General features: G+C 39.1%; 4 protein-coding genes and 1 pseudogene across 5 annotated transcripts; 4 read left to right on the plus strand and 1 right to left on the minus strand.

The window, feature by feature from the left end:
* Positions 1 to 5049: 5049 nt before the first annotated feature.
* Positions 5050 to 34310, minus strand: Mmut (methylmalonyl-CoA mutase). Of its 2 annotated transcripts, XR_015045970.1 has the most exons (14): positions 34086 to 34310; positions 31410 to 31828; positions 29970 to 30337; positions 27381 to 27538; positions 24885 to 25056; positions 21488 to 21736; positions 16760 to 16871; positions 15708 to 15823; positions 14238 to 14353; positions 13115 to 13246; positions 10962 to 11109; positions 10570 to 10737; positions 5496 to 8446; positions 5050 to 5250 (listed from the first exon to the last, which is right to left on the minus strand). XR_015045970.1 is itself a non-coding variant. In XM_021149058.3 (13 exons), the coding sequence occupies exons 2-13, from the start codon at positions 31786 to 31788 to the stop codon at positions 8318 to 8320; spliced, it is 2247 nt and encodes a 748-aa protein (XP_021004717.1). In that variant the 5' UTR covers positions 31789 to 31828; positions 34086 to 34310; the 3' UTR covers positions 5050 to 8317. The 2 variants fall into 2 exon arrangements, 1 of the variants encoding a protein (XP_021004717.1); XM_021149058.3 differs by having other exon boundaries at positions 5050 to 8446.
* A 6-nt stretch (positions 34311 to 34316) lies between these two features.
* Positions 34317 to 44393, plus strand: Cenpq (centromere protein Q). Its single transcript, XM_021149059.3, has 9 exons — positions 34317 to 34482; positions 36021 to 36155; positions 36386 to 36440; positions 37434 to 37560; positions 38322 to 38387; positions 41011 to 41140; positions 43133 to 43252; positions 43388 to 43465; positions 44172 to 44393. Exons 2-9 carry the CDS (start codon positions 36057 to 36059, stop codon positions 44298 to 44300), a joined length of 804 nt encoding a protein of 267 aa, XP_021004718.1. The 5' UTR covers positions 34317 to 34482; positions 36021 to 36056; the 3' UTR covers positions 44301 to 44393.
* LOC110283882 (small ribosomal subunit protein eS12 pseudogene) lies at positions 41187 to 42252 on the plus strand (annotated as a pseudogene).
* Positions 44394 to 49334: 4941 nt separating the features above from the next.
* Positions 49335 to 64120, plus strand: Glyatl3 (glycine-N-acyltransferase like 3). Its single transcript, XM_021185697.2, has 6 exons — positions 49335 to 49395; positions 53571 to 53675; positions 54578 to 54685; positions 56176 to 56302; positions 57191 to 57323; positions 63575 to 64120. Exons 2-6 carry the CDS (start codon positions 53598 to 53600, stop codon positions 63999 to 64001), a joined length of 873 nt encoding a protein of 290 aa, XP_021041356.1. The 5' UTR covers positions 49335 to 49395; positions 53571 to 53597; the 3' UTR covers positions 64002 to 64120.
* Positions 64121 to 88659: 24539 nt separating this feature from the next.
* CUNH6orf141 (chromosome unknown C6orf141 homolog) lies at positions 88660 to 93192 on the plus strand. Its single transcript, XM_021185721.2, has 2 exons — positions 88660 to 89407; positions 92577 to 93192. The coding sequence occupies exon 1, from the start codon at positions 88661 to 88663 to the stop codon at positions 89198 to 89200; it is 540 nt and encodes a 179-aa protein (XP_021041380.1). The 5' UTR covers position 88660; the 3' UTR covers positions 89201 to 89407; positions 92577 to 93192.
* The last annotated feature ends 15914 nt before the right edge of the window (positions 93193 to 109106 follow it).

The raw sequence follows: 109106 nt of genomic DNA on the forward strand, positions 1-109106 counted from the left end.
CATTAGATGGAACTAGGAAGTCTTAAGAAGAGTTGGGAGAAATATTGAGGGAGCCAAAAAGGACAGGTATTCAACAGGAAAACAGTCAACTAACCTAAACCCTTGGGGTCTCTCAAAGCCTGAATCACCAGCCAAAGAACAAGCACCGGCTGGACCTAGGCTCCCCTGTACATATGTAGCAGATGAGCAGCTTGTTCTTCATGCAGGTCCTTCAATCAACCAGAGCAGGGGCTGTTCCTGAGCCCTGTGACCTGCCTGCCTTTCTGTGGATCCCACAATGTAAATGGACAGCCTTGTCTGAACTCAGTGGGAGAGAATGTGCCTAGTCCTCTAGCAACTTGATGTGCTGGGTGAAGAGAGAGGTCTGGGGGTTGGGGGTAGGATTGAGGGTGGGGGATTGACATACAGATGGGGATTCCCCTCCTAAGGGGAATGGAGAGAGGACTTGAATGAAGGGGTATGGGGAGGAAAGGAAGTGCTAATATTGGCTTATAAAGTTAATAAATAAATTCAATAAAAATAAAAAATATCTGTGTTTTGATCATAAAATCACAGAGGATTAAAAGAGAAAGAAGGGAAAGGATGTGTTAGGATGCCTGAGAGTTGAGAGGGAAAATTGGGAATGATATACATATGTATGTATGAAAGTGTCAAAGAAAAATAAAAGATATTCAATTTTTTAAAAATCTTGAGCACAACAAATTCCATTGTGGGAGAGAGCAGATTTCACATATCAAATACAATATATGGGAAGATATCTTTCTAAAGATAAAATTCACTTTCTACAAGTCATTCTTTCAAAATATGATCACATCCTCTCCATCACTGCCATCTCCATGCTGTACCTAAGCCGATAAGCTTACAGGCTTAGAATTTCTAACATCCCTATAATAACCTCCGAACTCTTATCTCCACTCGTGTCCATAAAAAGCAGCGTACACACTGCTGCTACACTATGCAGCATGAGTCTTGCTGAAAGGACCCTGATATAGCTGTCTCTTGTGAGGCTATGCCGGGGCCTAGTAAACACAGAAGTGGATGCTCACAGTCAGCTATTGGATGGATCACAGGGCCCCCAATGGAGGAGCTGGAGAAAGTACCCAAGGAGCTAAAGGGATCTGCAGTCCTATAGGTGGAACAACAATATGAACTAACCACTACCCCCGGAGCTCACATCTCTAGCTGCATATGTATCAGAAGATGGCCTACTTGGCCATCATTGGGAAGAGAGGCCCCTTGGTCTTGCAAACTTTATATGCCTCAGTACGGGGGAACGCCAGGGCCAAGAAGTGGGAGTGGGTGGGTAGGGGAGTGGGGGGTGGTAATGGGGGACTTTTGGGATAGCATTGGAAATGTAAATGAAGAAAATACCTAATTTTAAAAATTCCTATGCAGCTCGTTGTAGGCTTTATTATAAAAATTCAGATCCCCTAACTGTATTACCCTTCTAAATGATCTAGCCCTGCCTTTCTTCTATGAGCCACACCTTTCCATTTACTTATTCCAAATATAGCAATGGGAGATATAATAAGATCAACATAATAGAGGCTGGATTGATGGCTCTACAGTTAAAAACACCAGCTGCTCTTCCAGAGGACCTGTGATTGGTTCCTAGCACCTACATGGCAGCATATAATCATTTGTAACCCCATTATCAGAGGACCTGAGAGTCTCTTCTGATCTCTGCAGGCACCAGACACACAAGTGGTGTACCAACATAAATGCAATCAAAACACCCATACGCATAAAAATAAAGTTTAAAAGAGTAATAAAAATAAGCCGGGTGGTGGTGGTGCACGCCTTTAATCCCACCCAGCACTTGGGAGGCAAAGGCAGGTGGATTTCGGAGTTCGAGGCCAGCCTGGTCTACAGAGTGAGTTCCAGGACAGCAAGGGCTACACAGAGAAACCCTGTCTCGAAAAAAAAAAAAAAAAGAGTAATAAAAATATTAGCAATTACCTACACTTAGACTATAGATGGTATCATATGCCATGTATTGTCCTTAATTTATAACTATAGTAAAATGTGAAAAGCACTACATGTATTGTATCAATTATGTTTAGATCTACAGTTATGTGGCCTTTTATGTGTTCATTTGTGCAATCAACATCACCATACACCTCCAGGAATGTTTGCATTCTCTTTGGTGGAAACTGTATACAGGACAGTCTTATTCCCTGCTCCACTCTGCCCAGCCTCTGGTAACCACTATCTCCACAACAATCTCCATGTCTGTGCATGTAAGTCCTCTAAGAATTTCATGCAGGTAGAAGTGTACAGTATTTGTCCTTTGTTACTTATTTCCCTCTGCACAATGCCTTCTAGTCTCATTCTGTAGCGTGCACTAATATTACTTTCCTTTTTTAGGTAAAATATGTCTATATATATGTGTGTGTGTGATATATATATGTATTATATATATTTTATATATATATGCCACATTTTTTCAGTAGGTAGAAACTTGGATTGTTTTTGCCTTTTGACTCTAATGTATAATGCCACTATGAAGACCAGTGTCAATATGTCGGATTGCTAAAAGAAAATAACGTCCTATAGGCCAAATAGAAAATTTCAGTTTTAGAATTAGTGAAGTCAAAGATTAACATGTGAGCCTCCATTGAGGGGTGTGTTGAAGATAGTGCCTGCCTTCTAATATAACAGTGGGGACAGGGACCAGGATCTATTGTCTCTTCTCATCAAGACACACATTCCAGCATGAAGACCAGGCAGTGATTCCCTTGTTTAATTTCTAAATACCATCACAAAGTCAGTATTCAAAATATAGGTTAAGAAGCAACATGAAAATGACAACTTTTTTTTTAAAAAAATGACAATTGTTATATGTTTGAACCCTTGCATTCACCTTTTGTAACATTAAAAAAAAAAAAAAGCCGGGCATGGTGGCACACGCCTTTAGTCCCAGCACTCGGGAGGCAGAGGCAGGTGGATTTCTGAGTTCAAGGCCAACCTGGTCTACAGAGTGAGTTCCAGGACAGCCAGGGCTACACAGAGAAACCCTGTCTCGAAAAAAAAAAAACAAAAAACAAAAAACAAAACAAAAAAACAACTATAAAAGTAGAATTGGAACTGCTAGATAATGTGGTAATTAGGTTAAGTTTTGTGCAGGACCTAGATTGCTCTCCACAACAAATGAACCCAAGGTCCTACAGGAAATGCACACGGTGCCAAATTTCCCATATGCTAACCATGTGTTCATTTCCTTTCTTTTAATCTATGTAAGGGACATTCTAATAGGAGTGAAAGGAAATACTGCTTGGTATCTGCATTTTCTTAATAGCAAGGGAGTGTTGATGGTGATTATCTTCATGTGTGCTTTTGGATACCTACAGAATTTCTATGGAGAAATCTATTTAAGTCCTTAGCAAACTCTAGAAAGTAATCCTGACTAATTCCTTTCGAATTTCACACATGTATGCATACAGTGCATTTTGATGATACCCCTATTGGAATCCCTCCCAGATTCACGTCCTCTCCAATTTTGTCCACTTTTTATTTTTACTGATTTAGATTTATTTTTAATCTATGTATGTATATGTACCATTTGCGTGCTTAGTGCCTGCAGAAGCCAGAAGAGACCATCCAATCCACTGGAACTGCAGTTACCATTGTGAGCTACTATGTGGGTGCTGCAAGAGCAGCAGATAACTTTAACCTCTGAGTCATCTACACATCCCATTTCCCTGCTTTTTAAAAGGGGCAGTCATTCTTCTGCTTTGTTATTGAGCTGGAGATCTACATATATTCTCAAGATTTATAAAATCACACTACAGTAAATATTCTTCCTTTATACAACTACTCATTTTTTGTGTAGTGTACTTTAAGGCACAAATTTTTAACTTTTATGTCAAAATTTTCCAATTTTTTTTATGTTGTCTATGCTTTTGACATCACATCCAAGATTACAGCCAAGTTCAGTCATCCCCTGTTAGCTCTTATTTTCACATTTGAGTTAAGTTTTGTAAATGTTACCAGGTGAGCATCCCACTTCACGTTTGTGTAGTGTTTACTTGTGCCATAGCCGTTATCGCTTTGTTAGGGCTACTCTACTGCATGGAAGGCATCTTCTATTCATGCTGTATAGGAAATTAAACATAAGCAGAGTGGGTTGATCTTATTGAGCCAAGGAGCAGAGGTCAGGGTTCAGATGGTAAAAGTGACTAGGACATACAGGGGAGAGTATCAGAAAAAGCGTCACTTCTCAGAGAAAAATACCAAGGAAGACCTCTCTGCTCTTGGAGGTTATGACATTAATGTCAAAAAAAAAACAGCAAAGAGAATATTTGCACAGGACCAGGAATAGCTTGATCTCCCCACAGCCAGCATTAGTAGATACTTTATAGTCAAATCCTCAGAAATCACTCAAAAATTAAGCTATAAAACCCTACAACTTATTGGTTAGCGCTCTGTTGTTTAAACAGCTTCCTGTTCTCTTTTTAAAGATTTTATTTATTTATTTTATATATATATATAACAAGACACATCAGAAGAGGACATCAGACCCCATTACAGATGGTTGTGAGCCACCATGTGGTTGCTGGGAATTGAACTCAGGACCCCTGGAAGAGCAGTCAGTGCTCTTAACCACTGAGCCATCTCTCCAGCTCCGGCTTCCTAGTCTTAACCTCAACTCTCTTAAACCTCGACACAGCTGCTCTTCTCTAAATTTCTATGAAATTAACCTTTTAAAACTACCTTTTAAAGTGAATTTTTATATCTTTGTCATAAAGAAATGATGTACTTTAAGGTAATGAATATGATAATTACATTGTTAGAATCATGAAACCATTATACATTTAACAAAACATCATACCATAGTCCCATTAATATGTAAAAAGCTATTCTTGCCTCTTCCTAACAAAATTTAAAAATAAAAAAATAAATTGAATCTAGTAACTTATACGTTCTTTATCTGTCTTGAGGAGGAAAGGCAAAATTGTGCATATTCTGTCTCATGAAGGATGTTATCACTATCCAAACTTATTAGGTTTTAGATGGGGCAGAGTTCTCCATTAAGTATCTAGAAGGGTCTTGAGGAATCAAGAGTTTATTAGAAAAACTATTAATGCTACAGACAGAAGGACAGAGGTAAGATCATGGAGAGGGCTTTGAGGAGAGCTCAGGATCCGTCACCAGAGACAGACACTATGGTGGGTAGATGCGGAGGCTGTTCTTCCAGCTCTCTGTTGATAGGAGGTTTCACAAAGAGATTGCAGCTCTCTGGTTCCTGGGCTGAAAGATGATAGGGAGCAAGAGATGTAAACTAACTTCCCTCGTGAGAAATCCAGGCATGATTGCCGGTAATGTCAAAGTAGGGGACCTTGATGTATAGAGTATCTGTGGAAGGAGGGCTGGGGCACAGCTGGATTCTAACATCACATTCTTACAAACATGAGTCGTGAGAGGCTCATTAAAGGACCCCTGGAAATAAAAACATTTTTTAATGACTCATTTTAAGAAAGAACATTTCCAAATACCTTGGAGGTAAGCAGTTTCGATCAGTGTCAATGTCATTCTTCCTCAATTTTTCTCCCACCAAATGCATGTGTCTATTGTTTCTACATGTGGGGCTGCCATGTTGGATAGAAAACATGGACAGGAATAAGTCTCTGGTTCCTATGCCTTTCTCCATACATGAATAGAAAACATCCTCTAACTGCTAATACTGTGTATGTCCAGTTAAGTGGCCTACAGGGTTAGTCACTTGAGATTACAGTAGAAAGATAAAAAACTGTCAGTTCGGTGACATGCACATACACACACACACACACACACACACAGACATACACATACACACACAGAAATACACACAGGTGCACGAGCATGCGTGCACAAACACAAAGTCAATCATTTCTGAATCTTTATATGCTGAGAAGGATTTTATGTTATAACTAAAGTTCTTATTCAGTTGGCTTTAATCAAATGAGAGATTATCCCGAATGAGCCATGTGGACCCCCGAGAGGGGCCAAAAACCTTTTCTGTATAGCCACCATAGTGTGGCTGTACCTGCAGTTGTTCTCTGTAAACCCTGCTCTCTCCCTTCCTGACTGCCTACACTTACAGAGAGCATGTCTCAGCTTGTGGCTGAGAGCAGCTGCCTCCTTGTGGTCTTTTGTAGGTTTCCATTCAGTTGTGTTAATAAGCCAGTTCCTCGTATTAAATCATAAGGCACACATCACTATCCCTAGTGATTCTTCTTTTTAAACCCTACTGACACAGGCTTTCTTCTCTCGCCAATTCCACTGTGTGTGCAAGGGTCTACTGTTTACCCTTCGTCTGTAAATACTCAAAGACTCATGTTCAATGCCACATGGCATATGTCTTCATTACCTTTGCCCATACCACTATGATCACAAACCAACCTATGATCAGAGATGAATGCTGGTGCTGAGGTGTGGCTTTGAACATTTAGCAGCTGGAGAAAGCACCTGAGTCAGGTTTCTACATAAGGTAAATCCTCTTGGAATTGTATTCTGAATGTGCTTTAGAATCTTCAATTTTGATCCCAGATCCTGTCAGGAAGGTGTAAGGATAGCAAATGCCTTCCTAATAATTTCAACTTTGTAATCTGTGGAGACTGAGGAACATTCTCTTCTTTTTCATACCTGGTCATCACTATCTAATTCCAAAAGTGCTTATTACATAACATAGATGTTTTCATCTAAAAAGGAGAAAAAGTAGACAGAATGGTATTTCCTTTGGAATTTGTTGAAACAAACAAATAGTTAAATGTCTAAATGTTGACATTTCCTACATATAGTGATAAACACTTAATCTACACTAAGATCAAATTTATCACCTATGCATCATGTTTCTTGGGACTTTTGGAAATACATTTCCAAATGGTAAGATTATTGACTATTACTTTGTGGTTCAGGTAAAAAATACTTGACAAACATAAAATCTAGTAGCTTTTGATGACATTCTTTTCTAAGTGCTATTCAAAGAAAAATGTCAGAAATTGTAAATATATGAAACACAGTACATGCCATGTTATTAGCACATAATGGAACATACAACAGGAACATCGTATTTATCAAATCTGTATTTCTTTATAAGTAGTCATAAGATAACACAATAAATATATTGCTGTCCTTGAAGTCAAACTGCTCATCTTTAAAATAGAAAACAATAATCATGATGCCCTCCCAAGAGTCATGTTCTAAAAATTAAACTATAGTATGGTTTATTAATTTTACAGCATTATATGATTTTTCCCTCCCCACTATTATCTGATCTATAATGTAGAAAGTTATAAAAGAATCCTTGTTGCTCACCTCTCCTTCGCTGAATACATTAGGTTAACACAGAGTGATTCTCTTCCTTCAATGGGTGAAGTAACATCACACTACAAGGGTTCTTCAGACTATGTTTTTATTTTTATAACTTATATTAATAAGAAAATATATACAGATCAGCGTGTTTCTAGATCTGAAAATTCATTTACTTTATGCAATAGATTTAGACTGTCATTATAGCAAATGCGTCTGTCCATCAACATTCATTTAAGAGAGCGTCACACACATCTTTTCCGGAGTTTTGAACCTGACATTCACAATATCATTTCCATGTGAGGAGCTGACACAATCCTGGAAGGCCTATCTACCATGTCCCCTATTCCATTGTACAGGGGGTGATAAACACTACTTTTATTGAAGCAATACTAGGTCTGGCTGAGGATCATAACCCTAGTCTATTTCCATCCATGAATACCCTCCACTATTTCTTGTAAGATAAATGTCATTATTTTATTAAATTAACACAGGAACTTGAGTTTCTAGTACTCAAATCAACACTAAATTGAAGAAAGAGTCAGTCAAATTTTTTAATTTAATTTAATTTTTAAGTTTAATAATTTGCAGGGCATGGAGGCCCATACCTTTAATCCCTGTACTAGGGAGGCAGAGGCAGGTAGATCTCTGTGAGTTTGAGGCCAGACTGTTCTACAGAGTGAGTTGCAAGACAACCAGAGCTACATAGTAAGACCCCATGTCAAAGGACAAAACAAAAGTTTAATTATTTATAAGAATTGTAAGCTATTTCTAAGTAGTATACCATTTTCATTTTCTAGAATAATATACTTAAAAAATATTTGGTGTAAATGATTTTCAGAGTTTTTTTTTTTTTGTTTTTTTTTTAACTCAGATTCTTTAAATATGTGTATTGGCATGACTGCACATTTATAATTAGAATCTTTTAATGTGAGGTTTCCAAAGCAAGCATTCTAATAGATCTTGGGATTACCTGACGACACAGATTTACCACTACCTTCTTCGGTCATAACTAAAGATCCAGATGTTATACAGACTGCTGCTTCTCTGCCAAACACTTCTCAATATCATCAAGCACTTGAACAGCAGCTCTAGGAATCCGGGTTCCAGGACCAAAGACGTTGGAAACACCAACTTCATACAAAAATTCATAATCCTGTTAAACAAATTTGCTTAATTCAAATAAACATTATTTCAGCTTCGAAAAAATATTTTATACATAGGTGCATGTATGCATGACAGTGTATATGTGTATGTGTCTCTTTGTGTGTGTGTGTGTGTGTGTGTGTGTGTGTGTGTGTGTGTGTTCGCGCATACACTGTTTCCTTTCTTCACCAACACCAAAAGCTTTCTTAGCTGGAACACTGTATGTGGAGCTAAAACAAACATCTTCCTTGACTGAAGCAGCTAAACACCAGCAGCACTGTGCTCAGACTGTAAAAGGAATTATATATTCTAGCTAGTCCATATAAAAGACATACAGACCTGGTATTTTACTTATTTTGCTTAAAAATATTTTATCTGTAAGCCTAGATCAGGCAGGTTTGGGAGCTATTCCAACTTACATCTCAGCCATAGGTCTCTTGTTACTTGATGTTTCTCCTGGTTGTGTGCTCATGGTCCATCTCTTCTCATGGCAGCCTTCTCCTCCCTTGGTGTCCTCTTTCCTTCTCTGTAGTCTCTCCTGAGATCCCTCACTCAATCCTCATGACCTACCTTTCTCTCCCTACTGCCTAATCACAGGCTCTAGCCTTTTATTAACCAATTAACTTTACACCGGGGAGCAGGGTTTATATAGCATCACTTAGTGTATGTGAGGATCTCCTTCTCAGGGACAACCATATCTTGGGGACCAGGATTTAGCATCTGATTACATAACAGCACCAGACCAACAACCAACACACACCCCAGGTCTAAACCAAAAATCTGCCTAGTGTTATTTGTGAAGCTATGTAGCCTTAACAAGGAGGGAACTGCCTTTTACAACCTAATTTTCTCTCTAAATCTTCACTGCTTATTGTTCAATATGTTAAACTTAATATAATGATAGTCCCTGACTTTAAATTTACTTCCTCTTAGACATATATCTGTCACTTGTGAACACTGATAATTTGAATCTGGCTTCATGATAAGTCAGTTCTGCTAATGAAGACCAGTTGTTTTTCTGTTCTGATACCACAGTCATTAGCTTATTTTATTGGCAGCTAGTGTGGTAGTGTAAGGATTCCTGGGGCACGAGTTCTCCCACAGGCTCAGATGGTCTAGTCTGTGTTTAACTGTTGCAACACTGATCTTTTCCCAGTTTTCAAATGATCAAAATTAGACAATAAATTACCAATCACATGAATTGTCCACCAAGAACCCCTTCCTACCTTTGTACAAGTCTTACAATGCTAAGAATTTTGCAATAGCATTTAACATAAACTCCTGAACCTATGTCCTTCTTGTCTGAATTTCTAAGAATAGAGATAATGTCCAAACATCTTTGTATCCCCAGCACTGGACCTATAAGCACTGAAAACACATCACTGACTGAGACAGCAAGTGCTATATGTTTTAAGAGCTTATAAGAATGACTGAAGCATTCAGTAACAATCATCTCTAAGTTGAGAACAGGTTGACAGGCTATCTTTTCTTTTCTTAATAATGTGGTGTTTCATGGCATTATCCTTACATCTGAGTTATGAACTTGGAATTAGAATGTGGTACTCAGCTGGCAGAGTTGTGGAGTACTCTGAAATTCTGATACCCAAAACATCCTTAGAAACATGTTTATGGTATCTGCCTGTTTGCGTCTGTGTGTCTGTCTTAGTTCCAGGTTATCTATAATCTCATAGTCTAATACATATGTATCATGGTGGGTGGGGTATGTGTATTGTTTTACATGGCAATTTCCTCTGAAGTACTGAAAACCTCCTTAAAGGAAGAGGCTGAAGGGTTCCTGAGACTCAGAAAGAAAACAAAATCTGTATGTCTGGGATGCCTGAAACTTACAAGATTCCCAAGGACCCCACTCCAAGGCTACAGAAGCAGTGAGCAACTGCTGGAGGATACTGACCAACAGAGCTCTGAAGCGGAGAATGTTCTGACCTACTGAGCCGCCTAAGAACTCCAGTCTTAACCAATGTGGACTGTGCTTTTTGATGGTGTGCTTTTGAGTCATCCTTGATCCTGTAAGTAACCCTTCACTTGAACTCCTGTAAATCAAAACTCGCTTGTGAGTATGTATGTGTGTGTACATGTATGCATGTGCAGAAGAGTACAGAGAAGGAAAAATACCTGTGGTGGAATCACACCCCCACACATGACAAGGATATCTGGCCGCCCCAGGGCAGTGAGTTCTTTGATAAGCTCAGGAACGAGGGTTTTATGACCAGCAGCAAGTGTGCTGACACCCACAGCATGGACATCTGCATCCACAGCTTGCTGCGCCACTTCACGGGGAGTCTGAGCACACAGAAAGCAGAGAGAGATCTGGTTATTACAAGGTAAGGGTGAAGCAAGACCTGCTGCAAAGCACTATGCTACTTCGGCCGACATCCCAGGATTCTTACTGACTGTCTCTTATTTTGTCATCTTAAGATTTTGAGTAGTATTGAAGCTACTGACACAATAAACATCAATCCTGCACATCATCTTGGCTATTATTTACTTTTCTAAATATGACATACCTGAAAAAGAGGGCCTATGTCCACATCAAAACCAAGATCAGCAAATCCTGTAGCAATGACCTTGGCTCCCCTGTCATGGCCATCTTGTCCCATTTTTGCCACAAGAAGACGTGGTCTGCGACCTTCACGTTCCATGAATTTATTAACTCTGGGAACATTTTAAAAGGCAATAATAACAGTTAAATTATTAACTATCCAAATATAAGATGTAAAAACTGCAATTTATGCACATAAATCTTTCAAGAACACCCACTTACGTGCATCTCACTAGTGACTTTATTTCATAGGAAAAATGTCATTCAAGCCTTGAGTATAGATGGCTTCTGTTTAGAGCCACATTTCAAAAATGGCACAGCCTGTGAGCCCATAGCCTCAAGAACAGATAAATCCCCAAACCCATATGGCCTACCAAAAGAGCAAACACCTGACTGATATACAGCAGGCAATGGAATCAAGGCAAAAATAGTCTTTCTTCCAAAGAGAAAAGGTTTGGACTGGAGAGTTCACTGCCAAGTTCTACAACCATCAAAGGCCAACACCAATGGTTGTCAAACTGTTCTATAAAATGTAAAGGGAAAAAATGCTACCACATTCATTCTGTGAAGCCAGTACTAGCATCTAATATGGCCCATTGTGATGAAACAAACGTGTGATGACACACGTTTATACAGAACGTGTGTCTGTATAAAATGACAAATTATATCAACCACAACAAAACAGTACATCAATTTTTGTTTTTAAAAAAAGTTTCTTTTGATGGCTTTTATCTTGGCTAGCTAACATTTACATAGTGTATAAATGTTAATGCAGTTTTTAGAAGACCTCATGTTACACAAGATGAAAACACCAATCACTCAGAAGCCACTTTTACACTCAAGAAACAAATCAGACTGCAGCTTTACATCAAGCAATAGTCCTCTCTATCAACCAGTGAAAACGGACTTGACTCTTTGCACAGGTAGCAGACGGGTGATTATAGGGGTTTACTTTTCAAATGGGAAAAATAAGTTTTAGCTATTCAAAACAAGTGAACCATGTGAAGACAGTTATGAAAACATGAAAGTCTATAGCCTTTATTATAGTCTAAAAACATGGACTTCTCCACTTGGAGGATCTGAAGCACTATTAGGATTAGTTATACAAACAAGTGTTTGGAATGAAACTGCCTAATGACGACTATGTTGCAAGGTAGAAATTATATTCATTTTACCAAATAAATACTAGTTTTAATATTTAATTTAATTCTAATTGGTCCATATTTACTATATTTCATAATTATATGTAACCCATCATAGTCATAAATTATTAAATGACCAAGACGTCTTCAGAGAAACACATCATGAGGTGGTTTTGTCAATATCTAAACATTATACAATATACACAAGCTTAACGGCAAAGCCTATTACAAATCTAGGCTCTATGGTATGTGAGTGTATGTGTGTGTGTGTGTGTGTGTGTGTGTGTAGACTATAGCTTTTTGTTCCTACAAGTGTTGAAAATTAAATAAAATTCAAGAAAAAATGGTGCAATTGAGATACAGTATGCAGAAAGCATATGGGCTGTTTACTGCCTTTTGTTGTACACATTTTTAACCATTAGAGAGAATACATTTTAAAAAAAAAATTAGAAGTACAGCAAATGCATATCAGCACTGTTTGTTATCACTAATTACTATGTAGTGTACATGCTGGTAAGTGTATAACTGTGTAAGTGTATAACTGGCAAAGCACAGGTGTACAGCAGCATTACCATAAACACATGACTATGACCATGGCTACAGCATCACTAGGTGCAATACCAGCGGGAGGCAGGAATAAACACTATTATAATCCTATGAGATTTTCACTGTGTATTCAATCTATAGTTTGTCAAAATATCAAAGTTTCACATACTGGCACAGGATTGTATATTTACATTAGTTATGAATAAGTTATATAACAGATTTTAAAAATAGATTAATCATCTATTATATATCAGCTATATAATATACATATTTAATTTAATAATTATTAGTTTTATAAGAATAACAGACTAGTAAAAAAAAGTCAGCTAGTGTATTTCACAAGTAACAGGAACACTGAGCTATCAGCAGGCCAAAGGGAACTGTATTAAAATGAAGATGAGACCCAAGCTCACTAATGCTCACACAGTACCTCTTGATGGCAGATGTGATCTCTTTACTTTCTCCAAACTCCTGCCGATATGCTCCACTCACCATACGATCATTAGCTTTATGCTCACCAAATACTTTTTTCAAGGCATCCGTGATTTCTCCAACTGTACATCTACAATATTAAAAAGAGATGGTAATAAGAGCATTAATTTATAATAAATAGCTACATGTTTAGCTACTTCTGTTACAATATATTTACAATAAATAGCTACATCTTTAGCTCAATACTCAACACAAGTAGAGTAAATTGTGAATAAATCAAAATAGGCTGTATAAACCTCAAGAATGTTTATGAGATACTATGAAATCATCTTTCCTGATAATACATATATGAAAGTGATTCTTGGTGCAATTCTGCATTGTAATCCCTTTATAATATCTGTCAACCAACATAAAGACTAAATGACCCAAAAGTTACAAGTAGATAAGTATCTGAAGTCAGCTCAACAATAGCCCATTTATCAATACAAACTGGCAGAGCAGAACCACCACTGACAGTTTCTGATGAGCAATAAATCTTTCAGTGTGCGTCACCCAGGGATAGTGGTGGACTCAAGACTATGTAGATTGCAGAAGAAAGCAACATGAAATAGGCCAAGACACCAAGAGAAAGTAAGCAACTAAACACCACTTTTATAGGCACTCTCTGGCCATCCCTTCTCCTTTACCCTTCTCTCCCTTTTCCTCTTACAACTTCAGACTTATTTAGCAACAACAGAGAAAGGATTAGGACAGGGGTTGTTTATATTCTTCTGGTTGCTTCATGATTAATGCCTCAAAAGCAAGCACATGTTAATAACTCTTTCCCCTCTCCTTCAGAGACTATGGCAAGGTTGTACACACAACCTTCATGATATAACTGAGAATATGTCAGATCTCAGCTTAAAAAAATCTGAGCTACAGTCAAATTACACAATTACCAATCTCTGTCAGAGTGAACACATTGCAAGTTGACAAAAACTAGCATCAAGTTTCTAGTGTTTCCATTACTTTCTTTTGGACTCAAGAGGATGCAAAAGCAATGGTTTCCTTCAGTACACTGTGAAAAGTTAAACGGATCAAACTTTCATTTTCTGGAAACCTCCCAGCTCCCACATGCTCACCTTGCACGAGCTGCATCCACTGCCAGAGCCAGAATATTGCCATCTCCACTGGCAGCACACTGGGTAAGTGCACTGAGACACTGCTCAGCCAAAGCTTGATCCCTGCTGGATTTAATCTTAGAAAGAAAAGAAGAACAGCAACAGTGAAATCAATGAAATATGATAATATTCAACTGAAGAAGTATATTCATTTATCTAACACATTTACTCAGGAGTCTGAAAAATAATTCTGATTTAGTACAAAGTCAATAAATCCGAAGCAAGCATAGCAATAACTTTCCTACCTGTTACCCAGGCTTTTCTGAAGCAAAAACCCAATGAAACCAGGTGGTGCTTTGTGGTACAATGCCAAGGAACCTCACAAATAACAGTGGAAGGCCAGACCATAGCTTACAGATTTTAACTGTACCAAAAGTGTCCTTTAGATAACTGACAATATTCTGGGTATCATACATATTGCTATTTTTTTTTAATTTAAATATAAGTCCAAGAAACTGAGTCACAGACAGAAAGACAGAGAAAGAAAAAGATAATAGAAAGTGTTAGCCTTTCTTCTAAGCTCCACCCAACAATTAGGCCCAGCTTACTATAAAAGGGGCTGTTTGGCTCCTCCTCACTCTCTTACTCTCTCTGTATATTTCTCTCTTTCTTCCCCTTTCTTTCTTTCTCTCTCTCTCTCTCTCTCTCTCTCTCTCTCTCTCTCTCTCTCTCTCTCTCTCTCTCTCTCCCTCCCTCCCTCCCTCCCTTCCTCTCCCTCCCTCTCTTTCTCTCCCTCTCTTTCTCTTCCCCCTCTCTCCACATGTTCCTGGCCAGCCTCTTCTCTTTCTCCCTCTCCATTACCTACTCCCTCTCTCTGTCTCTACTCAACAACCCTTCCCATGTCCATAAATAAACTCTATTCTATACCATACAGTCTTATGACTGGTACCTCAGGAGGAAGGAATATCTCAACATGGGCCCACCAAGGTACCCCTCCCACCTTCACCATACTTGTCTCTATTAAACATATCCTGGCTCTGCTTTCATACAATTATGTCTTATAATTTCAGAATGAAATTAATATAAAACAGAAGCATGGTGCTCACCAAGATGAACATAAAGCACACACTCCATCAAATGCAGATAGCTTCCTAGACACTGTAGCTTAAAAAGGTGATGGCAAACACAAATAATTTGAAAACTCCAGAAGCAAATGAATCTTGGTATGGAATAGAACAATGAGAGTCCAACTCAAACATTGACCCTAAGCCACAGTGTATTCTTATGTTGTGACTTCAGCACTAGTCTTAAGAGACCTAAGTGAGTCATGACTGAACAATTAATTTATTTCAAACAAGTTTCCCAATTCTTACCTTAAAAAATAAAAGAGTGAGAAATAACATTGACCTCATGTGGATGTTATAGACATTATGCAGAACAATGTAAGAACTCAAACCCATAGCATACTTAGGAAACAATCGCCAACAATACCTTCTTGAGTTTTTCAATCTGCTTCTTCCGCACTGAAGTGTTGTCAATGGCCAGGACCTCCACAGAGTCTTCTTTTTCCAACTGATACTTATTTACTCCAACAATTACCTCAGAACCTGTTGATTTCCCAAAGGAAAATAACAAGTAGATTTGCTCATAAATGATCCCTGATTGAGAATGCTCTTATTAGCACATATTTTTAAAGAGTTATCTTAACTCATAATGAATTTCAACATAATTCGGAAACTGCATCCTGTGATACAGAGAACAGTTACACTGTTCCATGAAGGATGCTCTGCAAGGAAGGGCTTTGCTTCTCTCCTGGCTACACACTATCTCAGTTCCTCACACAAGAAACCAAGTCACTTTTCAGCACAGAGTTAGAAAGCAAAGTAAGTAACAATAGCCAATAGCTTTCCAGGATTTTTATGTTTTTCTTACGGACAATTCTTTTTTTTTTTTTTTTTGGTTTTTCAAGACAGGGTTCTTACGGACAATTCTTAAATGAAACCTAAATCAGTATTATGAACATACTTTCTCTCCTTAAGAAGAAACTCACTCCCTGCATCCTCAGTCCCTTCACAGCCTTAGCATAGTCAGTAATGACTCTTTCTTTACTTGTACAATTTCCTCTTTGATTCCAAAGAAATCTCTCTACTCCCAAGAGTTCATGTCTGTCCTAGTCCCAGTTGTATGCCCAGCCACAGAGGACACCGCAAACAGAGCATACCAAAAAGTATGCCTCGAGTGAATGAGTGAAGTCCCCCATGGAGAGCACAATGACTGTCAAGCACACCATCCTTAATACTGCCATTGGCACTATCCACTCATAAGTACATATATGCTTACATGGGTGCTTGCAAGAATGCAAAGACACAAGATATAGACATATGGATATAGTCAGATATGCAGATATGAGGAATATTTTACTGAAGCTATAGTTTTCCATTGTTTCACTTAAAAATGTATTTGTACCAATTGTACACACTAACCATAGACAAAAGCCCTCCTGAATTATTGGATTTCATATATGTTTTTCTATTCTCTCTTACCAGAATCTATTCTAGCTTGTCTTCGGGCAGCACATTCTTCAATGCGAAGTTTAGGGATTCCTTCAGCTACAGCTTTGGCCATTCCACCCATTTCTTCAACTTCATGTATCAACTGAGGAAAAATAATAAACTGTACTAACTGCTTTTGTGCATCACCTTGATACAAGCTGGAGTTATCACAGAGAAAAGAAAAGCCTCCATAAGATCCAGCTGTAAGGCATTTTCTCAATTAGTGATTAAGGGGGTAAGGCCCATTGTGGGTGATGCCACCCCAGCGATGGTAGTCTTGGGTTCCTTAAGAAAGCAAGCTGAGCAAGGCAGAGGAAACAAGACAGTAAGCAGCACCCCTCCATGATCTCTACATCATCTCCTGCTCTCTACCCTGTATGAGTTCTAGTCCTGACTTCCTTTGGTGATGAACAGCAATGTGAATGTGTAAGCTGAATAAACCCCTTTCCTCCCCAACTTGCTTCTTGATCATGATGTTTGCACAGGAACAGAAACCCCAAGACAAATTGGTACCAGAAGTGGGGTATTCCTGTGAAAACCTGACCGTGTTTTGGGAAGGACTATCGAAGGATTTTGGAACTTTGAGCTAAAAGAGCCATTAGGATGTTAAGAGCTCTGTGGGATGTTCTGTAGGAGCTTAGAAGATAATGTTGAGAACAGTGCAGAAGATGAAGGCCTGGCTTGTGAAATTTCAGAGGGAAGATTAAAGACTCTTATCAGGGCTGTTGCTATTTTGTTTGTGAAGATTCTGTGATTTTGGTTAGCTATGGCTGAAGAATCAGCTGTGATGAACAAGAAGCCAGAACTACTAAATCAAAACCTTTGCATTACTGGGACTATTGATGCTGGTTAGCTGGAGCTAAGAAATTAGTGGCGATTAAGAGGAGACCAGCATCATTGAGGTGACATCTTCTGGGAAGTGTTTTCTGAAAGCACAAAGAGGCTCTGTTCCAGAGGTAGTCAAGGTTGTACCTTGTGCTGTGGCTGAACTTCGTAATGTGTAGAAGTCACACAGTGGTACTGTGGCTGAACTTCGTAATGTGTAAGTCACACGGTGGTACTGGTTTTGAAAGCATGAAGGGGTCACGAAGAGCAGCTGAGGCTTGGCACTGTGAGAGGCCATAGAAGGCCATTGGTGAAGGTGCAGCCTCAGTTGCAATTTATGGCCAAGGACTGAAGGGGTCATGCAAAGAAGTTAAGGTTTGGCACCATGAAGAGAGTCTATGAGAAGCTGTTGGTGATGCCTAGTTGCAGTGTTTTGGAGATGCCAGTACCATGAGATGACCATCAAGAACAGCAGCAGCAGTGGAGAACAGGCAGCTGGAGCCAGAAGACAAGGTATGTCCTACAAAGGGCAGGGCTGGAGAAGTGACCCAAGCCCATAGAGGAGCCCAGGAGATTGTGAGTGGATCTCAGACATTGGACAGTTGGAGCTTGATTTTGCTTTTGATTGTGACTGTGCCCTGATATTTTTCCCTCTTGAAGGAAGAAAGTATTTTAGTGGAGCCCACAGCTAAGAGACTTTGAATTGTAAAAAGACTTTGGATTTTAAAAGAGATTAGATATTTTAAAGGGATTGAAATTTTATTATGTAAGAATTTGCAAAGACTGTGGTACTTTTAAAGTTATTTAGATGTTGGGTATGAATCAGAAAGTAAGGATTGAGGCTTAATAGTGATGTGTTTGTGTGTCAAGTTGACAAGGGGTCAATTGTAGTGGCTGGTTTTGTGTGTCAACTTAACACAAGCTGGAGTTATCACAGAGAAAGGAGCTTCAGTTGAGGAAATGCCTCCATGAGATCCAACTGTAAGGCATTTTCTCAATTAGTGATCAAGGTGGGAGGGCCTAACCCATTGTGGGTGGTGCCATCGCTGGGCTGGTAGTCTTGGATTTTGCAAGAAAGCAAGCTGAGCAAGCCAGGGGAAGCAAGCCAGGGGAAGTAAGCAGCACCCCTCCATGGCACCTGCATCAGCTCTCTACCCTGTGTGAGTTCCAGTCCTGACTTCCCTTGGTGATGAACAGCAATGTGAATGTGTAAGCTGAATAAGCCCTTTCCTCTCTAAACTTGCATTTTGGTCATGAAGTTTGTGCAGGAATGGAAACCCTGACTAAGACAGAAACCAAAAGAGGAAAAAGGAAAAAAAGAAAACTAAGAGGTAAAACCATTCAATTTAGCCCTGGATGTAATATATCCCCTAACATTCAAATTACTAGCTAAATGCTAATACTTTATAAGACAATAATACAAAAGAAATATGTAAAATTTATGTAATTAAAGCTATCTAAAAAAGACAAAAAAAAAAAAACCCTCTAAAATATATTCTGGAAAACCTGAAACTTCTCAGTCAAGTCTTGTAGGAAAGGGCTAATAATAGCCCCAATTCTCTAGCCTTTACTTTTGGTTACATGAATAAGAAGTAATATTACATACGGTTGTATATGAGATGGAAGAGAATTGTCAAAACCCTAGTACAACATAGTAAAAATATACATACAAGATGTGTGTCAAGACACAAGTCAGCCGGGCAGTGGTGGCTTATGCCTTTAATTCCAGCACTTGGGAGGCAGAGGCAGGCAGATTTCTGAGTTCAAGGACAGCCTGGTCTACAGAGTGAGTTCCAGGACAGCCAGGGCTACACAGAGAAACCCTGTCTCGATTTAAAAAAAAAAAAAAAAAAGACACAAGTCAGTAGAGATCGTGATGCTTTCAAAACAGTCTAGACTAAAACAGCTTCAAATTTCTGATCACAAATATTAGAGGCAAGAGTAAGAACTTAGGATGAAAAGCACACTAATATTAATAAATTTGCTCATAGAATTATTAATAGAAATAATTCCAAACTAAGTCTCCTGCAGTTCATGTGCATGGGTTTATAAAGTTGACTAGAGTTCTGGAGGGGGAATGACAGAAGGTTAAGGAAGACAGACATGTACAGGCATAAGCAAAGCTGGGACTGGGTGGACCCTAAGCTTCCTGATGCAGAGAGATGTGGCAGCTAAGAGCAATGGCCATGCAGCTCAGTGCTTTTATTATTTTTAGCACAGGAGGAGGGATTAGTCTCCACACTAGGTCTACATCAGGCAGCAGCCTCAGGCTGCAGACATCCCAGGAAGAGGAAGCTGCTGTTGCTGTTCTTGCACACACTGTGTATATTTCCTGGGGACTAAAGGAAGACTGTGTCAATTCCCTGGTCTGAGTCACTGAGGTCCTTGACATGGCTGAGCTCAGGATTTTATCGATGCTAATCAAGGATAAGAACAGAATGGAGAAACTGTCAAACATGTAAAGCTACAAATGACTCATCTCCTAGTAAGCTTCTTCGAGAAGTGCTTTGCGATTACCATAGAGATATACAACTGGTCAGTGCTTACAGACTAAGAGACTGGAGCACTCCACACAAAACAGGACATTTATATCACATCCCTTCCCCCAAGCCTCAAGTGAACATTGCGGAAGGGGAGGTGGAAAGACTCTAAGAGTCAGAGTGTCTGAGAAAAAAAACAGTTGAGCCAACCAAGACAGCAGACTTGTACACATGAACTCGCAGTAGCTGCTGGGACTGCATGCAAAGACCTGCATGAAATTAAGCCAGTCAAGATCTCATTTTGGAGAGGGAAACAGGTTGTAGAGTTCCATCTCTATTTTAGGAGCTCTTGGCAGTTGGTGTCTACTAGGAGTTGGGGAAACCCATTTTCTCTAGGGAAGCCAGTTCTGACAGTAGATGATCTCACATTCATACAGAGAGGCAGCAAAAAATGGACTGGTTTTTTGTTTGTTTGTTTGTTTTTTGGGTTTTTTTGTTGTTTGTTTTTTAAGGTAAAGCACATAAAGTTAGGAGGAAAAGTGAATGCAGGAAGAATTAGCAGAAAAAAATAGGGGTTGGATTTGACCCAAATACATTACAGGCATGTATGAATATTAAATAATTTTTACAAAAGAAGTGCTTGGAAAAACAGGTATGAGATTCATACTTTATATTCCACAAATCTCAGCAGACCTAGAGAGAAGTTCAAATCACACAAGAACATGAGAATAGTAAAGGAGGGAAGAAGCTGATGTAATTATATTGGTAAGAAGGAGAAAGGTAAGACAAGGTATTAATTGGCTGAAATATCAAATATTATTTAACCAGGAAAGCAAGTGTCTAAAGTTTGTGTCTAATGCATAAAGCCAATCAAATTACAAGAGCTACTATATGTGCAACTTAAAATACACAGATGATAGATTAAAAGAAAAAAACTGTCATGTAGTCCAACAAATAGAAAAATAAGAAATGAAAGTTAATAGAGTGCTACCTCTATGTGTGTATGTCTGTGTGTGTGTCCACGTGTGTGTCTCAGCCTGTGTGCCTGTGTTTGTGTCTGTATGTGTCAATATGCATCTGTGTCTGCACCTGCTCATCTATCTCTGTGTGTGTCTGTGTCTATGTATATGGACATGCGTCTGTTTGTGTGTGTGTGCTGCTTATATGTGTCTGTCTGTCTGTGTCTGTGCATCTATTTAAGCATATGCACTTTATAATAGCTATCTTTTAATCCTGCATAAAATACAATCATAGAAACAGAAATATATTTTTAAATTGTTTCAGTAGTGAAAACTATAAAGTCAAAGATAAATTTCCCTTTTTCATATACATTTTATAATCTTATAAATCTAAAAATGGTTGTTTATAGATTAAAAGATTATAAAAAGCAAAGTTATAAGGAAGAGAATCTGACCTTCAGAGCAGCCTCATAAACATCATTTGTGAGAGATTCCATCATATACGATCCTCCCCAAGGATCAGCCACTTTTGGGATCCCAGATTCTTCCTGAATGATGATTTGTGTGTTCCGGGCAATCCGAGCACTTTTCACAGTAGGCAAACCCAGAGCTTCATCAAAAGAGTTCGTATGCAAAGACTGTGTTCCTCCAAACACAGCTGCCATGGCTTCGATTGCAGTGCGGACAATGTTATTGTAAGGATCCTAAAACATTTGACCAAAAATCCAAATCAAAGTAAGAAAAAGGTTCACAGGCAACAGAGTAATAAGACACATTATAATTAAGCAACAACTATATAACCTAGACCTATTTTGAAAGCACTTTTGGGGTGGATTGAACATCAGACATCAGATATCAGAGTAACAAATAAACTCTGCTAAATTAGTCAGCAAGCTATAAAAGAATTAAGAGCCAAGAAGTCTAGTCCAGGTTTGGGCATAAAAACATATATCAAATAGTCCAAAATATCAAACACATTTACACTATTTTTTTAATTGGGTATTTATTTCATTTACATTTCCAATGCTATCCCAAAAGTCCTCCACACGCTCCTCCACCCATTCCCCCACCCACCCACTCCCACTTCTTGGCCCTGGCGACATTTACACTATTTAAATACTGTTCATAATCGTATCATGAAGTATAGGTTTTCTTATATTACCAGAACATTTTTTCCTAATTTACTATCTCCTAATTATTTTATATACCTCAGAGTATGTCCTTAATGGATGTGTACAAAGTAAGCACTTAATAAGTGACCAATTAAACTGATTAAGTATAAACTCTTAAGTAGGAAATTGGATTCAACTTCATTATTATATTCCTGTGATGTCAGCCAGTTACTCAATTTCTATAGACTTCAGCTTTAACTGTAAAAATCAACACATTAAGATATAAGTATAAACATTCCTTCCAACCTTAGAATCTCTATTTCTCTAATCATAAAGAATATGTTCATTGTTATTCAATGTTAAAAGTTGAAAAGACATGTAACTTAAAAATCAAAGTGAACATATAAAATAAATTGACAATTTTAATGGAATCAAATTACACTATCCAAATGATAATAGCCTTTGAATACCTGTTTGTATTCTTGTTTGAAACAAAACTGTTTGTGTATGTGTGTGTGTGTGTGTGCATATATATATATATACACACACAAATATATATATATTTAGATAAAATGAAAACTTAAATATGTAGTTTATACAAAAGTATGTCTTAAAATTATTTAAAAGTATTAATTTAATGTTGCTTTTATTTCTTCTTCAACAGCAAATAATTTTCTACTATATTAGCAGAGCACATAATCTCAAGAATTGAAAACTGAGATTTCATGTAATTAAAAACCTTCTGTCTAACAAAGGAAAAAAAAATCGCTAAAGAGACTTGCTTCAGAATGCATAAATTTAAAAAAAAAATCTACCAATGGGAAATTAATACCTAAGATACATAAAGATCTGAAAAAATTAGTCCCCTAAGTCAAAAACCACTGTCAACAAATGGGCTAATGAACTGGACAGCTCTCAAAAGAAAAACTACAAATAGCAGTTGAACATGAAGTGTTCATAGCTTTAGCTATCTGGAAAGTGTATATTAAAACTGCTTTAAGATTATATTTCATAAGAAACCCGAGCCAGCCCCCCCCCCCAAAAAAAAGCCAACATAGGCAGAGCTGGAAAATCCTGAGGATGAGGGGAGAAAGGACTGTAGAAGCCAGGGGGTCAGAGACACCACAAGAACACAGACCACAAAAATCAACTAGCCAGGGCTCATAGGGACTCAGAGGCTGAACTGACAATCAAGGAGTCTGACCTAGGTCCTCTTCATGTATGTTATGGTGTGTAGCTTGGTGTTCTTGTGGAACTCCTAACAGTGGGCACAGGGACTGTCTCTGACTCTTTTGCTTGTTTGAGGGACCCTTATACTACTCCTACTGGATTGCACTACCCAGCCGTAATATGAGAGGAGGTGCCTAGTCTCACTGAAGTATGTTACCTCATGTTTGGTTGATGTCCCTGGGAGGCCTGCCCTTTTCTGAAGAGGTATGGATCTGGGGAAGAAGGGAGGTGAGAGGGAGAGACTGGAAGGAGAGGAGGGAGGGGAAACTGCAGTCAGGATGTAATACATACGAGAAGATTAAATTTTAAAAAAGGTTCCATTGCATCCCAGTCAGAATGGCTATCATCATGAACACAAATGATACAAGGTATGGAAGTACATGTCTTTAATCCCAGTATTCAGGAGGCAGAGTGAGGCAGGCAGAGCCAATCTAGTCTACATAATGAGTTCCAGACCAGCCAGAGCTATACAGTAAGACCTTGGATCAGAAGGGGGAAAAATTAAAAGATAGAAATAAAAAAGAAAGGCAAAATACCAAAAAAAAAAAAAAATTATCACAAATGCTGGCAAAGATGTGAAGAGGAGCCACGGTCACTGCTGGTGGAAGTGCAAACTGCTGGAAATCAGTCACACATTCCTAAGGGTCCTTCAAGTACACTACCATGTTCCAGCTATAGTGCTCTGAGTATACACCCAAAGATTTCAAACCAACACAGCACAGGGACACCCGTGCACCCAAATTTACTGATTCTCTAGTCACGATAGTTAGAAAATGAAATGGCCCTGGATCTCTATCAACAGATGAAAACCGAATATGGCACATGAATAAAACAGGCTCCTATGCAGCTATAAAGAAAGCGAAATCATGACAGGCAGGGAAATGCATGTAACTGGAAATCATGTTCAGCAAAATAACCCAGAGTCAGGATAAATACCTATGTTTTCCTCCAACCCACAGAACCTAGATTTAAAACTAAGAGTGTGTGTGTGTGTGTGTGTGTGTGTGTGTGTGTGTTTACAAGTATGCTTGTATGTCACAAAACTAAAAGAGGGCCATGTAGAAAAGCAAAGGAAGGTACTTTATAGTTCTTAAGTAACAGAGAGGATACATGTGATAAAAATAGAGTTGAACATGGACTATCTAGAAAAAGAAACCAGTGGGAAAAAGGAGTGGTGAAGTGGAGTGGACTGAAGAAAACAAAGTAGAAAAGCAAACGTGTCTGAAGAGGACTTGAAACAGACCCATTACTTTGTATGCTAACCTAAAATAGTAGGAAAATGAGTCCTGATTTTGCCAGGCCTAAGCCAAGATAGGAAAGATTTTAGTGTTAACTACTAAAGGGAGCTAATTCTATTCAATATGTGTGAACTCAAACTATTATGCTCCAAGATATTTATAACTCTCAGATATACACAAACAGGCTGTTGAAAACATTTCCTTGCTGTGCCTGTTGCCTAGAAGAAAATGTTCATTTCCATTTTTCAAGTTCTCTATTTTTCCATCCATACCTGCTCAGTAAGTGACCACCCTGATGTCTGGCAGTGTGCTCTTAGAAGAAGAGATTTAGAGTTTTTAGGCTGGAACATTTTCTCTATTAAGTGAGCCCACAGTCTTCTCCCAGCTCGCATCTTGGCTATTTCCATGTAGAAGTTCATTCCAATCCCCCAGAAGAAAGACAACCTAAAAGGACAAAGTCCAGAACCTGCTGAAACTTAAAAACCAAGAAAAGAAACTAATTGTATCATGCACTAGAAGCAATTCACATCTATGTAAGTAACCATAGGCTAACATAGGGATGGGTGTGAATGTTTGCTTCTGTTCAGAATTATTCACTTCACCAGTGATTTTCTTTAGGAAGAAATTTTCTCTTGGTGCTGAGTTAAAGACAGGTTCTTAGGCTGGGGATGTGGCATTGGGGTTCTTACCCAACATGTCCCAGACACCAAACTCTACCCCTAGTAGCACTAAAATAAGCTCTTTTATTTCCCTGGTGCTAAGAATGAACCTGTGGCCTCACACTTGCTTAGACATAGGCTCCCACCATTCAGCTACATGTCCAGTTCAAGATCCATTTCTTTAAAAAAACTAAAGTTGAGGTTGGAGAAATGGCTCAGCCGTTAAGAATACTGACTGTTCTCCCAGAGATCCTGAGTTCAATTCCCAGCAACCACATGGTGGCTCATAACCATCTGATACCCTTTTCCAGTGTAGAAAGAGAACAACAGTGTATTCATCTAAAGAAAGTAACAGTGTACTCACATGCATAAAATAAATATTTTTTTTTTAAAAAGTTGCAACACCAAGTTTGCAACACCAGGGTTGTGACAGAAAGAACACAATCACATGCCTGCTTTGTTTGTGTAGCACAGGGTTGCCTTTGTGTGTGTGTTTTGAGAACATGGCTGAGCACTGAGTTTAGTCATTTTCTTCTCTAATTTGTCCTTAGCCTCTCTATTATCTTTTATTTAACACTGACTTACATATTTAGAGTACTGGTTTGCCTTTAATAGCCAGAGGTTGTAAAATTTCAAATAAAACAAGTGAGCTTTAAGACACGGAAGTTTAATGAAATTCAGTGTATTCCATAAGCTCTAAGGTCTTAGGATCTGTGCTCATTGTCAACATCTGTGAAGACTGAAGAATTTTTCTGTATTTCAATAGATTTATCTAAATTTTATCATGAGTTTATATAAAATAATAATCATATTACATGAAAAATAAACAGTATCTTATAAAGAATAATATTTACCATAAAAACTTATAATAAAAGAAATATTTTACTTTCTACTTTAAAATGTTTTCACTAGAAAAAAAATGTAAAATGTTTTTATATTTTGTGTGTGCAGGTATGCATGTAGCGGACAAAGGACAATGTAAGGTGTGTTTCTTGGGTGTCATTAACCTTTATTTGCTTGTTTACTTTTGAGACTGGTCTGTCCCTGATCCAGAACTCATATAGGAGCTGGGACAGCTGGTCGGTGAGCCTCAGGAACCTACCTTGGCTTCCTGAACACTGGGGCTACAAGTCCACCTCTGGCTTTGAAATTCGAGGTGTAGTGACCGGACTCAGAATCTCTGCAATAATTACCAACTGGGATATTTTCCCAGTCCTGTTTCACAATTTTTGAAGTCTCTTACTTGTACAGCTTAAAAGAGGACAGGTAAGACCTTATATACCTTCAATCTATTTCAATACAACATGCCATGTAGCTTTAGTGAAACACTTATATAAATTCTGGAAGAAATAGACATTTAAAAGGAAAGCAAACTTTTAAAACATTCAGGAACAGTGTAGACCTTGAAGATCTATGTAATGTCCAGGAGTCACTAGGGCACATTTTGGAAGCCACTGTGACAAGATACAATATCTTAGAATAAAGGAACCATCACTAGCGTTTTCTACATTTGAATTGCCACCATGTAGGTGGGACTAGCTTCAGGGACAAGCTCACCAAGGGATTGCTGAATGTTCAGAATGAAGCCTAGCCTGGTTATGAAGAATTTAAGTATTCCATAAACATCAATGGCATGTTTCTACATTTCCATACAACTTTACTAACAATTCATTTTCAGACAAAATAGTATTGTACATCCCAAAATATGTAGGTAAATATTATAGAAAAATGGAATAGGTGATTTCCATATTCTCAAATGGAAAAAAATTAAAGTGATTTTATTTTATGTTTATATTTTAATATATCTTGTATGTACATATAGTTGTACTCCATAAATCACTAGAAAGATGGCATTACTCCAATTAACAAAAAAATACAGACAAATTAAATTCTGAATTTGTGTGTGTGTGTATGTGTGTGTGTGTGTGTGTGTGCTATAGATAAAACTGGCTTATTTTCTCTTTCTCATTTGGAAAAATATAACACAATCTAAATCTGTCATGTATTTATGTCAACAAATTTATTTTATCTGTATTTTACTGTACAGGCAGAAAGTGGTCCTATGCATGCTTTTAATGGAGAAAAGACAAGTAAGTTTAATCTACTGACCTTGGTGCAAATTCATCAATTGTGAGTCCAGCCTGAAGTCCAGTTCTGCAGTACTCCAACCCATCTGCGATGGTATAGGCCAGTTCTAAAATGGCATCAGCTCCTGCTTCCTGCATATGGTACCCGCTAATCGAAATGGAATTAAATTTTGGCATGTTCTATTTAAAATAATAAAAACAACAAAGAATAAAATATGAAAAGCTTCTGTTAGACTCATTTTAAATGACGTTCAATTTCATATATACTTGGTAGTTTATAATCTTAACTGAAAAAAAACCTACTGTTTGTTACATTGGATTCACTCTCAAATTTCAATGACTGATCTATGAAGTGTTTTCAAGATGTTATGCTTGTTTTTCTCCAAACAGCTACACCAGTTATCCCTTCACAAAGACCTTATAATTTTGCCTGATATGTTGAAGACACACAAATTTCATATTACTTAGAATATTTTCTTATTTGAATGAAGGTATTGAATATGAACAAGTACACCGTGAACAAAATTGATTTGATATTAGTGTTATATTTTGAAGTAAAATAGGCCAAAATGCAAGCTTAAAAAAAATATCAAAGATTACCCCGTAGAGACTAAGCACTCAAAAAAAATTAGTTGCCATTGTTTATATATGGTGTAACATAAATATACCACATTTATATGTACCTTGCATATATGCAAATATACATTCATATAATATATATAGTTCTGAATTTTATATTCTCAAGGATTCTACTTATAACCCAAATCTCTTTGAAAATGAGCTATAGCAAAATCACAAAGGAGATAGAATCATGTGGAACTGAAAAAAAAAAAAATGACTGTATATTTGGAGGTAACACACAAAATCCAGGACACGGGTGCTTTGCTGTGAAGAGGAATGTACTGATAGTCTTTTAAAATAATAGAAATACTAGCATAATATAATACTATTCAAACTTTAAAAGGAAGGAAATTCTAATATGATATAAAATGAACAGACACTGGGGATGTTGTATCAAATGGAATGGGCCTGCCCAAAAAAGAAATACTGAATGATCCTACTCATATTAGCAATAATCAGTATTCAAATTTGCTAATGTTTAGAGCAATACAATGATGGAATACGAGAGCAGGAAAGTGGGGCAGGATGGTGTTTTCTGTTGAATAGTTTTAGTTCTACAAAATTAAGAGTAAAGGTAAATGGTTGCATAGAAATGGAAATATGCCTCATGCCACTTAACACTTGTGGGTGGGTAACACAGAAATATCATGATATGTATATTTTTCCATAAAATATAGTTATCAGTATATAAGTACTTCAAAAAGCATCATTTGATCAGAATCTGAAATTGGGATGTTGTCACTTACAGGAAAAACTCTGTTAAAGCATTTCTGACCATTAGGATGCTTTACATGGTAAAAGCCCATGAGGATACAGAAGCATAGGGTGATGCTCTCCAGCCCAGTAACCAGTCTTCACCTTCTTCCTCTCAGAGCAAGTCCTAAGGTTAGAGTTCCATGGCACAAGTCCTACACTCCAGCCTTTTCTTACTACTGCGTCCACAGAGATAGGAGGACTTGGCTACGCTCCTCTGTAAGATCCCTCTGACTCTCCCACATCTGGCCAGCCTTCCCTTCTTCCTTCCTTAACCATAAATGATACACCTAACAACAAAAGAGAAAGAAGATAAAAGGAACCCGGAGTTCCAATTACTACGGAGCTCCACAGACACAAACCCCTCACAGCTGCCTTCTAACTTCCTTAAAACAAACAGAAGTGACTCCTATTTAGCTTAAGCTCCTGCTATTTATATGCTTCTTCCATATCACCACACAGAATCTTTACCTATATCTTACAAACTCAAAAGGTGGTATAAATTCAGAGTTATACATAATACAAGTATACATATACAAGTCTATCTAGTACAACTCAACAGGGCAGATGTAAAACATGAACATACTGTGCAATGTACAAAAAGCTCAGTAACAAATGAGGCGTGCAGAGAATGTGTGCAGGATTTCTGATCTAACTACATATAGAGGGTGAATAGGTTAAAAAAAAAGCTTTGATGCAGAAGAGACTGTGTCTTTAGCATTAAGCAGTTTTAAGGGAGTAAAATGAGGAGTAAAACATTCCGTAGCAAGGAGCAAAGTGTGAGCACAGCAGAAACCATGATCTGCTTGAAGGCAAATGTAGAGGGGATGCTGCTTCTGCGGCAGCCTTCCCAGGGAGCCTTCTTCTCCTGCTAATCTGTGCCTAATTGGGTGAATGAGGCATGTCACTGAGGTGGCAAACACATGAGTGGTCTGTTCCAACCCAGTTTGTAAAAGAAATGAACCTGACATTCTGATGCCCATTTCTCTTGATACCAGTGTGTATCTTCACTCCATCTGAACTCTCAAGGGAACTAAGGGAGTTAGAATTCCCTGACTCTAATAATTATCAGACAACTAAATACCAACGAATAAAACAGTAAGTTGAACATAGCCAACATGATGGCAAGACACCTTGGTAATACAACTTACTCAGTTATGAAATTCAAAGAAACTTGTAGAACTTTGTGAAAATCCCTACAAACGGCTACAGCAAGATCTGCAGAAAGCAAGCATACCTGTGCTGTGTATTGGAAAATGTCAGCGATAATTTTCATGGATGGCTCTGGGGGAAAAATATAAGTATTTCTGACCATAAACTCCTTTAGGATGTCATTCTGAATTGTGCCAGTGAGCTTCTCCTTCGGCACACCTTGCTCTTCCCCAGTTACTATAAATGTTGCCAGGACTGGGATGACAGCTCCATTCATAGTCATGGAAACGGACATTTTTTCTAAAGGAATGCCATCAAATAGGATTTTGGTGTCTTCTACAGTGTCAATAGCAACTCCAGCCATTCCAACATCTCCACGAACTCTGGGGTTGTCTGAATCATAACCACGATGTGTTGCCAAGTCAAAGGCAACAGACAACCCCTGCTGACCAGCTACAGGATATAAAGAAAACCATGGGTATGTTAGAGTCCCAGATAGCAGATGTACCGCATCACAGTATACTGTTATTACATGTCGTGCTCATGTGAAACTAATTTGAAAAATATTTGACTTTCTAGGAATCTGCACTTTGTAGGAGGCTAAGACACACAAACTGAGCTACTAAGTCTATGAACGATAATAAAAGCAACAGAGTAGCACTTAGCTCAGACCTACACAAGGATTTGCTGCTTGAGCTCATGCATCAGATACTTTTTGGGGTTGGTTTTACTAAGTTTTTTGTTGAGATATTTTCAAAATGCATGAAAACATCTAGCTACTCATATATACTTACTTAATACAACTTGGCATGTATATGCTTTTGTTACTTTATATTTATTCTTTACTGTGGTCATAGCATAATGCCGAGCCATTCAAATCGTGTTGAAATAGAATTTTAGAATGATGAGATTATTCTCATCACCCTAAAAAGGTTTTAATGGAAATAGGAATGAAACCCCAGGCCTTCTGCACACCAGACAAGTGCACTACCATTCAGCTAAATATGCAGTCCTTGTGCAGTGTTCAAATAACTACAATAGTCTACATTAAACGTAAACTCAATCTCTCTGTAAGCAACATAAGCTTAGAAATTGTAAAGTTTAGTATTCAGACAGTAATATTTCATCATACATTAAAAAGGAAGTCGTAGCTATAACTTTCTAATGAAGGACAGATTTCATTGTGGATATATATATATGGTCATCACCTTATATCACCTTATATCCTATGACTGTGCTTGGCAGGATTTAAGCTCTCCTCCCAATTTTTGGTTTCTAAAGACAGACTGCTTCTCTCTTTTTTTCATGCATCTTCATCTTGTTTCTTTTCTACAATGTATGTAGAAGTATGATTTCTCTCTAACTATTTTGCATGTTTTACTTTGGACTCATCTCTTTGACCACAGAGTTGAAAAGCATCCACTTCTTTCACAGCAAATTCAAGCACAAGATGAATGTCATATTTACAGAAATGAGTTAGTGTCTCATGTCATCATAAGCATCATGACTCCTATTAAAATCTTACCCTTAATATTGTCCTTATAGAATTTATTGCTTTCTTCCACAGTACTAAAGCCTGCATACTGACGGATGGTCCAGGGCCTATAGGTATACATGGTGGGATATGGTCCACGTGTGAATGGCTTCACTCCTGGAAGTTCTTCCGGTAAGTCCATAGTATCTGCCCTGGAATATAAGGGCTTTATAGAGATCCCTTCTGGGGTGTGCCATATAAGGTCCTCTGGGTTTTTGCCTTTCAGCTGCTTTTTGGCCAGTACAGCCCATTCTGGGTGAAGGGGTTGCTGCTGATGTAGAAGCCGTTTCCATCTGGAAGCTGATAGACTGTTTAGCTGCTTCAGGTAATGGGGTGATAACAAAAAAAGTTGATTCTTAGCTCTCAACATGGTGAAGCATGAATACTCCCAAAAGGAAATGAGAACAGTCCTAGAAAAATAAAGAGAACAATACAAAACACTTAGAAGTGTGAAGAAAAGTCAGAGCTTTTAGTAAGTAGGGAACAAAAAGAAGGAATATTGTCCTGTTTCATTTTTCTTCCCTTTTCTGGTTGTGTACCTGATATAACACTTACTCTTGTTCTTCTACCTACAGTCTCCTTACTTCATGGCTTCTTGGCTGGTCTTACTGACTAGTGTTAGCCCCCTGAAACCCATTCTATACTCATAAAATGCAAATCTGATTATACCATACTCTCTGCAAAATTTCTGCCAGATTACTTTTTTTTTTTTTTTTTTTTTTTTTTTTTTTTTTTTGGTTTTTCGAGACAGGGTTTCTCTGTGTAGCCCTGGCTGTCCTGGAACTCACTCTGTAGACCAGGCTGGCCTCGAACTCAGAAATTCACCTGCCTCTGCCTCCCAAGTGCTGGGATTAAAGGCGTGCACCACTACGCCCAGCTTTTTTTTTTTTTTTTCTTACATTTTTATTTTTTTGCCGGGTTACATTATGTGGTAGATTGGAACATAATATTTCAATTAATTTGCATTCAAAACCCATTTGTAGATTATCTAGCTTATAGTAGATTTTATATTGGTGTATGGGGAAAATACAGTATAAGACAAGCAGGCAACCAAGGTATCTATGATCTGGTCTCTGTGTAGCTGTCAAACTTATTTCTGTCTTGGCCATTTTTACATTTTCATGTACTAGAAATCCTAGAAAACTCATAGTTCACTGCATTTGCCATTTACCCACACAGAAAGCAGCAAATTGCCTCAATTACTTGATACTTAAGTAGCACACAACCTCAACATGTAGAGCCTATAGTTTTTTTTAAAAAAGAAAATCAGATACAGATTTCTTTAATACAGTTGTCTTGCCAGGTGCTTTACACAATATTGGACAGTGAGAGTTTAAAACTCTATTTTTCATATAATTTCTGACCTATCAACTTAGGGAAGCCTTGATGACTGTCAAATACTTATTATGGATCACCAAACAAGACGTATAAACCGCTGATGGGAAGGAATACTGTTCTAATTACTTTACAATGTAAACTTTCAAAACAGGAAACGTCTCAGATATGCTAGCCCCTTAAACTAGGTAACATCCATTCCGGAAAGGCTTCTATTGTGAAAGATAGAATAGGAATTCTCTGCTGTTTATTTGCATTAGAGAATCTGAAACAAACATCTACAGTTAGAATAAGTGTGTTACAATATAGACAAACGAATGAATTGAATGGAACTACTATATTCCATATTGAAACTTACAGGAGTATTCATTTATGACAGCACAGAAAAGAAAAGGGAAGCCTTTCTGGGACATAAGTTACACGATGTATTATGTCTGTAGAAACTAGCACTTTGTGCAATTACTGTTGTTGTGAGCTTTCTCTAAGTATTTTGTAATTAATTTTAAAGTTATCGTAACACCTCAGAAGAGCTAGCCCCTCACACTGTTCAATATACATAGGTGGTGACGATACAGAGCATGAAAATTAACAGCATAAAGGAACTGTTAGCCCAAAGCAACTGTTCTCAACCTGTGGATCATAACTCCTTGGCAAACCTCCATCTTCAAAAATATTCAATTTACGATTCATAAAAGTGTCAAAATTACAGGTACGATGTAGCAACAAAAATAATTTTATGGTTGGGGGGTCACCATTGTACTGAAGAGTCTTGGCATTAAGAAGGATGAGAACGACTGGCCTAAAAAAATAATTAAGCACAAAACTATGTTGGAAGAAAATCAGCAGGCAGTTGCAAATTACACGCATGTGTCACGCTCTCAATGACAAAACGGAGAAGTTTGGCTATGTGTTTTTTTTTTTTTAATCAGATTAGACTCGCCTTTCCTTTTCATCTTTTCCTTCTGTCACTTAACTTTGTCTCACTACCTCTAGCAAAAACACCCTAGAAACCACCTGAGCTCGCGAACCTCTAACAAGTAACCTCTGCTCTGCGCGTGCGTGGGAAACCAGGGACGCACAGCGACAAGACTACCACGCTGTTGAAAGGTATTTTGCAGCGGTGACCTCCGAATTCCACCAGCCTGGCGGGAAATGAGAAGCCAGTCAGTCACCATTTATATTTCAGGAGCAAGCAGGGCGGCTTCCTATCACAGAAAATCGGTGAAGAAGGAAGAAGGAAAGGATAGCAAGACAGATAGGTGGAGCAGATGAAGCCAATAAGAGGAGAATCCTGCAAGCCTGACGTGCTCCACAGCGCACGGGCTTACTCACAGTGTTTGGGGATCACCCGGACCGAGCCCGGACTTCAGAACCGAACCCAGACGCCGGGGTCACAGGCGCTCGTCGCAGGAGCTCGGCAGCCAATTAAATCAGGGGGCGTAGCCAACACCGCCCTCAGATTAGCCAATCCAATCCGGACATTGCGGGCGCGCGTCTGATGACGTAAAGACATACGCTCCGCAGGCCGGCCTTCTCTACACAAGTGTGTTCGCCTTCCTCACTGACGCTTCCGGTTCCCAGGTCCTGGAAGTTCTCCGTCTCTTCCGGTTGTTTGGGCGGATTAAGTCAGAAGCGCGACTTTTGAGTCCGAGAAGCAACCGCGACGAGAAGAGGAAGCGATTAAGCGGCTGACAGATCCAGGGGATAATTTGAGCCTCACGCGTTTGTGGTAAAACTCCGTTTTGTTTTGTTTTGTTTTAAGGGGCAATGTCTAATGTCTGAATAGGTCTCTGCCATTTAGGGCAACTGTTTGAGATAACCCCCGAGTGGAGTGAAAATATTGATCTTCCCTCTCTATTCCCCCTGACCCTCCCGGTCCTGGTTCCTGAAAGCTCTGTACCTCGTCCTGGAGCGACGGACAGAGTAGCCCAAGTTCGCTCTCGTTAGTGGTTCGCAGATGAACAGCTTAAGTTGAGATAAGTCGGTTTGAATTAGTTTCAGTAAACCGGCCAAGAAAACAACAAGCAAACAGAAGCGGAGCGCCTTTTTCCACTCCTCCCATAAGGATTCAGTCAAGTCTGAACGGGCTGATTCATAAAGAAAAAAAAAAAAAATGTTCTTTGAGCTGTCACGCCGTCCGACTTTACGCTGATTTCCTTTAAGCACTTTATTTCTCTTCGTCTTGGCTAATTATCCAAAGATATCCCCACAGCTGCCCACAAGTCATTTGATTGCATTTAGTATATCATACATAATAATTGTATTCATAGCGGTGTCTACCAACCCACTGTTAAGCTATGATTTCCTGTGGAACTGAGAACAGTAAGGAATTTTTATCTTCTATCTTAATTTTTCTTTTCTCTTCTTTCTTTCTTTTTTTTTTTTTTTTAATTAACACAAATTGAGTGGTCCCAACAAGTAGAAATCATGACCCTAGTTTAGATACTTACAATGTCTGTCTCATGATCCAATCTAGGCGTTTTGTGTATTCCACCCTGCAATATATGTTGTTTAGCTTGGTGTTTTGGGGGGATTCCTAAAGGAGTATCTCCTGCTCTTTTGCCAACTCTTGGAAGACCCTTTTCCTCATTCCTGGGTTGCATTATTCAGCCTTGATATGAAGGTTTCTGCCTAGTCTTATTACATCTTATTATCTCATGTTTGGTGGATATTGCTGGGAGCCCTGTCGTTTTGTGAAGGGAAACGCAGAAGCAGTGGTTTGGGGAAAGAAAAGGGACCCATGATGTCTTAGTCAGGGTTTCTATTCCTGCACAAACATCATGACCAAGAAGCAAGTTGGGGAAGAAAGGGTTTATTTGGCTTACACTTCCATAATGCTGTTCATCGCCAAGGAAGTCAGGACTGGAACTCAAGCAGGTCAGGAAGCAGGAGCTGATGCAGAGGCCATGGAGGGATGTTCATTACTGGCTTGTTTCCCCTGGCTTGCTCAGCCTGCTCTCTTATAGAACCAAGACTGCCAGCCCAGAGATGGTCCCACTCACAAGGGGCCTGAAACCCTTGATCACTAGTTGAGAAAATGCCTTACAGTTGGATCTCATGGAGGCATTTCCTCAACTGAAGCTCCTTTCTCTGTGATAACTCCAGCTGTGTCAAGTTGACACAAAACTAGCCAGTACACATGACTTGAGGAGTGGAAGAGGAAACTATGGTCAGATGTATTGCATGAGAGAAGAATATATTTAAAATTTTTTATGTACTCTTTTCAACAAAAATTATATTATAATTATATTTTTTTCACCTTTGCAGACTATGTATCGTTGTGATTATACTGTTTAGATAAAAATGTCTGGTAAAGCAGGTGCTTCTAGGAAAACAGCTCAACAGGTGAAAAGAAGTTTTAAACAAAGAGCCAATAAGGAAGCGGATTTGCCAGAGAATGAGGTAAGATTTCTTTCTTTCAGATCTCTTTAATTAGAAATATCTATTTCCCTGCAAAGGGCTAAAAGTCAGTTTTACTACAAATTGTAATTCATATCACAAACTTTAGTGCATTCTTTGTTTATCATATCTACTATACTTTTTTCTACCTCCTGGAAGTTACAGTATTTGTATACATGGAGTATGTGTTGCAAAACCATCTTTTTATCTGTTGCTTGTTTGTATGACTCTAGGTTGGAAACACAGCAAAAAGAAACAGAAGTCATGCAAAGCATCTGTCCTCTAAAGGTATTGTTCTGTATTAAAGTGTCTTCTACTGGTTTTCATGAAAAATGTTTCAGCATCTTGGTTTTGAGTTCAGAAATGGTAAAAGGTGAGCATAAGCAGCCACATCCTCAGTATTTAATTCTAACAGCAAATATATAGAGGTTTGCCTGTCAGGTTGAAAGGAACTAGGAGACAAATTATTATCCCTCACTCTGACCTACTCATCTTTGATATAAAGACAAAGACACCGGGGCTTTTGGTTCTGCCACTACTGTACAGATAGTTTGTAATCACTAGCTTAAGCATTTCAAAGGTAATTAGTTGGAAATACCATTTCCTTAAACATCCCTTCTTTGTAAGACGATTCCTGACACATTGGTGCAGATACTGTTCTGATTTTCTATTTCCTAGGGTACTATACATTTACTTCGTAATTTCTGCACTCCTGTAATTGGCATAGCATTCCCCTTTTCTTTACCTAATCTTTGTGAAGCCAATCCTGTATATTATTGCTTATCCCTTGTACGTGGAACAGTTCATTGTCTAGTCCTTCCAGCGAACACTGTCGAGGGTTACCTGCTATATTGATAAGAAGTAGAAAAGGAATCTCTGTTACCCTCTATGAGCTACTCATTTCTGATCTAAAGATATACCAGTCAGTGTTTATTTCTTGCTTGTTCTTTCATTTCCAATGTTTGGTAGAAGTAGTTTTCCAGTATATTTGTTGAAAGTCTTAAGAAATAAAGTCATTTTTCAGAAGCAAGTTTTAATAATAATAATAAGTTGATTCTCTATTGAAAAGTATTTGTGTTGCAGTGTCAGTTGATAGTATATCAGGTATTGCCACAAGAGCAAATGCATCTTCAGTAACTGACATGTTATAGCTATAGTAAGATATGAGTTAAAAAGTAGAATGCCTTAGCTTCATAATGCCACTACTGTTCTTTATGTTAAAGTTATTTTTAAGTGAAACTGCAAAACTTCTAGATTGATTAGACTCTCTTGAATTACCAGTAACAGAACAAGCAACGTGTGTTCATCTAAAACGGGTAAAAATATCATCCAACAAGAGAGCAACCTGGCAACCTCTTCCAAAGGATACTGAAGAGTATTTGCAAAGTATGATGGAATCAGTAATTCTGTGAGTTTAAAAAGTTTTTCTTTTTGTTTTTCAGCTCTTGACTCAGGTATTTACTATATACATTTGTCTCAATATTACTTCCTATCTGAGTTACTTTCTTCATGGAAGTGGCAGCATGCCTAACATAAACATCCTAAACAGCAGAGACATTGTTTAGTCTTACAGGTTCAGCAGCTTTGACCCAAGTCCAGTGATTCTGAGCCCTCGGGGGGAGACAGAACATCATGGCAGTGGGAGCAATACTTTTAAGGAAGCAAAGCACAAGACTCGCACCAGGGACCAGGTGTCACTTAAAAGCATACCCCAGTGCCCTGTGTATCATCCAGCCAGTTACTTACTAACTCCTAGAATTTCAACAAAGTGAAGACCATACATTCCACGCATATGCCAATGTGGGAACAGGGGCTATCTCTGTTGCCTGCTTTAGGAACCTTTTCCTCCTATTGGGTTGCCTTGTCCGCCTTTACTGGGTGAAGAGGTGTCTAGTGTTACTACAACTTGATATGCCATGGCTGGTTAATATCCATGGTAGGGCTGCCCTTTTCTGAAGAGAAACAGAGGAGTGGATGGGGTGGGCAGGTGGGGAGAAGAGTCTGGGAGGAGAGGATGGATGTAAAAATTAATAATAATAATAGTAATAATAAATCTAGTATAAAGGAAAAGGTGAATGATTCTGCTGAGGATGAACACTTGAAAAATTTTTGAAATACAGATTGTGTTATGCTTCAAAGTAATATTTCCTCAATCGTTTTGTTCCCCAGTGGAATTTTATTCAACGTAAAAAGAAAAGAACAAATTCAGTATCATCTCAACCAATTGAAGAAAAGGTAACCCATAATCAGAAATGATTACATTTTAATTATTTTTAAAGTGCTTTCCGCCTGTGTTCTAAAATGGATTTCTATAGAATATGCCTTTCATTACTTTCTAAAGGAAATGATATTTGGGATTACATATTTATTAAGTTTTAGAGAATGTATACAAAAGAATATGTTCCTCATATAACTTTTATTTTCATACTTTAGTGGTCTGTGTTTTGTGTCAGTATTTAAAAATACTTGATGACATCAACTCCTTTACATTTTAACAACTTAAAGGAAGCATTCACAGCTCTCACTTTGTCATGTTTTCCATTGCTGTTGTTAACCCTACTGTTTTCCTTCACCTCTGTCTCAATTAAATTTTCCTTTGCTTTGGTAAAACACCAAAGGTGACTTGGGAAGGAAATGGTTTATTTCATCTTACAGCCTATAGTTGATCAGTGAGAGAAGCCAGAGCAGAAACATAGAGTTTGAAACTAAAGTAGAAGCCATGGAGGAACACTGCTTATTGGTTTCCTCCTTGTGCCATGCTCAGTCTGCTTTCGTACAGCACCCAAGACCACCATCCCAGCCGTGGTACTACCCACAATGACCTGGGGCCTCCTACATCAATTGTCAGTCAAGAAAACACATCACAGGCCAATCTGGTGGGGGTGTTATCTCAGTTGAGGTTCTGTCTTGCCCACACAAGTCTGTATTGTATTGCTCAGTTATTTACACAAGCAACAAGTTTGATCTATCTTGTTGATTTTCTCAAAGAACCAGCTCTTGGTTTAGTTTATTCTTTGTATTGTTCTCTTTGTTTCTAATTTATTGATTTCAGCTCTGAGTTTGATTTCCTGCCATCTGCTCCTCTTGGGTGTGCTTGGTTTTGTTTTCTTTTCTTTTCTTTTGTTTTCTTTTGTTGGAGTTCTGTTAAGTTGCTTGTATGAGAACTCTCCAATTTCTTTGTGAAAGCACTTGGTGCTGTCAACTTTTCTCTTAGCACTTCTTTCATTGTGTCTCATAAGTTCGTGTATGTTGTGCCTTGATTTTCATTAAGTTCTAGAAAGTTTTTAATTTCTTTATTTCTTCCCTGACATGGTGATCATTGAGTAGAGAGTTGTTCTGGCTCCATGAGTTTGTAGACTTTCTGCTGTTTGTATTATTACTGAAGTCTAGCTTTAATCCATGGTCTCTGACTGGGGCCTGAATGAGAAAATGTTCCTATACTTATGCTGATTTTACTGCATTATTGATATGAACTAAGTCATGTTCCTATCCCCATGAACAGACAAAAGGTGCCTGCCAGGCAAACCAGACTTTTAGCTCAAATCTGAACACAAAACTCATTTATTTATCTTGTCAGTTGTCTCAAATTAATGTCATGCAATGTTTCTTTAAAACTTCATATTTATTTGTATATGAGTGTACACTCACACATACGCTATGGCATGCATTGAAAGTAAATTACAATGTAGAAGAATTAGTTCTCTTCTACCTTGTGTTCCAGGGGTTGAGCGCAGGTCATCAGGTCTGCATGCTGAGGGTCTAGGGTCTTTACCCACTGAGCCATCTTACCAGTCCTATAATTCAGTGTCTTTAATAGTGAGTTTTCCACTAGTTTGAAATTCTACTAGCTAGGGAAGATTCCATGAGTTTGGCATCAATAAAATTTTGGAACATTTTGTGTGTTAGGTTTGGGAGGATGTTTACCTTACAGTAGAATTTTTAGAAAAACTACAGTTATTGTGGCAGAATCTCTACAGTGATTTTATTCTTCATTTCTTTCTCATAAATTTGAAGAATCAAGTTTGAGAACATTATTTTGCTGTCTGCTGGAAATAGGGACTCGCACAGATAAGACTTCATTTAGTATATAGAATAAAATCCATGTCATACTACTCTACAGCAAAGCTTGTAGACATCTTCTTATCTGCCCTAGCTTTAAAACTAAATGATCTTCGAAACATTTAGATTAACCTTTATTGGCTGCATCCTTTAGTGTGAAAGGGAGGGTTTAGGGTCAGACTCAAAATTTCTAGAGTACTTTGTTTTATCAACATTCCATATTAAACTGACAGACTCACATGCTATAGTATAGAAAATGCATTTAAACAATATTAGGAAATTCTGATATTATAAAATATGTTAACTAAAAAGTGTTCTAGTAAAGTAGCCTTAGCATTCCATGATTTGAAATAATTGTTAATGTATTTTTTTTAATTTTTTATTAGATATTTTCTTTATTTACATTTCAAATGTTATCCCCTTTTCCGGTTCCCCCCGCCCCTGCTTCTATGAGGGTGTTCTCCCACCCACCCACTCCTCCCCGCCCTCCAACCAGACCCTCCAGAGCTCCCAGGGACTAAACCACCAACCAAAGAGTACGCATGGAGGGACTCATGGCTCCAGCTGCATATGTAGCAGAGGATGGCCTTGTTGGACATCAGTGGGAGAACAGGCCCTTGGTCCTGTTAATGTATTAAAAAGTTAGGTGATGTTTTATCAGGAATGTTTTGGGAAGGAATGCCATTAGCTGCTGTGAGGGAAAAAAATAAAAGAATGTTGTAGCCCTTTCAAGTGTGAAAAAAGGAACTTTTAAAGAAAATGGTATTCTTCACGAAAATAAACATGTTCTATTTTTAAGACTACTACAACAGTGTGCAACACTGAAAGTCCCTCCAAGAAAGGTGAACTATTTAACGGATGTGTCAAAAATGCTGAAAATGGAAAAGGCACAGGAAAGAGCGAATGAAGAGAGCCTGGCTTCACTGCAGGTATGCCATTCAAAAGGGCCTCTGTAATTAGAGATCCGGGGAGAAGGAACAAGGAAAAAAGGAAGCATCGTAGCATTAGTGGTCTAGCATTAAACTCAAATTTTGGATTAGAGTTTTTGTTGATTTTTGTATCTTTTGTAAGAAAAGCAAAGCTGTCACTTGAACGTTAAGCCTCTAAATTTGAAGTGTTAATGATTTATCCCTGGTCAAGTAACTGCCATTTTTATAAAAGAAATTTAAAATTTTTTTCATATGTTCTGATCATGTCCTTCACCCCACAGTTTCTCCCAGATCCTTTCTTACTCCCACCCAACTTTATATTCTCTTGGTGTCTCTCTCTTTACAAAGCAAGAAAACAACAACTGCTTTTCCCCTGCCTCGGCCTAGTTACACAGAGGCAGAGGCTCGGGTGCATGCAACATTCGCCTTCACTCATATTCCACAGCCATGGCCAAGGAAGGCATATGTGCTAAAGGTTTAATAGACATCAACATTGTTCTACAAGAGCTGCCGAGGACTGCCCTCACCCGTGATGGCCAAGCACGTGGTATATGTGAAGCTGCCAAAGTGCCAAATCAGTCTCTGTGCTTGCATCCAGCTGTAATGAGCCCATGTATGTCAAGCTGGTGGAGGCATTTTCTGCTGAGAACCAAATCAACTGGGTTAAGGTTGATGACAAGGAACTAGGGGAATGGGTAGGCCTCTGTCAAATTGATTGAGATCAGAAGCCACAGAAACTGGTTGGTTGCAGTTGTGTAGTGGTTAAGGACTATGGCAAAGAATCCTAGGCCAAGGATGTCATCGAGGAATACTTCAAAAATCCCCACATAAAATTTAGAGGGATCCTAGCCAAGCCATCACCTTCATTTGGGCTTTTGCCCTTCAGGATAAATTATTTCATGCCATTTTCTTTTAATCTGTTAGGCTACCAATAATAAACTGGTATGCATGGTTTACTTAATAATTGTCTTAATCTGTACTTTGTAAATCCAACAGCCAGTTCTTAGCAGTGTGGTGCTAAGAAACAGGTTAACTTCACCATGGAATGCAGTTTACAGAATTCAAGCTCTGGGACATTCATGAAAAACAGCCTACTTCCTTCTACCTAGCAATTTCAGTGACATAAAGAACTGAACCAAAAGTATTTAAAGGAAAAATAAACCACTCATAACCAACATGGAGCCTGACTCGAAGTATAAAGTGGTTCCTGTGTACAAAAAAATCAAAAAGTGGAAATGTTCAATATTATAGAATTTAGTAAGACTTTAACTAATGTGTTATACTTATCTTACATATTTGTTAGGTCCTTTAGAGTTGTACATTGAAATATGTACAAGTGCAATGTTATGATGTCTAGGATATACTTTAAAATAGTGCATCTTTAATGACCCAAAAGCTGATTTATACTGTACTTGGCCTGCAATCAGCATATTCCTGTTACTGTGATATTTGTATCATTAATTTTGCATATATTGTCTTTTTTTATAAATTAACATATTTCTTTAAATTAGAAAATATTTTACAGTGTTTTAACAATTAATTTTAATATTATTAATTCCAGTGCTTAGCATTCCATTCTTTTGGCATATTAAAAGAGCAGGCATTCAAATGTTCCTAACTAAAATTAAAAATATTTTCATTTGTTTTTTGCACTTGAAAGCACCTGTTACTTAACAGATGCTGTTGCCTGGAGTCCTTGGGCTGTGCAGCTCATACAAAGGGTTTTGCAGAGCCTCCATTGCTCGTTAGCTTCTGTGTTAGGGTTTTGAAGAAGCATTGATGGGCAGAGTTAGCTCCTTTATCCTTCCTAATAACTCAGGGTTATATTGGCCAAGCAGCTTTCTTGAGGGTCTCCTTTTGAAAGATGAACAAAAATAAAGTTAATGATTTCTTACAGAGTATTTTAAAATATGAAGTATCATATGTATAATCTCCTAGGGTTTCATTTATCACACAGTTACTTTAAAATACTAACTTTTCTTTTTGCTTTAGGAAGAAATAGACAAAATAGTAGAGACAGCAGAGTCAATGACTGAGAGTATTCAAAGCCTAAAGAACAAAATTCATATTCTGACAAATGAAGTAGAAGAGGAGGAACAGGAGGTGAAACAGGTAATGGTTGGAAACCATATTGCTAGTATTTAAATATAATTTTTAATGCTAAAATGTTACTAAGATAACTTGAGTTTTGCAAGGTGAACAAAACCAGCCTTTTGAAATAATCCCTGGATTTCTGTTTCTGTTTAGGTATTTCACATAGATAGCAATAAAGTACTTGCTCTTCCAGAACTTTCTCAGAAAAGTCTTAAGGCACCCATACTTCAAGTAAGTACCCATTGACCATACTGACTATTGCCAGGCTATATTACACACACACACACACACACACACACACACAATATTACACACACACACACACACACACACACACAGAGAGAGAGAGAGAGAGAGAGAGTTAGAGTTAAAACCATATCCTGTTTCACTAAACAAACTAATCCTGTTATAAAACTTTTGATAAATTACTTTTCTTTACTGGGCATATAATTTGAGAACATCTTTTCTGTCCATTCATGTACACTCATTCTTATCAGTATTTATATAACATTCCATTACACAGATACACCATTGTTGTAAAGTACTGATAGAAATAAGAAATTTTGTATTATACTCCTTTATATACTTTTATATATTTGCATAGTCATAACTATGGGCATATCCTTGTTGTTTGACTTTTAACAAAGTTATACAGCTCTTTATAGACTAGCATTGTGGTATGTTATTAATCAGTACTCTTGTAATTTGTCTTTCTCCCAAAGAGTTCATTGATATTGTCATGTAAATGCTCTTTTCATTATCTGGAATATGCCAGCAGAGCAAGAAAGGTGACAAGAAAAGACTTATTTGAAAATGAACGCCCACTGGTTGATGACTAGTGATCTTGGGTGGTAGTTACTTAAGATTGCAAATAACAGATGTTTGACATTTTTCATCATAAAATGCTAAAAATATAATTGTACTGTCTTACCCACAGGAAGAAATTTTGGCACTAATTCCAAACCAGAATGCTCTTCTGAAGGACTTGGATGTTCTTCATGATTCAGCCCCAGTGAAGAACGTGTCAGCATTCATTGAAGAAGCCTATAGGAAACTTGACTCCTAAAGAGTTGGATTTTGTTTTGGTGTTTAAGCTGTGTTCCATATTAATTTATTGTTGATTAATTGTAAAACTCTTTTTCTTTTTGGGGGGGGCGGGGCTGGGGGGGAGGTTTGAGACAGGGTTTCTCTGTGTAGCCCTGGCTGTCCTGGGCCTCACTTTTTAAACCAGGCTGGCCTCGAACTCAGAAATCCGCCTGCCTCTGCCTCCCGAGTGCCCGGCCTCTTTTTTCTTTTAATAACAGTCTCTCATTCTGTTTGTAGCCTAGGCTGGCTCAGCACTTATTCTGTCTCCCATTTGGCCTTGAACTCCCAGCAACCCTGCCTCAGCATCCTGAGTGCTGGGATTACCGGGGTGAGCTTCACATCTGGCCCAAAAGTGTGCAACTTAACTGTAGATCTTTCTTCAAAATAATTTACCTTTGTTATCGACCTTAAAACTAGCCTTTGTGGACTTATCATTAATATCTAATGTCCTAAAAACATTGCACTTGCTAAATCTAGGAAATTTATATATATATATATGTAGATATTTGCTAAAACTGTTTACTGAGTATTATTTTTAAAAATAAAAAAAAATGCCATGATGTAATAGTTTCTGATGTGTGAATAGAACTTTTGAATTTGAAAAATCCCAAATGCCTTCTTAAATCTCTCATCTCTATGCAATTATTGCTATTTTTTTCCAGGTGTTTTTGCACTAAAGATAATAATAACATGCTGGTTCTTTGGCTAGAGAATTGTTAGATGCTGGATATTTTCTGCTGTCACCAAAGCATACTCTAAGGTTGTTTAAAGGGAACCTGAGTACATATATCCTATCAGATAAAAGCAAAACAAACAACAGAAAACTTTTTTGGAAAAGCCCAGTATTGGAGAACTGACCACCAAAGGTAGAAAGAAATGGGGAAGGGCTGCAGAGTAGGATTAAAAATGAAAATATGTGAGACTTGCAGGCAAGAGCATGGTTGTTCGCTTAACAGGAGGATCCTAGCACTGTGCAGTGCAAAGAAAGGTTGCTATTCTAAGCTCCACAGATGTGAACCACAGCTAACCAAAATGTTCTTGCGCTTTGTGAGAAACTGCTATGAGTTTCTCATGCCGTGTCAATTATGAGACAGCCTGGTGTCTCATAGCTCAAGCTGCAAAAGCCTGCAAAAGCTGCAAAAGCTGCATGCCTGCAAAGCATTTTCTCATAAACCTTGTGGAGTTTATATATGTGAAGAAGTATTTCCATAAGCGGGCCTGAAATCATCTCTAACCAACAGCAGGGCATTGATTTGGAGTGACTAGTACATTGGCTTGGATTTTGTTATCTACTTATAATTGCAGTTGAATTTTTTTAAGATTTATTTATTTTATGTATGAGTACGCTGTTGCTGTCTTCAGACACACCAGAAGAGGGCATCAGATCCCATTACAAATGGTTGTGAATCACCATGCAGTTGCTGGGAATTGAACTCACGACCTGTGGAAGAGCAGCCAACGCTCTTAACAGCAGAGCCATCTCTCCAGCCCTAAATTTTCTATCATACTAGAGTATTTTTGTTAGCTTATTTAGGAAATTCCATAATACTGCTAATATCTCCCAAACAGAACTTCCTGTTTACCTATGGTTAACTATCTTGGGATTGATATCTGTTGTAGAGGGAGGTCATGGCTTTGGAATCCTGGAGCTACTTGAGCCCAAAGAGTCAGGAGCTGGATCATCTTAGGAAGATTAGGAAGACTTTAGAAAAGTAATAGATTTCCACACGTTGCCTTAAAACCCTGCACTCAGCAACTGAAAACTTGGTTCTTTTAGACTAATAGAATGCTAAGTCATTGATTTTTATCATTAGCTAGAACATTTACACTAGCATACTGTTTTCCTCAGGATATCTACTTGATAGTTAATATCAAGTCCACTAGAATATCAGTTTATCATTACAGCTGAATGAGAGCCACCTCATTTCCATGGCTGAACTGCTACCTCCTAGCTTTGGAAGTATAGCCTTTAACTTAGAGCTGTGCTACACTCCAGGACTTAACAGGTAATCAAAAACAGTTTTTCTTTAAATGCTTTATTTTTGGCGTCCTTTTTGTGAATGATTTGAGGTAAATCTACAGCTAATATCCTTTGTCCCCGAGTAGATGCTAAGTAGATAAGGTGTGAGTGAACAGCAGGTGTCAGTGTAGAAATAACCTGGTCCTAGCAAACAAAGACAATGCTGTAATGAAAGCAGATAATTATATGGAGCTCTGATGGATTTGTAAAAGAGCCAAGCCAAATACTGAGCCACAACAGAGTGGAAAACGGAGCAGTCATTAAACAAAGCCCTAATATATAATGAACTGCAAAATAGGTGTACATTAAATACCAAGAGAAAATGGTTTAATTCTTAGAAGGAAAGGTTTAAAAGCTATGAAATGTTTGCATAATATTCAGTCTTATAATGATCACTTAGACATAGAAATTAAGTGCTTTCACCAGTTAGGTTTGTGAATATTTAAGAGTGAAACGTTGAATTAATTCATAGGGAAATAAATGTTCAGTAAACTGCCAAAGGACAGTAATTTGGTATAACCATTTTAGGGAACATACTACACAAGTAAGTTGTAGCTTCCATGTCGGCCATTTACATTCTTTATATAAGCTTCTCTATTACCTGCCAACTCTGTTTGCATATCTTCAATAATTAGGCTCTGTTATGTGAAACACCTGCAGTAGAACCTATGATTAAAGGATTTATTTTACTTGGTTGGATATCATTTCTTTGCATTCTCTGTTTACCAAAAGTATGCAGCTTACACCTGTCAAAATTAGTGTGTGGATTGTTCACACTGGCTTCTTTTCTAAACATGTCTAAATCCTCTCATGTTTCATTCACTACCAAGAAATATTAGGCTTAGGGTAAAAGAGAAATTCAAATTTCCTAGTTGAGTCATAGTGGGGCTACAGGGTGAGCCCTGTTTATGTTCAGAGGAGCTTTTCTTACAAAGCTGCCTTCTTACCTACATTTCATTATTACTAAGTCACTACACAGCCATTTCTTGGCTTAGGTGTTTTTCCTTGTTCTTTGGGGGGGGCCTCCCTTTGTAGTCCAGGCTGACCTGGAACTTTTGTCAGTTTTACTGGCTCTGATTAGAAAATGCTGGGATTCCAGGCATGCACCACCATGCCCAGTTTGCTACCCTCTGAAATAGCCTCTATTACAGGACTATAAATTACTGTAGCAATTATACAAAGATAGTAATGATTCAGTTCTAATTGAAATAAAAAGGTGAAAAATGTCTTCCAAATTCAATGATACTATTTTAGAATTTTTTTAAATGAAATTGTTCAATTATGGACCAATAGGGAAAAATGTCTTAGCCAATTTTAACAATTTTCATTCCTAAGGAAGTTCTTAAAATTATTGCAAGTTTTCAAATGAGATAAATATGACAAATGGGTCTTTGGGACACTGTGTGTGTGTGTGTGTGTGTGTGTGTGTGTGTGTGTGTGTGTGTATACCTGCATACTAACTCATTCCTCCCCTATAACAATATTTAATGTCATAACAAACCAGTGGCAATTAAACCTCATGATACAATTCATCCATTTAGCAGATAACTGAAGAAGCAGAAAGTAAAGGGTCTAAAGATCACAAATAGTCCATGATAGAATTTGAACATATACAACATAGTTGAAACCTTAAATTCTTTGAAACTTCCTGAACTACAGTTGTAAGGAACTATTAAATATCGGTGGGTCCCCTTACAGCATCATGGATCTGTGTTTTTCCCTGGAAATAAGTCAAGTGCACAATTATCCCTTGTGTTTACTGAGGAAAACCACTTTACATTTATTTTACGTTCACTCCCACCACACACACACTGCAAGTCTGGAGTTGAGTGCTTGCCTTACTCCAAGATGCATACGACAGAACAATCCTCTTCAACCAATTCAGTTTTTCTGGGAAGTGCACTTGGCCTGGGTTATTTTCCCTCAGGCCAGAAGCAACCATTCTGAGTAGTTCTGATGTTACTCAAAACAAAGAACCTTGAAAGGAGTAGAAAGAAGCTTGTTTTGAATGCACTTGTTCAGAATATGGTCCACATTGAGGGAGACACTCCTACCTCAAAGGCACGAAATAACCTGACCTCTAACTTTAATTTTTCAAGATGCTCTACAGACATTTTTAGTTCCACAATAATAGTGTGTGTTTATTTTTTAGGTCTATGTTTCTTAGTATTTACTGAAAAACTACTTATAAACTCTTAGGACCACAAAAAAAAAAGGCTATACATTGCTCTCACATGTCTTAAGTTTGTGTATCAACATACCAGTATACAACACTCTTCATTTTAGCAGAATGTAATTTATATACTGATTTGAGAAATTTATATATTGATTTGAGAAATAACAATTTCTCAAATCAGTGGTTTTCAATTGCTGGTTACTCCATTATTCCTGGGGCCAGTGAGAATGTCCTTCCTAACTTACCTAGGTTTAGCAGCTAAGACAGTAAACAACATCCTCCCCTGTGACTACTTCGAGCAAGCACTCTCCCTATGCTGCGGACACATTTCTGCAGCTTAGTTTCCTAAGGCGGCGTGTGTAACATGTTACATGCTGAGATGCTCTGAACGACTCTCAGTTTCACAAATGTCCTTTTCTTAGACTTTCATAGCCTTGGAAGTTTAGGGCAACAAAATCATTTTCTTGAAACTAATTTAAAAATACTTGAGAAGTCAGTTCAAATATTACTTTCCTATTGTACTTCCTTTGCCTGGACTCTTGTTATTTCCATCCATTAAGAGTCTGTTAAATAGATAGCCATATGTCTAAAATGTAGAGAGCCATCTACTCAAGATTCATATTTGTTGGATTTCACACTATAAAACTAGATGAGGTAGAAAAGAAATGGATTGCAAATAGTGCTACATTTGAGATGATTTTTTAGCAGGCCCTACATAAATCCCTCCCCTTCTCTAGGTGTGGCCACTCTCCCTCCCCTTTCCACTAAGGCTTAATTAGAAAAGTAGCCCTGACGTATAAGTTTACCATTTACACAGAAGGAGCTCTGCATGGATACGCAGCTATAATACCTGTTTCTGACTGATCTCTCAACAGCAAGGTATGTTATGAAAATAGGATCCTCCAAAAAAAATTAAGTCTATCATTAGGTAAAAATGAAAGATGCAGAAAAGATAAAAATTCACTTTTTATAGACAGGATAAATTATTAGGTTTAGAGGAAAGAACACTTCTGTGTGGTTTCATTTTTCTTTTTAAATTTTTGATAGGAAACATTATGAAGTTTCAAACTGTATTATGGTATGATTTTAACTTGAGTAACAAAAGATATGTCATTTGTACTATAAGTCCTTTAATATGTGACCATTTCAAGCAGTGGGTTGCAGGAGCTCAAAAGAAACTTGCCTTGTTTATAAAGGAAAGAAAAACAGTCATATTTTAAACCTTAATCTTGATTCATTTCCCCCAACTCTAAAGTGCCACATAGAGAGAAAACACAAGAATTGTGAATCTCATTGATAGTTTTGTTGTCGTTGTTGTTGTTATTTTGTTTTGGTCGTTTTCCTGTTACATGAGAGTTATATCAGAATCCGAAATCAGAGCTGAATCAAACCGTTCCCAGCTGAAGGGAAATGGTTTTGTTCCCTGCGAGGCTTAGTGTTCATTACTATTCACTTCAGCAAGGAGCCTCCCTGAACACAGTTCTGCAAACTGGAATCGACTTTCAGCAACTTCCAGAGGCTAGAACAGCAGAGGACCCTTCCCAGAGCATTAGTATACCTACCCAAAGCCCTTCTCCAGTATCTACCCTCCAGACCTGTTGTATAATAAACTTCTGTTCTGTTACATGGCTCAGATTGTGGGAACTTGTTAGAGTAGTCCTTGAAAAAAAATTTTTTTAATTTAAATTAATAATTGAAACTTAAGATTTACCAGCAGCTGAGATAACATTGTAAAGAAGGTAGTTTTCCCAAAGAAAGCTTCATCCATCACACTGCTGCAATTTCTGCAAATTTTGAAAACTGGATTGCATGATTTATGGTAGTAGGTGATTATGTTCATATGAACTCTCCATGAAAATTATAGCAAAGAAAACAAAATGCCGGCCATTGTGTTGCAAATGGTGTGCCATCAAGAAAACAAATCCTGTTTTACTTTTTTTTATTAAAAAAAAAAAAAAAAAGAATCATTTTCCAAAAGAAAGTAATGTTTTGTCTGTACAATTAAATCAGGAAAAACTTCCAAGTCTTTCTCTGTGTTGCCAAATGCTTAATGTCCATGAAGAAACTCGAGTTTTTACAACTTGAAAAACTTGTTTTTCTTTCTCTGTGTGCCTATTGATAGAAGTTTAAAAATGGGTTTTAACCTCTAGAACATATATTGATTTTTAGAGACATGTAATAGACTAGGAAGAATATAGCATTCCTTTTACATAACTTTAACACTTAGTAGTTGTCATGATGTATATTATGATGTAACAATATATATTTATGTATATATGTGTACATACATAAAAATTAAAATGTGTAAAAATGTTTTCTTCATCTATGGGAGTTTTCATATTGTTTTGTGGCATTAACCAAAGCTTCACATTTAATTTCATAGGTCATCACCTATGAAAATAATCACTGTTTTCTGATCAGGCATTTTCACATCTTGTGTGTTAAAATTAGTATTATGTGTTTAAGACCCTGGGAAGTATCTGCTTTTAATTGGTTTCCCTGACTGACTTGTCAGTTCCAAGAGCTTAGCCTAGAAGGTAGACTGATACCTGATGGAGGGAAGCTTTGATGATAGAGCACTGGACTGTAGTGTAGAGATGGCAGACATGCAAAAGCAAGCAACGGACAGGAAAAGAGCATGGGGTGATTTTATAGACAACTGAAGCAGTACCTAATCAGGTAAAGTTTAGTGTCAAATGTGAACTCTCAGCTTCTCATTTCTCATGAGGAGTCTCAATCTGTAAAGTCATATGGAATATGGATTTAGTTGGTAGTGAGGTAGGTTCCTAGGAGACTTGTTTTCATTCACAGTACTACATAATGTCACTTGGTGTGTTCTTGTTTATTCAGTATTAGTCATTGGCTCTCATGAACTGATCAACAACACTGAAACACATGCATGAACAATGCTTACAGAATGTTTTTCCTCCAAGAGATCACAGCCTTTTTACACCAAGGGAATATGAAAGCAATGCTTATGGATTATGCCTATGAGCCTTTTTAATTTTTTTTAATTGCTAGACAGTTTCATTTATTTTGTCGTGAACTGTATTTTGTCTGCTGGGTCTGCAATTCCTCTCTGTCATCCCCCTTCTTCTCCTACTGGAACCCTTAAGTCCAGCTCCTACTTTCCTGTTTTCTGATTGTGTATGGCTACTGCATTCAATTAGAGTTCCTTGCCTCTGATCATAGCTACACTACTGAAGAAAATGGCACACCCTCCCTTACCAACTGTTAATTGCCAACCATCTATCAGGCAAATATGGAGCCTCTCACTCCCATCCATGATGAAATGCTGACAGGCCCAATCTTGTACAGAAAACCGCATTGTTTGCTTCCTATCTCCCATCAGCTGGTTCTTTCTTCCTGCCCACTCTCCTATGATATCCACCAAGTCTTGGAGAGGGTGATATAGAGGTGTGCCTTATAGGGCCAGGCACTCTACTATTCATTGTTTATCATCACATTTGAAACATCAAAAATGCCAACAAAAAGCACCAAAGTCTTTTTTAGTTAAGTAAGTAAAAGCACGAAATGGTGACCGTTGCTTGCATTATAAGATGTGAAATAGAACAATAAGGTTCACTTGAATATTAACTGGAAATGTGTGTCAGGAAATAGGTTTTTATTGCTTTTTGCACATCCACAGATAACTGCTACCACATTGCGAGTGTTGATTTGTGGGTTACAAATGAATCCTAATTAGAAGGCAGGTGGTCATAACATTCTGAATCTAGGAATAAAACAGATTATCTCTGTAAGACCATATTTTATGTTTGTAAACCAACCTTTATCTTAGCTCTATTTATTTTTATTTTTATCTTACTTCACATTTGTCTGAACTTTAATTTCAACTTAATTATTCTACATATATATAGTAAAAATATTAAAAATTCCAGTGCTCGGTTTCTTCCTGGCCTTAGACCATTTATGATCCTGGATGAAAAACACAGCCTTAATAATTTTAAATAGCCTTAAGCAGCCAATAACTGGGCATCTGCCTTTCCCTCCATGTTCTTAGAATCTACTTTCTATAACCCCAAGTCATTACCTACTATTTACTATGTTCCATCTGGGCTGCTCTTAACCCAGTTTGGCAGCCCTCTGGGCCATGTTCTCTTGGCCATTAGCATATGGCTACTCTCCTCCCTCCTGTATGTTCTGTTTCCATGATTGCTTTTTACTCTTTCCTTGTGGTGTTCTTTCTCACAAGCCCAGGGAATCTCAACCCCATCTAAGTCTCTTCTGCAAGCTATTGGCTGTCAGCATCTTTATTCACCAACCAGAATTAACTTGGGGGCAAGATCCCAAGGGCTAAGTGCAGACTTTAGGTCTTGTGGGCCATGCTTAGCATGACAATAGACAGTAAAAGATAAAACCTCAGCATTTATATTTTGCCTGTTTTTAGGGAATGGTATAGGTAGCAGGTGGTTTCATTCTATCCTTCAATTATGGGACAGGGACGAGTGCAGAACAAACCAAAGGTAAAGTTCATTGCCAAGCATGACAGTTCCTTCAGTAGAGGAAGGGCCTTGCAGAGCTAGAGAGACCACTGTCTCTGAAGGAGTTTGGGTTTTTATTTGAGTTTAAAGTGTACAACCCAGTTATTTCTCTATTCTCATTCTTCATTGGTCCATAGATGTCTACAGTTCTCTTCTATAACATGGAACTTACATAGCAGGCGACCTAAAGAAAAACAATAAACCAGCCAGACCCTTCCATCTTGCTACCAACAAGCTATTTGAGGGAAACTAACTGAAAGAGAACATACATAAATGTGATATCCGAACTCTTGCAAGTTCCCTGCTGGAAATGATAAGAATGCAGTGGATCTGTAGCCCACTCTAAAGGGTTGTGTCTAGTGATCCCCACTTCCATATAGTTGCAGGTTTACTTATCCTGCAGCCTCCTATCTTCTGCTTTTATTCCTCTTCAAAGGAAGCATCAGTGTTATACCCAAAGAAAACATCACCACAAGCATATTCCCAGTAGATATCTTAATAGGCAGTGTTAATAAGCAAAAGTTAAATGTCTATCTTCAATTTCCTCATTAGGTGCAGAGGTATATAACTGTGGAGACAATGCTGGTGCTAAAGTGCTCCACCAAATTATTCATACTGGAGAATATGTTGAAGAGTCACTTTCCTGAATCACTCAAGGTAGTCTAAGCCTGATAATTCTACTAAGTTTTTTTGTTGAGTTAATCGATTGATAATGTCAGACTTGTGGTTGTTCCTGCTCTTCTTTGATGAAAACATGTTGGTTTCCCAGTCTGCTCCCATCATCCTTCTGTTTCTCTAGAGGACTCTTTAGGGAAATTGTAGATTATGTTATTTCCGAGGCAAAGTGTTTTAAATGGTAGAAGACTGTGAATGTTTTGGCCTTGATGGAGAATATGCTTGAAGACTGAGGTGTAGATGTAGGTTTGTTACCTCTTCACCACTCAAGCCATCAATCAAAAACCCAAGGGTACCTTCTGAGTACTCCATGCCAGTGTGAACGATGCCATAAATCAAAAATTGTAAGAAATGTAAAAATAGGGCTGCTGTGAGAAGTGAAGTTGCCTTTGAGTTGACAGAAAGGTTGTTTTCTGTTTGGTGATGATGAAGGAGAGGAAGAAGAAAGAGGAGGATGAGGAGAGGAAGAAGATGATCAACAAGAAGAACAAGAACAAGAAGCAGCTATGAACATTAGCTCAAGAATCCTGTTACAACTTTGACCAGTTCTGTGTGTGCATGGTTTTAAGACAGACATTTTTCTTAGTGAAGGGAAAAGATGAGAAAGCTACAAAACAGCTTCCCATATTACCCTCATATTAATTGGTACTTACCACATATTCTCTCAGCTTCTTTAGGATTATAGGATATCAGCACTTTAGTGACAATCAGTTCGATGAGCATCTTTAAAATGCAGTGCTAAAGAAATCCATACTGTCTACGTGTGTGAAAGACTGTATCTATACTTCCTCTCTCAGGACAGTGATTTTGAGTACAGCTGGAAGATGGCATGCATCTGGAATGGCAAGTGGTATAACTGTCTTCTCTCTGGTTCTCCGGCTCAGGTTTATGGAGCAGTGATGAACATAAATCGTGGAAATCCCTTTCAAAAGGAAGTGGTATTGGATTCATGGCCAAACTTCAAAGTTATCATCACCCGGCGAGAGAGAGAGGTACAGTGCTGAAAGGCAAATAAGAAAAGTAAAAAGTAGGGCTAGAAAGATAGCTCAATGCTAAAGAGCACTGCCTGCTCTTCCAGAGTACCCGGGTTCAATCCCCAACACCCACATGGCAGTTCACAACTGTCTGTAATTCCTGTTCCAGGAGATCTGACACCCTCACACAGACCTCCATGGAGGAAGAACACCAATGTTCATAAAATACATTGTTTTATAACGATTTAAAAGCTAAAAGTAAATTTAGCACCACCTGGAAAGATAAAGGGAATAGTATGACCATTATAATAACAAATATGCATTTCATCGCTAGATCGTTATTGATTGCTTTGTAGACTCAGACATGGAAGACTGCTAGCATGCAAGTGTGCCCTTACTTCCTTATAGTCTCTAGAAGATGAAGCATGCAATATGCATATACTAGCTCCTTCACTGAATAAGGATTTCTTATGACTGATGAATTTGGGTATTTGAACAACTATTGAGACAATGTAAAGAAGTCAGTAGAATGAGGTCTCATCATGCCTGTGAAGCCAAAGTGAACCTCAAGTGATCAAAGATGAGTCACTCTCCATATTAGGAAGACTGAGAGCCATCATTCTTTTATTGTTCTCACTGAATTTTACCTTTTCTGTTTGTATTTGTGTGTGTGTGTGTGTGTGTGTGTGTGTGTGTGTGTGTCACTAGGGGTTATAGCAATGTTTCCTAATTAGCTTTAGCTGTTAACTTGATGTGTTCTAGAATCACCTGAGGCAGTATTAACTGAGACCCTGCTCAGTCTATTACCATGTCTGTGATGATTGGTATGGGAAGGCCCAAGCTTCAAAATGGGATACTCTGACTATAGACTACAACCAGCTGAACTCGAGCCAGGCAAACACATTCCTTCATATCTTCTTCAGGTGCTGCCTGACTTCCGTCAGTAATGGATTGTGACTAGGAAGTATAGGCCAAACACCCCACCTCAAGTCACTTTTTGGTCAGAATGTTTTATTACAGAAACAGTAAGCAAACTACAAGAACTAGAGTCTGGCCTATGCTAGCTACCTGCTTTGCTTCTGAGCTACATTTCCAGCAAACATCCTATTCTTCTTTTGTTATTGTTGTTTTGCTTTGAGATGGAGTCTTAATATTCCCCACCTGGCCTCTTATAATCAAGCAATTCTCCTGCCTCAGACTCTCAACAACCTTTCAGCTCAGACTGAACTTGCAGGCCACTACAATTTTTATTTATATAAATTAAATCCTCGAAACTTGAAATAACTTTCTTAGTTTTAGAAGAAAAAAAAATCAAGGAAAAATAATCACAACATTTTTATTTTTCTCAGGGTAGTTTATTAGTCTCATTCTTTGTTTTCTGTTTCCAGGTAGCTAATTTGGGAAATAGAAAATTAGCTAGACAGTAATGATAACTAATCATTCTAAGACATGGATTAACCAGAAGATATGCTTTGGTGTTGTATTCATGACTATGTCTTCTGCCCTAGGCTGAGACAGATAACCTTGACCATTACACTAATGCATATGCTGTATTCTACAAAGATATCAGAGCTTACCAACAGCTATTGGAAGAATGTGATGTTATTAACTGGGACCAAGTTTTTCAAATACAAGGTAAGATCAAGTTCAAGACATACATGATATACTCATAATTTATTCCTTTTTTATCCTGTATACTGGGAGAGGTATAGAAAAAACATTTCATGGAGACTGCATGGGGGGGAGTAATTCCTAGAACACCATTGAGTAAATATGAAGTGAAAGTGTGTAAATAATGTAGTATAGCTGTGAGAAATGTGTGGAGTTGAGATTTCGCTAGCAACAAGCTACACCGGGGATACCATAATGGCTATTGTGGAAATGGAAGAAAAACTGGGGCCTTGTGCCCTAATCTCATTTATTTGGGTGATAAAATACCATGACAAAAAGCAATTTATGGAAGAAAGGAGTTTATTTCTGCTAATAACTCCTGGTCATCATCCATCATTAGGGCAAAGTCAAGGCAGGAACTTCCAACATCACAGCCATAGTTAAGAGCAGAGAAATGAGTGTGTACACACATACACACATGCTCATTGCTTAGTTGCTTTTATAATCAGGTTGATTTCTCTACTCTTAAACAGTTCAGGCCCCATGCCTGTTGCATGGTGCCACCCACTGTGGCCTGGTTCTCCCCACATCCATTAATGTAAGACAATACCACAAGGACTTGAATACAGGCCAAAACCCACATAAGGCAATCCTTACTGAGATTCTCTTCCCAACTGATGTTAGGTTCTCAAGCTGAATCTAAACATCACACCTTACCATATTATATTATATATTTATATGTGTAGGTGAGGTAGGCAACACCTAAAGTAATACATACATAGTTAACTATATTCTGGTTAAGACATGACAGAGTAGTAAACCGGCAGAATTGATATTTGGCATATAAATGCTAAAATAAATATATTTTCATCAAATACCATGATTGTCATTTTTGTGTCTATTGCTATCCAGGGTTGCAAAGTGAATTATATGCTGCTTCCAAAGCTGCTGCCAAAGCAAGGCTGTTAGATTTGGATATAAAGTTGACTTCCTTCAAGGCTGTCCATTTTTCTCCTGTTTCATCTGTGCCAGACCACAGTTTCCTGTATGTAAGCCAAGTTTTACTTTGGGGGCTGGGTTTATTGTTACAAGTCCAGACAACAATACTAATGTACCTGTTATTGTTAAAGACTAGTTAAGCTTTTTGGACTGAGGCACTGAGCTGAGGGTGTGTGTGTGTGTGTGTGTGTTTTCAGTGTGTTCTTTGTGTTTATGTATTCTTCCTCTTTCCTGTGCTTCATGATTTGTAATTTCTCTGAAAATCAAATCAGTGTCTTTGTCTATAGTGACTGAGATCATGAAAACTTCACTTTGTAATAAACAGAGTATTTATACAGAAATCATTTCTTGATTTACTCCTTCAAAAATGAATTCTAAAAAATCTCTGTGGACTGGAGTCCAAAGTTCTTGAGTCTCTGTTGTTAAAGCTAGAGGTATATTCCAGATTTATGTTGAGCTTTCAAGTACAAGGGACTAAATATCTGAAATATATCCCTCTTCCTTTCCTTCCATGGGCTTCTAAAGTAGAACGATCATTTTTGTATTGTATTGTGTTGTATTATATTGTATTCTATTCTATTCTATTTACATTGGTTTTTCAAGACAGATTATATTTGTGTAGCCATGGCTATCCTGGAGCTTGCTCTGTAGACTAGGCTGGACTTGAACTCACAGATTCACCTGCTTCTGCCTCACGAGTGCTTAGATTAAAGGCATGTGCCACAACCACCCAGCTATTATTCTATTTTTATCAGAGTTGAAATAAAACACAACTGAGTTCTGAGGCCAGCAACTGATCACAAAGAGTACAGCATGAGAAGGCAGTCCTTGAAAACACATGACAGTGTGTGTCTCCATTGCTTCTTCTCTCTTGTTTGAGGCCTTCCTCTGTCATTACTATCTTCCCTTCGGTTTCTTCTTCCTGGACCTCATTTCTGCTCAAACATTAGGGTTTAGGAGCTAGAGAGACAAGTCATTCAGGTAAAGTGCCTTTGATGCTAGCACGAATACTTAAGTTTGAGCCTAGCTGTGGTGATGCATACCTTAAATCCCACTCAGGAGACGGAGTCAGGCAGATCTCTCTGAGTTGGAGGATAATCTGGTCTACAGCGGAATTCTAGGACAGCCAGAGCTATACAGAGAAATCCTGTCTTGAAAAAAACTATATATATACACACACACATATATATAGGGTGTGTGTGTATACACCTATATACCTATATATACACCAATATATATACCAATGTAATACATGTGTATGCATACACATGTATATATGTATGCATATGCATGTAAACATACGCATATATATATAGTTTTAGTATAAAGAACAACATTTAACTGAGGCTGACTTACAGGTTCAGAGGTTCAGCCCATTATCATCAAGGTGGGAGTATGGCAGTGTTCAGGCCAACATGGGGATATAAGAGCTAAGAGTTCCACCTGTTGATCCAAAGGCAGCTAGGAGACTGGCTTCCAGGCAGCTAGGACAAGGGTCTTAAGGCCCACACCACAGTGACACACCTATTCCAACAAGGCTATACCTCCTAATAGTGCCACTCCCCGGGCCAAGCATATACAAACCATAGCAAACATACACATACATATATACACATATATGCATATGTATGCATATATATGTACACACATGCACACACAGTTTTGTAAAATATTAATTAATTAAAGAATTTGGGTATAGTATCTTTTTTCTTTCTTTCTTTCTTTCTTTCTTTCTTTCTTTCTTTCTTTCTTTCTTTCTTTCTTTCTTTTATAAAAGAATGGAACAAGATCAGTTACAAACTGCCTGCCTCTGTGCATGTTAGTTTCTCTGCTCCCTAAGGTAGGTGTTGAAGGAACTGGTTAGCATAGACTAGCTTTAAAGTCACAGGAAGTCAGAGGAAATTACTAGGAGTTTGTTTTATGTTTTCATGATATGGAAACCTTGCGTGCACACAAACATTGAAAGGAAAAACTCTCCCCCAGCACAGAGGTACTCTTTCACATACACCCAGAAAACTACCCTAGGAACGCTACACACCATTCAGTTAATTGAAACAGAACAGTACACAGGTCATCCATAATCCTAGCTTTGAGATACGTGTCAAAAGGGCAGAGAGGTCTTTGTTGGTTTGGTTCTGGATTTGGGGTTTTTGCTTTTTTGTTGTTTATTTGTATGTTTGTTTGTTTCCGGTGGTGGTAGTTGCACACAGGGTTTCGGTGTGTAGCCCTGGCTGACTTGAAACTCACTCTGTAGATCATACTGACCTCAAAGGCAGAAATATACCTGCCTCTGCTTCCAGACTTCTGAGACTAAAGGCATGTGCCTCCATGACAAAGATTCTTTTTGTTTGTTTGTTTTTGTTTTTGTTTTTTGTTTGTTTGCTTAAAGATTTATTTATTTATTATATGTAAGTACACTGTAGCTGTCTTCAGACACTCCAGAAGAGGGCGCCAGATCTCACTACGGATGGTTGTGAGCCATCATGTGGTTGCCGGGAATTGAACTCAGGACCTTCGGAAGAGCAGTCAGTGCTCTTAACCTCTGAGCCATCTCTCCAGCCCCCAAAGATTCTTAAAAGAAAAATCTGTCTCCCTCTAGCTTCTCTAACCTCTGCTAGTCACTGTTCCAATCTCTGCTTCCTAGAGATTATGATTTTAGATTTTCATGTAAGTGAGATTGTGTGGGGTACTTTTTGTCTTCCTGTACTTAACTTATTTTGATTAATATAGTAACACTCCCATCCATATTTTACAGATGATAAGATTCAATCTTCTTTTTAAAGATAAACACTATTTTGTTGTGTATATGTCACATTGTTCATAAACACTTAACATGAATCTGTGTCTTGCTTATTGTGAAGCGTGCTGTGGTCAACAGAGTCTTCAGACGCTTCTACTGCACACTGGTTTTATTATTTTAGGTATACCCTTAGTAATAGGATTGCTTGATCATATTATAGATGTCATTTTTGGAAGACTTTCTCTCCTGTTTTCCCCGGAAGCCACACTAATTTACCTTGCTCACAGTGCTGAATAAAGGTTTCCTTTTCCCATCAGCATGACTCCTTTTCCCATTTTGACTTTTGGATAAGAATCATTCTAACCGGGCGTGGCACTCTGGAGGCAGAGGAAGGAGGATTTCTGAGTTCGAGGCCAGCCTGGTCTACAGAGTGAATTCCAGGACAGCCAGGGCTATGGAGAAACCCTGTCTCGAAAAGCAAAAAACAAAAAACAAGCAAACAAACAAACAAACAAAAAGAATCATTCTGACTCCTGTGAGGTGAAGTCTCATTGTGTGTTTGATTCACAGTTTTCTTTTACATCTATCTCTTGGCCGTGTATACCTTATTTTGAAAACAGTCTCTGTAGGCCTATTATTCATTTCTAAGTTGGATTATTTAGTTTTATCCCCATTGGGTTTCTTTCATTCCTTCTGGCCTGGATATTAGACACCAGGGTAGATTATAGACAAGTATAACTTGCAAGTGCTTTTACCCATTCAGCAGGGTTTTCCTTTATGATTATTTTTTCTGTACATAGCTTTTTCACCCTGTATTAGTGGCACAATACCTAGAATAGCTGCCTCTTCTGGAAGCTTTTATTTCGATGTAATCCTATTTTTACATTTTTCTCTCATATTTCTGTATCTTATTTAAAATATCCCTGCGCATGAGAAGGCCATAGGACTTATTCTAGTTTATTCTCATAGACTTTTCTTTTTCTTTAACCCCAAAGCCATACTCAAGTTGTAAACTCTATTCATACTCGGTCCTTCTGGTACAAATGTGCAGCACACTGAAATGCATACCTTGGCTATGTTTCTGTTTGTAGTAATATTTGTGTTCCATGTCCTCTGCCCTTTCCTTGAAGTATTTCAAAGGTGAATTGAAAAACCCTAAAACAGTTTCTCCCTTCCCTCCTGGATAAAAGACTGGCCATTGCAAAGAGTAGCCCAGGGGAAAGTCTGGCAAAGTCAATTCTTCCAGAGAATGTTCGTATGCATATTGACTTGTATTCATTTGTTAGCCTTGGCTATGCAAGGGAATAAGGATCCTGAATGCTAGAATATCATTTAATACCAAAATATTAGAGCTCAAAGGTTTGCAGTGCCTAAGATTTCATGAAGGTCTTTTAAGGACAACTCTAACTAATATAATAATAATAATAATAATAATAATGTAAGCATGTATGTGTATGTTAACTGTATCTTAGCTTGTTTGTGCAAGGCATGATTCAAGAATCTGACAGCACTCAAAAATCAAAGGACTCCAACACTCCACCATTCAGGTGATAGCAAGTGGGGCACTTGATTGGCAACAGCTAGCTATTTGCCTCCTTTGGGAGGAATTCAGGTCAGCTTCCTTCTTTTTTTTTTAATTTTTAATATTTTTTATTACATATTTTCCTCAATTACATTTCCAATGCTATCCCAAAAGTCCCCCATACCGCCCCCCACTTCCCTACCCACCCATTCCCATTCTTTTGGCCCTGGCATTCTCCTATATTGGGGCATATAAAGTTTGCAAGTCCAATGGGCCTCTCTTTCCAGTGATGGCCCACTAGACCATCTTTCGATACATATGCAGCTAGAGACAAGAGCTCCGGGGTACTGGTTAGTTCATCATGTTGTTCCAACTATAGGGTTGCAGATCCCTTTAGCTCCTTGGGTACTTTCTCTAGCTTCTCCATTGGGAGCCCTGTGATACATCCAATAGCTGACTGTGAGCATCCACTCCTGTGTTTGCTAGGCCCCGGCATAGTCTCACAAGAGACAGCTATATTTGGGTCCTTTCAGCAAAATCTTGCTAGTGTATGCAATGGTGTCAGCGTTTGGAAGCTGATTATGGGATGGATCCCTGGATATGGCAGTCTCTAGATGGTCCATCCTTTCATCACAGCTTGAAACTTTGTCTCTGTAACTCTTTCCATGGGTGTTTTGTTCCCAATTCTAAGAAGGGGCATATTGTCCACACTTTAGTCTTCATTCTTCTTGAGTTTCATGCGTTTAGCAAATTGTATCTTATATCTTGGGTATCCTAAGTTTTGGGCTAATATCCACTTATCAGTGAATACATATTGTGTGAGTTCCTTTGTGATTGTGTTACCTCACTCAAGATGATGCCCTCCAGGTCCATCCATTTGGCTAGGAATTTCATAAATTCATTCTTTTTAATAGCTGAGTAGTACTCCATTGTGTAAATGTACCATAATTTCTGTATCCATTCCTCTGTTGAGGGGCATCTGGGTTCTTTCCAGCTTCTGGCTATTATAAATAGGGCTGCTATGAACATAGTGGAGCATGTGTCCTTCTTACCAGTTGGGACATCTTCTGGATATATGCCCAGGAGAGGTATTGCTGGATCCTCTGGTAGTACTATGTCCAATTTTCTGAGGAACCACCAGACTGATTTCCAGAGTGGTTGTACAAGCTTGCAATCCCACCGACAATGGAGGGGTGTTCCTCTTTCTCCACATCCTCGCCAGCATCTGCTGTCACCTGAATTTTTGATCTTAGCCATTCTGATTGGTGTGAGGTGGAATCTCAGGGTTGTTTTGATTTGCATTTCCCTGATGATTAAGGATGTTGAACATTTTTTCAGGTGCTTCTCTGCCATTCGGTATTCTTCAGGTGAGAATTCTTTGTTCAGTTCTGAGCCCCATTTTTTAATGGGGTTATTTGACTTTCTGGAGTCCACCTTCTTGAGTTCTTTATATGTATTGGATATTAGTCCCTTATCTGATTTAGGATAGGTAAAGATCCTTTCCCAATCTGTTGGTGTTTTTTTTTTTGTCTTATTGATGGTGTCTTTTGCCTTGCAGAAGCTTTGCAGTTTCATGAGGTCCCACTTGTCAATTCTCGATCTTACAGCACAAGCCATTGCTGTTCTATTCAAGAATTTTTCCCCTGTGCCCATATCTTCAAGGCTTTTCCCCACTTTCTCCCCAGCTGCCTTCTTATAACTGGCTGAACCCTAAGTGTCTGCTATCCTTCTGTGTCAGTACGTAAAAATCCAAACCTAAACTAACTTGTACTTCCTCTCCTAGAGAATGAAGGTGTAGAAGCAGCCTTGGCCACACCTCAGTTCACAGAGCTGACTGACAAGCAGGCATAAAACTAAATTTGACAAGAGTAATTTATCTTTTAACTGGGAAGTGCTTAGGTTCTAAATTCTTGAAAATGCCAGACAGAGTCTTGGATTTTTAATTTTAAATCGTTAGAAAATGAGTACTTATTGGTAATCATGTAACTCTGATGGGCCCTCCTCCTCCTCCTCCTCTCCTGCCATTTTCTTGTAGAACCGGGCCAACCCCGAGACTGACCTACCTGAGTGTCTCAGATGCAGATCTTCTCAACCGGACTTGGTCACGTGGTGGCAACCAGCAGTGCCTGCGGTACTTGGCCAATCTCATCGCCTGCTTTCCCAGCGTGTGTGTGCGTGATGAAAAGGGAAACCCAGTATCCTGGGGTATCACAGATCAGTTTGCCACTATGTGTCATGGCTACACCCTGCCTGACCATCGCAGGAAAGGTTACAGCCGACTGGTGGCCCTCACGCTGGCCAGGAAGTTGCAAAGCAGGGGATTCCCTTCCCAGGGAAATGTCCTGGATGACAACCTGGCTTCCATAAACCTGCTGAAGAGTGTCCAAGCTGAGTTCTTGCCTTGTCGTTTCCACAGGCTTATTCTGACCCCTGCAGCTTTCTCTAGACAAGCTCACCTTTAGCTCGAAGATATTCCATGAAAGTTCTTACTTTCCCTTAATAGAAATCCCTTTTAGCTACCAGTGAGGTGGGAATTAAACCAAGAGAAGCCTGTGGAATTGAAAAGGGCCTGGAAAAGGCATGCAAGATCACCACCACCACCACCACCCCCTCCACCACTACCCCCCCCTCCCGCCCCCGCCAACTGTTTGCATATCAGATTTCCATCACCAAGAACTTCAGGGAAAGTTAGTAGCTTTGAAGCTTTGTAGCTTTGTCTCAGAATAGAGGGTGTAGATTCTGTTAGGAGTCACTGCAGGGAAGAATTCTTTAAAACCAGCCATTGTTGCCCTAATGTTCAAAGACCGCATGAAAATGAGTATTTTAATTTGGGGCCTTTGACCTCCTGCTCCATCCTCCCCAACTATCAATGCACCCCTGCCAGCTTCCAGCTGAAGGCTTTGTCACTAACCTCTCAGCCATTTCCCCTTCGATGACTAGGTGCTGATGCAGACTGTGACTTTAAACTACAGTTCTTCCCTGGGAGCGTTCATTTGTTCCCACAGGTTCCTATTTATCCGAGAGGAAAGGTTTCGGCACAGTTGTTCCAGCACAGATTCATCCCTCACAGCCCCCCACTCCACCGCCCCATCCCCCACCCCGGATGGAATGAGCACCTGGTGGGAACTGAGAATTTGCATTTCCCAATTTTTCCTTCTCATTTGCCTTGGCTTCATGAACAACTGCCATCAGAAGACCAGACCTGACCCAGTTCGCTGTTTCAGCCACCTGGATTACAATCTGCTTTTTCATAAACATCTGAAATTCACACTGGGGCGTGAACAAGGTTATAAAAAAACGGCATATAAAATATATGACATATATATTTTCTGTAGGCATATGTTTATGATCCTAGAAAATATATTACATTCAATTTTAATCTTATTACATTGAAGAAATCTGAGATCTAGAAACAATAAAGACTTCAAGATTACATTCAATATGATCAATACTGAAAAGCCAGAACTTTTGATTTTAGTTCTTAAATAATTAAATTAATGCTTTGTTTCATTTTATTGTTGTGTTTCTTCTTTTTGAGGTTATTGGTGTCTGTTTGTAAGTCAGAAGATAATGTGTAGCTGGGCAGTGGTGGCGCAGGCCTTTAATCCCAGGACTTGGCAGGCAAAAAAAAAGAAAAAAGGAAGAAGATAATGTGTAAGGTTGGTTTTCTGTTTCCACTGTGTGGATCTCAGAGATCAAACTCCAGCTGTCAGACTCAGTGGCCAGCACCCTTTACCTGATAAATCATCTCACTGTTATCATTGCTTTCTGTTTACTTTCCATTGGTCTGGGCATATGTGTTTTTCAAAATCCATAAAGAAAAAGGAAAACAGTATGATAAGAGCAGACAAAAATGCAATGCTGAATTTATGTAGACTCACTAAAGTTAACTTTGCTGTATACAAATTTCTGCTTCCCTATCCCATGGAACTTACAAAATCGTAACAACAAAATAAGTCAAAATCCATTTTTTTTTTTTTTGGTGTTTACTCTGAGAAAGGAGACAAAGTGGTTGATGTGTGGCAAAATTGAGTAACAAGTAAGACTTCTTGAGGGTGGATTTATTCTTAGGTCATCCTTAGCTATTGGTTACCTAGAAACTCATCCTTAGTACCAGAGGGAAGTAAGAGGTGCCCATAAGACTCTTGGGAGAACATGGTCTAATTTCTGCCCTTGAGATGCTCATTATCTTTAGCCCTGACTCAACATGAGTAGTACCTGCCTCATTCTTGGTGGTAAAATTATTGCTTTGTTTCTTCCTAATGATAATTGACCTACTACTCATTAAGCATTTAACTATATACTGATAAGTACATCACTGTATGTATATAATGTAATCTTTGGAACAGATAAACTCTTCTCTTATAAAAGTTCTCAGTTAGTGATGTATTCGCTCTCAAAAAATTATTCATGGTGTAAGTGGCAAAGTCATGACCATAGCCCAAGTCTGTTCATTTCAAATTGTACATTTACCCAGTTATTAATTGTTATATTTTTAAATTAAAATATAATCATATTATTTCCCCCTTTCCCTTTATTTCCCCTAACCCTTCCAGAGTAGCCTGAACTCTCAAATCCATGGTCTCTTTTGCTTAAATTTTATTCACACACACATATTTCTAAATATATAAATACAACCTGTTCAGTTCCTATAATGCTACCAATATGTATATGATTTTAAGGCTGGTAATTTAGTATTGGATAACCAATTGGGGGTGCTCTTCCCTGAAGACTATTTCCCCCACCCTCAGCATTTCTTGTTTTCCTACAGTTGTTTGTCTAAGCATGTGGACCCATGAGATCCCCTCCCCGCAAGCTAGCATGTCTGCTGATGCTGTCCTTGTTTAGATCTTTTTTTAGGCATCCATGTTGGTGAGACTTCATGGATGTAGCTTCTCTGCACTAGTCATTCTATCTTAGATGGAACCAAGATGAATACAGTTGTTCAACTTTCAACCCTGTTTCGATCATATTTAAGGAATGTGTGAATGTATGGAGAATTACCTGGATGAAGGACAGGGTGGGGGAGGACTGGTAGCTTATAGGCCTTTATTTTCTCACTTAAAGAATTTCTTCTGGGGGCTGGAGAGAAATGGCTCAGCAGTTAAGAGCACCACTTCTTCCAGAGGTCCTGAGTTTGATTCCTAGAAACAATGTGATGGCTTACAACTATCTATAAGGAGTTCTAATGCCCTCTTCTGGCATGTAGGCATACATGCGGATAGAGCACTCATATACATAAAATAAATTAAAAAAAATTCTTCTGTGTAATATAAACTAGAGCAGGCTTTTAAAATGGAGTGTTGTAGGGAGAATGGCATGGCACATGGCAGCCTCTGAATAAACTAGCCTCTAAATAAATCAGGTCCTCTGTAGAAGGACCTACCTGTTGACGCAGACAATGCAGGCCAATCTGGAACTGCAGTTTAGAAGAGATGCTTTCTTGGGACCAATGGGCCGTGGTGGAGGGTATTAAAGGAGCTTGCAGCAGCACCAGATGAGCTTGCTGTGGTTTTTCTCACCTGCTCCCGGAGTCTATGCCATTGATTCCTTGCCACCTCATCCCCAAACCCAAAGAGCAAGTAGGGACTGGCAGTGGGCAGTCCAGGGCACAGGCAGCAGAGTGTCGATCTGTTTAGTTGTTACTTGGAAGGCTATACAATAGACAAGGGACAATAGTGACTTGGAGTTGGATGTTGGCAAAGCCGAGCCTGAAAATTGAACAGTTAACTGAGCTACTTCAGAGGACATGTTAAGACTGAGCTTAGAGGCAGTCAGGTATAGTGACTGATAAATGACCATCTCTAGCACTGTATGAACTGGGTGCTGGTATGTTTCAGAGGCTAGAAACAATGGCTGAGCAGGGGGCAGCTAGGAGGAAGGCAAATGTTTGTGTGGTTTTAGACTGAAGTTTTCAAATATGAAATGGTAGGTGTCACATTGACTGTTAAGTCTTAAGCTCAGAGAAGACCAGGACACAAATGTATCATCAGGAGTCATCTGGACACAGCAGAAATAAGCTACCCGTTTCACTAAAACTGCTTAGAACAAGACCTTGAATAAATTGTGTTCAAGGTGAATCAAAGCAGAAGCAGGAGCTCTGGAATGGGAAAAGGAAATGGGAAATGTCAAGAGATGACCACCAGAGAAAAATAATTCCAAGATTATAGGTAGATGAGTCTGTCTATAGAAAGTCTGAAAAAAATAACCAGGAAAAAGTAAAATTCAGCTTTTGAATTCAGAAATATGCTATACCTCAGAAGGGCCAGGTTTCTGTGCGTGTCAGGATATTTCCCCGATAGGTTTGACTCTATGAAAAACCATCAAATTTCAACACAAACACTTCTGTTTTATTCTTACAATTAAAAAAAAATCATTAATTGAAATTGAGTTGAAATCTGAGAAAAGGTCATCCTTTTAATGGAACTTCTGCCAGTAAAATTTATTATAAAGTGCAAAGCATTATGTAAAAGCCCCATTTATAAGGGAAAATACTTTTTAAAGCAGCATACTGATTAAATATAACACAACCACCAGTTGAATTTGTATGGTATATTAAAAATTTATGTTAGTAAGGCATTGTGAGAAATTTTGGGGGTCCCATTTGGGGTTTAATAATAAAGATACTGAGACATCTGTATGGTATAAGCCTTTTCACTGGGGGTAGATAGCCATCCAGACTCTATCCACCTCTTCCTATCACTGTGGACCATATGGTTGGTTCACCATCTGCCTGCTCTGCCCTCCCCTACCTCCAGCCTTAAGTTCTTTTTATTGTTACACAAAAGGCACCTTCAGCTAGTCAATATCTGTAGCCTCCCCCAGCCTTGAGTAGACTGACTTTGACCTTGCTGCCACTGAGAATGAGATCACCTGGGGTGGACCCTTCAGACCAAGATGGCTCTATTCTCCAAGATGGCTGTACTTCTCCAAGACACTGCTAGCTGCTGAGAGGCCCTTGAGATATTCTGGAGATAGACTGCATCCAGCAGATCACCTACAGGCTGTCAACAAGCATCAAGAATGGATTGGCGGGGGATAGGCCTCCCCCCTTTATAAGTACAGACTCTTAGTAAACTTTGGGACCTTGAACAGAAATATGTCCTGGCCTCCATTATTTCTCTTGCCGCCATACCGCTCCTGCCTCCCACTCAGGAACCCAGTTAGTATGGCCGCAGGCAGCTACAAGTATCCACATACCAAACTTCTTATCTGGTCTAGGGGTTGTCCTGAAAGACCTGTCACCTAAGCAATTCTCAGCCATAGACTTCCTGGTTTTCCAGGCCTGTCTCCAGGCTAAGTTACAGAAAGGGTCTGAAAACATTTAAAATAAATAAATAACCCCATAAAATCACGGATAACAATCATGGCAAAAGCCTTCTTCAAAGCTTAGGTGCCATCACTTCTGCCAGATACAAGAGTTCTGCTACAATAGGGAAATGTACATTACATGTAGATGTAAAACAGTTACAGAAAAGCATACATAATCTACTTAAAATTTAACTTTTTAAAAGGTACAGTTGAGGAAAATAGATCTGAAAACTGCTTAATGATGCCCACTGAGAGAAAGCAGACCTAGGTAAGTAATACTACACCTTGTATAGTACAGCTATTGCTGAGCAGGATTATACAGAGAGGCAGTGGAGGTAACAAGACCTTCTTCAAGACATATATTTTTCTGTTCTTGGGTGGTGTGTGTCGTGGGGTGGGTGTTCTATGGAACTTGTAAGCCTCTAATATTTTCTCATGAATAAATTCATTCTGCCTGAGATCCACAAGGAAAAGTGACAAGAGAAAGCAAGACTAGAATATTCTCAAAGCATAGGAAGGCACACAGATATTAGCATCTAATTTGGGAAGGAATCTCAATGCAACTCAAGGTGGGACTTTCTCATTCTGTGTTTTAACCAATGGTTTCTATGTGGTGGTTTGACTTATTGAGGATGGAGATAAGGTAACTATACATTAAATTCCCTTAAGTTGTCCACTTCAGACGTATAATATAGTTCATTTTTCTTTAAGCTTGGTGAACTCCAGGACATGGGATAAAAATTAAAGAACATGGAATAGCATAGCCCAGATCACAGCAATGACATCTTCCTTCTTGTTCGTGATGGGATCATTTCAAAAGTTTTAGAGGGGAGATATTAAAGTAGCAGAGGTGTAACATAACGTTTGCATATATTTCTGCTTTAAAGAAGGTGGACTTAACAAGCCAGTTTGCTTTTCAACAGCTTCTCTAAGTCTGAGAGTAAACATATATTATAGTCCCAAATAAAAATAGTCCCATTGCTAGCAGTCCCTGTTCTTCCTGATATCAGCCTTGTACTACCCCTGAAGACTGAAAGAAAATAGGAAAAGTCGACTATGTGTGGCTGCTTTTTCCTGATCCTATATAAACCTCAGCAGGGTGAAACAGCACATGCTCCCAACCATGGTTTCAACCTTGCTCATTCTCTGTGATCCTATGTTCTGCCTCTCCGCTGGTAATGTCTGGATGCTGCAAAAAGGACTGGGCAAAATCCTGGGTAGGGAATTCACAATCCACATCTCCTTTCAGGTGTCAGAGCACCCTTGTATGCCAGGCTGAAAAAGCAGTTGGGGAGAGGGGCAAGCAGGATCCCAGCCCAGTTTGGACTGAGTGCTAGCTGGGCAAGATATGAGAGAAGGCCCTTTTGGAGTTTTCATGGTATGGTTCACTTAGGTGAAGGCCTTCCCCATGACAATCTTTAATGAAGCAGCTCTCTAAGATGATCTTCACTTGTTAATATTTCTTTATGGGTGGTAGGTGTGAATATATATGCTTTATTGTGGTCAACTAGGGATTATGTAATTTGGCAGAAGGTCATGATAATATCCAGGAAGGGAAAGTCATTGGCTGAAGGCTAAGGCTGATGAGATACCTCATTAGCATGAGGAGGCTTTCCAGGTGCTGTTATGTGACTGACTGTTCCTGATCACCTCAGTTGGGTGTCATGGTTATATATTCCAGAGCAGGTCCACAAGCAGGGAGAGAGAACTCCCACTCCTGTCTCAGATCTATGAGATCTCTGGGTTTGAGCATGCTCCCACTCATCAGTTTTTATTGTTAGCATTTCTTCTAGACTCCTCTGAACCTAGCAACATCCAGGTACAAATCTGGCTTGCTATGAAAAGACTGTTTGGGCTTCTATCTATCTATCTATCTATCTATCTATCTATCTATCTATCTATCTATCTATCTATCTATCACGTCTCTTTTCCTTCTTCCCTCTCTTTCCTCTTCCTTTCCTTTCTCTTGCTGGCCATCCTCGTCCCTTCTTTCTGTCTCTTCTCTTTCTATTCTTTTCTGTCCCCTTTCTTTCACTGCCTCAACTCTAAGTAAACTTAATTTTATACTAGACTCTTCATATGCCTGGTACCTTAGGTGTGTGCCTCAGCATAAGCCTGCTAAGACACCCCCTCCGGTTGCATCATGCTGCCACATTACAAAACATATGACTTATGTCTTTCTGGTGGCATAGTCCACGTCCCCTACACTCCCTAGAGATTTTCTTTTCCATAAGGAAACTTTCATGTCTCCCATTTCTGTGTTTTAAAATAAATGAAAAGAACAAGCACTATGCAGGTATTAACCCCCCCCCCAGCTTTCTCTTCACTCAACAGATCTGTGTTTCTAAAGCAAAATGTACATGAGATTTTAAACACTGTCAAATACTAGCCATGTTATTAGGATGGACAAACAGGTTTAGTCAAGACCATGCAGTTACTACAGTGAACACTAGATGTCAGATTTTAGTTCTAGACTATTTCTAACAAGAGGTGTACTTGAATTATTTCTAGTAGTTTCCTTAGAATATTGCAGCATTTTGAACTATTTTTAGAAAATTCCTATTTAGAAGGTTCTTGTCACATCAACACCTAGGAATATTTAAAAATCTTGATATATAATACAAAATTCTTGATTTAAATTATTTTGACAAATTGTCCCACTTGATTTATCTCGTAACTGAACTATATTTTGTTTGAAATTAAAAACATTTTAAAAACTAAACAGTTTTATGACTGCTAAGCTATTGAGAAAATAAATCTGGATCACCGGGCGTGGTGGAGCACGCCTTTAATCCCAGCACTCGGGAGGCAGAGGCAGGCAGATTTCTGAGTTTGAGGCCTGGTCTACAAAGTGAATTCCAGGGCAGCCAAGGCTATACAGAGAAACCCTGTCTCGAAAAACCAAAAAAAAAAAAAAAAAAAAAAAAAGGAAAGAAAGGAAGAAAGAAAGAAAGAAAGAAAGAAAGAAAGAAAGAAAGAAAGAAAGAAAGAAAGAAAAGAAAAGAAACCTGGGAGTTTTTTCAAATATTTCAAATTTTTCCAGGTAATAAAATTTCAGAAATTCAGATATTGTCATTTTTATTTATTGTTATCTTATTTATTATCTTATGCTTCCTGTGTGATAAAGTACACAGAGAAGTATGACATAGTGTAGAGGCAGCACACTTTTTATTTCAGTGCTTTTGAGAGGCAGAGTCAAGAAGGTATCTGTGAGTTGAGGTCAACCCGGTCTACATAGGAAGTTCTAGGACTATTTTGTAGCCAGGGCTACAAAGTGAGACCCTGTTTCAAAAGAAAAAATTGTGTTGAGGTGATCTTTTTGTGGACTCTGTAAAGATTGTCTTTTTGAATGTTTAAATATCTTAGGTATTTTTACAGTTTCCAATCTATGACAGCATTCAAATGCTGACTTCTGTAATGGCAGAGAGTTGGGAACAGACCAGACTTTGGTATTGTTATTCATATGCTACATCCTATTTTATAAACACCCCTCTCTCACCTTCTGATTGGTCTAATAAAAATCTGATGGCCTATTGCAAAGAAAGAGAGAATAGTCAGGACTTTTATCTGGAACAGGAACTCTGGGGAAGGGTCAGCCATGGGAGGATTTGACAACTATATACAGAGTAAGAAATAGGCTGGGCCTGAAGGAGACTAAGTAATGAGCCACGTGGCAGAACATAGATTAATATATATGGGCCAACTTAAGATTTAAGAACCAGTTGGGGCCAAGAGTAAGCTAGACCTAAAGCTATAATTAATAAAGTCTCCATGTCTTTATTCAGAGCTGAGATGGGCAAAGAAAGACCTACAAATTCATACATCTCCTGTCAAGAAGAAGAAAAAGCAATGAATGCTTGTAACAGCTACTTTCTCCTTTTTATATAGTTTCGGATCTCTGACCAGGGAATGGTGTCATCCACAGTGGGTGTGTCTTTCTACCTCAACTAACTTAACCAAAGTAATCTCACACGTGTGCTCAGAGGAACACGTCCCAGAAGCTTCTGTATTTCAAGAAGGTGACAAGCGAGATTAGCTTTCAATGATGGGCTTTTTGAATGTTTAAATATCTTAGGTATTTTTACAGTTTCCAATCTATGACAGCATTTGGCCAATTTATTTTACATTTTGAAAATTAATTTCAAATGCAATTTTCTTATTAAAATAGGCATTACACCCCACAGAGTTGGATACATATACAATAGTCACAAAGCTCATTCACATGCTTGCTGTTGATAGTAACAACAATTAAAAGTTTAGGTAACTGCTGGGCGTGGTGGCACATGCCTTAAATCTCAGCACTTGGGAGGCAGAAGCAGGTGGATTTCTGAGTTCAAGGCCAGCCTGGTCTACACAGTGAGTTCCAGGACAGCCAGGGCTACACAGAGAAACCCTGTCTCAGAAAAAAAAAAAAAAAAGTTTAGGTATCTACCTAAAATTTCGCTTTCTGAGTTGGTATAACAAACATCACAAAGAACAACAATACTAACAGATATGGCAAGCATATTTTTAAATAAATCCTTGAATCAAAAATGATATGAAAACAAAGGTAGAGTAACAAGCATTTTACTGTGGTTTGCAGAAATATGCTTATTTTAATAAATTAGAAAGGATGACAGCTGGTTCAGACATAGGACCATGTCTGTTACTTTAACCTTTGAAAAACTTTGTGGTTTAGTCCAAGCTAACTGCTTTTCTATTGGCTCAGGTAATCTGCTTTCTAGCTTTTCCTTGCCTAGCAACAAAAATTATATAAAAAACTGATGTTTTTTGAAGACGGCACACATTTCTCTTCTGAGAAGTGTCACGTAACCTTCAGCTAATAAACTCCTGAGGCTTCACCATCTGGCATTTGTTCTCTCATTGGGTTTGGACTCCAAGAGTTTTGAGAACAGTGGTTTAATGTGGATTAAAATTATAGTGGTTTCTTGTTATTGGAGCCATTGCAGTTGGAACTACATGGTGAGATAGAGAAAGAGAGAACGAAAGAGAGAGAGAGAGAGAGAGAGAAAGAAAGAAAGAAAGAAAGAAAGAAAGAAAGAAAGAAAGAAAGAAAGAGAGAGAGAGGGAGAGAGAGGGAGGGAGGAAGAAAGAAAGGAAGGAAGGAGGGAGGGAAGGAAGAAAGAGATGAAGGAAGGAATGAAGGAAGAAAGGAAGAGAGGGAAAAGAGAAGAAAACACAAAAGAAGAAGAAAAGAAAAAAAGAGATGAAAAAGAGGGAAGAGGAGGAGGAGGTTGTTGTAATATTTTTTACATTGTGTTAAAGTGTGTCTCTGTATTTCCTATTGTTAATTCTGTACCCGCAAAGAGCTAAATTCTGGCAGTATTTTGCTATTGTCATTTCTATGGCCCATCATCATGTTTTTTTTAATTTGTAAACATTCATTCTTCCTCTTCTGCCTATAGGCAATATAGAATATCATCAGAAGTTGTCTTGCTACTGTAATAACTGGAGCAGGAAATGGAAGGTCGAACTTCTGGCCAGAGAAATGACACAGGGGAAGAGGGCAGACTTGAGAGATTCAGGAGAGACGCAGTAGGCACAGCAAAGCAGAGGGGTACAGAGCATGCCATGTAACATTAGCAACATGAAGAGTTTTAGGCTAAAACGGTAGGGTAAACGTTAAATACTAGCTGGGAGACTACTCTTGAGAAAGGCCTAAGCTTTTAGCTATATAGAAGACTTTGTGTCATTATTTATACCACTGGTGGGGCCAAAGAAAGTCCTGGTATTGAAGGAGGAGGAGAAGGAGGAAGAAGAGGAAGAGGAGGAAGAATAGGAGGAGGAGGGAGAGGAAGGGGAAAGAGGAGGAGGAGGAGGAGAAGGAGGAGGAGAAGGAGGAGGAGGAGGAGAAGGAGGAGGAGAAGGAGGAGGAGGAGAAGGAGGAAGAAGAGGAAGAGGAGGAAGAATAGGAGGAGGAGGGAGAGGAAGGGGAAAGAGGAGGAGGAGGAGGAGAAGGAGGAGGAGAAGGAGGAGGAGGAGGAGAAGGAGGAGGAGAAGGAGGAGGAGGAGGAGAAGGAGGAGGAGGAGGAGGAGGAAGAAGAAGAAGAAGAAGAAGAAGAAGAAGAAGAAGAAGAAGAAGAAGAAGAAGAAGAAGAAGAAGAAGAAGAAGAAGAAGAAGGACAGAAATGTGAAAGAAAACAGCAAAAAGGAAGAGGAAAGGGAAAAGGAGAGAGAAGGTGAAACAAAATGGTTGAGAAGATTGCAGAGAGATTGAGAAACAGTACATGGAAATCAAGACCAGTGCAATCCACTGCATTCTGCTCAAGCCTTGCCCTTAAGAAAGGGCAATATGTACAAAATGGAGAGAAAAAGAACAGTTGTTACTTGTGGTCATTTGAATATGCCTGTCCCCAGAAGTGGCACTATTAGGAGATGAGGTCTTGATGGAATAAGTTTCACCTTGTTGGAGGAAGTGTGTCACTATGGGGGTGGGCTTTGAGAACCTATGCTCAAGCTCTGCCCAGTGTGGGAGAAACCCTCCTGGCTGCCTGCAAAAGACAGCCTCTTTCTGGCTGCCTTTGGATCAAGATGTAAAACACTTAGCTCCTTCTAGAGCACCATGTTTGCCTGGATGCTGTTGTGCTTCCCACTATGATGTTAATGGACTGAATCTTTGAAAATGTAAGCTAGGCTGAATTAAATGTCTTTAAGGAGAACTGCCTTGTTCATGGCAACTCTTTACAGCAATAAAGCCCTATAATTCTTTCTTTGAGCTGATAGACATTTTAAAACAACTTTTTTTTTTTTTTTTTTTCGAGACAGGGTTTCTCTGTGTAGCCCTGGCTGTCCTGGAACTCACTTTGTAGACCAGGCTGGCCTCGAACTCAGAAATCCGCCTGCCTCTGCAACCTGGGGAAGGGTAGACAGTGGTTTCTTCACACTTTCTCTTCCTTAGAGTGTAGCACATTCTTCATAGAGACTTAAATATTTGGAGAGTAAAGTGTTTGTGAATATAACATTACTCCCATGGTTGTCAAAACATGGGGTGGGCAGAGAGGCTGGGAAGGAGGGAGGGAGGGAGGCAGGGAGGGAGGGAAGGAGAGAGAGAGAGAGAGAGAGAGAGAGAGAGGGGGAGAGAGAGAGTATACAATGATGTCATAGGAAGAAAAGCAACCTCACATTCTTAAACTCTTTTGTTGTAACCAAGACTGTTATTGTTGCTTTTGATCGTTGTGAACAAAATACCTTATGTACATAATTTAGAGAGCAAAGATTTAATGTGGCTTAAAGCTATAGTGGCTTCTCATCAAAGCTGCTCAGCTCATGTGCTTGGGCAAATTGTCAGAGACACAAACATGTGGCAGAGTCTGCTCTTCACTTCCTGGTAAATAGGAAGCAGTGAAAAATACCCAGGAATAGGTACCCCAGGCACACTCTGAAGACACAGCTACAGTGATCCAGTCCCTCCAGCTAGGTCTCACCCATTCCTAAAGCAGTTCCTCTAGTTGAGGCCAAACTTTCAAACACATAATCATATAGGAGAAATTTCTTATTCAAACCATAGCAGATATAAAGATCCTGACACTAATTAGAGATTGCTCACTCATCTCAGCAAGTTGCATTTTTAATAATTAGTGATAAAGTATTGGGTCAAAGGTTAAATTCTTTCTCTGGCAACATTACATGCTTCTGTTGAAAAGGTACACTTTGTTTATGTTGAAGTTGCTTATAGTCTGAAGAATCCTGGGTCTTAATTACTGGCATTAAATTCTGACTCTGTTTATTACGGGTGGCACAGTTTCCTATTCTGTAAGATGCTTGTTTATCATCAGAGAGCTGAGCCCTAAATTGATTTCTGACAGAAAAGAACCATGGTAAATTTAATCTAAACCCTTGAGTATTGAAAATAGCCAACAATTAATTCTAATTTAAAATTTCTACAAAACCACCTACTTACTAATCAAAATGTCATATATAAATATTATATTGATATATAGAGGCAGATGCTCGCAGCCAACCATTGGGCAGAATGTGGAGTCCCAGATGGAGGAGTTGGAAAAGGTACAGAAGGAGCTGAGGGGGTTTGCAGCCCATGGTGGAAGTAACAGTGTCAACTGGCCAGACCTCCCCGAGCTCCCAAGGATTGGACCACCAACTAAAGAATACACATGGAGGCACCCATGGTGCTGGCTGCATATGTGGCAGAGTATGGCCTTGTTGGTCATCAGTGGGAGGAGAGGCCCTCAGGTCTGAGGGTATTCAATGACCCAGTCTAGGGGAATGCCAGGGAGGAAAGTCAGGAGTAGGTGGGTGGATGGGGGAACACCCTCATAGAGGCAGGGGGAGGGGGATGGAATAGGGGGTTTCAGAAGGTGAAACCTGGAAAGGGGAAAACATTTTAAATGTAAATAAAGAAAATATCCAATAAAAAGATATAATACACACACACACACACACACACACATATAATTTCTTGTGGTTAACTCTATTCTTTGTCTTTTACCAGGAATTTCAAAATATCTTACTAACTGCCAAGGGACTCCGGTGGAGCCAGCTTGTGAGGCAGAAATGCCAAAAAGCTGCTCATGAGAAATGAATTTCTAGGACTCTCCTCCTGGAAGTCTGACAAAAGTCAGCTCTCCAGTTTGGGTCAGTTTGACAGGCGTAAAGCCTGGAAGCTGTTCTTGAGGATCAGAGTTCCATGGAAATTCCCCTCCTGGAGAATTGGCGTTTTCTCCTAATCCATAATAATCAAATTTCCACCGCGTTAGTCTAATGTATAGATTCACGTGCACTCTATTAAGCATTACCTTATAGTAAATGCCTTTTAAGATTGTATTCTAACATAGCTAAAGCCTTTTCCCAGTGTTCTTAGATTCCAGATAGCAGCAAGGAGTTTACCTATTCAGTAACTAATTTAGCTCTACCATAAAACAATTAAGCACTAGGCATAAATTCAGTTGTCTACAGAAAGAGTCTGAAATTCTCACTGAGATAAAAATTCTTATTACAGACTACATTCCATGCCAAGAACAAATTAATATACTACACTGATAAATGGGAATTCTCCATAAGACATAGATAAGAATTAACAAGGCCTAAGAATTCCAAGGTTCATGACACTACTTTATTCCTGAAGCCAGGCAAGAGTTTATACCCCCCTAGCCCAATTAACGCTGGGGTGTAAAACTCTTGCCTGGCACAGGGCTGATTCGAAGTAAGTGCTAATCTCTAAGGTAAACATAGTGCTTTTGAAGTCACTCCTCTTGCATCTGGAGGGATACTTATCCCTAGCATAAACATTTATCTGGTTCCTGCAAATTCTTTTTGTGGTCACTCCTCTTGCACCTGGAAAACTTCAATGTACCGTATTTGTTATGTTTTACAATTTATGATATTTGCTGTAATATTAGTCTAAGCTCGACCAGAAAATTACATTCAGATTCAACACCTCTCTTGTGTGTGTGTCTGTCTGTCACCCCGTCCTAAGCTTTGCCCACCTACTCTAGAGAACCGTTTTACACAGGCACGGGACCCAGAGGGTCTGCAGCAACTAACAGTATTATACACAGGAATTACCATGTCTTCTATGGCATGAAAGAGCTTAATTAAATGTTTCATATAATATTTCAGTAATGAAAGGATCAAGGACACAGGATACACATTGGGTAAAACTAAATTTCTATAAACTTCTCCCACAAACTTGTTTAGGAGATAACTTCAAGTGTTTAAAAAAAAATCCATGTTGTAAACACTGTCACAGGGACGGCTAAGCAGATGGCTCATCTGGTAAAGGCACCTACCTCTAAGACTAACAACTTGGGCTCTATCTTTAGGGTGATGGAAGGATAGAGATGATTCTCCAATTGTCCTCTGCCTTCCGCTTGTGTACTATGGAAAATACATGAAAATGCACACACACACACATACATGTTTGACTTCCATTTTTCTGGCTATAAGTTACTTATGAAAAGCCATGCAGTATCTTCTCAATTTAAAAGAAAATGAAAGACTTAAAAATCAAAGAGTTTTTATGTCTATGTTTGATTATTTGGAAAAGCTTATGAAAGTGTTTCATTTGAATTCCATAGCATCTTGGCAAAACATTCATGTTGCAAGATATTTGATCACACTGTGAACCCCAAGATTATATACTGGAAAAAACTTGTTTCTAGTTGCGGTGTGGCTCAGCCCTAGCACATCCCTTTTATCTGAGATCTTTCTGTTTATTGTAAAAGATTGAATATAGTCAGCCATTGGTCAAGAAGCAGAGCAAGCAACCAGTTGATAGGGAGTCAACATAGGAAAACCACAGAGAGTGAGAGGAAGTCAGGAGGTCAGGTAGAGAGATACCCAGGACATAGAAAGGTGGGACATTCAGTTGTAAGGGTTTTTAAAACTGTGAGAATGGGTTTTTTCCTTATGGGAAGTTGGTTAAGAAGGAAGGTCAGCTGGGTGCTTTCTCTGCCTCTCTGAGCAACAAACTTTCACCACAGCATCTGTCCCCTGAGTCTTTGGTAAAATCTGGACCATGCAAAGGCTGGGGGGCATACAGAAGGGTTTGTTTTTCTTCTCACAGTCAGGGTGTTATTAGTCACAAGAGCATTAGTTATAAAGGGAAGTGTGATTAAGCTCTCTGTTAAAATTGTTTGTAGTCTTCAAGATTATTCATAATGAGATTAGTTTGTATTCATACTGAGTCATCTAATATTTTCTCAGACTTATACTTTGTGCTAATTGATTTTATTCATTAGATTCCTGTTTGGGGGATTTGATCTACCATATGTAGTAATCTGGTTGCTTGAAATTAGATATTTTTATGTCTTGCCTCAGAGTATTTAACTGTTAGGTCTAAAGAGGAAGCAAAGAGAAAAAAGAAAAAAAAGTAACTGAGCTTTTAAATATTTCATTCATTATTAGGTATGTAGAGGAGAAGAAGTTATTGAGTCAAAGAAAAGACAATAAAATTGCAGTCTTGTTAAATGTTGAGATAAGAAAGAGGAACCAGAAAAAAAAAGTTGAGAGAATAAAAGAGCTGGCTATGATGGCACAAGCCTTCTATTTTAGAGGGGGTTTCTCTGTGGTTTTGAGGCCAGCCTGGTCTACACAGCAAGCTTCTGGATATCCAGTACTATATAGAGATCCTGTGTCAAGAAAGAAATAGAAGGAAAGTGAGGGAAAAAGAAGGGAAGGAGAGAGGGAGGGAGGAAAGAAAGGGAGGAGGGAAGGAGGGAGGGAGGGAGGCAAAGAAAGAAAGAGAAAGATACTCAGAGAGAATAAATGGTATTATCCTGAACATTTGGGTTTTAATATGAATGGAGAATATTCTTAAGTAATTCAGCAGAACTTTCATCAGGGACAGTTTTTATTAGGTCAGATTACAATAAGATACAAGCCCCAACTTTTCACTGGTTTGTAATAACAAAGGTGACTTCTTTCTCTAGATATTTATCAGTTGCTCCAACTCTGGTAGGTTCTATTTTGCTCTATTCAGTGGGTTGCCTTCATTGTGAAATCATGGCCAAGATAAGAATCTTGATCCAGGCCAACCTCAGGGCCAACCTTGTGATGATTGCAAGCTTCTGTATACAGGCTTCCAGTGTCATGACTCTCTGGGTGTCATGTACTCAGCATGTGGCCAAACCCATCAGTGGAGCAAAGTTAATTCTCATACATAAAGCCTTGCAAGTCACATGGTAAACAAACAACAAACCAGAGGTGTGTTTCCATTTCAGATGAGGAAGACAGTGGTTTGAGATGGCAGCCCTGTCTACGGTTAGAATGGATGTTAGCAGCAGCATCAAGAAAAACTTTATATTTGAGAAGTATCAGGATACAGAATGTAGTGAAGCCATGAGTGTGTACAGTATTATGGACATTATTTTTAATGTGTGATAAATGTAAAAATAACTAGGTGTGTGTGGTAGTACACGATCTTAGTCTCAACACTCTGGAGATGGAGGCAGGTAGATCTCTGTGAATTCAAAGCCCTGATCTACATAGTGAGTTCCCAGTCAGCAAGAGCTAAATAGAAAAACCCTATATAGACAACCCTATATAAACAGGAACAAAAAAATATTGATCTCTTCAATGTGTTTGTTTACCATTTTATTGTGGCTCATAATGTTGTCTTATGTAGAATACTCTGCCATCCCCACATCTAAGTTGTCTGTTGGTTCAGTTTTCATCTTGTGACTGAACACTTAATGTAATTTAAAAAGAGAATTTTTTTTTAATTATTTTGGTTTACAATTTCCAAGGTTGGAGAAAAAGGTTGCTTGGCTCTGTTACTGTGGGCCTGTTGTGAGGCCAAGCACCATGGGAGAAGGACATGGAAAGTGAGAACCCTTATCTCATAGCAGTCAGAAAGCAGAAAGAGCTCAGAGGCAGAACATAATATGACCACCATAATGATATGGCCGCAGTGACATACTTTCTCCAGTTAGACCGTTCTCCAAAAGTTTCCCAGGCCCTCCCCAATAGATTCACCAGCTGGGGACCAAGCCTTCAAACCTGAAAACAGATTTTACAATTTTATTACCCTGTTAACTGTTTTTCCATTTATAAGTCTGCGGTTCAGTGGTAAGAAGGGTCAGTGGTTAAGAGCATTTGCCACTGTAGCAGAGGAACAAGTTTGACTCCCAACATCCATGTAGAAGGGTGTAGCTCATAACCATCTGTAGCTCTGGCTACAGGGCAGCCACTGACCTATTTTGGCTTCTATGGGCATTTTTATTCATCTAGACATACCCACACATAGACATGTGCATACAAATAATTATAAAAAAATAAATTTAAGATCTTCTAAGGGCCAACAGTAGTCCCCAGAAGATTTTTCAAATATATCTTTTATTTTATTGTTGTGAATAATAGCAAATACTAATGGATGAGGAATAGTAAATATTAAGGAAGAAGCCGCTCCAGTTTGTTTCCAAGTAGAGTTCTAATTATTGGGTAAATGTTTCAAGTATAACTGATGGAATTCTTCATTCAGCTGAGACATGGAGCCTGCTAAGTCCCTCTTCAGAGCCAGCCTCCTATTCATTTGTAACATTTTTCTTCTACTAATGGCCAGATATTCTTTGTATCCTTACAGCAAATCCTGTTCTCCTTAAGCAGGTTTGGGTTGGTACATCTGGTTAGACTGTCATAACAAAGTATCATAAAATGGGTGGTGGGCTAAATAAGAGGGAAAAGTCTGTTGGGAGCTGGGGGCTCTGAGATCCAGGTGCTAACATAGTGTCCGGTGAAGCTTCTCTTTCTGGTTTGCAGTTAGCTCCCTCCTAGCAATGTCCTCCAGTGGGAAAGAGCTAATCCACCTCTGCTCTTCCTGCCTGATACAGTCCCATCAGATTGAGGGCATGTCCCTTAAGGCTTCATGTTATCTTTATTATCTACTAAAGATCTGACTTAGTAACATCTGGAATCACATTTTCAATTCTTGTATTTAGTAGGTATGTATGTACTTAGCCCATAGCTGTTAGTTTTACAGTGAAAGTACCCAGACCAAAATATGGAAAATTTCACTTTGTCTGAAAAGTCTTTTCCAGCTACTCTAGCTTTAATCTACTTTCTTTCCCTTTGATGTTATCTGTTTACTCTAAGTCCTGCATACGAAGCTGTAGTTCTCAATGTACATTCTATGCCTTCAAAGTGAAATATATATGTATACACACACACACACACACATATATATATACTTTTTGTATTATGCATAAAAACAATGACAGCCATCAAAATAATGCAAAAACAAAAAACAAAAGCAAACCAACCAACCAACCAAAACCCAATCCTAATCAAATTTAGTCACCTGTGCTTGCATCTCCTAACTGTGCACAATTTGGTAAGACATTGACATCACAGTAAGCAAGAGAATGGCCATGTTGTCCTTTCCCTCCTGCCCTTCTAGGTTCCCTCTGAACCTCTAGGAAGAAGGCATTTGGTCACCTAGAATTACTCAGCCTTTTCCATACCTCACACGAGTGAAAGCACACAGCATATGTCTTTCTCTTCAGAATACTGCATCATGAACCTGTGATTCATTTCTAGTTATTTCCAGTCAGTATTCGACACTGTAAGTCAGTCAGTATCTATTGTTCTCTTCATTCATTCATTCATTCATTCATTCATTCATTTTGTGTGCGTGTGTGTGTGTATGTGTGTGTGTGTGCATGCGTGCACATTCGTATGCATATGAAGGCCTGAAGACAATCTTAGAGGTTCTTCAGGTGCTGTCCCACATAAAAAAAATATTGAATAGACACACAGTAGTTGTATGTACTTTCAGAGTTCACTGTACCATTTCAACATGTTTTTTCTTCATTTAGTATTACTATAAGGAGATCTGATTCAATGATTCTTTTTTGTTTGTTTGTTTGGTTGGTTGGTTTTGTTTTTTGAGACAGGGTTTCTCTGTGTAGCCCTGGCTGTCCTGGAACTCACTCTGTAGACCAGGCTGGCCTTGAACTCAGAAATTTGTCTCTGCCTCCCAAGTGCTGGGATTAAAGGTATGTGCCAACACGCCTGGCTTGATTCAATGATTCTAAACTATAGATGGCTGTAGAACCATCTGGAAAGATGTAAACATGTGCCCTGGCCACACGCCACCATAGTTATGGTAAAATCTTTCAGAAAAGACCAGATAACATTTTAAAAACACTTAGCTAGATTATCCCCATGTTTAGTTAAGTTTGAAAAGAACTGAGTTAATTTAAACTCACGAGTAACTTGGAACTTTGGTTACAAGGCGGCTGGAGATGAATAACGCTTTTGTTCAGGGAAGGCTTGATTGACCACATTCCATTCAGCTCATCACTTCCTGGGTGTTGGAAAGGCTGCAGTTACTTTCCCATGAGCCTAAAACTGGTTGCTAGACCAGTGTTTCAACTCTTGGATGTTACACCTGATAAGGGATGAAAGCTGTAAAATATTAATGTGGGTATAAATTAAGCCAAGAGGCTGCACAAAGATGGTATGTCTACAGGAAGTAGAATTAGAATAACTGATAGGAACATCGTAATATAAGTCTATGAAATAACTCCTGATGGCCAGGGAGAGATAGAGTTCTTTTTAGAACAGTCAGTGTTCAAGACCCTGGGTGCTTTTCCCAACATAAATACACACACACACACACACACACACACACACACACACACACACACACACACAGAGGTAGAGAAAGAAAGGAGGGAGAGAGAGATAACCATCTTTCTGAGTCTAACCCAAAAAATAAGAATACCACCAAAAATGTACACTTACACTACAGGAAAAAAACATAGTAATAGTAGTGTTTACTTTTTTTATTTTTGTGATTATAATATAACATTTCTCCTTTCCCTCTCCTCTCTTGAAACCCTCCCACATTCCCTTCCTTGGTCTTTTACAAGATCATGGCTTCTTTTTCATTCATTGTTATTTCATGCATATATGTATGTACGCACATAACTAAATGATAGATGGATAAGTAGAGGATAGATACATGATAGATAGATGATAGGTAGATAGATAGATTCCTAAATTTAACCTGTCCAATATATATGTTTTAATTGTATGTATGTTTTCAGACCTGACCAAAATATGGTGTGGGATAACCAACTGTTGTTCTCTCCCCTGAGTAAGACTATTTCTCAGAATCCCAGAATTCCTCAGTTGCCTTGAGTTCTTGAGCATGCCTGTGACCTCATGGGCTTTTCCTCATTCACTTTGGCCCACTGATGTCATCCTTGGTTGGCTCCTGTTTGGACAGTCATGTTGGTGAGACTTTATGGCTGTAGCTTCTCACAGTGAATTAACCAAAATCTTCTGACTTTTGAGGGTATAGTGCAAACTGAAGTTTCACCATTACTATTCCTTGTAGTTCAGTATAAATCGACTCGCCAGTCCTCAGGGACCAGAATGCTTGCTGCTCTCATAAGTAACTTTGAGAGATGGCCAGTGGGGTCTTCTTCGTACCCTTTATACATTTTAGGAATCACTTTGGTCTAATAAAACACAGTGTAGTGTGACTTAGGGAAGAGAGACTGAACAGCTCTACACTCAGGCCTGAAGAGGCCCCAATAACAAGCCAAAGTCATGATGTCACTCAAGTCTAGCTTAGCGAACCTGTGAGTTTATTGGGGTTAATTACAAGAGCATAGGTGACTCAAAGGCAGCTACATCACCTGAAAGCCCCCCTGCAGCTTGACCTGTGACTCACTAAATTGCCTTCTAGGAGGACCATGCATGACTGTCAGACAGCTAGTACTCTGCACAACAACTGCTACTGTGCATATAACTTTGGGGGCAGGGCTTAACTACTGCATACTTTTCTTTTTTCTTTTAAATAATTTTTTTTATTACGTATTTTCCTCAATTACATTTCCAATGCTATCTACTGCATACTTTTCAGTAGCTCCCGAACCTTGTAAGTTTTGTTTACTCCTTGAATATCATGAACCTCCCTCCCCTCCCCCATGAGAAGATATTTTGATTTGGAGGCTATACAATACTCAACAGACAGCAAACACCACCCTAGAGGAAAGCAACCAACTTTTGTGTTTTATGGGTGTATTTAATTCTTCCACATTTTAGTCTTGGTCTTAAATGCATTGATACATTTCTTCTCATTTAAAAAAGCAAGAGCTCTCTGAGGGGTGTGCCGGTCTCATTCCTTAGCAAATAGTTTCCTCTAATTTCCATTCTTCATTTTAATTCTTCATCTTGTCCTCAGACAAGAAAACTACTTGGAAGCAACGATCTTGAGTTCTACATTATACTGCCTTCAGACACAGACACACCAGCTAGAATTCTCCCAGTTTTGCTGAAAAGAAAGAATAGATAGTATTCTTGCTGCTTCAAAGGAGCAAAATAGGCCTGGGAATTTTGACAATGTCATACATGCATTTAATGTATTCTCAACACTCTCTTCCCCACACCTTCTCTAAAATCCCTCCTATTCTTCTCCTTCCCATCCCTACCAAAATTCCTCTGGTTTATGACTTTTACTTTTTGTTTTTGCTGTTTTTTTTTTTTGAAATTATAATACAATCTCATCATTTCTCCTTTACCTCTCCTCCTTCCAAATCCTCCCAGAAACTAAGCAAAAGAAACTTATCCTAAACAATATCGTTGTGTTTTTTAAACTCCATTTAGTCATAGGGAGAAATTAAATTCAAAGCCTCAGGCCTTAGGAGATCTGGAACTTCACAATAGCTGGATAGCTTCTATTGTAAGGAAACAGTTGTCTGAGTTCAGACATCTCGAGGACAACTTGTCCACCTCCCTGGCAGGATCAAATTAAATTCATGTTCCGAAGCTCAGGAACCAACTCTTATCCTGATTGATGGAAACTCCCTTTCTCAACTCTTTATGGCAAAATATGATTGGATGATACTATAGCCTACCACCTACCACCTTGCTTTATGGTCTTATTCTTTAACTATGGTATATCATGTTCCTTCAGGGTCATAGTTCAGCTCTGGATTTCATTCTGTGGTCCTGACTAATCAGTAGCGGCTTGATGACTGTAAATTTTTGTCATCTGCATTGACCTGGTGTTTGAGTTATGTTGGATTTATGTTAAACAGTTTCATGCATATATGTATGCAAGTATATGTTCCTAAATATAACCTACTCAGTCTGTAGAATGGTTCTTGTATGTATGTTTCTGGGGCTGACCATTTGAGATCCATTTAATTTAATCAGTGCCATCTATGTGACCATTAGATGGGATTATTCATTGGAACCTGGCATAGTAACCATAGTAACCATTGGTTATACAAATGAAGACAATGATTTCCCTCCCCCTGAATCACTTAGTAGCAAATAGCTTAGCAGTGAGGATTAGGTACCCTCCATCCACACCAAACTGTTAAAAGGCCCATTCTTGTACTGACATAATGTAGGCATCTGCAGCCATTGTGAATTTGCGCTATGTTTCTCATAGGCTTCATGAACCACCCGAATCAGAATTACTGAGAGCCTTGTTACAAATCAGTGTTCAAAGCTTATCTCCAAACCAATGAAAACTAAATCCGCAAGAGCAGGGCAGAATGTTGATCTTTAGATAAATCTCATCCACGCTAGAGCTGAGTTATCTATGACTCCTGGTTGGTGTCCATCACTGTACCTCCAGTGAACACAACAGAGATAAGCAGTTTGGCTTGTTCCTCTAAACGTCCCATCACCCAGCTACTGGCATTTAGCACATATTAATTACTTCCTGGTCAAGCACATGAACAAGACAGAGCCTTACAGTCTTATAAGGAGATAAATGAGATGTTGGTCATGAGCAAACACATAACATAATGGCAACCAGGGTCTCCTATTTATTGGTGTCTGACCAGGGTCAACATGCTTAAGAATTCTCAAAGATACCAAAGACATCATAGTACCTCCTTATTTCATTGTGAGGGATAACTGAGTTTAAAGTGCTGAAATCCATTCTCATCTAAGGCAGTCAAGAATGTGAGATGTGGGGTAGCAGTGGCCAGCCAGCCCCCAGCAAGACCAGAGTCCATGCTGATACCAGGATGTCTTTTCCCCCATGCTGTTCAGACTTTCATGTAAGAGCAGAAATTCTCACAATCATGGCTAAATCATTTTGCTAAACCAGACAGGAAAACAGTATTTTCCAGTAAAACAAACAGCTACTACCAAGGATGGACTGGAACGGACACTTAAGAGTCTTTTCTTCTATTGACTAGTGTTCTCCATGAACTTCAGGCATAGACTATTGTGGCATAGGCATATTCATAAGCTTAGAGGTAAATGCACACATAGAAACATATGTGTGTGTTTGTTATTAATGAGATTAAAAGGGAAGCTCTTGTCGAATGGGAGGGGGACCTACAAAGGCACAAGAACGTAAACTCTGAAGCGCCTTTTAGTGATTTGTTCTTGTTTGTTTTGGTTCTGTTCTAGAAGTTTGTTTCAAGTCAAAGCACTAGGCCCCTTTTCCAGACATGTGATGATGACAACTAAAACACAGACAGAGGTGACCCCTGTTCCCACAGATCCTAGTATTCCAAAGCAAAAGTATGAACCCACAGCCCTGTTCCCTAAGACTTGAACTGTTCCAGGAATGATACTGAGAGATCATTCCATAGACCTAGAGGTACCATAGAGGAAGGAAGGATTTAAAGTGGACAGGAAATCCTTTCATTTCTAGCACACATTCTTGCTGGGTAAGTGGACTTGCCAAGTTCAAGGACAGTCAAGCTAGCCAGTGAGTCCCAGGCCAACCAGCACTACAGTGTGAGACCTTTTCTCAAATGAATAAGTATTCTTTTCCGAAGACTTTAATTAAATCAGATGATTAAAACCAAACAAATGCTTCCTGGTAGTGGTGCAAGCCTTTAATCCCAGCATTCAGAGGCAGAGGCAGGCAGATCTCTGTGAGTTCTAGGCTAGCATGGTCTACAGAGTGGATACTAGGGGCTATACAGAGAAACGGTCTCAAAAAGTAAAATAAAATAAAAACTTAAAAATAAAAATCAAGCTTACTTGTTCCTTCATGCTTAAACATCCGCAGATACAAAATAAGAAATAATGCTTTGAGAATTTGAGAAGGTCATTAGTACCCATGCTTTCAGTTTTGGAAAAAAGAATGGAGACCTCACTAGGCAGTTTGGGGCTGGAGCCAAATATACCATTAAAGAATCGCGGCTAAGTCCTAGGGTTGGGAGAAGAGGATCTAAGACTGTGTTTGAAGTGGGTGGAGATCAATAAGGTCTAAAGACTGAAAGTAAACCAAGATAGAGGCGGAAATTCGCAGTGTGGCCTCAGGCTGCTCCTCTAGTCCGTGCCTTGCTCAAGCCACACCCAGCGCTTGCACCGCCCTCGGAGTTTAGTTGGAGTTTTCCTCCCAGAACTGGAGAAACGTGGACGCATGAACTGTCTACCCTCCGGGATGGAGCCCGGCAGACCCCAGGGGCGCGCTGAGTGCTCTCCGCGCCGGGAGGGGTGTGGGCCACCCTTGGATTCTGGCTCCCCTAATCCTGCGCTAGTGGGGGCGGATAGTGCCCAATCAACAGCAAGTGGGAACTTGAGATCGCAGAAGGGAGAGAATTTGGATTGCCAGTCCTGGGTCAGAGAGAAAGTGCTCTTTCTTCTGCACCCGGAGAGGTGGTTGGGAACACAGGCGGACTCTGCTTGCGCAGGGCTGGTAGACAGCGAGAACCTTCCCCCGACGATTGGAGACCACCACGATTCCAAACGGAAACCGAAGCTTTCTCGCAGGCGCATTGCCACGGCCCCGGGGGCCCAGCCCGAGGACCCCGAAACCACACCCAGGTCCCTGTTGGTGCGGGTCGTGGATTACCAGGTGACACAGGAGGTGCTGTGGACCGCATGGACCAAGGGGAGTATGACCACGAGGACCGAGGAGCGTTCTGTGACCGCAGTCACCTTTCGGACACAGAGGGAGTGACACAGCTTGTGGGGCACCGGAGCCCCAGCCAAACCCCTATCGCCCCAAGGATCTGATGTTCAAAGGAAGTTAAACACACAGATCTCTGGAGCCTGAGAAATGTTCCAGGACAGTGGTTGCTGGGAAAATGCTTGAAGAACAAATTTTAAGCTGCTTGAGACATTCTCTGTGGCTTAAGTGTCTCACAATAATTAAGGAGAAGAAAAGGTATATATATATATATATATATATATATATATATATATATATATATATATATATATATATTTTACCTTGGTGGTAAATGGGAGTTTGAAAGTGCAAAACTTTAGTCAGTTTGCTTGTTGGCATTTTGATAGCTACTTGAATTATCTGTCTGCATCCCTCGTTCCCGTTGAGCAGTCAAAAGCAGAAGTTTGAGGTCTTCTCTTTGGGATGTGTAGTGTGTGGAGTGGATGTAGAGAGGGTCTTTGTTTTGAAAGCCGTAAAGAACAATTTTTTTTTTTTTTAACGGAAAACAAAATGACCAGGAGGTGAAGCAAAATGTTTCTAGTACTCTGTACTGGTGTGCAGTTTCTATTCTGGTCCATCATATTTCCATGTTAAGAAGAAAAGGAGTGAGGCAAAGAGAGACTGGGGCACTTTGGTAGGTTGATCTATGCTTTGCTTGTAAAATGCAATTTAACAGGGCTTTATTGCAGAGGGCACCTTACTTAGCTTACGATTTAATAAGGAAGGTAGACATGTTGTATGCAAGATATCATAAATGGTTATATTCCCTATTCTATTTTTCTTTTCTTTCTATTAGATATTTTCTTTATTTACCCTTCTAAGATTTATAGTTAAGGACTGGAAAGATGGCTCCGTGGTTTTAAGAGCTTTGGTTGCCCTTCCAGAAGACTCAGGTTCCATTCCCAGCACCTGCATGGTAGCTCCAAATGTCTGCCAACTCCAGTTCTAAGGATCTGACTCCCTCACACAGGCATGCATGCAGGCAAAACATCAGTGCACATTAAAATAAATAAATCTTTAAAACGTATTTGTAATTAAGATTGGATTGACAGTAGGTCTACTATTTAAGTTTAATTATTTAAATTAATTTATCTTTAATTAGATGAATGTGTATGTGGATATGTATGTAAACTGGAGCGCAGATAGGTACGTGGAGGCCAGACACATGGGATAACTAGGAGCTGGAACTATAGGAAATTGAGAATTGGGGAGTTGAGTGTTGGGAATCAAACTTGGTCCTCTGCAAGAGTAATCTGAACCATTGACCACTGAGCCCTATCTCCAACCCTTTTCTGGATGTTTAAAATGATCTAAGTCTACCACTTTAAAAAAATAAATTTCCCCTGGTCATTCGACACCATCATTTAAACCTTATTATCTTCTTTATGTGAGTGTTTTGCCTGTATGAACATCTGTAGTAGTTATCGCAGCACTCTCAGAAGTCAGCATTGGAGCCCCTGAAATTAGAGTTAGAGATGGTTGTGGGCCACTGTGTGCTGGGTATTGAACCTGGGTCCTCTGCAAGAGCAGCACATGCTCAAAACCACTGAGTGATTGATCTCTCAGGCTCCACATCATTAAGTTATTTAGTATTAGAGTGCAATTTGGAATTCTAAGGAACAAAGCTCTTAGAGATAGGTGAAGGGCTGGAGTTGTCCCTGTGGGAGGGGTGTTTGGTAACAGACAGTAACAAATGAATGAGGCTCTGCTCAGAGGTTGAGGTTGTGGGGTAAAGAGTCAACACTGCTTTTACCGTGGTCCTCCCAAAGCTGTCTTCAGTTAGAGCTTGAATGGCCTTCAGGACAGCATCTGATCCAACTCATATCCTTTGCCTGGTCAGATAGCATCCTTCCTTTACAGTTGAGCTAACTTTGGCCTAGAGCTCACAGAGCTTGTGTAGATGACAATCAAGCCATTGCTTATGCTTACTAAGTAGACAAGGAATGTGGTCATCTCCCACCTAATGAGTTGTAGATGACTTTTGCTGGGTCTTACTTCTAGAAGTCCATATATGCCCAAGCAGGAGACGTTGAGTTCTAGGCTTGTCTAAAAGGGGAGATAATTTGGGGGCACCATAGTTTTCTAACTCAGGTTTAGGAAGTAAGAATGTTTAGGAGAGTCATCTCTCTCCCTGCATCCTGCAAAGCCCGTTGGTTTGGCTGAAGATTCATCACTAGCAGTGCTCAGGCCTTAGGGGAACTTCCCTTGAGGAATGAATTTAGCCCTTGAGCTCATCTATGGATCTGTTGAGGAGTTGGAAAAGGAGATGCTGAGCCCCCCACCCCACCCCATACATTCTTCTTTTGCAGAAATCCCGAGTGGCTTCTTTGTACAGTGACTTGTAAGTGTTAAGTGTCCAATCTGTACTTTGTGGATTGGTCCCAGGTGGGTGAGCACTGACTGCAGACAAGAGAAACAAACCTCTTTTGCAATCACCAAAACCTGTAGCATCCTTCAGCTCTCAAAGGCAGGCTCTGGAGTTAAGTGACTCTTACTAACCCCTGTGTTAACTAGTAACCTCGGGCAAGGTGCCTAATCTCTATGGTTAGCTTGTTTAGTGGGCATAATAAAAGTTCCTTTTTGTAACAAAAAAACAAAACAAAACAAAACAAAACAAAACAAAAAAAGCCGGGCGTGGTGGCGCACGCCTTTAGTCCCAGCACTCGGGAGGCAGAGGCAGGTGGATTTCTGAGTTCTAGGCCAGCCTGGTCTACAAAGTGAGTTCCAGGACAGCCAGGGCTATACAGAGAAACCCTGTCTCGAAAAACAAAACAAAACAAAAAAAAAAAAAACAAAAGTTCCTTTTTGGTAGGATATAGTTAAAATACTTAGAATACTGCCTATCATAGAATTCACACTCAGCATTAACTCTTTGATTACGAGTGTAGTTAATCATTTAACCCACTTTCCTCCTGATAGGATTTAGTTTTTTTATTTAATAATGTGGTATAAAAACTAAGCAATCAACAAAACAACTAATGAAAACTGAACTATTGGTTTTTTTCCTAAGGCTTCTCCTATACTTTTGGAAGGACTTATTTTTAGTCTTTTCCATCCTTAGTAGATCAGTAAGCACATTTTCCAAATTCCTTACAAATGACTTCTACACCATGTCGGGGGGTGGGGTGGGGGTGGGGGCGTCAGCTAAGGCTAAGGGACCATGGTGACTATGCTAAGTGAACAGACTGCCCTCAGATCTGCCTGCCTCCCAAGTGCTGGGATAAAAGGCATGCTCTGTTAGGCCTGGAATTGAAAAAAAAAAAAAAAAAACTTTTTAAGCTACTCTAACTTCTGTGTTAGCCGTCTGCAACATGGTTACAGGTTTCAAATTGTTGTCATATTGAAAGGGAAGAAAGATGCTGACCTGTCTGCATTTGCTTTACAGGTGAAGAACATTTTCCTTTCCTGTCTCAGAAGAGCATCTGAACTTGTCCTCGGTACCAAGGAATCTCTCCAACACCTGGATCTTGATGCTATGACTTAACCTTCATCTTACAGAAAAACAAGTTTATCTAAAATTATGGTTGTTAGATTAATTACATCAAAGATTCCCAGAGGGTCCATTTGGGTCCATTATGACTGGTACAAATGTCCAAGTCACATAATTACCACAGATCAAGCAAGTGTCTACCTCCATTTTATTAATATGTGTTTTTTGTTTTAATTGTTTGAGGTAATGGGTCACTGGATAGCCCAGGCTTACTTTGGACTTGGTGTCTAGCTGTGATGACTGACCTTGAGACTTTTCCATGTCAGCTTCCCACATATCGGAATGATAGTATGTGCCAGAATGCCTGACCACCACCTCTCTCTAATCTTTTTATTCACATCTGTTATTACCTGTGATATTCAATACATTTGACCTGCTGTTGTATTGAGGGGCCCTATCATCTGTTTCTATTAAAACTCACTGTGATTCTTTTTTTCTAAGCTTTTTTAATTTTAAATTTCTTTTTGTGCATGAGTGTTTGCCTGCATGAGTATATGTATACAGTGTGCATGCTAGCTGCCCACAAAGAACAAAACAAGGTATTAGAGTCCCTAAAATTGGAGTATAGGTGGTTGTGAGCCTCCATATGGATGCTGGAAACTGAGCTTGAACCCTCAGAGAGTATAGGCAGTGTTCTTAACCACTGAGCTATTTGTCCAGTCCTGATATAAAAGTCTAAAAATTGCTGAAGGAAGACTTCAGACTCACATAGTATGCAAAAACAAAGAGTGCTTATTCTACAGAAACATCTAGCATGGGGTGGGGGCGGTGGGACGGGAGCGGTGGGGTCAGTCATTCTCCAAAATGATCACCCCAGACAAAGGCATTTGGGCCTTCTTATAGGGAGCCAGGGTAACTCTCTAGAAGGATTAGGTAATCTAAAATTCCATTGGTGGATGCTAGGGGGTCACAAGTGGTCAGTGGTCTGCATTCCTATATCATGAACATTTAACCATGTGATGAAATGGGGCTGCCCAGGGCATATGGCCCATTCTGAGATATGATTTTTTCCCCATTTTTTGTGGTTATCTCCAGGATGTCCTTCAGAGGGGGTTTTATAATTTTGTTCTGGGTTTTATGGTCTGTCCCTGAAGCTGGAGTCTTATGGCTTAGTTTCTCGGACTTAGGTCTATTCTAGGAGTGGTGCCATAGAACATTTTTTTCAAAATCAAGCCTGGTTCTTTAATGGAGACAAATGGGGTTGACTTTGTCCTTTCACTGAGCATGACTCTTAATAGAATAAAGGATAAGCTCTATTTGCAAAATAAAATGTTGTGGCCTGGAGTGGTGGCATTAGTCTTTAATTGTAGAAATTTAGAGACCTGGAGGTAGGAGGAAATCTTTGAATCTAAGACCAGGAGGGATACATAGTGAAACAAAAGAAAAGAAAAGAAAAGAAAAGAAAAGAAAAGAAAAGAAAAGAAAAGAAAAGAAAAGAAAAGAAAAGAAAAAAGAAAAGAAAAGAAAAGAAAAGGAAAGGAAAAAGAGAAAGAAGGAAAAAAGAAAGGGAGGGAAAGAGGAAGGAAGGGAATGAGAAAATATTTGATCTTCCAGAGAAAAATTAATGAAATGTAAAATTAATATAGATAAAAGACAACAAAAATTCTCCCATGGTCCCAAATATCTTACTATTTAGTATTTCTTCAATATTGTTTCATTTTATTTTATTTTTATATATGCCTGTGTTGTCATAAAACATACAGTTCTCATCTCAAAGGGAATAAAAGATTTTTTTTATCCTAAAACTAAACATGGGTGACCAGGAAGGAACCCATATGCCAATGTGATTTTGTGACATTTTAATAGTATCAGAAAAACAAAATAGTTCATAAATCCATAGGATTTTAAAATTCACTGGGGATCCGGCCGGATCAGTGCCGGGGTAGCGGGAGCGCAGGGTTGCCTGACACCCGCCAGCTACCCACGACCCCCGCCGCAGGATTTTGGGACTGCTGGTGAGTGGAACACAGCTTCTGCTCCAATCCAATTGCGCGGGACCTGAGACTGCATTAGTTAGGGAAGCAGAAACCTGCCTGAGTAGGGCCACAGGCCTCATCCAGCTGGATCAGTGCCGGGGTAGCAGGAGCGCAGGGTTGCCTGACACCTGCCAGCTACCCACGACCCCCGCCGCAGGATTTTGGGACTGCTGGTGAGTGGAACACAGCTTCTGCTCCAGTCCAATCACGCGGGACCTGAGACTGCTCTGGTTGGGGAGAGAGAAATCCGGCCTACATAGGGCCACAACCCTCTTCCGGTCAGAAAAGCACCGGGGCAGCTGGGGCCTCAGGGTCGGCTGACACTCACCAGCTACCCACAACACCCACCACAGGATCTTAAGACTTCTGGAGAGTGGAACACAGATTCTGCTCCAATCCAATTGCACGCGGGACCAGAGACTGCATTAGTTAGGGAAGCAGAAAAACGGCCTGAGTAGGACCACAGGCCTCTTCCGGCTGGACCAGCACCGGGGTACCGTCAGCTACCCACGACCCCCGCCGCAGGATTTAGAGACTGCTGGTGAGTGGAACACAGCTTCTGCTCCAATCTTTAAACAGTGACAACGATAACAACTAACCCCAGAGATTACCAGATGGCAAAAGGTAAACGTAATAATCTTACTAACAGAAACCAAGACCACCCACCATCATTAGAACCCAGCACCCCCACTTCGCCCAGTCCAGGGCACCCCAACACACCGGAAAAGCTAGACACGGATTTAAAAGCATATCTCCTGATGATGATAGAGGACTTCAAGAAGGACGTTAATAACACACTTAAAGAAATGCAGGAGAACACTGCTAAACAGGCAGAAGACAATAAAGAGGAAGCACAAAAATCCCTTAAAGAATTTCAGGAGAACACTGCTAAAGAGTTACAAATCCTTAAAGAAAAACACGATAACATAATCAAACAGGTAGAAGTCCTTACAGAAAAACAGGAAAACACATCCAAACAGATGATGGAAATGAACAAAACCATACTAGACCTAAAAAGGGAAGTAGACACAATAAAGAAAACCCAAAATGAGGCAACACTGGAGATAGAAACCCTAGGAAAGAAATCTGGAACCATAGATGCGAGCATCAGCAACAGAATACAAGAGATGGAAGAGGGAAGAGAGAATCTCAGGTGCAGAAGATTCCATAGAGAACATCGGCACAACAATCAATGAAAATGTAAAATGCAAAAAGATCCTAACTCTAAACATCCAAGAAATATAGGACACAATGAGAAGACCAAACCTACGGATAATAGGAGTGGATGAGAATGAAGATTTTCAACTCAAAGGACCAGCAAACATCTTCAACAAAATTATAGAAGAAAACTTCCCAAATCTAAAGAAAGAGATGTCCATGAACATACAAGAAGCCTACAGAACTCCAAATAGACTGGACCAGAAAAGAAATACCTCCCGACACATTATAATCAGAGAAACAAATGCTCTAAATAAAGATAGAATACTAAAAGCAGTAAGAGAAAAAGGCCAAGTAACATATAAAGGCAAGCCTATCAGAATTACACCAGATTTTTCACCAGAGACTATGAAAGCCAGAAGATCCTGGACGGATGTTATACAGACACTAAAAGAACACAAATTCCAGCCCAGGCTACTATACCCAGCCAAACTCTCAATTAACATAGATGGAGAAACCAAAGTATTCCACGACAAAACCAAATTCACACATTATCTCTCCACGAATCCAGCCCTTCAAAGGATAATAACAGAAAAAAACCAATACAAGGACAGGAACCACGCCCTAGAAACAACAAGAAGGTAATTCCTCAACAAACCTAAAAGAAGACAGCCACAAGAACAAAATGCCAACTTTAACAACAAAAATAACAGGAAACAACAATTACTTTTTCTTAATATCTCTTAATATCAATGGACTCAACTCCCCGATAAAAAGACATAGACTAACAAACTGGCTACACAAACAAGACCCAACATTTTGCTGCTTACAGGAAACTCATCTCAGAGAAAAGGATAGACACTACCTCAGAATGAAAGGCTGGAAAACAATTTTCCAAGCAAATGGCATGAAGAAACAAGCTGGAGTAGCCATTCTAATATCTGATAAGATTGACTTCCAACCCAAAGTCATTAAAAAAGACAGGGAGGGACACTTCATACTCATCAAAGGTAAAATCCTCCAAGAGGAACTATCAATCCTGAATATCTATGCTCCAAATACAAAGGCAGCCACATTCATTAAAGAAACTTTAGTAAAGCTCAAAGCACACATTGCACCTCATACAATAATAGTGGGAGACTTCAACACACCACTTTCACCAATGGACAGATCATGGAAACAGAAACTAAACAGGGACACAGTGAAACTAAGAGAAATTATGAATCAAATGGATCTGGCAGATATCTACAGAACATTCTATCCTAAAACAAAAGGATATACCTTCTTCTCAGCACCTCATGGTACCTTCTCCAAAATTGACCACATAATTGGTCACAAAGCAGGCCTCAACAGATATAAAAATATTGAAATTGTCCCATGCATCCTATCAGATCACCATGGACTAAGGCTGATCTTCAATAACAGAATAAATAATAGAAAGCCAACCTTCACGTGGAAACTGAACAACACTCTTCTCAATGATACATTGGTCAAGGAAGGAATAAAGAAAGAAATTAAGGACTTTTTAGAGTTCAATGAAAATGAAGCCACAACATACCCAAACTTATGGGGCGCAATGAAAGCATTTCTAAGAGGAAAACTCATAGCTCTGAGTGCCTCCAAAAGGAAACTAGAGAGAGCACACATTAGCAGCTTGACAACACACCTAAAAGCACTAGAACAAAAGGAAGCAAATTCACCCAAGAGGAGTAGACGGCAGGAAATAATCAAACTCAGGGGTGAAATCAACCAAGTGGAAACAAGAAGAACTATTCAAAGAATCAACCAATCAAGGAGCTGGTTCTTTGAGAAAATCAACAAGATAGATAAACCCTTAGCCAGACTCACTAGAGGGCACAGGGAAAGCATCCTAATTAACAAAATCAGAAATGAAAAAGGAGACATAACAACAGATCCTGAAGACATCCAAAACACCATCAGATCCTTCTACCAAAGGCTATACTCAACAAAAATGGAGAACCTGGATGAAATGGAGAAGTTCCTAGACAGATACCAGGTACCAAAGTTGAATCACGATCAGGTTAGTGATCTAAACAGCCCTATATCCCCCAAAGAAATAGAAGCAGTCATTAATAGTCTCCCAACTAAAAAAAGCCCAGGACCAGATGGGTTTAGTGCAGAGTTCTATCAGACCTTCAAAGAAGATCTAATCCCAGTTCTTCACAAACTATTCCACAAAATAGAAACAGAAGGTACTCTACCCAACTCATTCTATGAAGCCACAATTACTCTGATACCTAAACCACAAAAAGACCCAACAAAGATAGAAAACTTCAGACCAATATCCCTTATGAATATTGATGCAAAAATCCTCAATAAAGTTCTTGCTAACCGAATCCAAGAACACATCAAAACAATCATCCATCCTGACCAAGTAGGTTTCATCCCAGGGATGCAGGGATGGTTCAATATACGGAAATCCATCAACGTAATCCAGTATATAAACAAACTCAAAGACAAAAACCACATGGTCATCTCCTTAGATGCGGAAAAAGCATTTGACAAGATCCAACACCCATTCATGATAAAAGTCTTGGAAAGATCAGGAATTCAAGGCCCATACCTAAACATGATAAAAGCAATCTACAGCAAACCAGTAGCCAACATCAAAGTAAATGGTGAGAAGCTTGAAGCAATCCCTCTAAAATCAGGGACTAGACAAGGCTGTCCACTTTCTCCATACCTATTCAACATTGTACTTGAAGTCCTAGCCAGAGCAATTCGACAACAAAAGGAGATCAAAGGGATACAAATTGGAAAAGATGAAGTCAAAATATCACTTTTTGCAGATGATATGATAGTATATATAAGTGACCCTAAAAATTCCACCAGAGAACTCCTAAGCCTGATAAACAGCTTCGGTGAAGTAGCTGGATATAAAATTAACTCAAACAAATCAATGGCCTTTCTCTACACAAAGAATAAACAGGCTGAGAAAGAAATTAGGGAAACAACACCCTTCTCAATAGTCACAAATAATATAAAATATCTTGGCGTGACTCTAACTAAGGAAGTGAAAGATCTGTATAATAAAAACTTCAAGTCTCTGAAGAAAGAAATTCTAGAAGATCTCAGAAGATGGAAAGATCTCCCATGCTCATGGATTGGCAGGATCAACATTGTAAAAATGGCTATCTTGCCAAAAGCAATCTACAGATTCAATGCAATCCCCATCAAAATTCCAAATCAATTCTTCAACGAATTAGAAAGTGCAATCTGCAAATTCATCTGGAATAACAAAAAACCTAGGATAGCAAAAACTCTTCTCAAGGATAAAAGAACCTCTGGTGGAATCACCATGCCGGACCTAAAGCTCTACTACAGAGCAATTGTGATAAAAACTGCATGGTACTGGTATAGTGACAGACAAATAGACCAATGGAATAGAATTGAAGACCCAGAAATGAACCCACACACCTATGGTCACTTGATCTTCGACAAGGGAGCTAAAAACATCCAGTGGAAGAAAGACAGCATTTTCAACAAATGGTGCTGGCACAACTGGTTGTTAACATGTAGAAGAATGCGAATCGATCCATTCCTATCTCCTTGTACTAAGGTCAAGTCTAAGTGGATCAAGGAACTTCACATAAAACCAGAGACACTGAAACTTATAGAGGAGAAAGTGGGGAAAAGCCTTGAAGATATGGGCACAGGGGAAAAATTCCTGAATAGAACAGTAATGGCTTGTGCTGTAAGATCGAGAATTGACAAGTGGGACCTCATGAAACTACAAAGCTTCTGCAAGGCTAAAGACACCATCAATAAGACAAAAAAAACACCAACAGATTGGGAAAGGATCTTCACCTATCCTAAATCAGATAAGGGACTAATATCCAATATATATAAAGAACTCAAGAAGGTGGACTCCAGAAAGTCAAATAACCCCATTAAAAAATGGGGCTCAGAACTGAACAAAGAATTCTCACCTGAGGAATACCGAATGGCAGAGAAGCACCTGAAAAAATGTTCAACATCCTTAATCATCAGGGAAATGCAAATCAAAACAACCCTGAGATTCCACCTCACACCAGTCAGAATGGCTAAGATCAAAAATTCAGGTGACAGCAGATGCTGGCGAGGATGTGGAGAAAGAGGAACACTCCTCCATTGTTGGTGGGATTGCAAGCTTGTACAACCACTCTGGAAATCAGTCTGGCGGTTCCTCAGAAAATTGGACATAGTACTACCGGAGGATCCAGCAATACCTCTCCTGGGCATATATCCAGAAGATGTCCCAACCGGTAAAAAGGACACATGCTCCACTATGTTCATAGCAGCCCTATTTATAATAGCCAGAAGCTGGAAAGAACCCAGATGTCCCTCAACAGAGGAATGGATACAGAAATTATGGTACATTTACACAATGGAGTACTACTCAGCTATTAAAAAGAATGAATTTATGAAATTCCTAGCCAAATGGATGGACCTGGAGGGCATCATCTTGAGTGAAGTAACACAATCACAAAAGAACTCACACAATATGTATTCATTGATAAGTGGATATTAGCCCAAAACTTAGGATACCCAAGATATAAGATACAATTTGATAAACGCATGAAACTCAAGAAGAATGAAGACCAAAGTTTGGACACTGTGCACCTTCTTAGAATTGGGAACAAAACACCCAGGGAAGGAGTTACAGAGACAAAGTTCGTAGCTGTGATGAAAGGATGGACCATTTAGAGACTGCTGTATCCAGGGATCCGTCCCATAATCAGCTTCTAAACGCTGACACCATTGCATACACTAGCAAGATTTTGCTGAAAGGACCCAAATATAGCTGTCTCTTGTGAGATGATGCCGGGGCCTAGCAAACACAGGAGTGGATGTTCACAGTCAGCTATTGGATGTATCACAGGGCTCCCAATGGAGAAGCTAGAGAAAGTACCCAAGGAGCTAAAGGGATCTGCAACCCTATTGTTGAAACAACATGATGTACTAACCAGAACCCCGGAGCTCTTGTCTCTAGCTGCATATGTATCGAAAGATGGCCTAGTTGGCCATCACTGGAAAGAGAGGCCCATTGGACTTGCAAACTTTATATGCCCCAATATAGGGGAATGCCAGGGCCAAAAGAATGGGAATGGGTGGGTAGGGAAGTGGGGGGCGCTATGGGGGACTCTTGGGATAGCATTGGAAATGTAATTGAGGAAAATATGTAATAAAAAATATTAAAAATTAAAAAAAAAAAGAAATACATTCACAATCCATCCCATAATCAGCTTCCAAACGCTGACACCATTGCATACACTAACAAGATTTTGCTGAAAGGACCCTGATATATCTGTCTCTTGTGAGACTATGCCAGGGCCTAGCAAACACAGAAGTGGATGCTCACAGTCAGCTATTGGATGGATCACAGGGCCCCCAATGGAGGAGCTAGAGAAAGTACCCAAGGAACTAAAGGGATCTGCAACCCTATAGGTGGAACAACATTATGAACTAACCAGTACCCCGGAGCCCTTGACTCTAGCTGCATATGTATCAAAAATGGCCTAGTCGGCCATCACTGGAAAGAGAGGCCCATTGGACTTGCAAACTTTATATGCCCCAGTACAGGGGAATGCCAGGGCCAAAAAGTGGGAGTGGGTGGATAGGGGAATGGGGGGGGGGTATGGGGGACTTTTGGGATAGCACTGGAAATGTAAATGAGGAAAATACCTAATAAAAATATTAAATAAAAAAAAAATAAAATTCACTGGGAGAAACATCAGGTTGGTAGGTTACAGTAAAAGTAGGAAACTTCTGCTATAGGTCTCAGATGCAGTCTGATGTCATTATTAGCCTTTGGGTGGAAGCCAAGAGTTTGTTCACTTCAAGGGTGTTAGATCACACACACACACACACACACACACACAGGCGAGCTTCTATATCTCAAGATACACTGGGTCTTGACCTGCAACATTCAAACTCTCTATAACCGTAAAAGTTACAATCAGTTAATTAGTTAATTAATTAATCAGCCTTGTAGAATATTTAACTCAAAGTGTAGCTTTTGTGTTTCAGTTAATGCTTACTTACTGATCTATTTTATTACAAATTAAAAATTAAAAAAAATAATCCTAGTGTGACTCCTGTGTATTTTCTAAGGAATGCTTTTATGAGTACTGGTTAGTTAGCTGGTTACTCTGAGAAGAAATAACACTTACTTCATTGAGTTGCTTTTGGTCATTGAGTTTTATCATAGTAGCAGGAAGGAACCAGCATGCTAGGCTAACACACAGGCCTGTGTCACTGGTTATCTAGTAGCAACAGGTCCTCTAAGAAAGAAGAGCAGAGTCCCCACTGTGTTCACTGTCTGCTGAGTCAGGGCATGCATTTTTGCAAAGATCCCCGGGTGATTTCTTCTAACATTTCACAAGCATAGACCTATCCCTCATGTTTATGTAACATACCAGTCACTCACTACAATAAAAAATATTTATTAAAATTTCTCATTAATTGTTAATAATGCCAGGTCAATAACAATTTGTAGGAGTATGGATATAGAGTTTATTAAAGGGCATATAATACAGTTCATAGGAATTTGTAAATTGGAAGGAAATAATCATGTCTCTTTAAACAGCTGTATCCTATACTTGTCCCTAATGAACTATTGGTTGATTATTGGATCTCTTAATGAGAATGATTATTTCATTATCAAAGAATGTGAAATGGTTCATTGTCAAAAGCCCCTTAAGGGAGTAAAGGCAGGAAGTCATTAAAGATAGCACAGCTTCAGACCTCTGAGTCACAGCTAGTCGGTAACTCAGAATGAATTATGAGGGAGTGGGGCAAAGGTGGGGCTTGAATTTCAACCAATTCAGGGAAGAAACCAAGGCTGGGACTCTGGAACACTCAGAAATCTCTAGAACCAGAGCCAGTACTTTGCTCTTTTAATTACAAAGAATGACTCTTTATGAGTTCATTTCTCTAAATTATCTCATGTATGAAGATAAGGAAAAGTACAGTCTAGATTACTTGGGAAGTCAGAAGGAAGTTAGGTTAAGGTGATTGGCACCGTTCCAGCCAATACTTTCCTGCAAAATTAGAGATGGTTATGCTCAGAAACAAGGAAGTAATTTGAAGTCAGAAGCTGACTTTTCAGTTTAAAAGAGAATAACAGAAGGCTGGAGAGAGGATCGCTCAGCAGTCAAGAGTGCTCACTGCTGGATCTGAGATAGATTCCCAGTGTCCACGTTGGGCATCTCACAGCCATTTCTAACTGTAACCCCGGGGCTCCAGTGCTGCCTTCTGCCTCTTTAGGAACAAACACACGTGAGACATACACTCATACATGTGCACATTACTAAACATTAACTTCTTACAAAACGAAATAGAGGTTGTAGTAATGTTAAAGGCACTGACTAGCATCTCTCAGACTGGTTGGAAGCAAATACACTCAGGCAGAGGGAGAAGTTTGAATATTATCTTATCTTGACTAAGGGCCCAGGAGCGATTTCTTTGAAATGGCATCATTGAAGAAGAGGAGACCCCAAATTCCCTTTTCCTGTACAAGAGAATAAGCTTCCCTAATTGTCAGTTGACAAACACAGATGGACTAATTATATTGACCAACTTGTCTCCAGAATGCTTCAGTACATTGACACCAGTTTAAAAGCTCTCCTGACATCAGTCTTAGAGGACTTGAGTATATTCTTCCTTCCCTAGCATATAAAAATCCTCAACAAAGTCTTCTTTTGTTTAAATCTGTTTGGACACTTATTTTTAATAGTGAAAAGGAAACAGAGAAAGGGGAAGCCTGAGGTATGCTCCAGTCAAATCCTTGACACCAAGAACTTTGGAGTGTGTGTGTGTGTGTGTGTGTGTGTGTGTGTGTGTGTGTGTGTGAGCTGTTTAGAAAGATATCTTCTCATAGGATAGGCCACGTGTGTGACAAGGTGGACACATCAGAAAGCTGGCAGTCACTGAGCAATCCATTAGGGACAGATGGTAGCAGAGACTGAGTGGCCTACTGTCAGCATTGTGGTAATTCTCTGAGATTAAATTTAATGAAAGCTACTTAGTGGCTGCCATATAATAAACACCCAAATTAGCTATTATTATCATAGTAGCAATCAGTCATGGTGGTGAGTTTACTTCTTGCTTCATTCTAATCAACTGCTCTTTCTTCCTTCCTTTCTTTCTTTTCTTCTTTTTTCCCTTTCCTTCTTTCCTTCTCCCCCTCTCCCTCCTTCTCCCTCTCTCTCTCTCTTTCTTCTTCATTCATTCATTCACTCATTCATTCATTCACTTATTTACATATTATTTTGTTTGGATGTCTTTGTGCATGCAATGTGCACTGAAGTGCAGGTGTGTTTGAAAGATAGTAGAACCTCTTAAATTGGAGTTATAGGCAGTATGCCATCCAGCAAGGATTGTGGTAACCAAATTCAGCTTCTCAGCAAGAGTAGTGCCTATTCTTAACCACTGAGCAATCTTGTCAAGCTGTACTTTTAAATGACAAAGAACAGAAAACTTCAAACAGTTTCTGTAGAGTTCCCTTTCTATCTGTTTCAAATATTGCCATATAAGGTCTTCTACTGTCACATGGTTCCAAGCTTGAGCTAGGGACGTGTCTCTGGCAGAATGCCTGCCTTATATGTCTGAGGTCCTGAATTTGATCCTCAATTTATCCATCAAATCCAGTAATAAACTGACTATAGATTCAGTCTTTACTAAGTTTGAGTTCCTGCATGTATTGGAAATTGAATCCAAGGCCTTCCAACAAAATGTTCTCTCTAGAATGGAATTATATAGTCAGCCCTCTTCAGTTTATGAGGAAGCTTGAGGATTCTGAAGCTGAGAAGGATTTTTGTCATACAATAGCAATAATAAGGCTGATGAAAAGTTAAAGCTACCTTAATGCTGATCCAGATCCTAGAAGTTATAAGAATTCAAGTGTCAAAGCCTTTCCATCTCAATTATGCAGGAAAACTACAAAGGTATAAATAAAATAATCTCATAATAAAATTCATTTTGGGGGATTTTGTTGGAGTAAAATAAAGGATTCTGCAGCCCATATTCAGTGTGGAGCTGATTTATTCAGTGTTGAGCCAAGGTTTAAGTGATAGGGATGAAGAATTGTCCAAAGGTGTAACCAAGGAGGTCAGGACAAAGATAAACCAGACAAAAAGTTGGTCTGTCTTTTATTATCACTATGTTTAGTGATAAAATATTTTTGTTTTGAAAAAATTATTGATCTGATTTGCACTTTATTTTAAAACCTTATCATTAAAGAATGTTAAAAATAAGTGAAGAAAAACATCACATAGCAAAATTCACCAGACCCAAAGTGTACATAACTCAATGGGTATAATACATTGTGTGAAATTAATGTGAAGCTCTGTAATTGTCATTCTGAATGCCTAGTGTCTCTATTTGAATTTTAATCGTGCAGATATAAACTCTAACATAGAACATTTCAATTTCTCTTTACTATTTTTTTTATATAGAAGATCATATTTTCCCTTGTCTTCTTTTTTTTATTGGATATTTTCTTTATTTACACTTCAAATGTTCCCTCCCCCCCGAAATCCCCTATTCCATCCTTCCTCCCCCTGCTTCTAAGAGGGTGTTCCTCCACCCACCCACCCACTCCCAACTCCCCACTCTCAATTCCCCTACACTGTGGCATCTATCGAAAGAGCACTTTATTTGTCATCTCTCCAGTGTTCTCTCTCTCTCTCTCTCTCTCTCTCTCTCTCTCTCTCTCTCTCTCTCTCTCTCTCTCTCTCTCACACACACACACACACACACACACACACACACACACTACTCACCATGCATTATTAGAGGACACTCCTAAAAGTTTGACTCTTTCAAGTCCATTTCAAGTTTACTGTTTGTTCATTCTTAACCTATTTCTACTTATCCAGAGTAGATTCAGCTGGGGTGGCTCTCAGTGATGACACAGCTCTTGTCTAATAGGTTTCGATCTTCAGCTTTACAAAAACAAAGGGTGGAACAGGAATGGCTCAGTGGGGACAGGCACTTGCTGCTAAGTCTCACCACTGAAGTTTAATACTATGTTGGAAAAAGAGATGTACACGTGTCCAAAAAATTAATAAAATGTAGCAAGAATATTTAAAATATTTAAATGATTAATGCCGACAAGAACATAGCAATTATGCTAAGGAAAAAATTAAGTTATATTGATTGTGATATATAAATTATGTATAAAACTTAAAGTAGAGAAATAATAAAGTATAATAGTTTTAGTGTAAAGTACAATTGTATTAGACATGAATAGCTTGAAGAAAAAATTATTTATTTCATAATTATTATAATCAAAGAATGTGTCAAGCGAAAATTACATTGGTAAGAATCAGTTTCCTCAATGGTATCTTCCATGGACAGTTTCATCTGTATTGTTTAATAGTTTAGTTTAGTTAATGCTTTATAATGACATAAAACGGTGTTATTTTACTCTCTGACAGAGGAGAACTGGTTACTTGTTTTACATTATGCTTATAATTATTTTTACATTATACTCATAATGAGAAACATTATTTTCTCCCCTGCTTCTGGTGGCAGATACAGAACATATGCTGTACCAGTCTGTAGTCAGAACAATGGAAAGCTGACAAGGCTGTAACTAAAACTTGGTCTCTGGATCTCTGTTATAATATATTTTTACTGCTCCCCGGGTAAGAGAAACAAGCCAACCCAGGGATTTTGATTGTGGATTCATAAAACACTGACTAAAACACTACTGAACATGCAAAAACATGCAAAAATAAACTAAGAGCAACCAAGAAAGTACGGTTTTCAAACATCAAAGTTGAACCCAAATGTAACTTGAGTTTCATTTCATTATTTTCTGGACCTCTCTGGACCATCAGGGTACCTAAAGGCCTCCTATTAAAAGGCTTCATGGATAATATTGTGTTGAGAATGACCTATGTGGCCTAATGTTCTCTGGCATTTTACTAAAGTGTAGTTGGTTTTCTTCCTGATGACCAGGACTTCTCTCTTGAGACTTGAGTTGAGAAAATTCTCTGTTAATTCTTTTCCTCTGAAAGAGGGAAATTCCAAGTCTTAAAAAGATCTCTTGAAAAAAAATCTCTTGCCAGTTTCACATTGAAAGAGTTAATTACTGGACACCTGAACTCTCCATGAACTCTTCAGCTCAGAGTTCTCTTACCCCTCCCATCCAGAGATAGTTCCCGGAGCACTCCTGAACTTTTTACCCCAAGGTACCCCCTCCCAATTGGAAACTGCTCCAGGAACATTTTTTAGATAAGGGGTCTCCTAGAAAAAACCTAGTCCTACCCCTCCCAACTGAAGACTATGCCAAGAACATTTTTGAGATAGGGGCCTCCTGGTACTGTCCCAGAATGTTCCAATAGATCGAGTACATTGCCAAAATATAGGACACGACCCCTTGGTTATGTAAAGCCCCTTGGCAGAACACCTTGGTGACGTAAAACTTGTACTTTTTACCTGGCTATTTCCTATAAAAGCTTGTGAAAAGTTTGGGCTAATTGCCGAATCTCCTCTGCGAGTTTCGACCCCAGATATCTGGTATATGTGCTTTTTATGTTCTTTCTTGTCATTGCTGTATTAAATCTTACTCCTATACATCTTAAGTTCGGTCTCAGTGTCTTCTTGGGTGCGCGGCTGACCCGAGGCTTGAGTAAGTGCCTCCCTTTGGGAGTTTTGGAGTCTTTCAACATATTCAGACTGTATTTCTTTTTTTTTTAAATTAATCTTTTTTATTAGGTATTTTCCTCATTTACATTTCCAATGCTATCCAAAAAGTCCCCAATACACTCCCCCCACCACTCCCCTACCCACCCACTCCCACACCTTGGCCCTGGCATTCCCCTGTACTGGGGCATATAAAGTTTGCAAGTCCTATGGGCCTCTCTTTCCAGTGATGACATAATAGGCCATCTTTTGATACATATGCAGCTAGTCTGTATTTCTTAAGGACCTAAGAAATCGTTCAGGAATGTAGGCGATCAGACCCCTATTCTCTGTGCGAAATAGCAGCTTTTTTTGTTTTGTTTTGTTTTTTTTGTTTTTCGAGACAGGGTTTCTCTGTGTAGCCCTGGCTGTCCTGGAACTCACTTTGTAGACCAGGCTGGCCTCGAACTCAGAAATCCGCCTGCCTCTGCCTCCAGAGTGCTGGATTAAAGGCGTGCGCCACCACGCCCGGCCAATAGCAGCTTTTCAAATGAGGCTCTTGCGCTGGGGTTGTAACTCAGTGGAAGAATGGTTGCTTATCAAGCATGAAGTTCTGGGTCCTTATCTATGGCTTCTGATAAAAGGGAAAGGTCAAATGGGCACTGATTAAGTGCAGAACGCCTACTATAAAAATATTTGAAAATGCAGAAGTGGTTCAGCAAGCTGGACACAGCTTATTGGCCAGACTCCCTCCCAACCTCAGGTACTTTTCCATGGCACACCCCACGGCTGAAAGTCTTTCTGTTCTGTGCTTCTGCAGAGCTGGGTTCTGACCAAATTCTAGCCTATTATAATACCCTTAAATAAAGTCTTCTTTGTCTAGTGCAATTCTTACTTAGCTACGAATCAGATATGAACATGGGAGAAGCATGTGTATTGAGGGTGGCAGGGTATATTTGACTTTATCAAAGCTGGAGATGTTTTTGTGTTGGGATTTTCTTTGTTCTGCTTCCAGGGTCCCTTTGTATTTGACTTCACTGGGACTTTAGAACACTAACCACAGGGATGACTCTGCACATTCTGGATATTCCAGGAACATAGGTGAATACCTTACTTTTCAAAACAGGTAGTGCCATTAGCAATGATACTAGTATGTGTGTGTGTGTGTGTGTGTGTGTGTGTGTGAGAGAGAGAGAGAGAGAGAGAGAGAGAGAGAGAGAGAGAGAGAGAGAGAGGCAGAGGGAGAAGAAAGAACATGTATGCACATGACATGTGGGAGTAGGTTTACATGCCATAGCATGCATGCACAGGTCACAGAACAACTTTTGTGCAATCAGGCTTCTCTTTCTACCTTTACATGTGTTCTAGGATTCAAACCTCCAATGCCAAGCTTACTTGCCAAGTCCCTTTATGCCTTTATGGCCCACCACCTACCACTCTCATTGGACCCAGAGTAATTCTTTCTGATCTCAGCAAACTGGCTTTACTTGCAACCAATCATTAACCACTGCTTCTTTGTTCTCAGAATGAAAACAATACCTTAAGTTTAGTGTTGATTCATAGATTTTATACCACCTCTCTGCACATAAATACCAATTACAACTCTTAATTTGTGATAGTTAGGTTTCCCATGCCTTAGAAGACTATGGTTGGGTTC

The sequence above is a fragment of the Mus caroli genome, unplaced genomic scaffold, assembly GCF_978045245.1.
Source record: "Mus caroli unplaced genomic scaffold, Mus_caroli_1 scaffold_18, whole genome shotgun sequence".
NCBI classification, from domain to species: Eukaryota; Metazoa; Chordata; class Mammalia; order Rodentia; family Muridae; genus Mus; species Mus caroli.

What these genes read in the sequence shown, in the direction of transcription:
- CUNH6orf141 (XM_021185721.2), top strand. Translation starts at nt 88,661, where the DNA reads ATGAACTGTCTACCCTCCGGGATGGAGCCCGGCAGACCCCAGGGGCGC.
- Glyatl3 (XM_021185697.2), top strand. Translation starts at nt 53,598, where the DNA reads ATGCTGGTGCTAAAGTGCTCCACCAAATTATTCATACTGGAGAATATG. An exon ending in ACTTTCCTGAATCACTCAAG is followed by an intron (nt 53,676 to 54,577) that starts GTAGTCTAAGCC and finishes TCTCCGGCTCAG; the next exon opens with GTTTATGGAGCAGTGATGAA. An exon ending in CCAAGTTTTTCAAATACAAG is followed by an intron (nt 56,303 to 57,190) that starts GTAAGATCAAGT and finishes ATTGCTATCCAG; the next exon opens with GGTTGCAAAGTGAATTATAT.
- Mmut (XM_021149058.3), bottom strand. Translation starts at nt 31,788, where the DNA reads ATGTTGAGAGCTAAGAATCAACTTTTTTTGTTATCACCCCATTACCTG. An exon ending in GTGGATGCAGCTCGTGCAAG is followed by an intron (nt 13,247 to 14,237) that starts GTGAGCATGTGG and finishes TTAATATTGTAG; the next exon opens with ATGTACAGTTGGAGAAATCA. An exon ending in GGGGTGTGATTCCACCACAG is followed by an intron (nt 8,447 to 10,569) that starts GTATTTTTCCTT and finishes TTTGTTTAACAG; the next exon opens with GATTATGAATTTTTGTATGA.
- Cenpq (XM_021149059.3), top strand. Translation starts at nt 36,057, where the DNA reads ATGTCTGGTAAAGCAGGTGCTTCTAGGAAAACAGCTCAACAGGTGAAA. An exon ending in CGGATTTGCCAGAGAATGAG is followed by an intron (nt 36,156 to 36,385) that starts GTAAGATTTCTT and finishes GTATGACTCTAG; the next exon opens with GTTGGAAACACAGCAAAAAG. An exon ending in ATGATGGAATCAGTAATTCT is followed by an intron (nt 37,561 to 38,321) that starts GTGAGTTTAAAA and finishes TTTGTTCCCCAG; the next exon opens with TGGAATTTTATTCAACGTAA.